Below are 144,179 nucleotides of genomic sequence, written 5' to 3'. Positions count from 1 at the left end.
GAACGGTAAGAAAAAAAAACCCCTCATATCTCTGAACTTCAGTCAAAAACTTTGATGGATTAAACATTATAGTTCTTGTTTCCTGGGGCTCTATCACTGTGGAATTTTTGCTTAAAAGACACGTGAAAAGCAGAAAATTATCCAAAAAAATATATTTATTTGACTAGAAAACATTCTGAAGTAAGAACCAAGATCAGTTTTGAATCTCTCTGGGTGTATGTATGTAAGTGTGTGTGTGTACATGCATACATACATGTCTGTGTCTGACTCAGGGGGAAAATCTGCACAAGGGGAAAATCTAAGACATATAAAATTATATGTCCCACCCCAGCTCCAAGAATGGGAAAAACATCGTGAAACATCATATGACGGCAAGGTGACACTGCAAGTTTGACACCCGTGGTATAACCTGACAATCAGGTTTTCTTTGAATTCAGTTGTATGTTCAGTTATTCTAATACACATTAACCATTTTAATTTTTCTTCTTCCTTTTGTTTTTGTTCTGTGCAGGTTATTTCTAGTTCATCTTGTGCTTTTTTTGGGGGGGGGGTATTATTTCTTAATGTTACTTGGCTGTTTCTTTATTATTTTTTTAATGATCAAATAGGAATCAATTTTTTTTTTTAAAAAAAAAGACTAAATAGATAAAGGAAGATACATAGCTGAAAATTTTATATCCTGCAAATATTCCAATTTAATGCTACCAGTTATTGACACTTCTGACCAAGGTCTAGGCCAGGGCTAGTCAACCTTTTTATACCTACCGCCCACTTTTGTATCTCTGTTAGTACTAAAATTTTCTAACTGCCCACTGGTTCCACAGTAATACGCCGTGTATCGTCGTCTGCACATGCCTTTCGCGCATCGTGGATTGGGTTTGGGGGAGGCTCCGGTTACCAGCTCTGCTTGTCTCTTACAGCTGGGTGGTGTGGGGGGAGATGCGTGAGCTATTCTGGGACGAGGCTCTTTTTTTTGCAGTCGCACTATAACGCCATTTAGTTTTACGTAACGTGAACTAAACTTATGCGCTGGCAATACAAATAAGTGTATTTTCAGAAATTTAAATTGTCATGGGGAATTTTATGAAAACCTAATGAAAATGTTTTTAAATAATGCTATGAAATTTTTTAAAAAGTCAATTAAATTAAAAAAAAGGAAAGTGCTTCAGTATTGGACAAAACCCCTACCGCCCACCATGAAAGCTGGAACGCCTACTAGTGGGCGGTAGGGACCAGGTTGACTACCACTGGTCTAGGCAAAGACTTCTCAAATGTCATCAGACGGAACTTTCTTAAGCTAAAGCTGAATGCATCTGAAGCTTCCCAAAGCATAAGAAAGCAGCACAGTACTTGCAAACAGAGATTTTTTTTCTCCCCTAAAGAAAAATAAGATACACTATTTTTTGATAAAGCAATACTGTTTTGAAAAGAAAGCTCCCTTCTGAATGCATGTGAAGCTGTATTGTTAGAGAGCAGTTTAGCTTGAGAGAAAGTAGCATCCGTTTCCAGAACAATTTGCTCAAAAGGACTGACTCCACTTAAGTAGGTGCGCCAAAGAGCAAACCAGGTGGATGATCCTGGACTAATGGCAGCTGACTTTGTACTCATAAGAATCCTGGGAATTGGGGATTTCTGAAATTTAATGGAACAATCCATATAAGACTTTACTGCATGTTCTAATACAGGTAATCTGTTGTGGTCTGTCAGCCGCTGACCCCTCCAGCTGCCGAATCAGATGAGGAGGCGGAGTGGGAGTCGGGGCCAGCATCAAGGCAATCTGAGAGCTCTGAGGGGGAAGAGAGAATGGAGCTGTCAGAGCTAGAGACAAAGGCGGAGCCTGGGCAGGACATCAGCCCCCAGATGGAGCGGTAACAGCCCCCAGGTCCGGAGGTGGCTGATGAGGAAGAGGAGGAACAGTTGGGTCCAGTGCCTGATGTGCGGATGCACAGAAGGCAGAGGAGAGGAGAGCAATGGGATGCTAGGGGCCGGTCCTGGGGATGGAAGAGCCACTGCTGCTAGCTAAGTCCCACCCTAGCTCTGGGAATAAAAGGCAGGGGCAGCCACTGATATTCTGAACTTCTGAATCCTGTCAGGAACATTATCGGAATTCTTTCTTGGAATCTGTGGCACTGAGAGTCGGGCGCACCTTCTGAGCGTGTGTGTGTCTTCTGCTGGATAAGAGCTAGCACACTTTCCAGGACTTCATTTACGAGTGCAGGTAGAGGGAGAGTCTCTTGGTGTGTTGGGGCCATTTCAGGGGAAAAGGGAGCGAGCTTTGCTTCCTACAGGCACTTAGAAACTTCATTATGAACATGAACTTCATTCATGTGTGTGTGTGAGAGAGAGACTCTTGGCTGGGGCTGCTGATGCTCCTAACAAAGGAAATGTTTAGTTACAAACCAGCATGCTTATCACGTTTGGGAGCCGGATTAAAACATAATCCTTGATTTATGACCACAATTGAGCCCAAAATTTCTGTTGCAAAGTGAGACGTTTGTTAATTGCGGCTTGCCCCATTTTAGACCTTTCTTGACACAAGTGTTAAGTGAATCTCCGCAGTTGTCAAGTTGTTAATAACATGGTTTTTAAGTGAATCTGGCTTCCTCATTGACTTCGCTTGTCAGAAGGTCACAAAAGGTGATCACGGCAGTTATCATAAATATAAGTCAGCTGCCAAGCATTCGAATTCTGAACACATAACCATGAGGGTGATGCAACAGCCGGGATAGCTCAGGCTGTTAAGAAGCCTGTTATTAGAACACAGCAGCCTGCAATTACTGCAGGTTCAAGCCCGGCCCAAGGTTGACTCAGCCTTCCATCCTTTATAAGGTAGGTAAAATGAGGACCCAGATTGTTGGGGGGGGGGGCAATAAGTTGACTTTGTAAAAGTATACAAATAGAATGAGACTATTGCCTTATACACTGTAAGCCGCCCTGAGTCTTCGGAGAAGGGCGGGATATAAATGTAAACAAACAAACAAACAAAAAAAACAGCTGCACGTGTGAAAAATGGTCATCATTTTTTTCATTGCCGTTGTAACTTCAAAAGGTCACTAAAGGAACTGTTGTAAGTTGAGGACTATCTGTATTTACATATAGCTTTTTAAATCTTATGTCCTTTTGTATACCACCCAGGGAGATGAGTGGTATCTAAATATTATGTATATGTATATGTACACTGTGTGTATATGTGTATGTGTATGTACAGTATATTTACTTAAATTTACGTATATTATCCAGACCTAATCACCATATAATGGATGTCACTGTTATTGGAGGGTGCAGTCATATTTTATCCATGTATTAGTTTGGATTAACTCTACTATCAAGAAGGTGTTTTAAAAACTCATGAAGAATTTTTAAAAAAAATAATTTAATTTACCTCATAGTACTTTTTTTTTTCAAAATGCTGGAGGTAAGTATTTGTAATTTGATTTATTTGGCCTGAAGGATCTCAATGATGAGAGATTCTAAAAGAAATATATGGAGTTCTTTTTGGCATCTAAATTCCCTTTATGGGGATCTGTAAAACCGAGAGTTTACTGTAAAGGACATTTGTTGCAGAACTGCTGGGTATGTAGAAATCTGTAACAATTCATGATGAATTGCCATGACACACCTGTCATGACATCTCCAGACAAATGATGCCACTATCTACCTAAATTATGACATCTGACACTCACAGATGGTTGGCTGTGGTATTAATGCATCCCCCAAACAGACAAAAGCAGCTGAGTTTATTATATCTATTTGGTGGTGTGAATTTCTTCAGAAGTGGCTCACACAGTATGTGAGGCTCACACAGTATGGGGGGGTGGCTCACACAGTATGGGGGGTGAAAATATTCCCTGCTTGTGCTGTTCGCTGGTGCAAATGAAGAAAAAGTAGAGCAGCCACCTCTTTGCAAGTTTGGAAACCTGGGAAGAGGGGTTGTTTGGCTTTGCATCCTGTTAAGGCTTGTGATGGGCCATTTCCTGTAGAGCCATTTGCTGTAAAAATACAAGGTTATGGCAGGGGTGAAATGCTCCCAGTTCGGACCGGATCACCCGATCCAGTAGCAATGGCGGCGGGTGGTTCAGAGAACCGGTAGCAAAAATCCCTGCCTCCCCCCCATGCCCAGCTGAGCTGCGTGATTATCAGAGGTTTTTTTTTTACTTTTAAAAGCATTTTTTCTTCGGTTGAAAAAATGCTTTTAAAAGTTAAAAAAAAAAGCTTCTGATGATTGCGCGGCTCAGCTGGGATGGCCAGAACCATTTAAAAGCATTTTTTTACAACCCCTTCAGCCGAAGAGGCTGTAAAAAAATGCTTTTAAAGGGTTCTGATGATCCCAGCTGAGTTGCCCGATCGCCAGAACCTTTTGTTACTGGTAGTAACAAATTTTACATTTCACCCCTGGGTTATGGCATGAACTCAGAAGGAAGGGAGGTATATTTGCAAGGTCTGCATAGCGAAGATAAAGGCAAAGGGAATGTGGACAGGTAGAAATGTAGAAAAGTAGAGCTGACTGTCAAGCACATCATACAAGACATATTGCTAAGATAAGGAATAGGACTAAGACAGAGCCAATAGAAGGCCAGCTAAAAGCCAGGAAGATTATAAATATAAATGTAGAATTACAAAATGATAGATTGGGTTAAAATGGAAAAGAAACTGAAAAGATAGTATACAATATTAGAAAATTGGAGTTGCTCAGTTACCAAACAAGGGAAATATTACACAACAAAGAAGAAAGAAAGAAGAGAGGAACAGAGGGTAAGATAGAGGCAGCGAGGGAGAGAGAGGGATGGAAGGAAGGGGAAGGCTAGGAGGATAGGATAGGGGATAAGAGTAGGGGAGAAGGTAAGAAAGGAAGGAAAGAAGAAAGGAGTGTGGGAGAGGGAGTAGGAAAGAGGAAGAAGAGGAGGAGGCAGAAGGTAGGAAAGGTAAGGAGGGAGGGAGGGAAAAGAGGAGAAGAAGGTTTGTTGTGAAACGAAGGGGAAGAGAGAGTAAAAGAGCAACCCCCAAACAGAACTAAATTGTTTTATTTTTGTACTTTCTTTAGAAAAAGTATGTATGATTATGTATGGACAAGAGATTGTACATTTACAATATGTATATAAGAAAATAAAAAATAAAAAACTTCACACAAAAAAGAAGGCCTGCTAAAAGATTTCTAGGATGCCTATTGGTTAACTTTTAGAAATAGGATTGAAATACAGCCAACAGAAAAGTTGTTAGATAACTTTTGAAGTGCTTATTAGTTAAGACTTAGAAATAGAAATGGCACAGAGTCAATAAAGGATCCTTTCGATAATTTTCAGAATGCCTATTAGACAATGCTTATCCCGCCTTGAAAAAAAGCTGTATAAACTGTATAAAAGCTTATTGAATCCTTGGTTCTGGGTCCTGGCATTTTGCTGGCTGGGGCCCCTTTTGCTGAAGTGCTTCAATAAAAGGAAACAAACCTGCACCTTGTGTGTCTGGTATTCTTCATTGGCTTAGGCACTAGGCTCAGAGCAGAATTGGGGACAACACTTGAAGGGGTCCTTTTCCCCAGTCTGAGATCTCCACTATTATGCAGGTGGTGAAGGAGAAAGTTTAGAGAACAAAGGCTTATTTGCATATGTCATTGCATGGACAAAAAAAATGTGGGTAGAAGCAAGACAAATTAAACTAAGATGAGATTCTTAAGGCTTCGGGTCTTGTGGTAGAAGAAGGAAATCAAAACCCAAACAAAACCCAAACCAGTATGGCTTTTATCTCTGTTGCAGAAACAGTGTAATACTCTGAACTCTTTTCAAGCATGACAGTCACATTTTAAAGGGCAGCAATTCGTTGGGGATCACGTCCATTTTAACAGGCACTCCACTGCATAGCGTAAGCATCGAGGGAATGGGCCTCTCTTCTCTGCGCATCTCAGAAACAGATTTACAAAATTAAAAGTGCCATTTTCTTCACTGGAAAAATATAAACTGCGCATCCAAAAATGAGATTTAGAGAACTTTAGCCAAATTGAGTTTGACTGCTGTAATGGAACACAGTCTTCTCACAAGCTAACTCTTTGTAAGGGAAGTTATTATAAGAAAAAAGAGTCAAGTGAATTTAAATCTACTTAGGAGTAACACTGACTAGGACAACATGCTTTCCTATACATATTTACTCAGAGGTTACATTGAGTTCAATGGGGCATACTCCCAGAGAAAACCACAGGCCCGAAGTAGACACCCCTGTCTCTTTTTTTGAAGCCTCTGCAGCGGCCTCTAATTACAAGGCTTAATTTCAGTGATTGTTGAAAATTGGCAATCCAATTTTCCTAGGAATGTGCCTTGTAGCTGTGCACTTAGTAAGTGTCACTAAATCCAGCAAGTCTTGGAAGAGATATAAAGGATTATACTGCAGTGTACATCCTCTTTGTGGCTTAAAGTGGAATACAATATGGTACACTGTTTGAGCAGGGCAAGATAGCTTTAACAGTCCTGAATTTCAAAGGCCAGCTCAGAATATAATAGAGTTACTGCTGTGCATTCCTATACATATTTACTCAGAGGTTACATTGAGTTCAATGGGGCATACTCCCAGAGAAAATGGGAACACAATTGCTGCCATCTCAGATGTCAAACTGTGCATAAAACCCAGTGAGCAGAAAATGTTTTCCTTTCTGAATTGGCTTTTTCAATCTGCTGATTTACATTTCAAATCTTCTTAAGCAGATTTATTCTGAAATTAAAAAAAACCTTATATATTATAGATAGTCCTCATTTAGAGATCACAATCGGGACCAGCAACCGTGACTGATCTCACTTCAAGTTTATTTTGCTTTAAAGTCATGTGAAGGTCAGAAATGCAAGAAATGGTCGTCAGGTTACGTTTTTCATCACTGTTGTAACTGTGTAACTGTAAATATTTATTTATTTATTTATTTATTTATTTAATCATATTTATATACCGCCCTATCTCCCAAGGGACTCAGGGCGGTTTACAGGCACTAAAAACAGATAAATACAATATAAATACAATATAAAACATTTAAAAAACTTATTCTAAAGCCCGTCCAATTAAAAATAGAAATAAAACCCAATTTAAAACCCAAAATTTAAAATCTAGCTCAGTCCTGCACAATTAAATAAGTATGTTTTAAGCCCGCGGAAGGTCCAAGGTCCGAAAGCTGACGAAGTCCGGGGTAGATCGTTCCAGAGGGTGGGAGCCCCACAGAGAAGGCCCTTCCTGGGCGCCGCCAGACGACATTGCCTCGCTGACGGCACCCTGAGGAGACCCTCTGTGAGAGCGCACGGGACGGTGGGAGGTATTCGGTCGCAGTAGGCGGTCCCAGAATAACCCGCCCAATGCCATGGAGCGCTTTAAAGGTGGTCACCAAAACCTTGAAGCGCACCCGAAGGCCACAGGAAGCCAGTGCAGTCTGCGCAGGATAGGTGTCATATGGGAGCCACGAGGGCTCCATCTATCACCCGCAGCTGCATTCTGACTAACTGTAGCCTCCGGATGCCCCTCAAGGGAGCCCCATGTAGAGAGCATTGCAGTAATCCAGGCGAGACGTCACGAGTGCGTGAGTAACCGTGGATAGGGCATCCCGTCCAGAAAGGCGCAACTGGCGTACCAGGCGAACCTGGTAGAACGCTCTCCTGGAGACGGCCGTCAAATGCTCTTCTAGAGACAGCCGCTCATCCAGGAGGACGCCTGTTGCGGACCCTCTCCATCGGGGCCAATGACTCGCCACCGATGTTCAGCCGCGGATTTAGCTGACTGTACCGGGATGCCGCATCCACAGCCACTCTGTCTTGGCGGGATTGAGCTTGAGCCTGTTTCTCCCCATCCAGACCCGCACGGCCTCCAGACACCGGGACAGCACTCGATAGCTTCGCTGGGGTGGTTCGGTGTAGAAAGTACAGCTGAGTATCATCCGCATACAGCTGATACTTCACACCGAAACCACTGATGATCTCACCCAGCGGTTTCATGTAGATAAGAACAGGAGGCGAGAGAATCGACCCTGCGGCACCCCACAAGTGAGGCGCCTGGGGCGACCTCTGCCCCTGTCAACACCGACTGCGACTGGTCGGAGAGATAGGAGGAGAACCACCGATAAACGGTGCCTCCCACTCCCAATCCCCCAACCGCGCAGCAGGATACCATGGTCGATGGTATCGAAAGCCGCTGAGAGGTCTAATAGGACCAGGGCAGAGGAACAACCCCTATCCCTGGCCCTCCAGAGATCATCCACCAACGCGACCAAAGCCGTCTCCGTGCTGTAACCGGTCGGAAACCGGACTGGAACGGGTCTAGATAGACAGTTTCATCCAGGTGCAAGGGAAGCTGATATGCCACCATATTTCTACAACCTTCGCCGAGCGGGTTGGAGACCGGACGATAATTACCTAAAACAGCCGGGTCCAGGAAGGCTTCTTAAGGAGGGCCTCACCACCGCCTCTTTCAAGGCGGCCGGAAGACACCTCCACCAAAGAAGCGATCGTAATCGCCTGGAGCCAGCCTCGTGTCACCTCCCGAGTGGCCAGCACCAGCCAGGAGGGCACGGGTCCAGTAAACACGTGGTGGCATTCAACCTACCCAGCAACCTGTCCATGTCCTCGGAGCCACAGGGTCAAACTCATCCCAAATAATGTCGCCAAGACCACCCTCAGCGTCTCACCGCATCACCGCAATCTTGGTCCAGACCATCCCGAAGCTGAACGATTTTATCGTATAGATAACCGTTAAACTCCTCAGCCCGTCCCTGCAGCGGGTCATCCGCTCCCCTGATGAAGGAGGGAGCGAGTCACCAAACAGGGCGGCCGGGCGGTTATCTGCCGATGCAATGAGGGAGGAGGCGAGCTACGCCGCTTCCTCAATGCCACTAGGTAAGTCCTAGTATAGGACTTCACTAGTGTCCGATCAGCTTCGAACGGCTAGACCTCCAGGAACTCTCTAGGCGCCTTCTCCGCGCTTCATCCCCTCAGCTCCTCGGAGAACCAAGGAGCCGGTTGGGCCCTGCGCCGGGTCAGAGGCCGCAAAGGCACGACTCGGTCTAAGGCCCCGCCGCGCCCGCTCCCAGGCCGCAACAAGTTCCTCGGCCGAGCCGTGAGCCAGACCTCAGGAAATGGCCCAAGCTCCGTCCGAACCCATCCGGGTCCATCAGGCGCCTGGGACGGAACCAACGATCGGCTCCGCCTCCCTGCGGTGGTGAATGGCGGTCAGAAAGTCCAGGCGAAGAAGAGAGTGATCTGACCATGACAAAGGTTCAGTGACTATTTCCTTTAAGTCCAGATCTCTCAACCACTGACCAGAGAGAAAAATCAGGTCCAGAGTGCCACCCCCAATGTGAGTAGGGCCATCAATTACCTGGGTCAGGTCCAAGGCCGTCATGGAAGCCGTGAACTCCCGAGCCGCTGTCGATGACGGGCCGGGAGGTGGCAAGGTAAAGTCCCCCATGACTAAAAGTCTGGGGGTCTCAACTGCCACCCCGGCCAGCACCTCCAGGAGCTCGGGCAGGGCAGCTGTCACGTAGCAAGGAGCCAGGTACGCGATCAGCAAACCCATCTGACACCTATGACCCCATCTCACAAAGAGGGATTCGCACCCGGCAATCTGAGGCACAGTGGTCTCCCTCGGCTCTAGACTCTCTGTAATCACAACCGCCACCCCACCACCCTACCCTGGGCCTCGGTTGATGGAATGCACGGAAACCCGGCGGGCACATCTCACGAGGGCACACCCCTTCCGTGCCCAACCAGGTCTCCGTAATGCCTATAAGGTCCGCGGAACCCCCTGAATAAGATCACAAACAAGGGGCTTTGTTCACCACGGACCGAGCATTGCACAACATCAACCAAGGCCCGGCTCTGAGGATCCTGACCATCCGGGAACGGGAGAAGTCCAAGGGTCGGAGCGTGATCGCTTTCAGACATCGAGCACGCGCTCCCGAAACTTGGTATGACCCTCGCTTCCGCCATATCTGCCTCTCCCACTTACCGTGTCAATAGAACCACCTCATCAATAGGAACACCTCCACCCCATAACCTCCGAACCTGATAAAGAAAGACCGCCATGAGCATGTGCAGAGACTGGCCTCACCCGACGGGTTACCCCATTGCCCGCCCTTACCCTCCCACCCTTAAAAGTTCCTCTCTAAAACCCCACAAGCTCTTCTTTTCGCATGCCACCTCTGTGGGTCCCAAGACCCGTCATGGAGGCCGGCCCTCGGTAGTGAGGAGGCCATTCCTCAGGCGGGGCACTGCAGGCGCAAGAGTTCCTCATGAGTATAGTGCGAGCAGCTGAGACTAAGAATCGGCAAAACAAAAGCTCCATCTCCGAATGGCAGGTGGTAGCAGATGGTACTAGTCCAGAATGAGGACGGACGCAGAATGGAACAGCGATAGGCACCAAATGACAGTCTAGGTGGTATTCTGTCGAGTGTATAGTCCAAACATCCTGGAACCGGGGGTGAGGGGAGATGGCACTCAGTCCTTGGACACATCCTCCTCCGTCTTCCTCTGTCCCCAAATAAGTCCCATTGTCTCCCCCAAAAAGTCCTAATAGGACCAAAAACGGCCATAGAAGTCCCAAAAGGCCGAGGGGGCATGGATGATGTTATCACAGTCACAACCACAGACTGGTTACAGGGGAACCGCCCGAATGCCTCCATCATCTCCCGCAAACCTCCAACAACCCTCCAGACATGGCCAGGAATAAATCCTAACCACCCCAGAGGCCAGGTCTCTCCAGCCTTATCCCCCCAAGAGGCCAGGCCCATATAAAAGGCTGAACTTCTCCGAGAGGCTGGAGGATATGAAGGCTGCCAAGTCCACAATCCGGCAGCAGGGAGAAAGCCAACAAACTGTGGCACAAGAGGCAGATGGCAGTAGTAAGGGTAGATGTAATACCTCCGCTCTCATCCAAGTTGCAGAGGCTGAAACCCCCAAAGTCCGAAGTCGATGGTCAGAAGAGGGCCGGAAGACGAGTCCAAGGCTAGAGGCCCGCCAGCGAAATGAATCGGCTGAAAAACGGCCGGCTAGAAAACGCCGACTCATCGCCCCACCTCCGAGCCTCAGAACATGGCCTCCGAATCCACCGCCAGCCTACACCGGCCTCGTTCTCGGCAGCCATGTATCAGAGAAGGTCCAGAGACCTCTCCCATGGCTGCTCGAAAAGAGATCTCCCGGGCCGGGGACAGCAAGCGGCTAGACGGGCCGCCAGGACATTGCCAGCATCGGAGGGGCCTTTTTCCTCGCCGGAGCCGAGTCTTCAGAACAGCGCCATCTTGCGCATGCGCAGAGCTATTTCAGTATCATCAGTATCAGTACAGTATCAGTATCATAAATATCAGTAAATGAGGATTACCTGGCACTTCAACAGGATATCTGTTGAAAATGTATTGGAGACCTGACCTTTGGAGGGCAATACTATGGTCCTTGGGAGATTCCTACTTGCCGGAACTCCTACTGTTCTGCTCTTGTTGTTGCAACAAAAGTGTCAGGCCTGGAACCATTTTTTGTATTAGGCCTTCAGACCTGCCACGTTTACTACTGTGGGAAACTGGGAGGGGGGATTGTAGTCATAATAACATTCCTTTCTCAAGAAGTCAAAGCCAACTTGCCCTGCACCTGGAAGGCTGGACTTGGGAAGTATCTCCAGTGGGTTCGATGCTTGATTGGACCATGTGATGGACTTGTGGGTGTTGGGCAGGAACTTGAACTTTACTTTGAGTGGGAAAAAGCTGGAAGCTTTCAGATTTGGGTTCTCCCAGATGCGCCAATATGACATCGCTAATAAAATGCAACTTTGAGGAAACTCAAGCCTCGGCGTTTTCTTTCGTTGGAGGCAGTGGTGGGATTCAGCCAGTTCGCACCACTTCGGGAGAACTGGTTGTTAACTTTCTGAGCAGTTTGGTGAACTGGTTGTTGGAAGACATCATTAAGGCAGAGAACCGGTTGTTAAATTATTTGAATCCCACCACTGGTTGGAGGTATTACTTGGAACCTGACAAAAAGCATGTAGGAGGGTCCTGGGCAGAATCTGGATTCACGTGTCCCATTTCAGAAAGAAGAAATCATAAGTAGACCAGAGGTGATGGCATTTCCCCCTCACCACCTTCCTTCTTTTTTCCAGATTCTCCTTGTCTTGAATTCTTTTGGTTATTCAAGCACTGAATCCCATGAATGGGCTCTTGCATTGTGCAATGTTGTTGCCTTTTTCTACTTTGTGGTGTTGGTGCTTTGTGTAGTGCATCAAAGGCCATCTGTCCCCATTTGTTATTAATGATTGTTACCTCCCTTCTGGATCTTTGTATGTCTTTCATTTGTATGTCTCTAAACTCATTCATTTTTTGCAATTCCCAAATGTATGTTTTTAACACCTGTTAGAGTGATCTCTGCAGGCTATTACTAAAAATACAGCTCATGACCTGTCTGTGTAATATTGTAAAATGAAAACATAAGTGTTTCATCGCTTAAAGGGCCTTTTGGTATTACAATCTGGACCTTCAGCAGGATCCATTTATACATTCATCTGCTTATGATAAAATTTGCATTATTTGGAAGCCTGTTCTTTAAAAATGAACCTTATACAAAATTTACCTTTTTAAAAAATTCCTTAATCAATGTATCATTAGTAAGGCATTATTGCTATTACTATAACACAGGCATCCATTACTATCAAAATTGGTAAAAAAAGAAAAAAAACAACAAACCCCCCCCCCCAAAAAAAATGAAACTTTTGTCATGTACAAATTCCTTGTGTGTCTAATCATGCTTGGCCAAATAAAGTATTATTTTATTCTACTCTACTCTACTCTACTCTTTAGTAGTGGTAAAATCAATTTTATTTTTTACTACTGGTTCTGTGGCCATGGCTTGGTGGCTCTGGCAGGGGAAGGATACTGCAAAATCCCCATTCCCTCCCCACTCCTGGGGGAAGGATATTGCAAAATCTCCATTCCCACCCCACTCTGGGGCCAGTCAGAGGTGGTATTTGCCTGTTCTCAGAACTACTCAAAATTTCCACTACTGGTTCTCCAAACTGCTCAAAATTTCCACTACCGGTTCTCCAGAACCTGTCAGAACCTGCTGGATTTCACCCCTGCTCTCTAGTCTACTCCTCTTTTTTCTTTTGATATTTCCCATTGTTGGATCCGATGATGGAAGAGACAGACACAGCTCTTTCAGTAACAACAGCTCTTTATTAGCAGACCAGTACACCCCAACAGAGTGCTAGTCTGGCAGTGTCCTCTTTATATAGAGGGCTGCCAGACATCTTAGCCAATGAGATTCAAGTATTTTCCAGCCTTTTTGGAGGACCTGAGTGAAAACTATAGCACACTCCTTATATAGTATATAACACCCATTTAGCTGAAAGTGTAATGCATGAAAGCTATGCTCCTAAGATACTTATGAGACAATTTGGAGTTGGATGGACCAAAACTATTTGCAAGGAAATGAAAAAAGATTGGAGCAATAACAAACAAGTCCAAAACTTGTTTATTATTACCATAGATGAAATTGCTTACTATAATGTATTTTCTTCCTTCCTCCCCTTGCAATTATTTGATGTGATTATGATCATCTTATTTTTACTTTCAATCCTTAACAGCAACATTTGTAATTAGGAGTGGATTTCCTTTTTCTCATTATTTTGGGTGGATTCAATGTTGATATAATGACATTTCAACAGCAAAAGCTTCCTGTTTTCCTGTTTGGAAAGAATTTTGGGCTTCTTCTTCCTCCTGACATTGGTCTAGTCACCATCTCTGTGCCTAATTTAGTTTAGAGAGTTTTTGTGAAAATAATTTGGGCATTGACTTGAAGAACGGTGAGATATAAAGGAATAATAAATGTATAGCACAGCCTGTCTCATTTCAGTGCCTGATTTGTCTTTGATGTTAAAATTCTAGATATATCAGTCTTTGGGAGTGACATTTGATGCAACGTCCTTCCCCCTCCCCAATAGTTTTAAGATTGCAATATTAAATGGCATTCCTGATAGAAATAATGGATATACATGGTTTGCTGATCACTTTGATATGAAATCTTTCATATAAGCCTTGATTTCTCTTCTCATTCATCAAATTTTGAAGGCCAAATCATTTTCATAAGCATATCTCTTGTAAAGAAAATATTTTTAAAAATCCAAAATACTGTGATTGTTTTCTTACTGGTGTTACTCTTTAGTATCCATGGAAACATGATGTGACATGATCAACATAAAAATTGCTATTGTTGTTTAACCTTTAACTTTTCTCCCGTTCTTTAGTGAATCCGAAAATCTGATTCTAAGTCCCAGTTATGAAAGACTGAGCATTCCTTTTCTGCTTGTTTATACACTGAGTGGATTTGTACACCACTTTTTGTACAGATACACCAAATAGATATCTGAAATAAGTACACCACTATGGTATTGTGTCAGGCTGATTGAAACAGGCTCCCCAAGGTGATATCTTGCAATCTCTATCCACCACTTCCTTGATATACAGTAGTGTGACTGAGTTATACAGAATCTTTATTCTGTATCAATGTAGCATTTCCCAAATTGTCTTGATTTCTTACAAAAAGTACAATTAATTCTCATATTTTCCATATTGAATTGCTGTAGATAAGAGTAATAAGTTGATATAAATCTTCACGTTCTATAGAAGAGTATATAGGTACCTTTACACGGTATATACAGAGGTTCTGGTGATTCTTTTTAATTCATGTTTATCGTTGTATATTTCAAATGACCGGCTCATTTAAAGTGTTTTTCAAACTTGGCAGCTTTAACCCTCACATCCGGGACATAAACTGTTTCAACTCCTACCCTCAAAACGACGCTATAGAGCACTGCACAACAGAACAACTAGAGACAAGACCAGTTTTTTCCTGAAGGCCATCACTCTGCTAAACAAATAATTCCCTCAACACTGTCAAACTATTTACTAAATCTGCACTACTATTAATCTTCTCATAGTTACCATCACCAATCTCTTTCCACTTATGACTGTATCACTGTAACTTTGTTGCTGGCAATCCTTATGATTTATATTGATATATTGACCATCAATTGTGTTGTAAATGTTGTACCTTGATGAACGTATCTTTTATTTTATGTACACTGAGAGCATATGCACCAAGACAAATTCCTTGTGTTTCCAATCACACTTGGCCAATAAAAAATTCTATTCTATTCTATTCTAAGATATGTGGAGTTCAACTCTAGGGCTGGCTGAGGAATTCTGGGAATTGAAGTCCACAAGTCTTAATGTTGCTAAGGTCAGACACCTGTGATATAAAGGGAAATTCCCCAACTGGAGACCCTGCAGTTGCTCTGCGACTTCCACCAACCTCAGTTATGTCAACAAGAACCCTCCTTAGGGAAAGCTTCTTTAAAGGTATACAGTGCAGGAAAGCCACCAAAGGTAGGTAATAAAGTGAGGAGCCCTGGTGGCTCAGTAGTTAAATGCAATACTTATTTATTTATTTTATTTATTTATTTATTTGATTTTTATACCGCCCTTCTCCCGAAGGACTCAGGGCAGTGTACAGGCAACAATAAAATACAAAACACCACAATATACAATTTAAAATACGAATTAAAAAACTTATTATAATTAGCCTAGAACCTTAAAATTTATAAAACCAAACCCCATTTAAAATTAGTAGAAAATTTAAAATCGATAAAATTTATGTAATTTAAAATTTAAAATTTAAAATATAAAATTTAAAATTTAGCCAGCCCAGCGAATAAAAGGTATGTCTTCAGTTCGCGGCGGAAAGTCCGAAGGTCAGGTATTTGACGTAAGCCTGGGGAAGCTCGTTCCAAAGTGTGGAGCCCCACAGAAGGCCCTTCCTCTGGGGCCGCCAGCCGACATTGTTTGGCGGCGGCACCCTGAGAAGTCCCTCTCTGTGAGGCGTGCACGGGTCGGTGGGAGGCATATGGTAACAGCAGGCGGTCCCGTAGTACCCAGGCCTAAGCCATGGGCGCTTTAAAGGTCGTAACCAACACCTTAAAGTGCACTCGGAAGGCCACAGGTAGCCAGTGCAGTCTGCGCAGGAGGCGGTGTTACGTGGGAGCTCTGAAGCTCCTCTATCACCCCAGCTGCATTCTGGACTAACTGAAGCCTCCGAGTGCACTTCAAGGAGCCCCATGTGAGAGCATTACAATAATCCAAGCGAGAGGTAATGAGCGCGTGAGTGACTGTGCACAAGGCATCCCGATCAAGGAAGGGGCGCAACTGCCGAACCAGGCGGACCTGGTGGAAGGCCCTCCTGGAGACGGCCGTCAAATGATCTTCAAACGACAGCCGGTCATCCAGGAGGACACCTAAGTTGCGCACCCTATCCTTTGGGGCCAATAACTTGCCTCTGACAGCCAGCCGCGGCTGCAGTTGACTGAATCGGGATGCCGGCATCCACAGCCACTCCGTCTTGGAGGGATTAAGCTTGAGCCTGTTTCTCCCCATCCAGACCTGTACGGCTTCCAAACACCGGGACAGCACTTCAACAACTTCATTGGGGTGGCCCGGGGTGGAAAAGTACAGCTGGGTGTCATCAGCGTACTGTTGGTATCTCACCCCGAAGCCACTGATGATCTCACCCAGCGGCTTCATATAGATGTTGAACAGCAGGGGCGAGAGAATCGACCCCTGCGGGACCCCACAAGTGAAGCACCTCGCGGCCGACCTCTGCCCCCCTGTCAGGTAAACTCTGCCCACAGTCTGGAGTTTGATCCTGATGCGCTCAAGGTTGACTCAGCCTTCCATCCTCCTGAGATCATTAAAATGAGGACCCAGATTGTTGGAGGCAATATGTTGACATTGTAAACCAGGGGTGTCAAACTTGCAGCCCACGAGCCAGATGAGTCATGCGCTGGCCACGCCCACCCCCCTGGTTTAGCGAAGGGGAAAAAAGTTGCAATACATCACGTGACGACAATGTGCCGTCCCGAGTTTGACACCCCTGTTGTAAACCATCCAGACAGTGCTGAAAAAGCACTATGGGGCAATATATGTCTAAGTGCTACCTGTATTGTTATTGTCATTTTTTAAAAAAAAAACATGGATGGGAGATTACCTGAAATAACCACACTATATATGTAAGCCCTTGAATTTCATCAGGTAAGAAAGACAGGATATAAATTAAGTGGTACTAGATGGGAAATGATAGGAATGCAGAAAACTAACACTTTATCATCCTTGTGAGGCAACTGCCCTCACAGCTGGGCATAAGACATTGAAGTGAGCATTTTTAGAAAGCAAGCAAACATTTACACCCACTTCCCCCAATCAAGTACCTGCCAGCTGTGTTGAAATATTGCCTCCATAATTCCCAGCAAGCATAGTTTTTAGGGTTTTATGAGAACAGGAACAGGAGTACAATCAATAGTTTAGTGCGGAGGAAACAATAGAAGATGGGGAAAGCAGAAGAAATATATAAATCTGTCAGCTGCATCCAGATGGCTGTATCATGTACCATTTGCTTTGACCACCAGGTTTCATGCGGTTTCTCATGGACATTATTAGGGGTTTGAAAGTCACGTGGTGTTAGATTTACAGCTATAATTCGACAGGTGTATAAATCTCATTGTTTTTTGTACTGGAAATCATTTGTGCTTGGTGATAACAGAGCATTTCTTTTGCAGGTGAGCTGAAGTACGTTTTGATCTTATTAAGTTTCCTTAGAGCTAAAGGTCCTGCCTTTAAATGCACAGGAAAATCTACTTACAAAACGTAATTACAAAAACTGGAACCCGGCCAGGACACCAGGGTTGCCAGCTCCCCAGCAATATTAATAACACATGACACGCTGTTCATTAATTTACTTTGTGCTGTGCATAGTAATAGACAAAAACGTATCTGGTACTAGTCTAGGTGGGTCAGACAGAAAATGGGGGAAAGCCCAACCTCATCCTATTTCTTAGTCAAAAGCAAATATTATTTAATTATTTTGAAAGATGGGTGATCAGCAGCATTTGGTGTGTGCATTTAAATAATTACCAACAGGACTGAAGTGTTTTAAGTCAGGGTGGATATACTTGCCATTTTTACCTTATGCAACTAAATTACGTTTTCAAAATTTGGTGCATATTATGAAAGCAGCTAAGTCTGTCAGGTAAATAACATTCTGATTTAATAACTTTAATGGTAGCAATTATTCAATCTTGGCAAAAAAAATGGTGAAAAGAATGAAAAGCATCAATTGGTGCTTAAGTTTCTTTTAATAAATTAGAGGAAAATGTCTACCCACAGGGGTCCATGGGGATAGCTATCTTTTTTCCTCTTCAATAATCCAGGAAAAGAAGAGAAATTATTGCTGTTTTTGTAGCCCGATGACTGCTCCATAAAATTTACCTGAGAGAACAGATTCTTAGATTGCATTTACATTTGTTGCTCCAAGATTATGGAAGATATGCAGTATTTCTAATATGTATGTTCATCCACGAGTTAAAAATCAGGTGAATTCTATTCTATTCTATTCTATTCTATTCTATTCTATTCTATTCTATTCTATTCTATTCTATTCTATTTATTTAGTTGAATACATATTAAATAATATATATAAGTATAAGCATGAATTGAATACATAAAATGAATACAATTAAAGAGAACATTAGGACAGGGACGGTAGGCACACTGGTGCTCTTATGCACACCCCTTACAGACCTCTTAGGAATGGGGTGAGGTCAACAGTAGACAGTCTTAGGTTAAAGCTTTGGGGATTTTGGGATGAGACCACAGAGTCTGGTAGTGCATTTCAGGCACTAACAACTCTGTTACTGAAGTCATATTTTCTGCAATCGAGATTTGAGCGGTTCACTTTAAGTTTGAATCTATTGTGTGCTCCTGTATTGTTGTGATTGAAGCTGAAGTAGTCTTCCACAGGAAGGACATTGCAGCAGATGATTTTATGAACTACGTAGGCGACGTAGTTCTAAATTTTCTAAACCCAGGATTTCAAGTCTGGTGGCATAAGGTATTTTGTTGTGAGCATTTTGTTTCTCTTTAATGTTTGGATCAAACTAGTTTTTCATGTATCCTAGATACATGAAATCCAGAATCCCAGTTACATAATCTTCATCATTTAAAGCTTTGTATTAGGAAGTCAGTTTGGTGTTTGGTTTGGTTTGGTTCAGTTTGGTTAAGGCTCCAGGCTAGAGTTCTAGTTTCTCTCCCCCGCCCCACACTGTCAGACCACAGATCAACATTTGATTCATCCTATTAAAAAATAGCAGATCTTGCACTTGCAAGGAAAATGCTGGGAAGAAAAACAAATTATGTCTGTTAGAAATTATATGAAAACTTTAAAAAAATTGCTTTCCCCTGTGATTACTGACCCTTAAAGGTTTGGGATGTATATAGATTTTTTAAAAATGGGCCACTTTTCTGCATACTACTCATGATTTTTAAAATCTTCTGAGACTATTGTTTCTGCTGAATCACCAGGAGTTTTTCAAGACTTCATCCTAGCAGTTGCATAGCAAAAAGCTCTCAATCTCCTTAAATAAATAACAAAAATTCATTTTGATTGATCCCAAGTAACATTGCATATTTTTCATTCATTTCAAGAAATGAACTGTTGCCTTGGGGAAGAAAATCTAGAGTTTGTAACATAAGCAGAATCAGGGATGAAATAACTTATTGCGATGGGCAGTATGGACTGATATTCATGCACTCTGATACATGAAGGACATATATGTAAGAGGAATAATTCAATCTGGGTCATTTTTGAAGTCTAATGAAGTTTCTTGTTTGCTTGGAAGATTCCAGAGTTCTAATAGAATGGAAACATGGTTGTTTTCTTAACGTGCTTGATAGTTTGAAGCAGACTATTATAATTATTTTTGGCATACAGGGATCCTTTCCATGTGACCCGCAGACGGTGAATTATAAAATCCATTCTGACTACTGCAGCATACATTCAAGTTTTGATAGATCTGAATTGATTTTACCTACTTGCCATTAAAATGTTTATAGAGTACATGTAATAGTTATATACTCATCTAAAAGGAACAGGTCTGTATTCTTTCTGTTGATCAATCTTGCAACCCTTTTACATTAATTCTTGGAACTAAACAATTCACAAGCAAAATGAATCAACGCCATTTATACTTTTCCAGGGACATTTTCTATCGCAACAGGATACTAACATTTTAAATCAAAGGTACAATATCTACAGTCAGTCATTTCCTTTTCCTGTGCCAGATTCCTTTCTTGGAATCGCACTTGTGCAACCTCATTTAAAAAATATTAAGGGATAGATTTTTGCTGCTAAGACTTGCCTCAGTCCCCATGAGGGAAGCATGACTTTAAAAATGTATGACTTTTAAGGCATTTTTTTCTGCTGTTGTCAGCTATGCCATTTGTATGAACTGCTGAGATGCTGGTAATTCACCAAAATTGTCTGCTAGGGGTGGTTTTAGAGACTGTTTCACTAGAGACAGCTGGAGACAGCATTCCTCTTCCCCTATTGTTAATTGTTGGCAGGCTTGTGACATCTTTTTCCTATCCATTGTGAATGAGATTAGAAGAATATGGGAGTTAAGCATTTAATCAGTCACAACTGTCAGGAACAGTTAGATCTGCCTCTGATATTCTCTTGCATTCTCAGGACTATACCTTTCTCTACTGCCAAATCTCATTCATGCACAATTTCCTTCTCTGACTAGTCCTTTTCTTACTGATGAAGAGATTCTTTTGTTGTGAAACTGCAGTTATACCAATGCTGAAAGAAAATCCATGCCAATCTGTAGGTTACCACCACATTCCCATGGAATTTCAAGAAAGAAAATCAAGGATAAAATAGGAGAGGAAGGAATTCCTCTCCTATTTTATCAAATCCCGCTCCTGTCAATAGCTGTGTCCCCCAAGGCAGCGTTCTAGGACCAACACTCTTCATATTTTACATTAACGACTTCTGTGACCATATTATAAGTAATTGTGTTCTCTTCGCCGATGATGTTAAACTATTTAACACTACCAACAATGCGGCTACCCTTCAAAGAGACCTTGACTTTGTGTCGGAATGGTCAAAAATTTGGCAACTCCACAGCTCAACCAGCAAATGCTCTGTCTTACACATTGGAAAAAAGAACCAGAACACTAAATACAAGCTTGATGGACATTATCTTGTAGATGAACCTCACCCCGTCAAAGACCTTGGAGTTTTCATATCAAACGATCTAAGTGCCAAAGCCCACTGCAACTACATCGCCAAAAAGGCTTTAAGAGTTGTAAACTTAATCTTGTGTAGCTTCTTCTCCAGAAAGATTACACTACTAACCAGAGCATATAAAACATTTGCTAGGCCAATTCTCGAATACAGCTCACCTGTCTGGAACCCACACCTCATTTTGGACATTAATACAATTGAGCGTGTCCAGAAATATTTTACAAGAAGAATTCTCCACTCCTCTGATCACAACAAAATACCTTGAAATTCTGGTTTAGAAAATTTAGAATTATGCCGCCTTCAGTGTATAGCTCATAAAATCATCTGCTACAATGTCCTTCCTGTCAATGGCTACTTCAGCTTCAATCGCAACAATACACGAGCACACAATAGATTTAAACTTAATGTGAACCGCTCCAATCTTGATTGTAGAAAATATGACTTCAGTAACAGAGTTGTTAATGCCTGGAATGCACTACCTGACTCTGTGGTCTCTTCCCAAAATCCCCAAAGCTTTAAGCAAAGACTATCTACTATTGACCTCACCCCATTCCTAAGAGGCCTGTAAGGGGCGTGCATAAGAGCACCAGAGTTCCTGTCCTAATGTTCCCTTTAATTGTATCCAACTTGTATGGTTATTTCAAGCTTATACTTATATATACTGTTGTGTTTGACAAATAAATAAACAAATAAAAATAAATAAAATAAATTGTTTTCTTTGCATAAGGAGGCTACTCAGTTCTCAGTGGCTCCGATTAAATTCATGAGCCTAAATGAAAGAACTGAAGCCTACAACTTAGCTAGATATGAACCCCCAGCATAGAGCTAGGGGTGCATACAGAAATCTCTGCCTTTAGAAGAACCAACGTCATGAGGGTGCAGGTTCGTTCTCCGAGCTTGTGGGTTAGTTTCTGAATGTTTCGTTAACAGGCTAGGTAACATCTTCAGCAGAGTTTAGGAGAGTTTATCAACTAACCCACAAGCTCAGAGAACAAACCTTCACCCTCATCCTACACCTGAGCTACAGATATTTGCCACCATTGCAAAACCAACATCATCTCAAAACTTTAGAGTGGCACCCAGAATTCCTCAACCATTTGCAATTTTCACTGTACTTTAAGGTGATATTAGATGGGGAATAACTGTAATTTTGATAAAGTTCAGTAAAATATGAAAAAAAGGTTGGAAGGGACACAAAGATCATCCTAAGTTACATCTCTGTCCAGGGCAAGAATATGCTTTTGCTGCTGACAGATGGAAATTTTGTCAGTGCAGATATTCTAAGTGGCTGTCTAAGGTTTTTGGACATGGCACAGAGTGGCGATAATCACTGGGGCTACCACCATAAATATGGTTTATGTCATATTATTATTTGTGTTGTTGTTGATGTTATTATTAAGATTTTTATTTGTGAACATTATTTAGTTTTTCTTATACACACAGAGCTACCTTTGCAATAGTGGTGAATATCTGCAGCTTGGGTATAGGACAGTGGTGGGTTTCAAAAATTTTTTACTACCGGTTCTGTGGGTGTGGCTTGGTGGGCATGGCATGACTTGGTAGGTATGGCTTGGTTTCTGAATGTTTCGTTAACAGGCTAGGTAACATCTTCAGCAGAGTTTAGGAGAGTTTATCAACTAACCCACAAGCTCAGAGAACAAACCTTCACCCTCATCCTACACCTGAGCTACAGATATTTGCCACCATTGCAAAACCAACATCATCTCAAAACTTTAGAGTGGCACCCAGAATTCCTCAACCATTTGCAATTTTCACTGTACTTTAAGGTGATATTAGATGGGGAATAACTGTAATTTTGATAAAGTTCAGTAAAATATGAAAAAAAGGTTGGAAGGGACACAAAGATCATCCTAAGTTACATCTCTGTCCAGGGCAAGAATATGCTTTTGCTGCTGACAGATGGATTTCTAGCCTCTGCCCAAACATCTCCATTGAGGGAAAGTCTACCATCTCCTAAAACAGTTTGTCCCATTGCTAAACAAAGCATTCAGGACTGATGCACAATCCAGATTTTCTTCGATTCACAACTTCTACACAAAGTGCAACTGTGGTCAAGAAGGCCTTTCACATTCATCTTGTGTACCATTGTGTCAATTCCTAGACAAGGAGACCCTTCCTTCCTTCCTTCCTTCCTTCCATGTTCTAGATGGGGTTATTTTGAAGAACAGCGAGAAGACGTAAGCTACTGAATGGGCCACCTGTATCCCATAGTTTCTGCTCATCCTGCACAATCACAGAAAGTAAATGCACTCTAGTTTCCATCACTTAAACAGTGTTTTCTCTGCCACTGTGCTTGTCCTCTGGAACACCATTCACCCTGAGATTCATATGGCTTCTACCTTGAAATTGTTGTTATTATTGTTATATATACAATAATGTTAAATCATACCTGCCAATTTTTAACTGGTGTTGGTTTCATTCACGTTGAATTCTTCTCAAGAACCTAGGATGTCATAAAGTATTACTATAGTACATGGGCTGATCTGAACATTGTGGCCTTTCATGTGTAATTGACAGATGGATTTCTAGCCTCTGCCCAAACATCTCCATTGAGGGAAAGTCTACCATCTCCTAAAACAGTTTGTCCCATTGCTAAACAAAGCATTCAGGACTGATGCACAATCCAGATTTTCTTCGATTCACAACTTCTACACAAAGTGCAACTGTGGTCAAGAAGGCCTTTCACATTCATCTTGTGTACCATTGTGTCAATTCCTAGACAAGGAGACCCTTCCTTCCTTCTTTCTTTCTTTCTTCCTTCCTTCCTTTTCTGTGATCACTAGGGTTGTAACCCAATGAAATGGGGTCAGTTGTAGGAGGCTTGGCTGTTGTTGGTGTGTCTGAGATGGGGTTGTGGAGATAGGTGGCTGTAGTTTCCTTTCAAACCTGCAGTAAAACTCATTCAGGTCATCTGCCAGTTGTTGATTACCTTCAGCCTGGGAAGGAGGTTTGCCATAGCGGTGATATTTTTAAGAGTTTTCCACATGTTTGCTGGTTCATTTGCTGAAAATTGATTCTTTAGCTTTTCAGAGTAGCTTCTTTTGCTGCTCTTATCTCCCTTGTTAGTGCATTTCTGGCCTGATTGTACAGCATTTTATCACCTTTTCTGTAGGCTTCCTCTTTGGAATGTCGTAGCTATGCTTAAGTTTAGGTGTAAACCAAGGTTTGTTATTACTGTGTATTTGCAAGTTCCTTGTAGGTACATATAGGTCTTCACAGAAGCTGACATATGATGTTACAGTATCTGTGAGTTCATCCAGGTCTGCAGAGGTATCTTTAAAAATATTCCAATCAGTGCAGTCAAAACATGCCTGTAGCTTTAATTCTGATTCCTCCGTCCAGGTTTTCACTGATTTAATTATTGGTTTTATGGCTTTAAGTCTTTGCCTGTAAGCAGGTACAAGGTGAATCATGCAATGATCAGAGTGTCCTACAGCTGCACGTGGTAAAGACCGATAGGCATCTTTTAGTGTTGTGTAGCAGTGGTCTAGAGTATTCTTGCCTCTGGTGGGACAATTGACATGCTGAAAGTATTTTGGTAGTTCTTTCCTTAAGTTTGCCTTGTTTAGATCTCCCAAAACAATGGCCAGTGAATCAGGGTGTTTGGCTTCAGCCTCCATGATTTGGTCAGCTAGAGTTCGTAATGCCTCGTTTACACAGGCTTGTGGTGGGACATAAACAGCAATTAGAAGAAATGAGGAAAATTCACGAGGCGAATAGTAAGGTTTGCAGTTGATAATTAGAGTCTCTAAATTGTTGTCACAGAATTTGTAAATTATGTTAAAATCTTGACACCAGGTTGAATTAATATATAGGCATAAGCCTCCTCCTTTCTTTTACCAGATGTTTCTGGAACCCTGTCTGATCGTTCAATTTGAAATCCTGGAATGTTCAGGCTGCTATTTTCAATTGATTCATTTAACCAGGTTTCAGAGAAGCATAGGACTGCTGAATTGCGAAAATCAGAATAGTATTTGTTTAAGAGGAGTATTTCATCCATCTTATTTGCAAGTGAGCGTATATTTGTTAGGAAAATTGAAGGCAGAGGAGTTTTAGTGCGAGTTCTTAGCTTGATTAAGATCCCAGATCTTTTACCTCGTTTCCTTCGTTTCCGTCGTTTGGTTTTTTTTAGTAATCCATGGCTCCGTGGGAATTGCCTCCTCCTGTGTTAGAATCTCCTCCGTGTTTGTAAAGACAGGCGGGGGTGAGATTAAAGAAAGCTGCTCCTTAAAGAAATGTTCCTTAATTTTTAGCAGATGGTCTCGTGAGTAGGAAATCCGTAGTGAGTCACAGAGAACAATTAGAAATAAAGAAACAATTAGAGAGCATTTCACCGAGGCAGCCTTCGTCGGCGCCATCTTAGGTGGGAAAAAAAAAAAAAAAAAAAGGTACGTGACCCCCAAGATATTCAGGTCCTTTTTGCATGTACTAAACTTTTGCCTGTTTTTTTTTCCCCTACCCAAATGCAGGATTTTGCGTTTGTTCCTGTTCAAAGCTTGCTGGGCTTTGTTCAGTGCCTCCTGAATTTTAATAGTAAGCTCTTTGCTACCCCACTGGTCTTTATATCATCTGCATTTCATATTTTCTAATCTTTCTTCCAAATTATGTCTAAATATATCGAACATCAGAAAACCTAGAACAGGGCCCTGAAGTATTCCATTTTTTCTACCTTGACATGGAATTGTAGATATACACTTGTTAGGTGTGATTGCTCCCTTAGTTGTATAGTTACCTAATGGTGGCATCGTCCAGTTTGCCAGTATAATCTCTGTTAGGATCCTATGGGAGATTTTGTCAAATGCTTTGCTGAATCAAGATATGCTCACCACATTCCTGTGGGTAGCTTCATTAGTCACTTCATCAAAAAAATTCAGGCTGGTTTGCCATGATCCATTCTTGATAATCCTGCAATACTGGCTCCTACCAAGGCAAACATCATTCTCTAAAGGCTCCTCAACTGACTACTGAGCAATCTCTTCCAGAATTTTGCTTTGAATGAAAGTCAGGCTGACTAATTTGTAGTTAACCAGTTCTTCTTCTTCTTTTTTTACATCCTCCTGAAAATAGGGAAGATATTTTGGTTTTGGTTTAGCATGTTTATATCAAATGCAGTAATTTTATAAGACACAGTTTTGGGCTTAGTGAGAAAAGACAGTTTGCCCCGTAGGCAATGTTCTTCCCTTCTAGATTTTATGGAGGAGGACGTGGCCTTTCTTCTTAATAGTCAAAGCCCTAGACCCATGGTGGCAAACCTATGGCACACGTGCCCAAAGTGGCACGTGAAGCCATTTCTACAGGCATGTGAGCCGTCGCCCTAGATCAGCTCCACTGCGCATGCACGCATGCCTCCCGCCAGCCAGCTGATTTTTGGATCGCTGCCGTGCATGCGGGAGATGCATGCACATGCCCATGCCACCCCTCCCTTCCCAGGAGTCTCCATGTGGCCTGTTTTGGATGCCAGGTAAGTACAGGGCTCACGCAGAGGCTCTGGGAGGGTGAAAAAATGGGCCTACCGGAAGTCTGAAAATGGGTGGGGCATCCATAGGGGGCATTGCATTATGGGTGTGGGCACACACTTTTGGCACCCAAGGAAAAAAAAGATTAGCCATCACTGCCCTAGACTATTCCATCAAACCCATAAGATCATCTTGAAACCCTCATGTAAAGTACTACATAATTCAGTCTACTCTCCTGCAGAGGTAATATTAGTAAAAGGGTAGATGAATACATAGAATAAATAATGGAGTGATCAAATAAAGACAGAAAATGGGAAGTTAACTGAATCTTCATTGGCCTGCTCACTTTATTTATTCACTTATATCTCATTCCAGTGACCAAATAAATGATATTGTACTTCTCAACTTTAATGACTTTTGGGGATTTGCTCGAAGAAAGAGCAAATATGAGGTAGTCTTAATCTTCTAGCCTGCATAAATCATTCTCTTTTTTGAAAAGAGGGATGCTTGCTTTCCATCTGTGGTTTCTATAAGAGGAGTAGAAAAAGTCATGATGCCAGTCATGGCCATATGATCAAAACTCCTCCTCTTTCTTATTTGTGATACATACAACACATAGATATAACTGATGATGTTACCTAGTTTGAGTAATAAAACATCTGCAAGAAAACAACCAAGCTCAGAGAGCATCAAGGCACTCTCGTTTTAACCCTGAGCTACAAATATTTTCCTTTATTGATACAACACATCACATCACATCACATCACATCACAACAGAGTTGGAAGGGACCTTGGATGTCTTCTAGTCCAACCCACTGCCGAGGCAGGAAACCCTACACCATTTCAGACAAATGGCTATCCAAATTTTCTTTAAAATTTCCAGTGTTGGTGCATTCACAACTTCTGCAGGCAAATTGTTCCACATAAAAAGGGCTGGGGCTTTGATCACCTGGTCATTTTGACTTTTTTAACCCCTCCCCACCCACAGACCTTGCTGTTCTCCTATCATGCAGCATTCACTGAATTTGGCATGAGGATTGCTAATCAAATTACCACTGAATAAAGACATTGCATTAGGTTAATCTGACAGCTTGATAAGAAAACAGAAAAAAATAAAGACTTTCTACTGAGGCTTTAAAAGCAAGCATGCAAATGATTAGACATGAGTCTGTAGTCATGTCTCGCAAGAAAGGCAGATTCAGTGAAGAAAATTAGAATAAAGGAATCTGAATGATGGATCACTATGTAACATCAAGAATAGATCTGGAGTAAAAATAGATGGAGAAAGAAAGAAAAGAAAAAAAACAGGTGTGAAAGTAGAACTACAGGAAGATGTGAGAAAATTGCTGAAGAGGGAAAACAGGAGCAAGCTATTTAGGGAAGATTGTTAAAAAGACTGCACAATCCTGAGATAGGAGGAGGAAGGAGAAAAAGACTTAAAATAACTCCTCCTTAATTTAATTTAGTATAAGATGAAACAAGGAGAAACTTGGACAGGTTTTCAAAGTTCTATTATTCTATCTTATTGCAATAAAGAATATTCACAGCAGTTGTGGGTTTCAAATTTTTTTACTACTGGTTCTGTGGATGTGGCTTGGTGGACATGGCTTGGTGGGTATAGCAGGGAAAGGATACTATAAAATCTCCATTCCCACCCCACTCCAGGGGAATGATACTGTAAAATCTCCATTAACTCCCCAATCCAGGGCAAGGTTACTGCAAAATCTCCATTTCTTCCTGATCAGCTGGGACTCAGGAGGCAGAGAATAGAGTGGGCAAGGCCAGTCAGAATTTTTACTACTGGTTCTCTGAACTACTCAAAATTTCTGTTTCCGGTTCTCCAGAACTGGTCAGAACCTGCTGAAACCCACCTTTGATTCACAAAATCTCTATTGTACTAGTTTTGTGACATGGTTTACCTCAGAGGGCTGGAGGTATGCTTGGTGAAATTATGGATGGTTAGGGGGAAGTACAAATAAAAATGAAAGAATGTTGCAGCAGTGAGAAGAGAATGCTATTGCGCAAATATGCAGGGAGAGAAAAAGTTGCAAGAATGTGGGAAAGGAGAATAATGAATACTGCCATCTAAACAGACTTGTAAGTGGATCACAAGCTTCCTAACAAACAGGAAGCAGCAGGTAAAGCTAAGCAGGATCACTTCAGATACCTGTACAATTAGCACAGGGGACCCCCAAGGCTGTGTGCTCTCCCCACTTCTCTTCTCTCTGTATACCAATGACTGCATCTCCAACGATCCATTTGTTAAACTACTGAAGTTCGCAGATGACACAACAGTGATTGGTCTCATTTGAGACAATGACAAATCCGCATATAGATGTGAGGTCAAACGACTAGCCTTGTGGTGCGACCATAACAATCTGGAACTGAACACACTCAAAACCGTAGAAATGGTGATAGACTTTAGGAGAAAGCCTTCCATACTTCCACCTCTCACAATACTTGACAACACAGTATCAGCAGTAGAAACCTTCAAATTTCTAGGTTCTATCATATCACGAGATCTAAAATGGACAGTTAACATCAAAAACATCATCAAAAAAGGACAACAAAGACTGTTCTTTCTGCGCCAACTCAGAAAGCTCAAACTGCCCAAGGAGCTACTGATCCAGTTCTACAGAGGAATTATTGAGTCTGTCATTTGCACCTCTATAATTGTCTGATTTGGTTCTGCAACCCAACAAGAGAGACACAGACTTCAGAGGATAATTAGAACTGCAGAAAAAATAATTGCTACCAACCTGCCTTCCATTGAGGACTTGTATACTGCACGAATCAAGAAGAGGGCTGTGAAAATATTTACAGATCCCTCACATCCTGGACATAAACCGTTTCAACTCCTACCCTCAAAACGATGCTATAGAGCATTGTACACCAGAACCAGCTGCGCGGGTTATAGAGGGAGCTACGCGTAGCTCCCATGTAACACCGCTCCTGCGCAGACTGCACTGGCTGCCTGTGGCCTTCCGAGTGCACTTTAAGGTGTTGGTTATGACCTTTAAATCGCTCCATGGCTTAGGACCTGGGTACTTACGGGACCGCCTGCTGTTACCACACGCCTCCCACCGACCCGTACGCTCCCATAGAGAGGGACTTCTCAGGGTGCCGTCCGCCAAACAATGTCGGCTGGCGGCCCCCAGGGGAAGGGCCTTCTCTGTGGGGGCTCCCACACTCTGAAACGAGCTTCCCCCGGGTTTACGCCAAATACCTGACCTTCGGACATTTTGTCGCGAACTCAAGACTCATCTTTTTATCCGCGTGGGGCTGGCTTAAATTGGGATTTTAATGTTAAATTTATTAATTTTAAACGGGGTTTTTTAGTATGGTAAATTTTAATCATTGGGCTCATTTAAATAAGTTTTTTAAATCGTATTTTAAACTTGTATATTGTATTGTCGGTTTTATTATGCCTGTACACCGCCCTGAGTCCTTCGGGAGAAGGGCGGTATAAAAATCAAATAAAATAAAATAAATAAATAAATAAAATAAACAACTAGACACAAGAACAGTTTTTTCCCGAAGACCATCACTCTGCTAAACAAATAATTCCCTCAACAATGACAAACTATTTACTAAATCTACACTACTATTAAACTTCTCATCATTTCCATCACCAATCTCTTTCCACTTATGACTGTATGACTGTAACTTTTGTTGCTTATCATTAAGTGTTAAATTATATCCCATGACCATCATTTGTGTTGTAAATGTTAAATGTTGTACCTTGATGAAGGTGTCTTTTCTTTTATGTACACTGAGAGCATATGCATAAATTCCTTGTGTGTCCAATCACACTTGGCCAATAAAATTCTATTCTCAATTTTCTATTCTAAAAAAGCAGAACATTTTTAGACTAAAATTAAAAAAACAACAGGTATTTTGAAAGTGGGTAAAAAGAGCTAAAGAAGGACCACCAATAAAGAAAATAAAAACACTCAAATTAATTACATGGGCAAGAGTAGAACTGAAATAAATATGAAAAAAAACAACAACACCTAGTGATCTTATTACTTTCCGAGGTGTGGTAGTTAAAAAAAGGAAATTTAAGGACTTCTCTCCCCTCATTTGCTTTTTTTCCCCCCAGTATGTCAAAGTTGCACTCCCTGATCATCTTCTTAAGGCCCAGAGAAGACTCTGATCTTTTCAGTGTGAAGTTTAGCAATGAGCAATATATGTTCTGAGAGAGCTTCATAATAATAAGCCACTTGTGGGGTGCCGCAGGGGTCGATTCTCTCGCCCCTCCTGTTCAACATCTATATGAAGCCATTGGGCGAGATCATCAGTGGCTTCGGGGTGAGATATCAACTGTACGCTGATGATACTCAGCTGTACTTTTCCACCCCGGGCCACCCCAACGAAGCTGTCGAAGTGCTGTCCCAGTGTTTGGAAGCCGTACGAGTCTGGATGGAGAGGAACAGGCTCAAGCTCAATCCCTCCAAGACAGAGTGGCTGTGGATGCCGGCACCCCGATACAGTCAGCTGCAACTGCAGCTGACTGTTGGGGGCGAGTTATTGGCCCCAAAGGAGGGAGTGCGCAACTTGGGTGTCCTCCTGGATGCACGGCTGTCGTTTGAAGATCATTTGGCGGCGGTCTCCAGGAGAGCCTTTCACCAGGTCCGCCTGGTTCGCCAGTTGCGCCCCTTCCTTGATCGGGATGCCCTATGCACAGTCACTCATGCTCTTGTTACCTCCCGCCTGGATTATTGCAATGCTCTCTACATGGGGCTCCCCTTGAGATGCACTCGGAGGCTTCAGTTGGTCCAGAATGCAGCTGCGCGGGTGATAGAGGGAGTCTCACGTAGCTCCCATGTGACACCTCTCCTGCGCAGACTGCACTGGCTTCCTGTTGCCTTTCGGGTGCATTTCAAGGTTTTGGTTACCACCTTCAAAGCGCTCCATGGCTTGGGACCTGGGTACTTACGGGACCGCCTGCTGTTACCTCATGCCTCCCACCGACCCGTACGCTAGCACAGACGGGGCCTTCTCAGGGTGCCATCCGCCAGACAATGTCAGCTGGCGGCCCCCAGGGGAAGATCCTTCTCTGTGGGGGCCCCTACTCTTTGGAATGAACTTCCCCCTGGTTTACGTCAAATACCTGACCTTCGGACTTTTCGCCGCGAACTGAAAACATATCTGTTTGTTCGTGCGGGGCTTTCTTAAATTGTCAAATTTTAAATTTTAAATTTCTTTTTAGTTTAACTTGGGGTCTTTTAGATTTTTAACTATTTTAATTTCGGCCACACTGTATAATAAGTTTTTTAATTTATTTTAACTGTACATTGTTTCTTTTTTACTTTGGCTGTACACCGCCCTGAGTCCTTCGGGAGAAGGGCGGTTTATAAATCTAATAAAATAAATAAATAAATAAATAATAAATAAATAATTCAGCCTTGCAAGACAGAGGCCAACTTCTTGTAAAGTTCCACTTCCTGCAGTGCTTACTGACAGTAAAGCTGGGCCTGCAACAGGGTCAGAAATAAAATTCAAGAAACCACAGTAGCTATAATATTCATGAGCCAGGAGGGGCTAGCTGAGCCATAGATTCTTATGGAAAACCTAGAGAGCTGCATAACATTTTATTTTGCGTGACAGTCCAAAGTTATTTGGTTCCTAATATCAGGCCCCCCTTCATGGATTACTGCCTTGTGGTGGCAAAGGGCCTTGCGTAGCTCAATGAAGCTATGAGCTATGCCGTGCAGGGCCACCCAAAACGTACAGGTCATAGCAGAGAGTTCTGACAGAATGTGATCCACTGGAGAAGGAAATGGCAACCCATTCCAGTAATCTTTGCCATGAAAACCCCATGGACAGTACAAAAAGGAAAAAAGATATGACGCCAGAAGATGAGCCCCTCAGGTCGGAAGGTGTCCAATATGCTACTGGGGAAGAGCGGTGGGCTAGTACTAGTAGCACCAGAAAGAATGAAGCGATTGGGCCAAAGCCGAAACGACACTCAGCGGTGGATGTATCTGGTGGTGAAAGGAAAGTCCGATGCTGCAAAGATTTTTTCTCCATCCAGGAGAACCTGGAATGTAAGACGACAGAGAACGAGGTGGCCTGATGGAATCACTGAAGCAGAAGACGTGAGCTTAAATGGACTCCAGAGGATGGTAGAGTACAGGAAGGCCTGGGGGAACATTGTCCATGGGGGCACGATAGGTCAGACACGACTTCGCAACTAACAACAACAAAATATCAGGCTAACACATAATACAGAAGCATTCAAACCATATACAGAGGATCACGTTAACAGCTATATTTTATCGAATGCAAATCTTATGTGTCTTCGCAAGCAATACATTAGACCTGAGACCTTTTGGAAGTTCAGATAACAGCATGACTTCTTACACGGTATCTACCTTTTTTTTTTTTAAAAAAAATGATTCTTCCATGTTTACTATTGAGAGAGCATTAAATCATGTGATTCCTATTCCTTCTTATCAGCATTCTGAGGCACTACCTAGTTTTGGAAACTGAGATAACAATCTCTGTTTTTGCCCTCTGCGTTTTGAATATTAGAATTTTATAAATTCTAGCTTCTTCCTTTGACTTAAAAGATCGCATATACTTTCCGATACCTGATGTCTTGAGGATCTGCTATACATTAAAGCAGCTTATATGTATTCAGTAAATACCAGAATGAGCCTTATCTTTGGCATTCCCTCTCACCGATTGCGCCTTTGTGATGTACTGATCCTTTGACATGGATGCGATCCCATTGCGTGTTTCATTTGTCAACAGTTTCATGCATTGTCTGTCTACGTCAGGTAATTCTTTCCTCCTAGTGCCTCTCTTTAGCTGTGATGTGCAAAATAGCATTACAACAGTGTTAACTCATTCATCACAGCTTCACAGAAACAGACACCACTGGCGTGGAATAAAAATGAGCATTTAAAACCCGGGATAAGAAGAGAGGGAAATACATAACTCTTCATGGCATTACAGCATCCTAATGGGAAAGCAGGAAACGCATTGCATTTTTCTTAAGTTTTTGTAAACTACTCTTCTTCACTTTGGCCTGCAGTGAACATTGATCAGATGGATTTTAAAAAGTGTTGAAGTGCCAGAATTATACAGTTTTGCTGGCAGTGTCCCGGGTTATTCATTCTCTCAATGGCCCATTACCTAGATATTGTTCTTCAGAGGGAAAGTAATATATTAAAGGCTTTCTTCCTTGCCTAAAGCTTTTCAACAATTGGTCTTTAAAGACTAGAGCAATTACTGTTTGCATAGGAAACAAAACCTGATTTAAGGTTGGCAGAAAGTTTGTTTGCCAGAGGCCTGCCTGGCTTTTCTTGAGCAATTGGAAAGATGTTTATTTCTGGCTTATTGCCTGCTGCTGCCTAGTTATCAGAGTTATATAGGAATTTCCATAAGTAATGGTGAGAAAAGAAACACGGAGCTCATTTTGCTTTATGTTAATTTGATGGTAACAAACTAAACATCACCTTGATTTAAGGCTCCTTCTTAAGCTGGTGTGTACAGGGCAACAATTGCCCAACCTGATGTCTGAGAAGCATCAAGTCAGGCAAGGTTAGCATAGAGAATCAAGTTCAAGGAGCGCTTAGAAAAAGTGACACATGAACAGAATTGGAAGGGACCTTGGAGGTCTTCTAGTCCAACCTCCTGCTTAAGCAGGAAAACTCCAATCTCTTTTTAAAAACCTCTACTGATGGAGCACCCACAAATTCTGCAGGCAAGTTGTTCCACTGATTAATTGTTCTAGCTGTCAGGAAATTTCTCCTTAGTTCTAGGTTTGATTTCTCTTTCATTAGTTTCCATCCATTGCTTCTTGTCCCACCTTCAGGTATTTTGGAGAATAGGTTGACCCTCTTTTCTTGGAAGCAGCCCCTTAGATATTGGAACACTGCTATCATGTCACCCTTAGTCCGTCTTTTTATTAAACTAGATATACCCAATTCCTACGACCATTCTTTGGATATTTTAGCCTCCATCCCCTAATGATATTTGTCGCTCTTCTCTGCACTCTTTCTAGAGTTTCAGCATCTTTTTAATGCGGTAGTGATCAAAACTTGATGCAGTATTCCAAGTGCGGCCTTACCAAGGCATTATAAAGTGGTATTAACACTTCATGTCATCTTGAGTCTATCCTGTTAATGCAACCTAGGACTGTGTTAGGGTTTTTTGGCAGCTGCAGCACACTGCTGGCTCATATTTAAGTGATTATCCACTGGGCCTCCAAGATCTCTCCCACAGTTACTACTATTGAGCCAGGAACCACCTATTCTATACCCGTCATTTGATTTTTCTTACCTAAATGTAGGAGTTTACTTTTCTCACCATTGAATTTCATTTTCTTAGATAGAGCCAAGTGTTCAAGCCTGTCAAAATCCTTTTGTTTCTTGACAGTATCTTCTTGAGTGTTGGCTCTTTCTGCCACCATGGTGTCATGTGCAAATTTGACGAGTTCCCTGTCTATCCCATTGTCTAAATACTGGGCCTAAAACAGAGCCTTTGGATACCCCACTACATACTTCCTTCCACATAGATGTACTTCCATTAAGGACTATTTGTTCAGTGTGATTGGTCAGCAAGTTATGAATCCATCTGGGGGTGATGCTGTCTAACCCACATTTTTCTATCCTATCGAATAGTAGATTGTGGTCTACTTTCTTGTGTCAAATTTCTTGCTGAAGTCCAAATAAATTATATCCACGGCATTTCACTGGTCCATAATTTTGTCACTTTGTCAAAGAATGCAATACGATTTGTCTGGCATGATCTGTTTTTGACAAACCCATACTGGTTTCTGGCTATGAATTTATTGTTTATCCTTTTCAGATTTTTTTCTAGGTACTGATGTCATACTGATAGGAGTGTAGTTTCCTGGATCCATTTTTTTTTCATTTTTCAATCTCATCTAGTGTTATCTTACCATTTTCTTGCTTATTTTGACTTGCATTCCTAATCTGCATTTTATACTTTTTTTTTGATAGGCTGTTTTTGATAGGTGTGTTTTTTTCTTTTTGTGTTAAGACAGATGCAAAAAATGAGTTAGCAGTTGTGCTTTCTCCCTGTTGCTCATCACCTTCTTGCCATTTTCTCTCATTAATTTTGTTTCCTTGACTTTTTTCCTTCTTTTTTTATATGTTGAAAGAAGAGTGGGGTTTTTTGGGATTATTTTTGATGCAAGCCTTAGTTCATTTTGAGCCTTAGCTTTCCTGACTTCATATTTGCATATTTGGGATATTTGCTGATATTCTGCCTTAGTTATGTGTCCCTTTTTCCACTCTTTATACTTACCTTTTTATCTTTCAATTTATTAGAGAATTCTTTTTGCTGCCATGCTGGTTTATTTTGTGATGTCTAATTTTTGTTCTTCTTTGGAATTATGCTAGACTGGGTTTTTTTAATCTCACTCTTCAAAGTTTCCGAAGTTTCTTGGATGGTTTTCCCTTTGAGAAGTCTCATCCATGGAATCCTTCTTAAGCTCTCTCTAAATTTATTGAAATCAGCTCCCTTGAACTCCAAGACTCTAGCTTGGCTTTGTTCTATTGCTTATGCTTGCATAATGTTGAATTCCAGTATTGCATGGTCCCACCCCCTTTATGTCCCTGTAATTTCAATGCCTTTTATCATTTCATCTTTGTTAGTGAATTAAGCCCAGCATGGGTGACCCTCTAGTTTCATTCTCTAACTTTTGGGAGACAAAATTGTCTGCTAGGTTTGTCAGGAATCTGTTTGATCTTCCACTAGCTGCTGAATTTGTTTCCCAGTCAGGATAATTAAAAACCCCATTATTACTGTGGTGTATTTTCTACATACATTTGTTAACTGATTAGCAAAAAGTTCATCTATTTCCTCTGTTTGATTTGGTGGCTTGTAGTATACACCTATGGCATTATCATCCTTTTTTCCCCTTTCTTACTGACCCAAATGCATTCAAGATGGATTTTATCATTGTTCTGCTGTATTTCTTTAGAAATATATTTATTTCATATATAAAAAACACAACTCCACAATCTTTTTTATTAGGTCTGTTTCTTTTAAACAATTTAAATCCCGCTAGCTGTATATTCCATTCATGGTTTTCATCAGTGGTGGGATTCAAGTAATTTAACAACCGGTTCTCTGCCCTAATGATTTCTTCCAACCACCAGTTTGCCAAACTGCTCAGAAAGTTAACAACCAGTTCTCCCGAAGTGGTGCGAACTGGCTGAATCCCACCACTGGTTTTCATCCCACCAAGTTTCTATAATGGCAACAATATCATATCTGCCCCCATGTGCTTTCTAGTTTACCCTGTTTATTCCTCATACGTTGTGCATTGGTGTATAGCATTTGAGTCCTTTTTGACTGACCCAGTGTTTGTTTTCTACATAACCTTCATTAATCACAACAACTGCTTGGCAACTGGCACAGATCTGACCAGGGTAAGTTGGAAAAAATTGCAATACTTATTTTGACAAGGGATTTTTACCAAATCAAAACCCAGACATTAGATAGGGGAAAAAAATACTTAAATAGATCGTTTGCTGTTACTATTATGCAACTGATTAATCCCTAGACTCTGGGGTCGGATTTCATTAAATCATGATGTCAGAAGAAGTCAGTTATGCCTCTGTGTCTAACCTTTTTCTCAGTGCAGGATTTTAAATTAAATAATTTCTAGTGCATTCAGGCTGTGTTTGAAGATATCCAGAAAGATAGAATAACCACTTCCCTGAGTAATTGGTTCTATGGCCAAACTGCTCTCCATATTAGAAAAATGTTCATAACATTTAGCTGAAGGTACCACCCAGTAACTATTGTGAAACTATTTCACATCAATGACCTGGGTTGAAGAATAATATTCCTGTCATGGTACTGAACTGGACCATGAATTTGAAGCAGGGTCTCAGCAATGCAGAATAAAGCAGAACTATTTACATCACATGAGTTATATAAAAACCATTCAGGTATCTATTTTTAAAAATAGAAACAGCTACCATCTGGTCAGGATGAGAGTTCAAAATCAGGATTGTGACATCTGGGAAGGAAGGGCTGAATCTTTCCCTCCCTCAGTAGTCTCCACAGAAAAATGTCTTTCCTGGCAAAACCTACACTTAACTCTAGAAGAATAGATTTCATGGCTCCAATATAATCCCCTTTCTCTCCACTAATAATATTTTGAGGGAAGAGAGCATGAGGGAGGGAGGGTGGGAGAGAGAAAGGAAGGAAGGAAAAGAAGGAAGGAAGGAAGGAAGGAAGGAAGGAAGGAAGCCTTTTAATAGTTCCTCAGACATGGTGTAGGCCAGGGGTCCCCAACCTTTTGGACCTCAAGGACCACTAAATTCATAATTTTAAATCTCATGGACCACTAATATGATCTGCTTAATAACCGGCTGGGTGGGTGTGGCTAGGCAGTCATGTGACTGGATGGGCGTGGCCAACTTGATGTCACTCACATTGTGGAATGCCTCGCTGGCCTATACTTGCCCCTCCCCTCCCTTCCATTCCTCACCTGCCCACCTGGACTCCTTAGGGTCCCAACAGGAAGCAGTTGTTGAAGATAAGCAGCCACCATGAGAAAGAGTTGGCAAAACAGCTGGCTCAGTTCAAATTGGATCTGGCCGAGAAGGAGGCTCAGCAGAAGCACCTCACTGAGGACTATGAGCAAAGGCTTTCCAAACAGAGGGAAGACCTGCAGGAGTGCAAGGCCAGATACCAGCGCCTGCAGGCTCAGTGGGCTGAGATGATCAGCCAGTTCCAGACCATGATGCAGTTCCACTAGAACAAGGCCCTCCAGCTGTTCACCACCAGTGGCATTTCCCTCAAGCCTTCGTCCAAAGCCCTGTACCAGGAGGCTGAAGCAGACCCCAAGTCGGAATTTCTGCCCCCCTCAAAAAGACTCCAAAGGGGGAGACTCTCTGCAGCAACACAGACATTCATTGCACGTATCCCACCCAGGGGCCATAGTTTGAGGACCCCTAATTTAGTGCAATATAAAAAATGCAAATAATTTTTCTGTGGACCACCAACATTTTCTCATGGACCACCAGTGGTCCACGGACCACCAGTTGGCAACCACTGGTGTAGACAATGTGAAGACCTTTGTGAGGATTATCCACTTGCTAAATTGCCAAATTGAAAATTGAAAAAGAGTCAATTTCTATTCAAAAATTTACTTTTTCTAAAAGGTTCCTTCTGCCACACTGACCAGCCTATAAATCTCACCATGCGTTAAATTTTACACTGGGGTTTTTAAAAATAATGACCACAATTCTGAGTCTAATTGGCCAGATTTCTTGACTCATAATTGTACATGTGATGAGACCACTTTCTTGCAGACTGAAGTCAACCAGCTATCCAATCTGAAGTACTGCTTACATATTATGACTCAACATAGTTCTCAGAACACCGTCTTGTATTTCTCTGGGGTGTTATTTGAAAATGCTAAAAATATTTCCAAGAAAAATTAAAAATAACATCCTCATAACTCAGAGGACCTCTCCATTTCTGTTTCACCTCATTCCCTTTAATAAGCCTGTTAATTTACATCCCATGATTTGGGAATCACAGAGCCTAAACCTGGGAGATATTACATGCTACAATAGTAAATATGCTCATTTCTCACATGTTTTCCACAGTCTGTGGCTCTAACCATGCTTAGGGCATTATTGGCTCAGTAGAAATTGCTTTTCTTCAAGATGTTTCAGCTGTTTCATCTCAGAAGCTGTTTCTCTCCCCTGCCTTGTTTCAGATAGGGTTTCAATTCCACACATCTTAGGTGGCCTAATAGCTGTTTTGTAGGTGACAGTTTTTTGATTTAAGAGGCAGTAGAGTTCACGTGGGCACCTTGCTCTCCTGTTCAATTTTGCACGTTGGGCAAGTTATCGTCCCCCCTTTCCATTATTTCGGTACAGATCGCAATAATCTTACAATTGTATTACAATTTCAATTATGCTTTAGCTTGTTGGAGGAAAAAAAAAGATATGGCAAGTTCTGAACCATGCTAAATTCAGCCATATAAGCTACAATGCCTTAGTCTCGGTCTCAGTCTTACTGGACGGTAGCCAAGGGAATTGCTGATCCTAAGGATACATTGCTAGTAGATTGATTTATATTAGTGATTTCCAAAGGTTTTGAACCTCCTATTTTATCAGTTCCAGCCAATATGGCCAGTAAAAGAGATTGGGAACATTATACTTTAAAATATATGGAAAGATGTCCCATTCCCAGTTATTTCAATGAGGCAGTTAGACGAACTCTGTCAATGTGCTTTGTTTCTGTGAGTGGAATTTTTGTTTCTTCTTGGGGTGCCTGGGTTATGCGTGGTTGGTTTTTTTGTGTTTTTAACCCTTGTTAGCTGCCACCTGTATGAGATGGGTAACCACAAACACACATGCACACACACAAACACAGAGGGTATTCTCAATACATGGATCTGTTTGTTTGTGGATGGGGAATTACTCAGGGGTGAGTTCTACTTACCTTTACTACCGGTTCGCATCGTGCCCCCAGGTGCTCTTCTGCACATGCACAGATCACTTATGATGACATCCAGGTCAGTGGGCGGAGCCTCCCACCGGTTTTACTACCGGTTCTTGCGAACCGGTCTGAACCGGGGGCAACCCACCACTGGAATTACTTCTTTTAATTGAAGTTGAGTGGCTCAGACTGCTAAGACAGTCTGTTATTAACAGCAGCTGCTTGCAATTACTGCAGGTTCGAGTCCCACCAGGCCCAAGGTTGACTCAGCCTTCCATCCTTTATAAGGTAGGTAAAATGAGGACCCAGATTGTTGGGGGCAATAAGTTGACTTTGTATATAATATACAAATGGATGAAGACTATTGCCTTACACAATGTAAGCCGCCCTGAGTCTTCGGAGAAGGGTGGGATATAAATTCAAATTAAAAAAAAAGTTTTTGAAATGAAACATAAAAAATACCACCTACCAGTAGAAATTTTAGGGACTTCAATAGTCTCTCTCTCTCCCTCCCTCTCTCTCTCTCTCTCCCTCCCTCTCTCTCTCTCTCTCTCTCTCTGTCTCTCTCTCTCTCTCTCTCTCTCTCTCACACACACACACACACACACACACATCACACAGCAAGGACATCCCTGAGTTTTAATCCATTGAATCCAAAGCACACTCCATTACTGCTTAAATGTTTGTCCTCCAACTTGCCACATGGCTGAATATATTTTATCCCAGAGTGAAATAAATACTAAGTGCCCTGCATTAAATATCTTCACTGTCTCTCAAGGGGGGAGGAGGTGGGCTTGAAAAATGTTGCTTCTCAGTAGAGGCAGTACATTAGTGGGGTCCTTAGTCTCTTTTTCTAGTGCCAGGAATGGTTTTGGAAAGGGATCAAAGGACTGCTTAGCTTGATTCCCTGCCCTTCCATTGACCTAACGGAGCAGTCCTGATCACAGCCAGAGCAAAATGGAACAGACAGAACTAAACCAAAATCTGAACACTGCATCCATGAAAGATGGATATGGTAGGTCTTCCAAAGGCCTTCGGTTCAAAGATTCAACTCAATGATTCAAAGGTAAACAAGCAAGCCCTTTTTCCAATGATCTGCTGTGGAGTATCGTTCTTATTCTATTCTTCATCGTAGGGCCATGTTTTGAATTGATTTTGTTTTCTTTTTTTTTTAATGTAATCATACACTTTGAACTTGGTCTTTAATTTAAGCCTTAATGAACATTTCTTTAATAGGCAACAAAAGAACATGCTTTTATTTTGAAGACTCAAAACCACGTCAGTAATATGTTCTATTCACTTTTCAAGGCTAACTGTCACAAATCAAGAGGAGGCAAGGAGATCTTTTCTACAAAAAACAATCTGTTTCTAGCCAATTTTGTAGGCTTATGGGTTCTCAAGTAATCTTGTAGGTACAAGTAGTCCTCGAGTTACGACCACATTTGAGCCCAAACTTTATGTTGTTAAGGGAAACATTTGTTAAATGAGTTTGCCCCTTTTTACGACTTTTCTTGCCAGAGTTGTTAAGTGAATCATTTCATTTGTTAAGTTAGCCCCACAGTTGTTAAGGGAATCCGGATTCCCGCTTGACTTTGCTTTTCAGAAAGTTGCAAAAAAGGATCACATGATTCGGGGACATTGCAACCGCCATAAATATGAATCAGTTGCCAAGCATCTGAATTTTGATCATGTGACCATGGGGATGCTGCAACACTCATAATGTGGCTCCCACGTGACACCTATCCTGCGCAGACTGCACTGGCTACCTGTGGCCTTCCGGGTGCGCTTCAAGGTGTTGGTGATAGTCTTTAAAGCGCTCCATGGCATAGGGCCGGGCTATTTACGGGACCGCCTACTGCTACCGAATACCTCTCACCGGCCCGTGCGTTCTCACAGAGAGGGACTCCTCAGGGTGCCGTCAGCTAGGTAGTGTCGTCTGGCGACGCCCAGGGGAAGGGCCTTCTCTGTGGGGGCTCCCACCCTCTGGAACGAACTCCCTCCAGGACTGCGTCAACTTCCGGACCTCCGAACCTTTCGTCGCGAGCTCAAAACATATTTATTCATCTGCGCGGGACTGGATTAGATTTTAAATTTATTGATTTTAAACGGGTTTTTATTTTTTATATTATTTTTAATAATGGGCTATAGAATAAGTTTTTTAACTGTTATTTTAACTTGTATTTATATGTATTTTTTAATTGCCTGTGAACCGCCCTGAGTCCCTAGGGAGATAGGGCGGTATACAAATACGAAAAATAAAATAAATAATAAATAAAATAAATAATAAGTGTCATAAGTCATATTTTTCAGTGCCGTTGTAACTTTGAATGGTCACTAAAAGAACTGTTTTAAGTCGAGGATTGTTCCATAGGATTCCTTCTTCCTCAATCTTGTCAAAGCCTAGAACTAACCCTATCCTGAGCAGTGTACTTTATCTGAGACTACATTTCTGAAGTTGCAAATTACATGGGGTTTAATTGACAGATATATCTTATATTCCAGATAAGAAAAGCAACAGGGTAAAAAAAGAGAGTACATTTGGACTCCTGAAAGGTGAAGACAACCAGTGCTAACCTTTGAAGTCTTCTCTCTCTCTCTGTCTCCCGCTTTAAAAACAAAGATAACAACTAATACAAACTAATGTAAAATGAGGAAGCAAATAGCTAAACATGTAAGAAATGGAAAAATAGGAAGTAAAAAAGATACGAAAAAGTGGTCTCTTAGCTTTTATACAGCAGTTATAAGTAGTCAAAAATTTACATATTTGTCTAAAGTTACAGTATGACTCTTTTTTCTATAATCTATCCTATCTAATCCTCAAAACCATTAATCTTAAATTCACCCTTTTTCTGTCTCAACAAAAAATGCATAAGATTTTTCCAGTCAGAAACAAATGTAGAAGTTGTCTTTTACCTAATCAGAACAGTCAGTTTAGCCATTTCAGTAAGTTCTGTCATTGTGACCAACTATTTCTCCATGGTAGGAATTGACAAATCTATCTTTGTGCAAACAATAATCTCACTGAAGTTATATACACAAGTAAAATTCCATGACATTTTCCCAACAATTTGTCCATCAGTCTCAAAAGGGAGACTTCTGATCTTAATTGTATATTCATTTTTAAAATCCTCTGAATCACTAAGTTTCAAAGTACCAGTGAAAGAATTTGGAAAAGATTTTATAGCATAACTGGGAATTGAATCTTGTTATTTATTTATTTTTATAAATAAAGTTCTTTTTAAAAAGATTTTACATTCCATTCCTCATAGGTTGTTACCTAATGAATTGCTTATTTATTCACAAATGAACTGCTTCTATTAATTTCAAACTTTCAGCAATTTTGATGTCGGCCGGCATGATATGAATCCCAATCTTCTTTCTTTCTTTATTTATTAGATTTTTATACCGCCCTTCTCCCGAAGGACTCAGGGCAGTTTACAGCCAAAGATAAAAACATAAACATAAACAAACATTAAAAGCTTATTAAAAAAACCGATTCTAAAAATTTGGCCAAATCAAATTAAAAACTAACATAAAACCATTCTAAAACTCCAATTTAAAAGTTTCAATTAGGCTAGCCCCGCCCGATGAAATAACAAAGTCTTGAGCTCGCATTTGAATGTTCGGAGGTCAGGGAGTTGGCGCAACCCCGGAGGCAACTCATTCCAAAGGGCAGGGGCCCCCATAGAGACCCTGGGGGTCACCAGTCGACATTGTTTAACTGACGGCACCCTGAGGAGGCCACAGGCCGATGGGAGGCTGTTGGTGGCAGTAATTCCAAATGTGAACAATTGCACACTTCACTTGATATGGTGGAATATTGTGGGGAGGATTCTCAGGAGGGCAGTGGTGGGATTCAAAATTTTTTAGTACTGGTTCTGTGGGTGTGGCTTGGTGGGCGTGGCATGGCTTGGTAGGCGTGGCAGGGGAAGGATACTATAAAATCTCCATTCCCTCCCCACTCCAGGGGAAAGATACTGCAAAATCCCCATTTCCTCCCAATCAGCTAGGACTCGGGAGGCAGAGAATAGATGGGGGCGGAGCCAGTCAGAAATGTATTTATTGATTCTCCGAACTACTCAAAACTTCCACTACCGGTTCTCCAAGCTGGTCAGAACCTGCTGAATACCACCTCTGCAGGAGGGAGGGTGTGCATTTCTCAATCATCTGTACTTTCTGGAAAATACATGCATGTTGAAGCAACATCAAAACCCATAAACTGGGCTGTGATGATTTCCATCTTGCCCCTTCATATACTACTGTTATTGTAAAATGTAAGTCCACCTATTTTCTGGGGACTTAAGGACAGGAAAAGACTACATGAGAGTGGCTTCAGGAAATAGCACAGAGTAACCCCTGGAGCTAACCCTCAGTCCTTCAGAGTAACCCTTCATATTCACAGCAACCTACATGTCCAGACATCTTTTGAAAACATTTTATTTTATTTTAATCATCTTATCTTATATTTTGTCTTATTTTATCTTTATTATTTTATTTTACTCATTAAATTATTATTTAGATGGTAGAGATGGATAAGAAATTTGTCTATGAGATGTTTTAGACAGACATATCAGTTCTGGATCCAACATGCCTACATGTGCCAAAATGCACAGTTTCAAGAGACTAAAACAAAGTTTGGAACTTGAACAATGTCTATAAAATGCAAACACCAGGGCAAAAGAAGCACAACAGGGCAACTTCCCCATTTGTAAGACTTCTGTATGAATTTATTTCTTTGTTGTTGTTGTTTTCTCACATCTACACACTTTACCTACATTTTCATGATTCTTCATCCTTTTGTTTCATTTAGTTTTTCTGCTTCTTTTGTTCTTTGCTTCTTAAATAACGTATGTCAGGTTCGTGAGACCTCTTGAAAGCTCAGTCACATAGCTCCTAATGTTAATGCACCGTATATAGTCATCTAAAGGATGAATGACTTTGAGTTCAATTCCTAGTAGAGGGCTTGAACCGCCTAGAGCACAGGTGTCAAACTTGCGGTGTCATGTTGCCAACATGTGATGTATTGTGACTTTTTTCCCCTTCGCAGGGCTGGGGTGGGCATGGTCTGTGCGTGACACATCTGGTCTGTGGACCACCAGTTTGACACCTCTGCCCTAGAGTAAGAAACCCAATAAGAATGAAATTGATCACATGGTACCCTCTGGTGGTCAATATCATTGAAGCTTACTCCAAAGTATTTTTTTTATTTTTTTATTTTGTCAAGTACATATTAGATAATATATCTGTATAAGCATGAACTGACTATACAATTAAAGGGAACATTAGGACAGGGACGGTAGGCATGCTGGTGCGCTTACGCATGACCCTTACAGACCTCTTTGGAATGGGGTGAAATCAACAGTAGACAGTTTTAGATTAAAGTTTTGGGGTTTTGGGGATGAGACCACAGAGTCTGGTAGTGCATTCCAGGCATTAACAACTCTGTTACGGAAGTCATATTTTCTGCAATCGAGTTTGGAGCAGTTCACTTTAAGTTTGTATCTATTGTGTGCTTGTGTATTTTTATGGTTGAAGCTGAAGTAGTCTTCCACAGGAAGGACATTGCAGCAGATGATTTTATGAGCTATGTTCAGGTCATGCTGAAGGCGGCGTAGTTCTAAATTTTCTAAACCCAGAATTTTAAGTCTGATGGCATAAGGTATTTTGCTGTGAGCGGAGGAGTTTCACTTCTTGTGAAATATTTCTGGACACACTCAATTGTATTAATGTCCAATATGCAGTGCAGGTTCCAGACAGATGAGCTGTATTCGAGAACTGGTCTAGCAAATGTATTGTATGCTCTGATTAGTAGTGTAATATTACTGGAGAAGAAGCTACGCAAGATTAGATTTACAACTCTTAATGCCTTTTTGGCGATGTTGTTACAGTGGGCTTTGGCACTTAGATCATTTGATATGAGTACTCCAAGGTCCTGATAAGATTGCAATTTTGATGCTCCAGATCACAATCTCTGTCATCTCTAATACTATTAGCTCAATTTCCTTTTAAACAGTGCACAGACTTATAAGAATGTGTTCTGCAATCCAACTACCTGCTTGGAACTGTTCTGTATCTGAAAGTTTATTCCTGACCTGGTAGATCTGAGGACTGCATGAAACTAATGTAGAGGTGAGATTTGGCAGATTTGGTGTCACTCATAGGCTGATCATACGAAACTATCTCTCCTTCCACTCTCATTCCAAGAAGCAACATAACACCTGAATTTCTACCTGTCATCAGTAATGGAGTAGTTGAAAGTAAAAAATTGGAGCATGTCACAGATGAAATATTCAAAGTATCCTGGATGGGTTGTACTCCAAGACTGAGACCAGAAATTTGAGAGATTCTTGGATTCAGATCATCACGTTTTGAGCAACAGTTAGAATAAGTATTTTGAGCTTCTGCACCAGTTTTTCCTGGAAATTTCAATTTCGGCTATATGATGTCCTTTGCCCTACATATGTCACATCTTGTTTGGCTGCTCTGACATATTGTAAAGGAACTGTTGGGGGGGAAGCATTTTAAAATTTCAATGACTTCTGAATACTGTAGTTTGATTGTGAATTATATCTCCTGTGCTAGAAACATCACTGGAGGTTTCTAGAAGAAGAGATTGGAGTCATTTGTCCAGAATGGTATGGGGTCTCCTGCTTAAGCAGTGAGTTGGACTAGAAGACCTCCAAGGTCCCTTCCAACTCTGTTATTGTGTAAAGCTTTGGCCATTCACTCATTTCCTGGGCATTCTGGTTTTGTCTTTTCACCTCTCCGAAGACATAGAATCAGTTTATTTGAGATGGACAGTTCCCTATTACATATATATATATATATATATATATATATATATATATATATATATATATATATATATATATATATATATATATATATATATATGTAGGTCTTTGCTTGTTCGGGTTTTCTCCCGTGTAAAATTGGAAATGTCTTGGCAACGTTTCGACGAAGTCTCATTCGTCATCTTCAGGCTTCAGCTTCGTGCTTCCCAGAACACACCATCTACCAGAAGAAAACACACACAAACCGCTATCTGCACGCACTCTCACACCACCACCCAGCACAGATCAACTCCGTAGCCAAGACACTCATCTCCAGAACAAAATGCTTAGCTGATGAACAACACCTAAAACCCGAACTAGACACTCTCACTAACGTACTAACATCCAATGGATTCCAAAGAAATAAGATTACCAAGCTAATCCAAAAAGAACCCCCCACTAAAATCCAAGACAGAGAACAAGAAAATGGCACAGCCCTCCTCCCATATATAAAAGGCACCACAGACAGAATCAGCAAGATCCTCCACAAACACAACATCAAGACAGCATTCTGCACAAACAGAAAAATATCCACCATCCTAAGAAACCCCAAAGACAAAATTGAGTTAGAAAATCAAGGAGTATATGAAATCCCATGCACCGCCTGCCCCACCACATACATTGGACAAACCAACAGAAGAATAAGTGCACGCATTGAAGAACACAAGAACTCATTCAAAAAAGAGGAACCAACTTCTTCCCTGGTCCAACACTTTAAAGTCACAGGACATGATATTGACTTAAAAAGACCAGAACTATCGCCAAAACTGAACACTTTAACAACAGAATAATCAGAGAAGCCATTGAGATAGAAAAACGCCCACACAGCATGAACAAACGAGATGACACCTCCCGCCTACCAGCCATTTGGAAACCCGCCCTTATTGACAAACGAGTCCCTAACACGAGGAATGACACCAGACCCACACTCACGAGGTCCACACAGGATGTCACCACCGCACATCCACCCAGAAAGCAGACCCAAACCCACACTGATCATGAAGCACGACCAAGGACCAGAAGCCAGACCGCAGCTGCAACATTAGCCATTTCAAACCCCTCCAATCCATTCATGCAGCAGACTGACACCCACTATGAAGATGTAGCACGACCACAAAGCCAAACAACAGCTATGCAGCTCACCAGCTCAAATCCCCCTGCAGCACAGACTAGACTGAGCACAACCAAGCCCCCACCAACACAGGACACACCCCCAGCCAATCAGAGCACAGAAAAACCCCCATCCAATCAGAGCACAGCCAAGCTCCCACCCAATCAGTTCAAACCCCCACTAGCAGTTAAAAGGAAGAAACAGCTGCGATCACACATTGCTCCCAGAAGCACGAAGCTGAAGCCTGAAGATGACGAATGAGACTTCGTCGAAACGTCGCCAAGACACTTCCAATTTTACACGGGAGAAAACCCGAACAACCAAAGACCTATATACAAACACCCGTGAAAACCTCAGAAAACATATATATATATATATCCCTGTATAAGCTATACATATAAGCTATATAAGCTGCTTGGGCTTTAAAATTTTTGGAGGTCCTCTTTTTTTTTGGTCTCACCAATGACTGAAAAATATTTGGTCAGAACCTAAGAGAGAATAGGGAGCAGAGTTAGTCCATCATTTGTCCCTGTCCCCCCCAACAAGCAATAAGAAGCTTTCTTAGGAGGTGTGACTTCAATGGCAGTGACTATTCAGCACCTCATGACGTATTGATCATAAGGGACAATCTGGTGAAGATTGAGAATTAATGCTATTACTCTGCTCACTCTTTGTCTAAATGAGCATTGATGTCACATCACTTCCTTCTGCCTTGCTTCCAGGCAGTAGCATCTACAGGGGGACTTAAGGGAGTAAAGAATGCTGTCTTGATGTTGTGTTTGTGGAGGATCTTGCTGATTCTGTCTGTGGTGCCTTTTATATATGGGAGGAGGGCTGTGCTGCTTTTCTTGTTCTCTGTCTTGGATTTTAGTGGGGGTTCTTTTGGATTAGTTTGGTAATCTTATTTCTCTGGAATCCATTGGATGTTAGTACGTTAGTGAGAGTGTCTAGTTCGGTTTTAGGTGTTGTTCATCAGCTAAGCATTTTGTTCTAGAGATGAGTGTCTTGGCTACGGAGTTGATCTGTGCTGGGTGGTGGTGTGAGAGTGCAGATAGCGGTTTGTGTGTGTTTTCTTCTGGTAGATGGTGTGTCCTAGGGAGCCATTGGGTTTCTGTAGACTAAGACATCTAGGAAGGAAGTTGGTTGTTAACTTCTGTTTCCATGGTGAACTGTATTTTGGGGTGTAGGCTATTGAGGTGTGGAGGAAGTTTCAAGTTTTTCTTTCCTGTGGCCAGATTATGAAGGTGTCGTCACATCTGAGCCAGAGTTTGGGTTTGTGATCAGATTTTTCTAGTGCTTGGGTTTCAAAGTGTTCCATGTAGAGGTTGGCAATGACAGGTGAGAGGGGTGATCCCATGGTGCTCCTTCTACTTGTTTGTATTTTTGTCCATTATAGATGAAGTATGTGTTGGATAGGCAGTGGTTGGTCAGATCTAGGATGTGCTTGGGGGGGTTATATTTGTTTTGGATAGCTGTCAAGGCTTCTTTGATTGGCACTTTGGTGAAGAGGGATATGACATCAAAGCTCACGAGTAGGTCGCTGGGCTGTAAGTTTTGTTTTTTATGATCTCTATGAACTGGAATGAGTTTTTTACGTGTGAGGTGATGGATTCTGCATAGGGCTGTAGTTGTTTGGCGAGAAATTTGGCTAGGTTTTGTAGAGGTGAGCCTATGGAGCTGACTATGGGTCTGAGTGGGGGTTCCTTCTTTGTGTATCTTGGGAGGCCATAGAGCTTAGGGCATCTGGATGATTTCTCTGGGAATGATTCTTTGTTGGATTTCTTCGATGGGGAGGCTTTTATTTTGGATCTAGTGGTTTTTCTAGGTAGGTGGTGGGGTCTGTTTTAGGGGCTTGTATGCAGGGTCTTGGAGTAGGTTGGTTAATTTGGTTTGGTAGTCAGATGTGTTCATAACCACCGTGGCGTTGCCCTTGTCTGCTGGTAGGATTATTATGCTGGTATCTTTTTCAGGTTAAGTAGTGCTGTCTGTTCCTCTTGGGTAAGTTGCTTTTGGGTGGCTTGCTGCTGCAGAGGATGTTGGAGATCTCGAGTCTGATTTTGTTAGCGTCATCGGGTTGATTTTGGTCAGGCTGGTTTCAACTCCGCATATAATGGTCTCAGTGGGATGTATTTGGGAGTGACTGCAAAGTTGAACTTTGGAAAGGACATCGGTTTCAGCTTTGGTGAGGATCCTATCTGAGATGTTATGCACTGTTTGTTTCATGTGTTGCTGTGAGGGTGGAGGGGTTTGTTTCTGGCATTCTTGTAGTCTTCGGAGTTTGTTGGTGTGCGTGGCTGTCTTGAGGGTGGTCTGTGTTTCGCCTCCAGACGGCAAGTTGTTTGATTTGTCCCAAAGTGCAGGGTGCATCTTGTTGCTGAGTTTGAGGTGAAGTGTGAGGAGATCTTTGTTGATTTGATCTAGGAGGAATCTTTTGTGTGAAGTTCATTTCTGATTAAGGCCAATTCTGTTCTTTTAGGATGCGCTTTGGTGGCTGCAGAGTTGGAGTGAATTTCAATTGGAAGCATTTGGGGATTAAATTTTGATCGCGGCAGTTTCAGAGGAATGCGAGGTCACATAAAATGGAAGCTCTTGGACTTCTAGTTTTCATAGGTCCTGGTCAGATGGTGGATTTCCTCCCGTAGAGGTGCAATATTTGTTTTCTGAGGTTTTCACGGTGTTTGTATATAGGTCTTTGGTTGTTCGGGTTTTCTCCGTGTAAAATTGGAAGTGTCTTGGCGACGTTTAAGTCTCATTCGTCATCTTCAGGCTTCAGCTTCGTGCTTCTGGGAGCAATGTGATCGCAGCTGTTTCTTCCTTTTAACTGCTAGTGGGGTTTGAACTGATTGGGTGGGAGCTTGTGCTCTGATTGGATGGGGTTTTTCTGTGCTCTGATTGGCTGGGGTGTCCTGTGTTGGTGGGGGCTTGGTTGTGCTCAGTCTAGTCTGTGCTGCAGGGGATTTGAGCTGGTGAGCTGCATAGCTGTTGTTTGGCTTTGTGGTCATACATCTTCATAGTGGGTGTCAGTCTGCTGCATGAATGGATTGGAGGGGTTTGAAATGGCTAATGTTGCAGCTGCGGTCTGGCTTCTGGTCCTTGGTCGTGCTTCATGATCAGTGTGGGTTTGGGTCTGCTTTCTGGGTGGATGTGTGGTGGTGGCATCCTGTGGACCTTGTGAGTGTGGGTCTGGTGTCATTCCTCGTGTTAGGGACTCGTTTGTCAATAAGGGCGGGTTTCAAATGGCTGGTAGGCGGAGGTATCATCTCGTTTGTTCATGCTGTGTGGGCGTTTTCTATCTCAATGGCTTCTCTGATTATTCTGTTGTTAAAGTGTTCAGTTTTGGCGATAGTTCTGGTCTTTTAAAGTCAATATCATGTCCTGTGACTTTAAAGTGTTGGACCAGGGAAGAAGTTGGTTCCTCTTTTGAATGAGTTCTTGTGTTCTTCAATGCGTACTTATTCTTCTGTTGGTTTGTCCAATGTATGTGGTGGGGCAGGCGGTGCATGGATTTCATATACTCCTTGATTTTCTAACTCAATTTTGTCTTTGGGGTTTCTTAGGATGGTGGATATTTTTCTGTTTGTGCAGAATGCTGTCTTGATGTTGTGTTTGTGGAGGATCTTGCTGATTCTGTCTGTGGTGCCTTTTATATATGGGAGGAGGGCTGTGCTTTTCTTGTTCTCTGTCTTGGATTTTAGTGGGGGTTCTTTTGGATTAGCTTGGTAATCTTATTTGTTTGGAATCCATTGGATGTTAGTACGTTAGTGAGAGTGTCTAGTTCGGTTTTAGGTGTTGTTCATCAGCTAAGCATTTTGTTCTGGAGATGAGTGTCTTGGCTACGGAGTTGATCTGTGCTGGGTGGTGGTGTGAGAGTGCATGCAGATAGCGGTTTGTGTGTGTTTTCTTCTGGTAGATGGTGTGTCCTAGGGAGCCATTGGGTTTTCTCCGTGTAAAATTGGAAGTGTCTTGGCGACGTTTTGTGAAGTCTCATTCGTCATCTTCAGGCTTCAACCGTGCTTCTGGGAGCAATGTGTGATCGCAGCTGTTTCTTCCTTTTAACTGCTAGTGGGGTTTGAACTGATTGGGTGGGAGCTTGGCTGTGCTCTGATTGGATGGGGTTTTTCTGTGCTCTGATTGGCTGGGGTGTGTCCTGTGTTGGTGGGGGCTTGGTTGTGCTCAGTCTAGTCTGTGCTGCAGGGGATTTGAGCTGGTGAGCTGCACTGCTGTTGTTTGGCTTTGTGGTCGTGCTACATCTTCATAGTGGGTGTCAGTCTGCTGCATGTATGGATTGGAGGGGTTTGAAATGGCTAATGTTGCAGCTGCGGTCTGGCTTCTGGTCCTTGGTCGTGCTTCCTGATCAGTGTGGGTTTGGGTCTGCTTTCTGGGTGGATGTGTGGTGGTGACATCCTGTGTGGACCTTGTGAGTGTAGGTATGGTGTCATTCCTCGTGTTAGGGACTCGTTTGTCAATAAGGGCGGGTTTCAAATGGCTGGTAGGCGGAGGTATCATCTTGTTTGTTCATGCTGTGTGGCCGTTTTTCTATCTCAATGGCTTCTCTGATTATTCTGTTGTTAAAGTGTTCAGTTTTGGCGATAGTTCTGGTCTTTTTAAAGTCAATATCATGTCCTGTGACTTTAAAGTGTTGGACCAGGGAAGAAGTTGGTTCCTCTTTTTGAATGAGTTCTTGTGTTCTTCAATGCGTGCACTTATTCTTCTGTTGGTTTGTCCATGTATGTGGTGGGGCAGGCGGTGCATGGATTTCATATACTCCTTGATTTTCTAACTCAATTTTGTCTTTGGGGTTTCTTAGGATGGTGGATATTTTCTGTTTGTGCAGAATGCTGTCTTGAGGTTGTGTTTGTGGAGGATCTTGCTGATTCTGTCTGTGGTGCCTTTTATATATGGGAGGAGGGCTGTGCCGTTTTCTTGTTCTCTGTCTTGGATTTTCGTGGGGGTTTCTTTTTGGATTAGTTTGGTAATCTTATTTGTTTGGAATCCATTGGATGTTAGTACGTTAGTGAGAGTGTCTAGTTCGGTTTTAGGTGTTGTTCATCAGCTAAGCATTTTGTTCTGGAGATGAGTGTCTTGGCTACGGAGTTGATCTGTGCTGGGTGGTGGTGTGAGAGTGCATGCAGATAGCGGTTTGTGTGTGTTTTCTTCTGGTAGATGGTGTGTCCTAGGGAGCCATTGGGTTTTCTGTAGACTAAGACATCCAGGAAGGGAAGTTGGTTATTAACTTCTGTTTCCATGGTGAACTGTATTTTGGGGTGTAGGCTATTGAGGTGTGTGAGGAAGTTGTCAAGTTTTTCTTTCCCGTGTGGCCAGATTATGAAGGTGTCGTCTACATATCTGAGCCAGAGTTTGGGTTTGTGATCAGATTTTTCTAGTGCTTGGGTTTCAAAGTGTTCCATGTAGAGATTGGCAATGACAGGTGAGAGGGTGATCCCATGGGTGCTCCTTCTACTTGTTTGTATTTTTGTCCATTATAGATGAAGTATGTGTTGATAGGCAGTGGTTGGTCAGATCTAGGATGTGCTTGGGGGTTATATTTGTTTTGGATAGCTGTCAAGGCTTCTTTGATTGGCACTTGGGTGAAGAGGATATGACATCAAAGCTCACGAGTAGGTCGCTGGGCTGTAAGTTTTGTTCTTTATGATCTCTATGAACTGGAATGAGTTTTTACGTGTGAGGTGATGGATTCTGCATAGGGCTGTAGTTGTTTGGCGAGAAATTTGGCTAGGTTTTGTAGAGGTGAGCCTATGGAGCTGACTATGGGTCTGAGTGGGGGTTCCTTCTTTGTGTATCTTGGGAGGCCATAGAGCTTAGGGCATCTGGATGATTTCTCTGGGAATGATTCTTTGTTGGATTTCTTCGCTGATGGGGGAGGCTTTTATTTTGGATCTAGTGGTTTTTTCTAGGTAGGTGGTGGGGTCTGTGTTTAGGGGCTTGTATGCAGGGTTTTGGAGTAGGTTGGTTAATTTGGTTTGGTAGTCAGATGTGTTCATAACCACCGTGGCGTTGCCCTTGTCTGCTGGTAGGATTATTATGCTGGTATCTTTTTTCAGGTTAAGTAGTGCTGTCTGTTCCTCTTTAACAACAGAATAATCAGAGAAGCCATTGAGATAGAAAAACGCCCACACAGCATGAACAAACGAGATGACACCTCTCGCCTACCAGCCATTTGGAAACCCGCCCTTATTGACAAACGAGTCCCTAACACGAGGAATGACACCAGACCCACACTCACAAGGTCCACACAGGATGTCACCACCGCACATCCACCCAGAAAGCAGACCCAAACCCACACTGATCATGAAGCACGACCAAGGACCAGAAGCCAGACCGCAGCTGCAACATTAGCCATTTCAAACCCCTCCAATCCATTCATGCAGCAGACTGACACCCACTATGAAGATGTAGCACGACCACAAAGCCAAACAACAGCTATGCAGCTCACCAGCTCAAATCCCCCTGCAGCACAGACTAGACTGAGCACAACCAAGCCCCCACCAACACAGGACACACCCCCATCCAATCAGAGCACAGAAAAACCCCCATCCAATCAGAGCACAGCCAAGCTCCCACCCAATCAGTTCAAACCCCCACTAGCAGTTAAAAGGAAGAAACAGCTGCGATCACACATTGCTCCCAGAAGCACGAAGCTGAAGCCTGAAGATGACGAATGAGACTTCGTCGAAACGTCGCCAAGACACTTCCAATCTTACACGGGAGAAAACCCGAACAACCAAAGACCTATATACATATATATATATATATATATATATCTTTGGTTATTCAGGTTTTCTCCCGCCAAGACACTTCCAATTTTATGTGGGAGAAAACCCGAATAACCAAAGACCTACATACAAACCTCAGAAAACAAATATATATATATATATATATATATATATTTCCCTGTATAAGCTATACATATAAGCTATATAAGCTGCTTGGGCTTTAAAATTTTTGGAGGTCCTCTTTTTTTTTGGTCTCACCAATGACTGAAAAATATTTGGTCAGAACCTAAGAGAGAATAGGGAGCAGAGTTAGTCCATCATTTGTCCCTGTCCCCCCCAACAAGCAATAAGAAGCTTTCTTAGGAGGTGTGACTTCAATGGCAGTGACTATTCAGCACCTCATGACGTATTGATCATAAGGGACAATCTGGTGAAGATTGAGAATTAATGCTATTACTCTGCTCACTCTTTGTCTAAATGAGCATTGATGTCACATCACTTCCTTCTGCCTTGCTTCCAGGCAGTAGCATCTACAGGGGGACTTAAGGGAGTAAAGAAGATGACCATGACCATGCATTCAAAGGCATGCTCCTCTCTATACACATACTATGGAAAGATGCCACAATCTGCTTGTGTCTGACTCTAGGGGATGGTGCCCATCTCTGTTTCTTAGCGGTTGGTGATCGTAAAGATCACCGCCATCACCTACGGTGCCAAACCGGAAGTCTGGATTATGTGGAATCACTAGGACAGCTTAAATCTGCTGTCCAGCGGTTCGGAAAACCCCCTCTTCGGGAGAAGGAGAAGGTGGTGAGCTGAGGGCAGAGGTTGAATTTCCCTAAAGCCCCTGAGAAAAAAGGGGTTTGAAGGGTTAAGTTCCCTCCAGTAACCCGAAGTGCTCCAGATCTGAGGATTCTTCTGCTTTGGCGGAACCAATCACCACGACCAAACGCCGAGATTTATTTTGGACAATAAAGGATTATACCGGACAGAACGAAAGTGGGAGAACTTTATGCAAGTAGCCAAGCCGATTCCCCGTTACTTTGTAACAAGCTTGAAAACAGTAAAAAAATGGAGGCGAATTGTTAACAAGTTAACGAGTGGAAAGCGAAAGCGATACTTTCAGCGTTTGCCGTCTGCAGTTGGTAATTTGCATGTTACTTGCTGCTTTTACTCTTTAACTCTTTGCTGCCTGCTGATAGAATCTAGGGGAGATTTTTAAATACTGCTTTAAAAGACTGTGTTTCTTAGAGGTTAAGAAGATTTAAAGTGAATATTAAGTTGGAAATAAATAAATAAATAATTTTATAGAAGATGGCAGCCAAACAATTAAAGTCTACTGTAACAAAGAGCTCTGGAACTTTATCAGCTGGTGCCTCTCCAGCTCATACAGCAGAGACTAGAACATTGAATTTAGAGGCGTTACAAGAGAACTTAAAAGGCTTTATAGAAGAAAAATTTAAAGTAATAACTGATGAGATGTCTGAAATGAAAGAGCAGATATCAGAAATTCAAGTGGGAAATAAAGAAGTTAAAGAAGGATTTGTAATGGCAGTACGAAGTTTGGCAACGAATGTGATTTTATTGGAAGAGGAGGTTGAAGAAATTAAGCAACATAATTTAAAATTAGAAAATAAAATGGATGAATTTCAAAGTAAAATGGAAAAAACAGAGGATGAAATAGTTTTGATACAATATAGAAATATGGAATTTGCTCTTAGAATTCGAGGTTTGAAAGAAAATAAGGAAGAGAATTTAAGGGAAATTTTTTCTGAAGTATTTGCTGAGATATTAGCAGCTCGTCCAGCAGATGTGGCTTATCAAATTGATAAAATATATCGTGTGAACTCTTGGATAGCAAGGCAAAAAAAAGTTGCCAAGGGATGTTGTTATTTATTTTACAAACAGAACAGTGAGAAATCAGATTTTGCAAGCTTCATATAAGGGGGAGAAGATTCAGATTGCTGGTCAAGATATTTTGATATTAAAGGAAATTCCACCAAAAATGTTAAGGGCTAGGAAGGAATTTGCCTTCCTGGTGAATGAACTTAAAAAACATCAGATTGAATATAGATGGGATATTCCAACTGGTATAATAGTATATTATGCAGGGAAAGTACATCGTTTCAATACAGTTGGAAAAGCAAGAGAATTTTATGTTGAGGTATTAAAAGTTGGAAGTCTTCCCCCATTGGAAGCTAGAAGAAGGGAGGCTGAAGTGAAGGAAAGAGAAGTGAAGCAGGTACAAGAACAGATTGTGATGGAAGAAGATTTATTACAAGTGTTGGAAATACCTACGACGGGTTTAGATTCAAAAGAACAAAGGCTGACAAGAGCTGCTGCTAAACGCAAGGAACAAGAGATGAAGGCACAACAACAACTGGCAACTACTACAACGGAAACAGTGGAGGAGCAAGGCCTAAAGTAAAATGTGATCTGGCTGGTGTTCCAAAAGTTTCCTTGACGATAATGGCAATTAAACTATTATCTTGGAATGTTAATGGCCTGAATTCACCGCAGAAGAGAAGGAAAGTATTTCATTATTTGAAACAATTTAAAAATGACATTACCTGTTTACAAGAAACACATATTAGATCTTGCTAAATGTTGGAGATGCGATTGTGAAGATGCTACTTATTACCATATATGGTGGACTTGTAAAAAAGTTAAAGCATTTTGGATTAAAGTATGGTGGATCATGCAGAATATTTTGAAAAGAAGATTAAGTTTACTCCGCAGTTCTTTCTACTAGGAATAATTATGGACTATACAGCTATAGAGACTAAATTGATTTTGAACTTAATAACAGTCGCAAGACTTTTGATTGCTCAGTATTGGAAGAAAGAAGAATTACCTACAATCAAGAATGGACACTCAAAGTATCAAATCTGGCAGAGATGACAAAATCTCCGCTTACTTGAAAGACTATACACTAGAAAAATATATTTTAGAATGGAAAATGTGGATTGATTATATTTAAAATAAGTATCAGATAAAAAAATATCGAATAGCATATGAGTAAATTTAGGAAATATTTTGTATTAGATATATTTTTGAAGGAGAGGGGAATTGAGAGTGTGACTAAGTGTGGTGTGACTAGAGATTATAATTTAGGAATTATTTTGGATTATGATTGTTAGTTTTGATACCCTGCATTTTGTTCTGGGAAGTCGGGGTGGGGGGTGGGGGGTAAGGGGGAGGGGAATTGGGGGGGTTTGGTAGAGATGGAGTGATGGTTAATGTACAGGGATTATTGAAGAAATATAATTAATGTAGGGTCGGGTCTGCATAGTTACCATTTTAGAACGGTAAGGAGGGAGAAAAGAGAGAGTAGGAGGTAGGAAAGAGGAGAAGAGGAAGGAAGAGGGATAGTAGAGGGAGAAGGAAGGTGTAGGGTGGAGGGAGGAGCGGATGTAGATAAGAGAAGGAGAGGAAGGTTTGGAAAGTAAAAGAAGGTAGAAGAGGGAAGAGTGTTAAAAAGGGTGGTGGTGACTGGGCAAGCCCGACTAATTGTATATAACTGTACATTGGATGAATTATTTGATATGATTGTAAAAATAAAACCTTTTATAAGCTCTGTTTCTTAGCCAAGAGAGCCAGTGCTGTCTGAAGACATGTCTGTGGCCATGTGGCCAGCATGACTATATGCCGAGACACATGGAACACCATTAACTTCCCGCTGAAGTGGTACCTGTTTACCTACTCACATTTGCATGCTTTTGAATGGCTAGGTTGGCAGGTGTTGGGCCAAGAATAGGAGCTCATCCAGTCTTATGGCACTTGGGTCTTGAAACTGGGCTGTCAGCTTTCCAACTGACAAGCTCAGCGTGTTTAATTGGAGGGAGGCCTTCAACCATGCAGTTATAATTATCATTTTGATGGCCCCCAACCCAAACACCTCTACGTATACAGCATATGATTTTTTTATTATTTTCCTCTTTGGGGTGGGGGAGGGGGTCAGTTGCCTAGGTTCTAGGCTTTGCCTATCCTTAGAATATATTTCTGTAAATTAAATATATTAAATGAAATCTTTATTCTGTCATAAGTATGATAGAACTAATTCTAATTAGCTATAACTAATTACAGTTATAACAGAATTTACTCATTATTGCCCAGGTGAGACCCCCACTGTCAGGGATTCTGAGATGCACATAAAGTATGCTTGAATCAGTGGTGGGTTGCTACCGGTTTGCACTGGTTCGGGCAAACCAGTAGCGGCGGGGGCGGGATGCTTCTGTGCATGCGCAGAAGCTTTTGTGCATGCGCAGAAGTGCCATGTGTGTGCACGAGCGTGCGCATGAGTGAACCAGTAGCGACGAGATTTGGAACCCGCCCCTGGCTTGAATCTCCAACAGCTCAATCTCATATAATCTCTTGGCGCCTGACCTTTCAATTCTTCTCTTTTTGGTAAAACCATAAATTTGTGCTTCAGCTTCAATTCTAGCCAACCAGAACCCTGTCCACAGCCAGGGGAAAAAAAATTGCTGAGTCATATGACAAAAATATGTGACTAAAATATGTTAGTCTCCTTTATGACTTAGTGTGAGCCTAGCCCACATAGTCACTTTCTATGTTTCAGTGTGTTCCTAACCCAGTGTTACTCATTCAGTGTGTTTCGTGTTACTAATTCCTAAACTACAACATAGTTTCATATGTTGTGGGAACAGCATTGCCAATCTCATCCTATTTTAGTTTTGTAGCTACCATAACAGCCACTTCATTTACGGCTAAGGTTTTACTTCATATTATAAAGGTAAAAATATAATTGTACTCCAAAAACTTATTTCATGATGAGGATATTATTTCTAGAAAAAGGGCCAAATTGATAAAGATCAAAGAGCTGCTAATTGTCAGAGCTGAAGAATCCCAGTGCTGTCATATTGCCAAGCTGGTGACCATTGTTCTTTCAACAGCAAATGATCTGATGCAGCAGTAGCTTTATAGCTTAACCATTGTAATGTCATTATTCCACCTTGATGGTACTTGCATATTACCATGTCTTTGATTTGGGCCATATAATCTTGTTCTTAATCAAGCGGTTTTTTTTTTTTTAAATATTTCTTTGAGGTTGGAGAAGAGGATTCCTGAGCGGTTAGAAGTCGCTAATTTGGGCTGGTGTCTGTATGAAATCAGAGATAATAGTTATCCTGAAATTGTTATATAGTAATGAAGCTAGAATCTGAATGTGTTATTGAATTGTTCAGATGAACAAATGCAATTAGCTATAGTTAAGTTGTTAATGGATGGGTCAGACCACACAGTGGTTCCAGTATCATATTCTCTGACAAAACAGTGAATTCAAAGAGAAGAATGAATTATTCCTATGCATGTTCTTCAGTTCATTATTATCATTACATTGTATTTTTTTCTTATTATATCACATCTTGATTTCTCAACCTGTGCTTTTTACTATGCCGTGTTCCCAACACTGAACCTAACCCTGTTTAAGGGTTAAAGGATTAAAACACATGTTTTAAAACTACAATTAAAATACGCATATCTTTTTCAGAATCTCTAAACCAGGGTTAGGTTTAGATTGATGTTCTATAATTGTTGGCTCTTGTCCATATAGCTGGACATTATTGTTTCAAATATATAAAGGGCATCAGTGGTTTTGGAGAATTGGAGAACAGATGCATGTCCTTAAGATGCTATTTCTATATTTCTAATAGCACTGTAATTCTACGGAGGCCTCCTAAATGGCTTATAAGAGAGGAAAATCTAGCTGGGTAACTATTTCTCAGAGCTGTTAGCTAATGGCCCTTTGAGCATAGAGAGAAACTGAAAAGGGAGATTGGAAAACTAAGAATGTCATAAAGTTTGCATAAGTACAGAGAATCTTTTTAAGTGTGACGGAGCACAAGTTTAATAAATATAAACAAACTGTGAATTTTTATTTGCCACTCTGTGCTATCCCATTTCCTCCATCCCCTCATCAGGAAATCTGTTTATAAAATGCTTTGGATTGATTTATTAACTCCTAGAGCTGCTAAATTAACTAATTTAATCTTCAAAATCAAGAGTTTAATTGTAATACTTTATAATGTTATAGTATTTAATTATACTACTTTGTGTGTCTTAAGAGGGAGGACCTCTGACAAGTGTTGTATAGAGTCATAAACATGCATTCCATTAAAACCATAAGATTCCTTTACAAATAAGTAATAGCTATTGTGAAAATAATTCCTGTTTTTAAATATATTTTTTCTTTGCCCTTCAATATAATTTTATAATTAGGAGGATTATCTCGGAAGAGAAGTTAAGCAGCATAAAAGTATTTCATCACTCAGAATTTAATTCTGCAGCACTTCTCTTGACTTTATGAAATATATGTGACCGTAACTTTTTCTTAGAATTAAGTCGTTTCCTTTTCAGCTGACTTTTCAGAGCAAAATAATTTTATGAACAAATTCCATTTCAACTCAGCTTCCATCCAGGTAGAATTGAAAGATTTTTGCATGTGATTACCATAGAGAGGGGGACAAATTCTACTTTTATTTTATTTATTTATTTATTTTGTTGAGTATATATTAGATAACATATTTAAGTATAAGCATGAATTAAATACATAAAAATGAATACAATTAAAGGGAACATTAGGACAGGGATGGTAGGCACGCTGTTGCTCTTATGCACGCCCCTTACAGACCTCTTAGGAATGGGGTGAGGTCAACAGTAGACAGTCTTAGGTTAAAGTTTTGTACTTGTACCAGTATGATTCATCATCCCAATGACTGATGATCTGATTTGTGAGAGGTGGAAACATAGTTATAAGTCACACAGCCTTTACCATAGGGGTGAAATCTAAAAATTTTCCCTACTGGTTCTGTGGGCATGGCTTAGTCGATGGGTATGGTTTGGTAGTCAGATGACTGGGTGGGCATGGCCAATAACAATAAATAATAAAATAATAAACAAAGTATACAAAACAATAAGAGGTACCAATAAACAACTTTGACACTTTACACACACACAACACAACACAACTGACTCACACACAATGTAAAAGCAGCTGCACTTCACCCAAAATGGCCCCTGCAATAAACAGGAACCTCACAGCCACAAAAAGCTCAAAAACCAACTTTCACACTTTACACACACACAACACAACTGACTCACACACACACAAATAAAATGCCACATACAGCTTTGTGAGGTTTTATGTGTTTGTGTAGTTAGAGTGAAACACTACAGAAACACACTAAATCTCAGATGCACAAATATTTTATTTTATTATTTTATTTTATTTATATTTTTTAGATCAGGGGTCTCCAACCTTAGTAACTTTAAGGTTTGTGGACTTCAATTCCCAGAATTCCTCAGCCAGCAAAGCAGGCAGATTCAGTTGCTCATGAGGAGATGGATTTTAGACAGGCAGAATCAGTCAGCTGATTCAACTGATTACAGTAGCTGAAGTAAAGCATGGCTTTGCCAGCCCGAAAGCAACTGAATCTGCCTGCTTTGCTGGCTGAGGAACTCTGAGGAGGGGGTATTGGGTGGGCATGGGTGGGGGCTCTTGTAAGTGGGGGCTGTTAAAAATGATTTTAAAAGCCTGTGATGATCAGGAAACTCATCTGGGATCGCCAGAGGAAAAAAAGATTTTAAAAGCTCCTCTGATGATCTCAGCTGAAGTTCCTTCATAGCAGCCCAGAACCTCTTAAAATAATTGTTTTAACAAGCTCTTTGGCTGAAGAGCTTGTAGAAAACATGTTTTTTAAGGTTCTGGTGATGAGGAACTCAGCTGGGATCACCAGAGGAGCCTTTTAAAACTTTTTGTTTTTACAAAACAAATTTTGGGAGTTGAAGTCCTTCAGGCTTAAAGTTGCCAAGGTTGGAGACCCCTGTTCTAAACTATACATTTATTTTTGTCATTAGTAGCATTTCTCTCCAGTTGTGTATCTTTCCACTTTGTTGTTTAATTTTAAACCTTTATACAGAGATGTGTATATGGCCTGTTGCACTACACACTTTTCTGGATCATGAGGAGAAGGAGATGTATATGTTGAACAAACTCTAGGCCTCTGATTGAGGACCTGTGAGGGGTTAGATATCCCTGCAAGCATCTCTATGAGGATAGTTCTTCAGTGAAATCAGTGGCAAGGTGACAGGTTCTGGTAAATGAAAATCTCTCCAGAAGAAAGAAAGATTGGAGGATAACTATTTTCAATCTGGATAGCTACTACTTGTGAGGAAACCACAAATACTGAGTTTCTTGTGGACAATCCTGAGCTGAATGGCTTGCAAGATGATAATACCAATGGCTTGCTAGATCAGGGGTCTCCAACCTTGGAAACTTTAAGCCTGGCGGATTTCAACTCTTTGCTTCAACTCTTTTCTTTTTTTTAATTCAAAACGTTTTACAAAAAAAAATTCCCCCCCTTTCCCCCCAACCCCCTCCCTTCGCTAATCCCTCCCCCCTCCCCCCTGACTTCCCGGATGAAGCACAAGGTATAGTTAAAAATAAAACAAACATATGCTAAGAAAATTTCCCCCCAAAACTATTATACCAATTTTCCTTCTCTAGCTCTGACTTCCTCCTAACATAACCAAATCCTTCAGAAGGAAAAAAAAATAATTAACAATTAACAGTAACAAAATATATAAATCAATAGAAGAGATTAATCCTAAAGTATTTAAAACCAACTAAAGCATAAAAATCCAATCCAATTCAAAGAATATCTCCCTTATAGCTTCTATAACCATATAATTTCCCCACCCCAGGTCTTTCTTACATAAACTCTTTCAAAAATATTCTATTCAAAATACAATACAACACATTATTTTTATTTTTTTATTTTTTATTTTTTTATTTATCAAATTTTTATACCGCCCTTCTCCCGAAGGACTCAGGGCGGTGTACAGCTTAAATAAGACACAATATATATACAATTAAAATCAAAATTTAAAATAAAGCATATTACAAAAAGGCCAATGTATAAAAATTTAAATTTCAAATTTAAAAAATTTAAAACCCCACAACAATAAAACCCAATTTAAAATGTTAAAAAACCATTATGCCAGTCCAGCTTGAATAAATAAGTATGTTTTTAGCTCACGGAGAAAGGTCCGAAGATCAGGCACTTGGCGTAGGCCAGGGGGAAGTTCATTCCAGAGCGTCGCTGCTCCAACAGAGAAGGCCCAACTCCTGGGGGCTGCCAGCCGACATTGTTTGGTGGACAGCACCCTGAGGAGACCTTCTCTGTGAGAGCGTACCGGTCGGTGGGAGGCATAAGGTAACAGCAGGCGGTCTCGTAAGTACCCGGGTCCTAAGCCATGGAGCGCTTTAAAGGTGGTAACCAAAATCTTGAAGCGCACCCGAAAGACCACAGGAAGCCAGTGCAGACTGTGGAGCAGTGATGTTACATGGGAGCCACGAGCAGCTCCCGTTACTACTCGCGCAGCCGCGTTCTGGACTAACTGTAGCCTCCGGGTGCACCTCAAGGGCAGCCCCATGTAGAGAGCATTGCAATAATCCAACCAAGACGTAACCAGAGCGTGAGTGACTGTGCATAAAGCATCCCGGTCAAGGAACCTGGCGGACCAAGCGAACTTGGTAAAAGGCCCTCCTGGAGACGGCCGCCAGATGTTCATCAAAGGACAGCCGTCCATCCAAGAGGACGCCCAAGTTGCGAACCACCTCCTTTGGGGCCACTAACTGCTTCAACAGTCAGCTGCGGGTGCAGCTGACTGTACAGGGGTGCCGGCATCCACAGCCACTCCGTCTTGGAGGGATTGAGCTTGAGTCTGTTTCTCCCCATCCAGACCCGTACAGCTTCCAGGCACCGGGACAGCACTTTGATAGCTTCATTGGGGTGGTCCGGGGTGGAAAAGTACAGCTGAGTATCGTCAGTGTACAGATGATAACTCACCCCGAAACCACTGATGGTTATAAAATTTCAATACCGAGAATTACAGTAGCTATTCAAATTTAGTCCTTCCTCATCAAAATCCAGTATAAATCCAAATACCTAGTCTTTTATGATAGATATAAAACATATAATCAACCCATTTCTTCCAAATCTTCCTCACATACTGTCTTTCAGGGACAGTAATATTTTTGTCTGTTAATAATTCAAAACAACCTCGTTTCAAGGATAATACTTTTGTCTCTTGCCATTTTTTTGATGCATTAATCTCTGTCTTTCCTTCATTACTCCTTTGAAAAGTCAGTCACAATATTGCCTAATAATTCCTTATGTCCAAAAATCCACAAATTACTACCATATATTCCATCAGTCCAAAGAGAGAATTCTTGAAAAGCATTAAGCCTGTAAGTTTTTTCAGTTCAGGAGACAGCCTCTTGTAACACAAATTCTGACATTTCATCCAAAATATTTAAAGGAAACTTCTTTACATCAACTTGTTTATTCACGATCATATCTTCATATTTATCCACTTTTGTTTGTATCTCCTCCATTGCATTTAAGTCCTGATCACACTGGTTAATTTCCTCCAAGCCTTGATCCAAAAAGTCCCCATTTTTTATCAGTTCGTATTTTTGAATAATTAAATACATTCTTTCTGTGTAATCCTGTATAAAGTCACGAATCCATTCTTCTGAAAAAACCTTCATGACAAAGTTCTTGCTGAAAATCCCCTTATGAAATACTTAGACAACATAATATAATCCAACAATCCACAATCCAACACAATAAGATGAAGTCTCTATTCAGTTTCGATTTCGCAGCAAGGCTATCGGTCTATTTGCAGTTAGTCTCAAACGCCATTTTAAAAGAAGGGGAAAAAAATTTTTTTTCTCTTTTTAAAAAAAGGAGGAAGTCAGAAAATCAACAATACTTGCAAACCAATAATTGTTCACTCATGTTTCTTCCGTCTGCTTATAGAAATCCACAAAAAGAAATCAATTGTTAGCAGAACTTGGACACCTTCCTCTTTTCCTGCTTTTGCAGGAGACGCGCTGGATACTGGAGATAGGAGGAATTCAATGGGACTCGACCTTTCGGGACTTTGCATAACAAAAACAAAGCCCCTAGGGGAATCTACCACTCTCCCCCCTGCTCTTTCCCCTGCTCTCTCAACCAGAGAGGGAAAATTAAGTCGGGAACAGCTGTTCGTAGCTGTTTACACCGGCTTTTACCATATCCAGTGCAGAGTGCCATAAATTAGCACCCAGCGAGAAAGGTGGCGCCAAGCGGAAGTCCTTGCTTCAACTCTTTTCAACTCTTTTCAACGCTTCAAGCTTTGCTGGCTGGGGGATTCTGGGAGCTGAAGTCCGCCAGGCTTTAAGTTGCCAAGGTTGGAGACCACTGTGCTAGATGACAATACCAATTCCCAAAACCGTTGTGCAGCCTTTTTTTGTCTTTAACACTTTAGTCCCATGTAGTTCTCCATAGTTATAGGCAAACAGTCTGATTCACATTACTTTGATCTTCTTATTTTGTAAAGTCTACCAATAATTTATTAATAATAAATAATCACTATAACCCCCAAATCCAGTCTATTTTTCAAAAAATTTTTTGCTGTTTTTAAAGGCAATTTCAGATTAGATTTTTTTCCTAAAATTATTGTTCCACTTATCTATTTAAAACTTTCTTGAATCATAATCTTGTTAGGTATTTTGCTTTTAAAATAGAATATTTTGAGATTTTTAAAAAATCTCTTCTTAATTCCCAAAACAAGATAACTCACTGATGTGGGTTTTTTTTCTGCTATTCTGAGTATCTTTTTTGGGTTGTATATTAATTATATCCAAAGGTGGTTAAGAAAGTGAAGGTTTTTTTAGCCAGTGATTTAATATATTGCATTTGTAAAGGAATTTCCTATCAGAACACTATGTTAGATACAATAATAGTTTTTTCTGACAAAGTTAAACAGGAGAAGATTCCATTTATATAGCTTGGAGAGGGTGTTTTTTATTTTTAAATAAGAATTGTTTTGTATATAAGTCCTCAGGCATATCTAAAACTTATATTGACTGATGATTATGGGGGATATATTGGGGTAGAAGTTAATTCCACCCCAACTCTGGTGGCTCAGACTGCTAAGACAGTCTGTTATTAACACAGCTGCTTGCAATTACTGCAGGTTCAAGTCCCACCAGGCCCAAGGTTGACTCAGCCTTCCATCCTTTATAAGGTAGGTAAAATGAGGACCCAGATTGTTGGGGGCAATAAGTTGACTTTGTATATAAATATACAAATAGGATGAAGACTATTGCTTAACATAGTGTAAGCCGCCCTGAGTCTTTGGAGAAGGGCGGGATATAAATGCAAATTTAAAAAAATTTACAGTGGGCTAATATTTGACATTAGAAATGTTTGCCCCAAATGAAGATAAAACAGTATTTTATAAAGACATTTGGATAAATTATTGGACATTCAGTATAAAAATTAGTATCTCCTGGGAGATTGGAATGGGGTGATTTCCTCACAATTTCATAATTCTTTCTTGTACTTTACACAATACCTTGTCATTTTCTCTAGAACTCTTCTTTTCATGTTTTAGTCTATAAACAAATCTTTAAAACCTCATCCTTAAAATTTAAGAAAAAATCATTAAGAGTTATTAGAAGCAACAAACTGAAAATATTAATTTTTAATCCTTTCAAATGATGTCCCACAAATTAATTTCTTATATGTTCTCGTCGTCTCCCAATAATATTATAACTTAATGCTTTCTTGAAAAATAAAAAAAGGTTCTTCTTGTCAAAACATATCCACAAACAGATCTTTAAAACCTCATTATTCAGTCTTGGTCAAGAAAAATCAATTAAAATCTGCTAGAAAAGAATGGCTCAAATACAATTTAACTATGATCAAATATGTCCACTTTATAAAATCTTAGTTTCAGTTTTTATTATTTCTTTTAGCTAAGGCTGCTAAAGTTGATTTCTTCTCTCTTTTGTTTTTCACAAGAATTCCTTCATAGGTATAACGTATGTCTTTTGTAAATCCAAAGTAAGAAAATTGTCAAAGTCACTTTTCTGAATTAAGATCCACTTATGCAAGTCGATTTTCTGGTTTATTATTTGTGTGTCCCTTTTAACTATCTTTAACTATCTTTGGAATCTGAACTCTCTTTCTGGAACCTTTCAGAAGAGTGGAGTACACAGTAAGAAGTAAGTAAAGAATATATGATAAAGTGGGCTATGAATTCTGGTTATAATACATACATGGATCAGTGGGAAAATAGGTGGCTATGCATTTTTTATAATTTTGAAACTATCTGGAATGTATTCAGGCATTCAAATGTATGTTGAAAATGTGAACAACTTGCATGGATCTTTTATTATGCTTGGAGGACATGATTAAAAAAAGCTGAACAGTTTTGGTTTAAATACATACTTTGATACAGAGGATTTTAAAGACTAATATTCAATTGAAGCCAGAACTTTTCTTCTGAGCTTTCAGACTTGTGCTGGAACCCAACTTCAGGGAATTTCATTGATAAACAGAAAACAAGTCAAAGAACAGGTCAAAAGAAAAAACAGTCAAGGAAAATTACTTCAATATATGATTACTGCAGCAAGATTACTATCTGCACAAAGATGGAATGATTCAACATTATCCGCCATGCTTAGTGAAATTGACAGAACTTGCTCAGATGGACAAATTAACTTCTTTTATTAAAGAAAAGACCATTGCTACATTTATTAGTGACTGGAAATCCCTTAGGGACTTTTTGCATAAAAATGGGGGAGAGGTGGAAATGAACTTGTGATTTATAGCTGTGATGATTAGATAGGATAGATTATAGAATTATGATGTAACTTTAGAGAGAGAGGTTAAAATATAATTGTACTTAAAAGTGCTGTGGAAAAAAAAATCAGAAGTCACTTCTTTATAATTTTATATCTTTCTTTATATCTTTCTTTTTTACTACTTTCTTCTTTTTGCACATTTAGCTTTCTCTTTTTTATTTTCTCTGTTCCATTTTAGTTTGCATTAGTTCTTACTGTTGCTATTAAAACATTCAATAAAAATTATATAAAGAGAACCAGCTCTAAAGAACCACTAATAGTCACACCCAATTAAGCCTGAGGAGGTTAGTTTTAGCCCCAAACAGATCAAGTCTTGTCTGTAACTAAACCAACTCTCCTCAGTCAATTAATTTCCTGTGTGACAAATACGCTACTTAACTGAAGGTTAACTGCCTTTTCTGACATTCATTATTGAGACAAAGTCCTTGGAGAATTCCCCGAAAAAGCTCAAGGCCGTTCTAGGCCTTTCATTTTGATGGCCATTTCAATTTTTACATCTAGATGTGTGAATACAGAAAATGGATTCATTCAATCACCAAATAGTTATTGAGGAACCTTGGGCAATGTTATGAGTGGATGGGGAATGATATAAAGATCTGGTTGGAAAGAAATCACAGGGTTAACTGCAGGAGCAAAATTTGAAACAGAGACTGTCTCAGAAGAATATTGGTGTGCTTGCAAAAGTTTTGTGTGAACTAGATCTTCATAGCTTGTTCAAGAAACCAGGGAACACCAAATTGTGTGAACCAATCACTATAAATTTATGATTAGTACTCCTTAATCAGTGGTGAAATTCAAATAATTTAACAACTGGTTCTCTGCCCCAATGATTTCTTCCAACAACCAGTTCACCAAACAGTTCAGAAAGTTAACAACCAGTTCTCCCGAAGTGGTGTGAACTGGTTGAATTCCACCATTGCTCTTAATTCATGTTGTCTGCACATCTCCTCATTGATTCCCTATACTTTTTTCTGCCAAGTATTTGAAGAGCATTGTTACTAAGAGCTAGTTATATGTAATATTGGCTTAAAGATGTGTTCTTACCATTTTTCTGAAAGTAAGTTTATTAGGTAGTGTTAGATCAGGGGTGAAATCTAACATTTTTCCCTACCGGTTCTGTGGGTGTGGCTTAATTGGTGGGCGTGGCTTGGTGGTCAGATGACTGGGTGGGCGTGGCCAATAACAATAAATAATACAAATAATTAAGAAAGTAAAAAAACAATAAAAGGTACCAAAAACCAACTTTCACACTTTACACACACACACACAACACAACAACACAACTGACTCACACACAATGTAAAAGCAGCTGCACTTCACACTTCACACAGCCACAAAAAGCTCAAAAACCAACTTTCACACTTTACACACACACACAACTGACACGCACACACACAAAATGCCACATACAGCTTTTGTAGATTTTGTGTGTTTGTGTAGTTAGAGTGAAACACTACAGAAACACACCAGATCTCAGAAAGCTGCACAAATATTTTATTTTATTATTTTATTTTATTGTGGACTTCAAATTCCTCAGCCAGCAAAGCCAGCCAGTTGATCACCGAGGAAATAGATTAGCTAAGCGATTGATTCTGACTGGGCTGAAACTGAAACTGCTTTCGGGCTGGAAAAAGAGCCATGCGTTCATCAGTAATCAGGTAAGTGCCTTAGAATCTCTACTCTTACTTGTAGAAAACATGTTTTCTACAAGTAAGAGTACAAGTAAGGTTCTGCTGATGAGGAACTCAGGTGAGATCACCAGAGGAGACTTTAATATTTTTTTTTAAATTTAAAGTCTCTGCCTATCCAGCTGAGGGGCAGGATCCTCGAAGGCTTTTTTAAATTTTTAAAAGCATGTTTCGGCTGAAGCAAAACCGGCTTTTAAAAGTAAAAAAAAATCCCTCTGCAGAGGGGGCGGCTCAGCAGAGGTGGGGGGGGGCAGAATTTTTGCTACCGGTCCTCCGAACCAGCAGCCGCCATCACTACCGGATCGCGTGATCCGGTCTGATCCGGGAGCATTTCACCCCTGTGTTAGATATACATGCCTTCTCCACATACATGTAATAATTAATCTTACTCATCATATTTATATTTCTTTTTTTTTCATATTTCCAAAATGTTATGACATTTTAAATACCTCATATCTTCTGGGACAAAGAAAATGGGGATATTTTAGACTTTTATAATATGAGAACACCAGCACAATTAGTTAAATCCTAAGAAAACAATCAGTTTAGGGTTAAGCCCCAGGAGAGAAAATTCTAGAGGTAGTGACAGCTTTTGTAACTCTTGTCTACTAACCAGGTTTTGAGTAACAAACCTTACTGAGTTAACCAGACTAAATGTACATATAAACAACTGAACAACTACAGGGAGTCCTCAACTTAAAGCCATAATAAAGCCTCTCCATAACCATTGTAAGTCATAATGGTCATAAAATGGATTGGTCACATGACCAATCCCATTTTATGACCCTTTTTTTGCAGTGGATGTTAAGCAAATGCAGTGGTTGTAAAGCAAACATTGGTTTGCTCTGGTGTAGCGGCAACCAGAAGTAAATGCCAGGTTTTGTCAAAGCTATTATAAAATGTGATCACTTGACTGTGTGAAGTCATTAATGGCAGTAATTGCGGCCTGGTTATTATTATTATTATTATTATTTATTAGATTTCTATACCACCCTTCTCCCGAAGGACTCAGGGCGGTTCATAGCCAAAATAAAACACAAACAATATACAATTAAGAACAAAATAAAAAAACTTATTATACAATTGGCCGAAACTTTAAAACATTTAAAATCTAAAAACCCGTTAGAATTCATATAAAATTTAGAAATTTAAAAATTTAAAATTTAAAAAATTTAACAGAAACTTAAGCCAGCCCCGCGCAAGTAAATAAATACGTTTTCAATTTGCGGCGAAAGGTCCGAAGATCAGGTATTTGGCGCAAACCAGGGGGAAGTTCGTTCCAGAGGGTAGGTTGCCTAAAGCTTAATCATGGTCCCTGGGGAAGGGAGATGACCATCCAAACTTCAAATCCATGTTGGAAATATCTTCCTCCCCAACCCCCAGGTAGGTCTATCATGACTTTGGAAAGTTCCTAAGCAACCAGTCATAAATCAATAGCCATAAAGACAAATAGAAATAAACCTCTTTGGTCTCCTTAAATGGTCATCCGATAGCTCTAGAGTTAGGGTTAAGATTAAGAGCAAATGCTCTAGCAAAGTAAAGATTCAGGCTTCACTTCTCAGAATAATTTCTTAACAACAAATTAGTCAGATCCCCACGGTTCACTTATTATAGGAATTTTGAATAAAGCTGCCTTTTCGTGGAGAACTGTTCCATCTCATCAGCTCCTAACCTAAGGAGAAGACAAGACAGATTCCAAAACAGCATTAATGACAACAATTCTGGAATTGGGCATTTGACCTAGTTGTCATTTCCTCACTATCATCAGCTGCAGTTGCTGTTGGGGACAACATCTAAATTGGATTTAATTTGATTCAAATTGCACTGAGGTTACATTAAATCATAAACAGTTAGCATCATGATTCCATTGGATATAATAATTTTCCTCATTGATCACTTAAAATATTCCAATTTTCCTTAAATTGCACCCTTATACTTGAGGGTTACTCTCCTTTGCCTTGGTAAATCCATTCCTAGACCTAGCTTTAACCTATCATATTCTCAAGTTCTTGCCATGCCCTTCATGGCAGGCACATTCACAAAGCAAGAGTTACTTAAATTTCTAGAAAGGTATTAATTGCTAGTTAAATATAATGGAATCTTTAAATATACCAAAGTAGTACTCTCATGCTACTTATAATTAGTGGAATTAACGTTGAATTACACCGAATCCCTTTCTTACGCTTCTCTGGATCTAATAGTCCTTACTCTACTAGTTCTGTTTCCTCCTTTAACTCTCTTGTGCTTCCATGATCTGTTGCCCATTATACTGTAGCTGTTGAGGAAAGATCACTGGCATAACTTGCCTTGATCCACACATGAGCATTAAGTAGCGATCATTACAATGGCTGGTAGCTTCTCAAAGTGGTTCTACTTTGCTCCACAGTTTTGTTGAAAATGTTCCTCCATCTGATGCCCTGGTGCATTTATCCTCTTCTGATAAACCTACCTCCACCCCCCACGCCATTTGCCAAATCTGGAGGAGATAAATGGGAGATGGAGTAGAGGGACAGTCCCATTTGTTATCTCCTTTTGCCCACAAACCTGAGGGGACCCTAGCTGCCTTTTTCTGTCTGAAATCTGAATTAAGATTAAATGTGTGGGTTCTTGTAATTCTCTTAGCTTTCCTCTTTTAAAACTGATGATGTGGCTGTGATACAATCATGTCCTGTTAGCTGGAATGAATGTGTCACATCATCATGGTTTATAGACTCTGATCACATGGCAGTGCAATTTGATGACTAATAAACTAACGCCAGAGCCTCAAAATGATGGTTTGATTTTATTAAAATAGCTTGTTTTTGCCAGTTAAAAACATAACAAAGCAATCTCCTCCTAATCACTATTAATGCCTCTGGCAGTCATGGTAATAGCATTAATCATGAATGGGCTCATTTGGAATATATTTAATACAGTCTAAAATTGTCTAGTAATTTAAGAGTCATCACTGGAATGCTTTTTGCAAGAACGATATATGGCTTGGTACTTTGGAATCTTTTCATGCATAAAGCTTGCACGAAGGCAGACTTTGAAAAGAGAAACAGATCAGTATGTTGTGATGAGGCTCCCCTTGGAGAGGAGCTGTTTCCAGATACTTTTCATTTTAAGCATTTATGACATTAATCACCAACGTTTTATTAGTGTTGTACCAATAAAATCGCAATCACTATATAGAACTGAGCAGTATCATAATACTGGTCGGGATGTTGCACGGTAGTTGGAATGCAGTATCGCAGGCTAACTCTGCTCACAGCCAGTTCGATCCTGACCGGCTCAAGGTTGACTCATCCTTCCATCCTTCCGAGTTCAGCAAAAGGACCCAGATTGTTGGGGGCAATATGTTGATTGTGTAAACTGCTTAGAGAGTGCTATGAAGCGATATATAAATCTAAGTGCTATCACTATTGCTTTCTTTGTTGCGGATCAAACATCTGGAATCCCCTATTTGACATATCACCTAAGTGTACACTTATTAGATTATCGTTTGAAACTTAATGTAGTCTAATGCAATGGTTTCCAATCTGAGTTCAATAGCTCAGTGGCTGCCCATAAAGTTATTGCAGGTAATTTATGTAAGCATCTGTGTGCTTGTGAAAAGAATGAAAACAAACTAATAATGTTGTCTCATGTACTTCCTGTGTCCTCTAAGGGGCTGACCAAATTGATGTGGTAGAAAGGCTCAGTACCTTCAATAAACCTGAGAGCAATACTGGGGGGCAGGTGTACATGAAGTCCTATTAGGGACACCCTTGCAAGCAGGGTTAGAGGGAAACTGGTGAAGCTATCCAGTGAAGATGTAATGCGGGGGAGGTGGGGTGCTGCTGATGTGAGGGAAGCAATGCCACTTTGAAGAATGAACTGTAAAATCAAGCATGGAAGAAGACAGTGACAATCCTCTTTCTGCAGGAAAACACCTTTAATATTAAGAAAACGGCATGTATCTATATATCAATTTGGTGGTATATAATAGGATCACCAGTTTGGAAGACAGTTCCTAGTGCCTTGGAAGAACACTGATTTTTTCTAAATGGATCCAGAAATTACTATGGTCACATAAAAGCCACAAGGAAGTCTGGTCTCTGATGGAAAGGAAGGAAGGAAGGAAGGAAGGAAGGAAGGAAGGAAGGAAGGAAGGAAAAAAGGAAAGCATAGTCATGTGGACAGCATAGCAATAAGTACATAAGTAAATTTAAATGGGTCAGAATCAGTGGTGGGTTTCAAAACTTTTTACTACCGGTTTTGTGGGTGTGGTAGGCATGGCTTGGTGGGCGTGGCAGGGGAAGGATACTGTAAAATCTCCATTCCCACCCCACTTCAGGGGAAAATTACTGCAAAATCCCCATTTCCTCCCAATCAGCTGGGACTTGGGAGGCAGAGAATAGATGGGGGCAGGTCCAGTCAGAATTTTTACTACCAGTTCTCCGAACTACTCAAAATTTCCGCTACCGGTTCTCCAGAACTGGTCAGAACCTGCTGAAACTCACCTCTGGTCAAAATGATTAATGATTACATGATGTCATGTGCAAGCAACCAGACCTACTCATAAATATCTTAATCAAACAACTTTATTATTCTCTACCTAAGTTATAAGAATCCTTCCAGACTGCTTGCATTACCCTGAAAATGACCAGATTGGACTACATGAATCCTGGAGAGAGCAAGCTTATGTCTTTTACAGCTGCATAAGAACTCTAAGCTAAGCCCTTGCTTGACCCTTCCTTCCCATCTAGCTGGCAGTTTCCCAACATAGGATAAACTATTTGGGACATGAATTCATCAAAAGGACTAGAACACAATTGATATTCAAAATGGATATTATCTGGGACAGGTCCATGGTTGCCACAGAGGCCATGAACATCTGAGATGATAGTTTTTAAAATAAGCAAATAATTGTCAGTTTAATCACAGCTGGGTCTTGAGCTTCATCAGAGAGTGGTCCTGACATTTTTCATGCCGTCATATTTAATTAAAACTATGTTTAAACAAATCAAAAATGGGGACTGACATTTTCCATGCACATCTAGCTGAGCTCAATAATTCAACACTGAAAAAGGCGAGGTGGTGGGGGGTAGACTTTATGAAGCCATAGTCTTAGAATTGGATGGAGTGTTTTACTGTTTTATGGCGGAAGGAACACCTATGGGAATAAGTCACAAGCAAGGTTGACTAAATAAATCAATATTTGAAGCAACAGGTGGTGGGGGAGGGAGGACTTGGACAGCATAATGTAAATTTCAAAAAAGTGACACACATTGCTAAAACATTTTGAAAGGAATTTCATTTTCAGCTCTCTATCTCTGACAACCTGACAGTCTGTCCAACTGACATACTGTTAAATTAATATGCAAAAAAAAAAAAATCTGCCAGGAGCGGAGAGAAATAATTGCTATGCATCTTGTTGATCATGTTTAAAAGGAACAAGGAAGGAGAACTTCCTTAAAATCTCTGGGGGCTACTTTATTTTTCAGGCAGTGGTTGGGAATGGCCTTACATTTAACAGTAAGAACTATTTATTTGTCTCATTTATCAGATTTTTATCCCTGCCTTTATTACTTTATAAGAAACTCAAGGTGGCAAACATACCCTATGTTCCTCCCTCCTATTTTCCCCACATGGACAATCCTGTGAGATGGGTTAGGGTGAGAGAGAGTGACTGGCCCAAAAGTCACCCAGCCAGCTTTCATGCTTAAGGGTGAACTAGAATTCACAGTCTCTTGGTTTCTAGGCCAGCACCTTAACCACATGGATTATACTGTACGTATAGAATAATAAAAGATGTAACAGGATGTACAGGATGATAAAGGATGTGACATGGATATAAAACTTCTGCTTCTTACCAGTTGAAAGTTTTTCTGAGAGGAATGTCAGCAATAGAGATTGAGGACATATCTTCATTTAATTGGCCACTCTTACTCTTTAGAAAACACGAACAGTCCTTCTGAGGAGAGAAATTCTAGGTCTGGGAAAATAAATCAGTATTCTCCCCCCCCCCACACACAATTACTATGACAAATAGGATCTCATAGATCCATTTAGTCCATATAGACTTGGCCTGAGAACATCTTTAACTTCTTTAGAACTGCAGAAAAAACAATTGCTACCAACCTGCCTTCCATTGAGGACCTGTATACTACACGAGTCAAAAAGAGGGCTGTGAAAATATTTACAGTCCCCTCACATCCTGGATGTAAACTGTTTTAACTCCTACCCTCAAAACGACGCTATAGAGCACAGCAGAACAACTAGACACAAGAACAGGTTTTGTTACGAACGCCATCACTCTGCTAAACAAATAATTCCCTCAACACTGTCAAACTAGTTACTAAGTCTACGTTACTATTAATCTTCTCATCGTTTCCATCACCCATCTCCTCCCATTTATGACTGTATGTCTGTAACCTTGTTGCTGGTATCCTTAAGATTTATATTGACTGTTTCCCTATGACTATCATTAAGTGTTGTACCTTATGATTCTTGACGAATGTATCTTTTCTTTTATGTACTCCGAGAGTGTATGCACCAAGACAAATTCCTTGTATGTCCAATCACACTTAGCCAATAAAGAATTCTATTCTATTCTATTCTATTCTATTCTATTCTATTCTATTCTATTCTATTCTATTCTATTCTATTCTATTCTATTCTATTCTATTCTATTTAAGACTGGTGTCTTCCACATGACCAAGGACCATGATGCCTAAAATTCCCAGCTATTATGATGTTGATTGTGCTAACCATAATTTTGAGTTGCAGACCCAACTCTTCTGCAGAACAACTGTCAAGGCACAGGATTTGCAAAGAGCAAGTGATGAAGTGTGCATTACAACATCATGAGATCAGACCCACAACTTTCACACTCAGGTCAGATGTCAGGATTTAAATTAGTGTTTTTCAAACTTGGCAACATTACACTGTGTGGACCTCAACTTCTAGAATTCCCCAACTAGCATGCTGGCTGAGGAATTCTGGGAGTTGAAGTCCACACAGCTCAAAGTTGCCAAGATTGAAAAACACTGATTTTAATCAAGACATCGTTCATACCTGATACCATTTTAATATCTTCCCAGTTTTCTTTGAATGTCCGTATATTAGAGGAAGGGTGAATTTGAGATTCTGTCTGTGTAGACAAAATGTTATCAGTGGCTCCACTTATATTATACACCAGTAGGGTGGCCAGATATTTAATTCCCTGCAGCAGCTTGTCATTCAGGCTGGTTCAGGTTCACATTTTTATAGTTTTGCTGGAAAGAAGTTTCAAGAGGATGATTGGCTGCAGTTCTCTTTTGAACAAATCACTGAAATGCGGTTCATCTGATTTATAACATTGTACGATAATAGGGCAAATTAAAGTTGGAAGAGAAATGATAAATAATAAGATTGTCAGACCTAGGTTTTTTTATAGTTTGCGAAAGGAGGGAGGAGAAGCCAAAGAAGGAAAAAGGATGTTGGTAATTGTGATGCTGGGAACACACAAGGGCAGGGGAGGAAAGAAATAAGGGGAAATGAAGGTTATCACACTTTGAACTTTTGAACATGTAAAATACGTGGTTCAGCAAGTCTAAATGAGATCTTCTGATCACACTTCAATAGGTCTGAAGTGGGGATTTGTGATCCTCCAGTTGTAACTGAATTATGACTTCCAACATCTCTTACCATTGGTTATGTTCACTGACATTTCTGGACACTGTTGTTCAGCAATGTTTGTAAGAGTCCTACTTAGAAAATATTCCATTCTTATTCAGTGTCTACCAGATAATGAGGGAAAAAAAATGAGGTACAGCCAGGGAGTACTTAGCTCAATATGCTAATGAGCCTGTCAAGAGTTCATCTGTTCTTATATCAGTCAAGACTCTTAGTCCTTCTTACCAATAAGCATGAGGGGTAAAGATCACACACATCCTGTCAAGGCAAGAAAATTTGAGCAACTGTGGCTGCGATTTCTCTCTGCTGACAGACAATTTCTGCTGCTAAGCGAGGCAGCTGTGGAGCTTTGCCCCATTTTACGACCTCTCTTGCCACAGTTCCATGAATCACTGGAGTCATTAAGTTAGTAGCATGGTTGTTCAGTGAATCGGGCTTCCCCATTGACTTTGTGTGTTAGAAGGTCGCTAAAAAGGGATCACATGACCCCAAGATGTCGCAACCATCATAAATGTGAGTCTGAATTTTGGTCAGATGACCACGAGGATGCTGTGATGGTTTTTTTCAGTGCCAATGTAACTTAAAACGGTCAAACGTTGTAAGTTGAGGACTACCTGTAGCCATGCCACCCCCATCAAATATGTATAATATTCAACAAACCATGGATTCTTAGAAAGGCACTTTAAAATTATTTAGAGCCGGACAGAGTTTTCTTTCCCAGCAATTGATCTGTTTCATAGAAAACAGTTTCGGCCGGCAATGTATTTTGTTTAATGAATTTAAGCCTCATTATAAAAAAAAAAAAGTGGTAGCAGCCTTACTCTTACAGTGCAAGCTTGCTCAAGCCAAACTAAACTATTCCAAACATTATCAAAAGAAAGATGGCATGTTTCAATAGGAAATATATTACCGCAGCTTGAAAATGTATTCCCCTATCTCACAAATGAAACCTTTGGCTAGATCTTAAAAAAATGCATACAATCTTAGATTAACAATTGAATGGGTAGCTAAGGACCTCGTGTCTGTTGCTGATAGTGTCAGTTTGTGACAGTAACTGACAGGAACATTTAGAAACCAATTATAGAAGAACATGTAGTGGATTCAACATCATGGTCACCTGCTATTTGGCTAACCGTGATTTTCTAAATAAGTCACAATTAGTCCCAAAGGTACTTTTTCAAGAGGCAAGTAGAGTTTCTGGTTTTTCTTTGAAGATTTGAATCCTACGGCATCTCCGGACCACTCCATAATTGGATAACTGTGTTCCTGTCAAAAAGACAACAAGTGGTCAAAATAGGCAGCGCCCTATCAAATCCTGCACCTGTTAATAGCGGTTTCCTCCAAGGCAGCATTCTAGGACCAACACTCTTCATTTTATACATAAATGACCTTTGTAATCATATTATAAGTAACTGCGTTCTCTTCGCTGATGGTGTTAAACTATTTAACAGTACCAACAATGCTGCTACCCTTCAAAAAGACCTTGACTTTGTGTCGGAATGGTCAAAAATTTGGCAACTCCAAATCTCAACCAACAAATGCTGTCTTACACATTGGCAAAAAGAATCAGAACACAAAATACAAGCTAGGTGGACATGACCTTGTAGATGACCTTCACTCTGTCAAGGACCTTGGAGTACTCATATCAAATGATCTAAGTGCCAAAGCCGACTGTAACAACATCGCCAAAAAGGCATTAAGAGTTGTACACCTAATCTTGCATAGCTTCTTCTCCGGTAAGATTACACTACTAACCAGAGCATACAAAATATTTGCTAGACCAATTCTCGAATATGGCTCATCTGTCTGGAACCCACAGTGCATATCAGACATTAATACACTTGAGCATGTCCAGAAATATTTCACAAGAAGAGTCCTCCACTCCTCTGCTTGCAACAAAATACCTTATGCTACCAGACTTGAAATTCTGGTTTAGAAAATTTAGAATTATGCCGCCTTCAATGTATAGCTCATAAAATCATCTGCTACAATGTCCTTCCTGTCAATGGCTACTTCAGCTTCAATCACAACAATACACAAGCAAAAACAGATTCAAACTTAAAGTGAACTGCTCCAATCTCGATTGCAGAAAATATGACTTCAGTAACAGAGTTGTTAGTTCCTGGAATGCACTACCAGACTCTGTGGTCTCATCCCAAAATCCCCAAAACTTTAACCTAAGACTGTCTACTGTTGACCTCACCCCATTCCTAAGAGATCTGTAAGGGGCGTGCATAAGAGCACCAGCGGGCCTACCGTGTCCTAATGTTCCCTTTAATTGTATTCATTTTATGTATTCAATTCATGCTTATACTTATATATATTATTTAATATGTATTCGACAAAATAAATAAATAAATAAATAAATAAATAAATAAATAAATAAATAAAATAAATTTATAAATAAATAAAATAAAATAAAATAAATAAATAAAAGATTGAAGAAGAATTGAAGAAGCTTCTTGGATGAGAAGCGAAACATCTTCAAAGAAAAATCAGAAAGTCTAATTGCCTCTTGAAAAAAGCACCTTTGGGACAACCAGGACTTGAATCTCCACAGCTATTAAGTTACAATTAGCTGTGTTCACACAACAACTCACAAACCTATTTAACATACCGTGGGCCAAAATTATTTAAACCATATGTTTCTTACCACAATTATGTGAATTCTTTCAAATCTCATTTTTTTTAAAATTGCTGGAAGACTAATGTTTTAGGGAAAAATCTCCTCCTTTAGGGTTTATTTGTATCAGGGTTTAATTTATGACAATTGTAAACATAGTACTAAAAAAAAAAACTGGACTGGATAACAGGTACTATACTATAATCAAACTTTTTTAAAAAAGTAATTGTTTAAAAACTAAACTTTAAAAGAAAAAAAACAGAAAGTCTAATTGCCTCTTGAAAAAAGCACCTTTGGGACAACCAGGACTTGAATCTCCACAGCTATTAAGTTACAATTAGCTGTGTTCACACAACAACTCACAAACCTATTTAACATACCGTGGGCCAAAATTATTTAAACCATATGTTTCTTACCACAATTATGTGAATTCTTTCAAATCTCATTTTTTTTAAAATTGCTGGAAGACTAATGTTTTAGGGAAAAATCTCCTCCTTTAGGGTTTATTTGTATCAGGGTTTAATTTATGACAATTGTAAACATAGTACTAAAAAAACCTGGACTGGATAACAGGTACTATACTATAATCAAACTTTTTTTAAAAAGTAATTGTTTAAAAACTAAACTTTAAAAGAAAAAAAAGAAACAATACACCAAATGAAATCCTATGAGTTTCACAATATCTGCTTAAAAAAAGAGGTAAGAATTCCCAACTGGAATCGTTTCCAAAGGGCACAATGAAGGGCGCACAGCTTTAATAGGGATTGTCAAAAAAATCATTTTCACACTACAGGAAATAAGAAAAAAATATTACAATAATGGAAGAAATTGAATCTCCCCATTCAAGCCGCTTAGGGATAAAAACTGCAATTATAGAATCCACTCGATTTCTATTCATAGCAAAAATGGTCACATAGTGCCACATCTTATACTTGAAATAATACAACTCTTTTCAAGAAAAGTCTGGTCCCCAATCATTCAGTGAGTAAATGTGGACTTCAACCTGGTTTCTGCAGTCCTACTCCTTAATGGCTATGCCATACTATTGCTGCTGTTGTTGTTACTACACATTTTTTCCTTTTAATGATCTTGTAATGCCTTGCATCAGAGTGGAGTTAAGGCAACTGAATGGAGCTGAGCTTTTACTGGCCTGATGTCCTTCCTGATGCCTATGTGGAGCTCGTAGCAGATATTTGCCCTTTGCACCCAGAGAGAGAAATATCTGCCGCCATCTAGGATCAAACTCACATCCTCCTGATTGTGAAGCAACAGCTCCACCTCTAGACCATGACGCTGCTCATTGTTATTACTACAGACAAATGGTAAATTCTTTCTTTGAGTAAGCTATTACATATTAATATGAATCAACCAGCTGGAAAATACCCCTGAAATGCCAAAAGACTTCAGAGCAAAACAAATCAAGGAAACCTCTGCAAAGAATGGAGGAGAATCTCAGCAGCCACATAATGCTAATTGGTTGTTGTTAGCTTGCAAGGCAGTCAAGACAAGAAGGAGGTACTAACTCTTATCTTTATTATAGAGTTACCTTAACAGAAGCTTGCAAGGCTAAAAGTATTTCTTCCCTCAGTGTCTATGGAGAGTCTCAGTCATCCAAGTCATGGTTGTCCCAAAGGTGCTTTATTATTATTATTATTATTTCTTTCCTCCTTTCCTTTAACTCTCCTGAAAGACTGGGAGGGTCTCATCTGAAATGATCCATGATTGGTGAGCCGAAAGAGCCTTTAGATGCTGGTTGTCCCTCCTGTTTTCCACGGACATCCCCAGATACTATTACAATAGTTGAGGGAAGAGAGAAGGATCCAGAAGATTTTCATGCAGTAAGAATGTGGGAAACGAATACAAGAGGAATGGAGTGGAATCATCTATTAGACAACTTGGAAGAACAGTTGGAATTCTGGATGGATTGGCACCACCAACCTTTTATTTCTTCTTCTGCTACCATTGTTATTCCTGCTTCTGCCTCTAATCTTCTCATAGTTCCTATCACCCATCTCCTCCCACTTATGACTGTCTAATTGTAACCTTGTTGCTGGTATCCTTACAATTTATATTGACTGTTTCCTGATATGATTCGATTGCTTATTTGTTCCCTATGACTATCATTAAGTGTTGTACCTCGTGATTCTTAATGAACGTATCTTTTCTTTTTATGTACACTGAGAGCATGTGCACCAAAGACAAATTCCTTGTGTGTCCAATCACACTTGGCCAATAAAGAATTCTATTCTATTCTATTCTATTCTATTCTATTCTATTCTGCTTCTACCTCTAATCCTGCTATTTCAGAAAGTCCCATTGAACCGGTAACCTGTGGAAGATGAACTGTCCTGCTATTAGAAACAAATACAGGATTAGCAAGGCTTTCTTGTGGTAAGCTTATCCCTCTTTATCTTTCTCCTTTTTTACTTTCCCCTCCCTTTTTTTCTTGCATTTTAGAGAGCCTGTCACTTTCAGCTGTCTGTCAGCTGCTATAGAGTCTGACTCTGGCAACGGCACTATGTAGATAACAGTGTTATGAACTGCCACCAGCAATCTTTGGTTTCCATCAGGAGTTTATATTCTCATTCAGGCCCTTCTGAAAGAGCAAGCTGGGCTGTCTCACCCCTTAGAGGTTCTTATGCTTCCGATTTATTCCTGCAAGGAACGTCAAGTTTAATCTCTTTCGTACCAATGGAAGAGAATGTTGGAAATTTCATGCTCTTTCTTTTTAATTATTAAAACAAATCTTCAAATGTCCTTCTATCTCATTCACAAGAATTAAAAAATTGCCACTCTGCAGTCAATCTTGTTGAATGGCGATCCAGCATACTGTTGTCATAGTAACCGGTAAGAGGTCCCTATGTGGTTAAGAGTCATCTCTGCTGTTGTCAAACGCAAAGCTTCTTCTGCCTGTGGATTTTTCAGAGCCAGAGAGGAATTGTTCACCCACTGCTTTTAGAATAAGGAAACTTTTGACTGAGTTTCTGCTTTGCTTACAGTGCTGCTCATTTCCATTTGGATAGCACGTTGGTTAAACACTGCAAATAGAGTTGCAAGACTCAGGAAAGAGCAGCCATTTTCAGCCTAAGCTTTCATGATGAAGAAGGTTGAAGTTTAGCAATGCTGTTAGCCTTTTAGGGGTTTCGAAACCCTTCAGTACAGAGGTTCACAGTCTGGTACCATTCCAGCTATTATTATTATTTATTAAATGTATATGCTGTCCATTTCACTGTCACGTGACTCTAGGCAGCCTGCAACATTATAAAAGCCAAAGTACAAAACATTAAAACATGAAATGTATAAAATGATCAGTAATGAGATGTTAGGAACCAGAATGCAACTGGATGGAGGTGGGATCTTCTTCCTAGTCCACTAACCATCTCCAGTGTGGAAAACCCCCATCGGGACCCAGACAAATTGACAGATAATTGTCCCACCTATCAATGACTACTTCAGCTTCGATCACAACAATACACGAGCAAATAATAGATACAAACTCAAGATAAACCGCTCCAAACTCGATTGCAGAAAATATGACTTCAGTAACAGAGTGGTCAATGCCCGGAATGCACTACCTGACTCTGTAGTTTCTTCCCCAAAACTTTAAGCTTAAACTATCTACTGTTGACCTTACCCCATTCCTAAGAGGTCTGTAAGGGGCATGCATAAGCGCACCAGCGTGCCTACCGTTCCTGTCCTTAATATTCCTTTTTACTTACTCTTTTCATGTATCCAAATTATGTTTATACTTTTACCTATTATCTTATATATGATTGACTAAATAGATAAATAAATAAATAAATAAATAAATAATAATAATAATAATAAAAAACCAGGTCTTGAGGCTCTTTCAAAAAGACCTTGAGGGGCACAATGTTCCAGAGGGTGGGAGATATGGCAGGAAAGACCCTTCTCCTGGATGCCCATTCTCCTGCCCAGAATTCCTTGCTATGGGAATTCCAGCTACAGCTGTTGAAACAATTGCTATCACTGTGGTTTCCATGAGCACCATATTGGAGAAGCTGCTTTCATATGCTGGACCTGACAGCTTTCTAGCAGTGATAGCTCTGGAGGCTGTATTGATTTTATCTGTATGGTTTGCCTCACCATCCTTGTCTGGATCTGAGTGGCAGCCTAGTGTCCCTGCCTCAAGCAAAATGTGGTTAGAAGCTCAGCCCAGGCTGAGTTTGCAACAGCTTCCCAAGAGACAGAAGTACGTGGGTTTGCAGAAAGCTCATTTTACATTTTGTTTTGGAGGGGACATGTACAGGCCTGCATCCATTAAATGTTGCTTTCTTCTCTAAAATATTAACAATCTCATTAATAGTACTTTCTTGGGTATTGGATCTCAAGAATGAAATTGATTGAAAAGGCACATTTTAGTGAAATATCATTATAACCACTGCAGAGAGGGATTTTCAGCTCCTGGAGGTGAAACTCAAGTCTGTATTATTTTGAGAAGTTTGGGATCCATAAGAATAGTATGAGGGCTATTCTAACTTGGGAAATGATTGAACGAATGATTGTTCTGATTCTCGCTCTTTATAGGTAGAATGTTAATCTCAATATGTTGGCTTATCCATGTGAAGAAATTAAAACAGCCTGACCCTTATAACACAAAGTAGATAAGAGGTCAACACCTATCGGGTCAACATAAAGCCTAAGAGTAATTGATTCCTGGTGAACTCATAGATATAGCCATGCAACTTGCTTGTTTTGCTACTGCCTTCTTCTAGCATCATCATCATCATCATCATCATTACTATTATTATCAACATCATATCAATCATCGCACAGTCAGCTAGATGTTCAGACTGGGTTTGGCATTTTTGTCTACCTGTCGAGTCCTTACCAGATAGGCAGATCTGGATGTTTGAAGGTGTTACAGATATCATCACAGGATGGAAACTGTTCCAAGTAAAGATGCCTTCTGCAATTGATTGATGGTGAATTTGCCAATGCCAATGGTGTTCATGTTTTTTGGGATTGCACCCCAGGCACCTATTTCTATTGGTACTACCCTTGCTTGCCTTTGCCACAGTCATTCTATTTCTATGTCTTTTTAAAATTATTATTTACTTTAATCATTAAACATGAAACTCAGTCAACTGAACATTCAAAAATGCATCACGAATACCATTGACTGGCGCTAATGGTTGATACGGGCTGCTGCCAGCGTCCTAGGTATCAACCAAGTACCTTCTTAAGATGTACAATGTTCAAAGTAGCGCAGTTTTTTGCAGTTCTGCTGGTGTTATTGCAGAAAGCTGCAATTTGTTGAGGTGTCTTATAAAATTCTTGGACGTGGTACCAAGTGCCCCAATGACAATGGGTATCACTACTACACTGTGTAGTTTCAATGGCCAGGTCGCGATATTTCATGATTTTTTCCAGTTCCTTTTCTTCGACTCTGGTATCTCCTGGTACCACAATGTCAATAAATTGTACATTTCGGTTTTCGACAACTGTGATATCTGGTGTGTTATGTTCCAAATGACGATCTGTCTGTATTTGAAAATCCCACAAGATCTTCATCTTCTCATTTTCTATAACTTTTCCTACTTTATGTTCCCATGACTTTTTGGTTACAGGTAAGTCATATTTTTTACATAATGACCAGTGCAGGGGTGGGTTCCATTTTTTTTTACTACCGGTTCTGTGGGTAGTATTTGGTGGGTGTGGCTTGGTGGTCATGTGACTGAGTGGGCGTGACCAACTTAAACCAACTTAAAGTCACTCAGGGCAAGGTGGGGCGGCACCTTGCTGTGAATGACATTGTTGGCCACGCCCACTCAGTCACATGACCAATGCTGCAGAGACAGGGCAATTTCTCCCGGGGGACAGCCAGAGCTTCGCCATCTCCTCTTTTCCTCAGAGGAGCTGCGTCCAAGTCCTTGCGAAGGGACACACACACACACAACACAACACAACAGACTCACACACAATGTAAAAGTAGCTGCACTTCACCCAAAATGGCCCCTGCAACAAGCAGGAACCTCAGACAGTCACAAAAAGGTCAGAAACCCACTTTCACACTTTACACACACACAACACAACTGACTCACACACACACACATAAAACGCCACATACAGCTTTGTGAGATTTTGTGTTTGTGTAGTTGGACTGAAACACTACAGAAACACACCAAATCTCAGAAAGCTGCACAAATATTTTATTTTATTATTTTATTTTATTTATATTTTTTAGATCGGGGTCTCCAACCTTAGTACTTCAACTCCCAGAGTTCCTCAGCCAGCAAAGCAGGCAGATTTAGTTGCTCAATCTGGATGGATTGGATTACAGGAAGGCAGATTCAGTTGCTAGCTGATGCAACTGATTGCAGAAGCTGAAGGAAAGCAAGCCCGAAAGGAGCAGTAATAAGATAAGTGAGGAGGGGGGATTGGGTGGGCCAGAGGAAAAAAAGATTTGAAAAGGCTCCTCTGATGATCCCAGCTGAAGTTGCCTAATGGCAGCCCAGAAGCTCTTAACTCAGCTGGGATCACCAGAGGACCCTTTAAAAACCTTTTGTTTTAACAACCTCTTTGGCCGAAGAGGTTGTTTAAAAAAAAAAAAACTTTTAAAGGGTTCTGATGATCCCTGCTCAGCCCCGTGATCATCAAAGGCTTTTTTTTTTAACTTTTAAAAGCCTTTTTTCGGCTGAAGAAAAGATGCTTTTAAAGTAAAAAAAAAACCCAAAAACCTCTGATAGTGGCGTGGCTCAGCTGGGGCAGGGGGTGGGGCCAGGGATTTTTGCTGCCGGTTCTCTGAACCACCCACCACCATCCGGGAGCATTTCACCCCTGGCTGCTTACCTTCTATGGTGGCTGGTCCAGAATCGGGAAGGCAAGCTGACCCAAGTTTTTGGAGGCCCCCAGCAACCACCGCTGCTGGAAAGCAGCTGGCCACGAAGCCTCCAAAAAGGCTTTTCTGCCAGCCGCTTTCTCCTTAGGCTGCCAAAAAGTACCGGCGGCGTTGTTGTGCCTACGCCCCCCAAGCCGGGCCCCCTGCCAGAAAGTGACTCGGAAAGTGAGGGGGAAGGGCCATCAGGACTTACCCCTGGAGCACCGGCTCCTCTGGCTCAGCTCCAGGAGCCAGAGGCAGGCCAGGTGGAGGAGATAACGAGGCCTCCGTCCCCTGACTCTCCTCCCCCCCAGGCCACACCTCCAGACCCGGCTGATGGCAACCAGGCCTGGCTAGATCCCAGGTTTCGGAGATACGAGAGGCGGCTACAACAAAGGAAGAGGTGGGGCAGGCCTAGAAAGTGCTGAGTCATGGAGCCACACCCCACAGAGTATAAAAGCAGCCCTGGCTGCTCTTCTGCTCCGTGATGAGCAAAAATTGAGCTGAACTATTTGACTCGTGAAGTAGTGAGCTGAACTGTTTGACTCGTGGAGAATTGAGCTGAACATTTGGCCTGGATTGCTGACTTCCTGGTTGCCCGGCAACTCCAAGATAAGGGAGACTTTGGCAGGCGGCTGTAGATTCCCTGCCAGGACTGATAGCAGCCATGAACTCAATTACTGGCTCATTTAACCAGCTCGTGTGGCTGAGGCCGGGAAGGGACAGAACAGGTGTCCCCATATTCTTTGCACATGCACATTGACTTGCAAAGCAATGGGATGCACATGTGCAAAGAACATGGCAGTGAGGAACATGGCAGCCGGAGAATAGGTTTGGGGGCATGGCCAGCCAGCCATTACAACCAGTTCTCCGAATGCCAGCAGATTTTTACTATCGGCTCTCCTGAACCGGAGCGAACCGGGAGCAACCCACCACTGGACCAGTGGATTAATTTAGCAACTCGGTCGTGTCTAGCTTTGTAATCAGTTTGTGCGATTTTGCTGCATTCACATATTAAAATGTGAAACAGTTTCGACTTTGTTGTTCGAAAGTTGGCAGTTTGGATTGTCGGTGGATGTTTGTATCTTTGCTTTCATAGCATTAGTTTGTAGTGCTTGTTGGTCTTGTTATTTAATAAATTATTTTTTATTTTTTATTATTTTTATTTTTATATTATATTTTTTTATTTTATTAAATTATTATTATTATTATTATTATTATTATTATTATTATTATTATTATTATTATTATTATTTCTTTTATTCATTAAACATGAAACTCAGTCAACTGAATATTTAAAAATGTATCACAAATATCATTGACTGGCACTGATGGTTGATAGAAGTTGCTACCAGCATCCTAGGTATCAACCAAGTATCTTCTTAAAATAATAATTATTATCATTAATATTACTATTACCGCTACTACTACTATTACTATTATTTCAGGTCTAACTAATAGTCCTGGGATTCCTTGGAAGTTTCTCATCCAAGTACTAGCAAATCCTGACCCTGCTTAGCTTCTAAACTCAGACAAATTCAGCTAGGGGCTGTCACTGCTGAAGTTTGTAACACCCACCCCCCTTTCAATAAATGTTAAAGAAAAAGGAAAATCATCCACAGAATGCCTTTCCTGCCAACAGTCTCAGGACAATGGATTGACACAAGTGTTGACAGATTGAGAGAATGGAAAACATGGGCCTCTATAGGCTTCTATTGCTTTTTATCTAAATAGTAGAAGCAGGGCTTGCTCTGCAATGAGAGGATACAGCTTTCATTAGACTGACCCCTTTGACAATCCTCCCCTCACAAACCCGACCAGTGGTAAAGAATAACTTGACAATTAGATTGGAGGAATGATGGAAAGGCATAGGGGGAAAAAAATCTAGAAATCTAGCTAGAAAAAAATAAAAGTGGTTGATGGAATAGAATGAGAACAGATTCAGGGTTGATACAAAGATTAAGATCAGATATTATTCCCCGGTGATGCGAACATAGATTTTCCCAGTGCTGTGGGACAAATTATTTGCAAAGGTTGCCAGAGACTGAATGGAGATCTGCTTCTTCTCAGATCTGGAAGCCATCTTTTACATTTGGGCCTTCAGGCCTGCCACATATTCTACTGTGGGAAAATGGGAGGGGGGGATTGCATATAGTATGTGTGATATGTAGTCAAAATAACATTCTTTTATCAGAGAGTCAAGGCCACCTTGTCCTGAAGCGGTGATGAGGTGAGTAGGAGGCATCTCCAGTTTTGGCCAGTAGGCAGCAGAAGTAGCCTGCAGTATTGCATTCAAACCACTGTGCCACTGTGGCTCTTTATGACACAAATTATATGCACATGGTGACCCAAATTATATATTTGCATCATCAAAGGGGGCGCATATATAGTTTGAAATTTTGATTTATAAAGCCTGATTTTTTTTTCAGATTTACTGGTTCATGTCACACACACACACAATTACTGTAGGCTGTTTTTTTTAAAAACAACAACAACAACAGAATGTCTGTTTTCCTTACCTTTCTATTTTGGACTAATGCTTTTGCAATTCCCTTTTATACTTCTGCTTGTGTGTCTGCCTACATGACCTCTTGGCTGTGGTCAGCATTTGCTTCATTCCATCCACCTTTAAGAAAATGGCTGCTGTGGAGCATGTGCTGGGCTCAGTATTAAAATCATGTCTGCAGAGAACTGTGAGAAAATGTGCTATATGTTATGAAAACGTATAGCATATTTGAGCTATAGCCATCCAATGATGGGTTGTTCCAGTACCCTTTCAGGTGCTAGAACAACCCAACTCAGGAACAAGGACTTCATTGGCTGATTTCCAATTCATACACGCAAACGTTTGAAAGAAGGACTGAATAATGCACACGCTGGAATTTGCTACAACTGTGATGCAATTGTTTCATCAGCATTTACTTATCATGCTGCTGTGCGCCACCGAGTTAAATGTCGGCTGAAGAGAAATGAACCATTTCTGCATGCTCTTTAGCAGATATAGAAACTATCTGTTCATCCAACATTCAGAATGCAATGCATTTGATTGTGTGAGTTGAGCTGTTTGAGAGTCTAGCCTAGCTAGAACAGCATTTAAGGAGATGGGCATGAAGGCTAATTTCATTGATTATCTGTGTCCTGTAGTACAAGTTGAACAACAACAACAAATCTTTGGATGAGTTTGTATGGAAAAAGAATACAGATGCCTAATTATAACTGCAATTAAGCTGCCATTAGCTGCTATTTGGTCAGCCCTCTGGCAAACTTCATTTAAAAGCTTGAATTACTAGGACAGCTCAAACTTGACATCCAATGTAATTTTTATCATAAAAATGAAATGAGACAAGAAGCCAAAGGCGTACCAGATGTTGTCCATGCATGGGAGGGGGTTATAATGGTTAAACAAAGCCTTATTATTTGCCATTTATCTTCAAAAGTCTCCTCATTTCAGGAGCAAAGTATTTCCTTTGCTCATATCTCCTCTGCTGTTACATTTTCTGCCATTTTAGCTGCTTCGTGAAAAGCCGACCCAGATATTCAAAGTCTCGAAGAACAAACTCATATTGAAAACAACATAGCGGTATTTAACAAACTGGGATGTTTAATAATTCATACATTATTAATTCCGGTGATCTTTGTTTCTGGAGCTCCATTGCCCTTTGACCTCCATAACTTGTTTTATTTTCCCCATCTGCCTGCAACCCTCTTATCACCATTTACAGGATGTTATCCTTCTCTTCCTGTGCTTCATTTTTCAGATCACCATTAATCTAGGGAATTTTTGAGAAAACTTCCTTGTAGTCTTATGCAAAAATCAAGTCTTGGCATATTGTGTGATTTCCAAAACCTTGCATTTTTTCAGTCGCTCTCTTATCACATTTACTGGAGAAAGCAATTATGTTTGGATAAGTTAGTGGTAAAGGGAACATCAAACAAGCCATCAAAGAACATTTTATTTTTTATTTTTTATTTATTTTATTTTGTCGTAACAATATATACAAGCATTGCATAAAGGGTTATATAATATATGAACGTATATATGAGGAGAAACGAGGTACTATAAACATATATATACATAGGGGAAGAAACAATAGGACAGGAACGGTAGGCACGTTTGTGCTCTTATGCACGCCCCTTAGAGTCCTCTTAGGAAAGTGGTGAGGTCAACCATGGACAGTTTTTGAGTAAAGCCTTTGGGGTTATGAGAAGAAACCACAGAGTCAGGTAATGCATTCCAAGCATATACAATTCTGTTACAGAAATCGTGTTTTCTGCAATCTAAACTGGAGCGGTTGACATTGAGTTTAAATCTGTTGGTAGCTCTTGTGATATTGTTATTGAAACTAAAAAAGTCATTGACAGGAAGGACATTACAACGGATGATTTTATATGCTAAACCCAGATCCTGTCGAAGGCGACGAAGTTCCAAGTTTTCAAGACCCAGGATATCAAGTCTGGTGGAATAAGGTATTTTATTGGTTTCGGAGGAGTGGAGAATTCTTCTCGTAAAATACCTTTGGACACGCTCAACTGTGTTGATGTCAGATATATGGTATGGGTTCCAGACAGGAGAGCAGTAATCAAGAATTGGCCTAACAAATGTTTTATATGCTCTGGTCAGTAGCGTGGTGTTTTTTGAAAAGAAGCTACGTAAAATTAAGTTAACAACTCTTAGAGCCTTCTTAGCTATATAGTTGCAGTGGGCTTTGGCACTTAAATCGTTAGATGTAAAAACATGTGGCTGGACATCATCAAAATAGCAATATGCAAGATCAGAAGATGTGGAGAGACCTTGCCCAGAGAATCCACCGAATGGTTAACATCATCATCATCTATTATCACTGTTTCTTTTGCAGTTTAGACATGAAGCTTCTTTGCACCATGAAACACTACAGGTAATCCTTGGCTTACAAGAGTTCATTTTGTGACCATTACAAGAGCACTGAAAATAATGATTCATGACTGTTTTTCAGAGTTACGACTGTTGCAGCTTCCCCGTGGTCACATGATCAAAATTTGGACACTTGGCCACTGACTCATCTTTATGACGGTTGCAGTGTCCAGGGGTCACGAAATTCCCTTTTCCAACCTTCTGACAAGCAAAGTCAATGCAAGACGTCAGATTCACTTAACTGTGTTACTAATTTAACAACTGCAATGATTTACTTAGCAATTGTGGAAAGAAAGATTATAAAATGGGGGGAAACTCACTTACCAAATGTCTTCCTTAGCAACAGAACAAAAAGATTATATAGTATATAAACATATATATGAGGGAATATTAGGAGGTATAAGCATATATATATATATAAGAAGATAAAAAGAAAAAAAACCCTTATGGTCCTCTTAGGAATGGGGTGAGGTCAATAGTAGAAAGTTTTTGGTTAAAGCTTTTAGGATTATGGGAAGAGACCACAGAGTCAGGTAAAGTATTCCAAGCACTGATGATTCTGTTACAGAAGTCATATTTTCTGCAATCTAGATTAAAGCGGTTAACATTAAGTTTAAATCTATTGATTGCTCTTGTATTATTGCAATTAAAGCACCAGATACCTTCACAAGTTCACACATAATCTAAATGCCTCCTCCTCAATTTTTTTTTAAAAAAGTTGCCTGAAATAATTAGATTTTGCAAGTTTTAAACCACGTTGCTGAAATTGTACAAGATTTGGCGATTTCCTGAGATTTCATGAGGCCATGTTTAAAGCACTAAGAAACAAACAAACAAAAAATAACCATTAATTTCTACGGTGCCCATCTTTGCCTAACACCTTGCCTAGATACCAATAATCATTACTTTTACCCTATACCCGTGTTGGCGAACATTTCGGCACTGAGTGCCAAAACAGGATCGCATGCATGAGCGTGCCTGAAACCAGAAGAACAGCCACCCAGTGTGCATGTGTGTGCTGGGTGGCTGGTCCTCTGGTTTATGGTGCATGCATGCACACCGGGCACCTGGTCTTCCGGTTTCAGGTGCGCATGCGCGTGCGAAGACCACCTGGCTGGTGTACGTGCATGTGCTGGAAGCTGAAAGAGCAGCCACCCAGTGCGCACGCACATGCCAGGAACATGATCCCAGCTGGTTTTCATGCGCACCAGAAATCAGAAGACCAGGTGACTGGTGCTCATGCGCGTGCTGGAAACCGGAAGAGAAGCCGCCTGGCATGCGCATTTGCACTGGGCAGCTGCTCTTCTGGTTTCTGGCACTCCCGTGCATGTGAAGACCAGCTGGCCGGTGCACCGGAATCTGGAAGACCAAGTGATGAATGCTCGTGTGCCCAGAGAGATGGCTCCGTGTGCCACTTCCGGCATGCGTGCCATAGGCTCACCATCAGGGCCCTATACAGTGTCAATTGTCCTTTGACTTTCTGAAATGTGATGCTCTCTAGAAAGATTGGACTACAGTTCCTACCCACCTGGAGGTATCTACCGTGAGAAGATTTTCCCAAAGCAAGAGATCTTGTTTGTTTGTCTTCTATGGCCTGAGAGAAAGCAAAGAACAAGCACCTTCAGTTCTTACCTTATTTTGATTGAGGGCTGAAGACAAGGAAGGGGACCAAGACTCAAATACAAAAAGGGGAGACACTAGCTATTAAATTTCATATGCAGAGTAGAAGCGTACACAATGTCACTGACAAGGAAACTCATTTTCACCCCTTTTATCCTTTGACCAACCTGTTCTCCCGAAATGGCCCACAATTCAGATGGAGGGGGCTAAATGGGAATGGCAGCCAAAACCCATATTCATTCATAATATAAGCCCATAATTTTAAATGGATTTCTCCTAAAGCTGTCATGAAGAAGAAAGAGGCAGGGGAGAAAGGCAACGCTGAGATAACTATGGACTTTATGACTGACATAATTTATCATTTGCCATAGCTTGCAATTTTTATTTCCAGGAGGCCTCTTGCATACCTGCACACCTCTGTTTCATCTTTTGCACACCGGGGTTTCTTTTGAAAGATAACTTGCATATTTATGAGCCACTTGGATTTAGAATATTGCTTTGCTTTCGGTGTATATGTTAGTGTAATATACCACTAACTGCACAGTGGTACTATATATTTCCTCAAGCAATGAAAAAATGAAAAACTACATTGCAGGCTCTGGGTGTGGCTGTGTTTGTATAAATAAAAAGGATTCTGCAAGCAACACCAGCAAATTAAAAAAAAAACTAATCTAAAATCTAAAATTTCTTTCTCTTGCTTCCATTGAAATATTTGATCACTGTTCAAGAGACATTTTGAAGAGTTTCATATTTATCACGTGAAGTGTTAATACCACTTTATAATGCCTTGATAAGGCCACACTTGGAATATTCCATTCAGTTTTGATTGCCACAATGTAAAAAAGATGTGGAGACTCTAAAAAGAGTGCAGAGAAGAGCAACAAAGATGATTAGGGGACTGGAGGCTAAAACATATGAAGAACGGTTGCAAGAACTGGGTATGTCTAGTTTAATGAAAAGAAGGACTAGGGGAGACATGTTCCAATATCTCAGGGGCTGCCACAAAGTAGAGGGAGTCATGCTGTTCTCCAAAGCACCTGAGGGTAGAACAAGAAGCAATGGGTAGAAACTAATCAAGGAAAGAAGCAACTTAGAACTAAGGAGAAATTTCCTGACAGTGAGAACAATTAATCAGTGAAACAACTTGCCTCCAGAAGTTGTGAATGTTCCAACACTGGAAATTTTTAAGAAGATGTTGGCTAACCATTTGTCTGAAGTGGTGTAGAGTTTCCTGCCTAAGCAGGGGGTTGGACTAGAAGATCTCCAAGGTCCCTTCCAACTCTGTTATTCTATTCTATTCTATTCTATTCTATTCTATTCTATTCTATTCTATTCTATTCTATTCTCATGCCCATAAAGAGATGTATAAGTAAATTGTAAAAGAACATATGATGCTTTTATTAAAAAAAACCTTTATACTGTCATTTTAGTTCAAGGGAATCCTGAGATCTAACATGCACACAGATATACTGGCCAAGCAGAGCTATCTGTAATATGTGTGTGGGAGGGGGAATCATAAAGGGTGGAAAGATGATGAAACTAGCACTTTGTTTAAGCTTTGCAACCTTTAGACATGCTTTATGTTGTCACATACTCATACAAAAGGGATGGTCTTTGCATTCTGATAGCACATTGCAGTTTTCATTGTTTTGATCCTTACAGGTGTTTCTGTGGCCAAGTGCATACACATCAGGCTGAATTCTGTGTTATCTTATGCTAGGACAGGAAGGGAGCATCACCAGGGAAGACCTTCAAAGAATTCTACCTCCTCTTAACAGGATGGCAACAAATAAATTGCTGTGAAAGTGTGCCTAAAATTGTGACAACTTCCTCCACATCCATCAACTCCCAGATCCAATGATCCTCCAAAGCTGTCTGTAGCTTCAAGACAGATCATCCTGCTTTACTTTAAATGAATTTGGGAAAGATCTGTTATGCTTCAGAGGAAGCTTCCATACTTCTGAAGTAGCCCATTTCACAGGGGTATTTGGGCTTTCTGTGAAGTACATGCAGATTTCTTCTGTTTTGCTTTCTTTGTAGTAGACACTGAAGCTGTTCTTTAATTAGCTTGATTCCTTACAAATCTAACACTCTTGATCCAAAAAGAGTTTTAATGGGAAGTAAATTTAACCCTCTGATTTGCTTATAAGTAGGAAGGTATCTGACTCAGAATGAAAACTCAGTGCAATTTTCTCATTAAATTGCAGCAGGGTATATTTTCCAGAAACAGTATTTAAAGGCAGAAATGTGAAATGTAAGCCACTGGAGTCATCTATGTGTGAGTTGGTGACTATATAAATTTGTTTAATAAGTAAACAAACAAACAAACTTTTTTGTAAACTCACTTCATGAAATTCATGAAATACACGACGTGGTTAGATTGATATAGGATTGATGTAAGATTGAAATCGGGGGTAGTTGGGGAGCGGAGAAATAAGTTAATTGTTGATATAGTATAGCATGGTGTTTAGGTGCTACTGTGTCATTTCTACACAATCAAGGAAATGCATTTGTTCTGTAGGTAGCATGTTCCATCATGCTGAAATTATGCTGGAACATGATGAGATCAATTTCCAGATGATAAAAATGTCAATTTCCAGATGATAAAAATGTCATCAATGAATCTCAAATAAAGCCTTCAAGGGGTGAGAATTAAGAAAATACTGTTCTAAGTCAGCCATGAAGCTATAGATTGCCATATTGAGGAGACATGGTTGTGCTCATAGTTGTGTCATTGATTTGTAGGTACACATTATTACCAAAGGTGAAGAAAAGTTACACATTCTGATAGCAAGGTGTGCTGTTTTCGCTTCAGTGATTAGATTCTTTATGGGCTGAAGTCTATGTATGTCGGGAATGTTGTTAAATAGTACCTCAATATTCATGGTGGTTAAATTGTGTTGCTAGAGAGATTGCCTATGGACTTCGCTTGGGAGGTGTGTGGTATTTCTTACTTAGTTGGGAGCTTATGGCCATAAGTGCTGAGCATAGAGTCCACCAAATTGACATGCCAATTGTGATAGTTCCTATGCTTAAGACAATGGGATAGCCCATGTTGCCCGAATTGTGTATTTTCTGAAGTAAGTTGTAGATGCCTGATTAGGGCTTCAGGGATATTTTTATGTAGATAGAGTCTTGAGTATTTTTAGGGAATTCTTTCATCAGATTACGTAGTTCTCTCTATATTTTTTGGTGGAAACTGAGGACAGAAGTTAATAGAATGTGATATTAGGGAATTGCTTCTTGGCTTCGGTGAGGTACCGTATATACTCGAGTATAAGCCGAGTTTTTCAGCACGTTTTTTGTGCTGAAAAACGTCCCCTCGGCTTATACTCGGGTCTATACGGCTTATACTCGAGTTTTTTTTTTCTTCTTTTTTTCACATTTTACCGGACGGCGCGGGGAAGCCCTGCCGGTGCAGTGAGAGGGCGGGGCGGGGGAGCCGCCAGCCTTCTCAGCTGAGGAGGAGGTTTCCCAACCGGTAGGTGCCTCATTTCCCACCCTCGGCTTATACTTGAGTCCCCAGTTTACCCCAGTTTTGGGGGTAAAATTGGGGACCTCGGCTTATACTCGGATCGGCTTATATTCGAGTATATACGGTAATCCATTTTCTCCCACTCTCAAATTGAGGAAATTTAATTCCTAAATTTCATGAGCTACTGCTCATGAAAGTTTATGCCTTTTAATGAAACTTGTAAGTCAGGAAGAGTGCTTCCAGAGTCCTGTTTTTTTTTTTTTTTTTTGCCACTAACAGTTCTCCACCTGCAATACAGTAGAGGATATAAATGAGTAGCTGTTCCTTTGGGTAGAATAGCTCTTTCTTCCTGATGTTAGCTTTACTGCTGACCTGATGTTGTATCCTTGCCTTATCAGCTGTTGCTACAAAAAGGAATGCTCTCACAGCAGGTTTTCCTGCCATGCTGATAAGTATGTCCTCTACTTATCCTGTTCTGTACAGTATTCATTGTAATAGAATGGAGAAGAGAGAGAAGAGAAGAGAAGAGAAGAGTAGAAAATTATACTCATATAATTATGAGCCGTGGGGGCGCAGTGGTTAGGGTGCAGTATTGCAGGCTACTTCTGCTGATCACTGGCTGCCAGCAGTTTGGCAGATCGAATCTCACCAGGATCAAGGTTGACTCAGACTTCCATCCTTCCAAGGTCAGTAAAATGAGGACCCAGATTGTTGGGGGCAATAGGCTGACTCTGTAAAACTGCTTAGAGAGGGCTGTAAAGCACTATGAAGCTGTTTATAAGTCTAAGTGCTATTGTTTTTTTCCCCAAATTTTTTTTATTTTTTATAAACATGAAAAAAAAGTCATTGTGAACAAATTATTGGTCAGGTACATGTTAAAACATATTAAATTTCACCCAAATTATAATCTAATACAATGTATTTTCTTCTTCTTAAATTTAATTATTTTGCATAGATCTAATTTTTAAAAAAAATCAAATCCAACCTATTCTGAAAGGTATTTAAAAGAAGTCTAGTCTCTAAGCTTAATTCCCTGAAACATCGTTAATAAATCTTCTATTAATTTTTTAAATTTCACCAATCAAAGCTTTCTGTCTTCATTACTAATCAGAGGTCAGACCATCCAAAAACTCTTTCTTAAAACTGCCCAGCGATCACATAGACAATTTCTTTCTTATATAGGAGTAGTCCTAAATTCACAAAGACCACTCCCCCCTATCATCTTCCTCTGCCTCTAAATCAATAACATATATTTAAAAATTTTCTCTCATCAGTTTTTAATACCTAACAAAAAAAAAATTAACATTTAAAAGGGTAATTACTAATCATTTCCATCAGTTATTCCTCCAGTATATTAAATTGTTTCCTTAGAAGTTTTTATCAAATCATTTTATTACCTTATTCGTAAAAACAAGAAAAGAAAGAAAAAAAAGACTTTTTCCTCAACATAATAACACTCATTTCCCTCTTATCCCAATTTTTTTCTGCTGTCTTTCCCTCCATTCCCCAAAACATCAATTATTTTTGTTATAGTTGTCACTTATACTTTAACATAAATATTAACATTTTCTAATTAAATTCTTGACATAATTCTGAGAGCAGCCATTAAGTCCTTTCAAAAAAAAATGTTGTGTGACCACATCAACAGAGCCTTCTCTGTGGGAATAGTCCGCTATTCCATTCTTGCATTCTTCCTCTGCCTCTGGATTCGCTTAAATAACAAATTCACCACTTAATTTCTATAATCCAAAGACAAGCCATCTATAGTTCTCTTCCAAAACTGTTGTGTAGACCCTACAACACCAATCCTCATCGGAATAGTTATTAGAAAACTATTCGACTCTTGCTATCTTCCTCTGCCTCTAGATGTCTCAATTTGAAACAGTTGCGAATCACAAATAATAAGTAGCCATTTTGATAACAAAGTTTCTTTATTCTCAAATGCTTTAGTATGTGGAGGTCAATTTTCCAATATTTTTCCTTAACTACATTATGGAATTAAGTTGTGAATATTTTAAATCCGGAGAAACATTTTTTCCTTCATTTTTCTTCACTCTTTAATTATCCTCTTTTAAGTTACAATCTCAATTTAACACTGTATCCTTTTTATATTTCTCAGCTTATTTGTCTTTGTAACATTTTTTTTCTTAAATAGTCCATTAAAAACTTCATTTCTTTTATTCTGAATAGTCCATTAAAACTTCTAGGAATCTGAAAACCATTACTTAATAAGAGAATTTATTCCTTTTCTTATTTAATTAGGGCTCTTGACTTCCATTCCAAGCCCCATTCAAATTCATTCACTTTCCAGAATGTATATTCTTTAAATTGGTTTCCATTTTCACTTCCCATAGAATTTAGCCACCAGTCTCAAGTTCTTTTCCCCGAGGCTTGTGCTGTATTTGAGACAAAGTATCTTCGTGAGATCTTAACTCACCTGACTTCAACAATCTGTTGCCTTGATGTTTACTCCTCCTGCCCGAAATTTGGCCGCCGCGGCTTTGTTGCAGCTGCCACGATGAACAATGGCTGCTGCATTTCTCCCCGCTGGGTCGGGGGAAAGAAATCCGGAACTGCAGGGAGTTTGCAACCTCCCCATTCACTCCGGTGGCTCCCCCATTCTTTGCTGCCCCTTCAAGGCAGCTAGGGTCCGATCCTAGGAATGGACGGACCCCCATATTGGGGGGGGGGGTTGGTGCATACCCCGGAGACACCGGGGTTTGCAACCGTCTCACTCGCGCCGCTGGCCACACCTCTCTTCTAAGTGCTATTGTTATTGCTATACTGCCAGACAAAAATATAAATCCCATTAATCCTCCAAATGTTCAAAACTGATGTCTGAAGAAGGCTTATCAATGTCTATGGAGATTTTCAGTCATCCAGTCATCCAATCTTGAAAAAACATTTTTGGGACAAGGCTTATCAATGCTTACATTCTAGACTGTGAATGCAACTTCAAGTAAGACTTACAGTTTCCTAATCTTGGATTTTACCTAAGTTCTCTTGTTGGTAATAGCAATGAATTTTGCACATGCACAGTGACTAGGGCACATTTTCCCTAATTATTATTTTGTTAGTTGGGACACGGGTATAACAAACCCACAAAAAGGTGTGCCTTGTCCTTCTGCTCTTAAGAGACCTTGAGCGTGGGAGCATTAGCAGTTGTTATTTCTCCCAAGATATGACATCCCAATAACATCGAATATCTACCTGCTGTTGAAGAGGACAGCTGTGAGGCCAGGTGAAAAATTGTCAGATTATGCATGAGTCTTTGTGTCCAACCCCAGGGAGATGAAATCAGATGATAAATGGCAGCGTCCTTCCAGCAATGATCCACTGAGTGGGCAATAGTCTTTTTCAGCTTGTCCCCATCTTTTTTTTTTTTGGTAGGGATGCATGTCTAGTAATAAAGAGAGGATCTTTCCCATAGACCAGCATTCAAAGAGGTTTGAAACAAATTCCAAAGTCATGCCTATCTCATCTTGACATTTCTTTAGGCAACAGCATAAGTTTTACTCTTTTTACTCATTAATGCTGTTTGACTTTTCTTCTATTCTTCTGATGGGCTTACTTTTTGGCTTTGATGTAGGGGCAGAGCTGTGTTTATTTTATTTATTTATTTTATTTATTTATTTGTCACAACAGTATATATAAGCATAGCATGAAAAACTATACTATATAAAGCATATATATAATCATAAGTATGTAATAACTATATGAAATTGGATACTATCAAAGGGAACGTTAGGACAGGAACAGTAGGCACATTGGTGCTCTTATGCATGCCCCTTACAGACTTCTTAGGAATGGGGTGAGGTCAATAGTAGATAGTTTTTGGTTAAAGCTTTGGGGATTTTGGGAAGAGACCACAGAGTCTGGTAGTGTTCCTTTGAGGATGGCAAGTGATGGCCTGCAGGCTACTAGTGGGCAAGACCAAAGATAGAGATGGATACACACCTAGAGCCAAAATGATGAGGACCATCACTCTTCACTCTTTTCTTTCTTTCTTTCTTTCTTTCTTTCCTTCTTTCTTTCTTTCTTTCTTTCTTTCTTTCTTTCTCTTTCTTTCTTTCTTTCTTTCTTTCTTTCTTTCTTTCTTTCTTTCTTTCCTTCCTTCCTTCCTTCCTTCCTTCCTTCCTTCCGTCACCCCCTTTTTAAGTTTTTGATCCTTTTCTCACTGGTACTCCTACTCTATAGTTTTGATTTCCATATTTGAGATAGGAACTAACTACTTGTGAGGAGCTTTTGAAGCCAGAAGACCACAGGTTGGCTTCCTTTACTTTAAAACCTTCCACTCATTCTTGTTATTGAGTGTGTGTTCTTTTTATCTGCTGTTTTGTTGTTTATATGGTTTCATTGTTTAATCGTACTGCTTTGGTTTGCTGCCTGGAGGCACTTTGTGAGAAGGTGAAATACAGAAATCCAAATCTTAGCGGGAGAAAAAGGGAAGCAGCCAAATAAATCAAGGCACGTAAGTCTCAATTGACAAAATTAAGAATGATGCCATCAGTTCATCATTGGCCTACAGATATTGCAAGGGCAAATGTCTTTAGAAGATTTTTCTGTGGGTTTTGTTTTCTTCTTTTGGCAGTTAATGCACTGAAGTACTTTGCATAAGGATGTTAGGACAACAATGAAGTAACTGTTGCAGAGCAGGAAATGGACCAAAAATGGAAATTCCCTGGAAATTAACTTCCATACTTACTTGGAAATCTATGACCTCCCTAAATATATGAATTTATAGATGGTCCTCAGTTAACTGCCACTCATTCAGTGACCGATTGAAATTACAACAGTGCTTAACAAGTGGTACTTATGACTGGACCTTAAAGTTCCCCTGGTTGCAGCACCTCCACAGTCACTTGATACAATATGGGCACTGAGTAGGTGGCTTCCATATCTGACTCGGTGCCCTGTGGTCACATAATTGTGATTTGTGACCTTCCATGATGGTTTCCCACAAACACTCAATGGGGAAGCCAGCAGGAAGTCAGAAATCACAGTCCTGTGTGGTCCTCACATAATGACCCATGACCACCAGAACTGCTATTGCTAAGCGGTGTGGTTATGTGACATGTAGACATTTCTGACCACATTGCTTACCAACAGACATTCTAGATCCAATTATTGTAGTTAAGCAAGGACTATTTAAAAATTCAGCTTCTTCTTGCACATTATTATTTGTCACTCTTTCTTTTGCCCTTTTATAATCCCTTTTTCTTTTTCTTATAGGTTTCTGTAGTTTTTAAAATTCTTTTAACTATTCATAAAATAATCCGTCTATGGAAGTACATGTATAAATAATATGCTGTGAGAAGGGAACCCAACAAGTTCACTTGTCATCTTGACTTGACTGCAAATACAACGTTCTGTGCATTGGGTCTTCTTTCAAGCCTGCAAGGAAGCGAGGCAGAGAAAGAGCAACAGAGGCAGCGGGTCTCTTCGGCAAGATTGGGGGAGGACATGCCCTGCCTCCGCCTCCTCTGGATAGGCTGACCCACCTCCCAGGATTCACCCGATTAGGCAAGCAAGGCCGTCAATCTCGGCCAGGGGGCTGCTCGGCCGATTCGGAAAGTCGTGTTTGACATGTTCGGAAAGCTCTGTTTCCCCTGCCCACTGGCCTTGCAATCTCCTTTTGCCGAGTCCGGATTGGTAGCCGTCGGCATCGCTCAGGGCGATGTGTGTTCAGGTTGGACGATTGGTCTGGGAGTTGATTGGTCCACAAGTCTTAAAGGAGGCAAGTTTGAAGATGCCTGGAGGCAGCGGCGGTGGCAACAGAGGTGGCGGTGGCAGGGGTGGTGGTGGGAGGGTGGCAGCAGCAGCAGCACTGGTGGGGGTGGCGGCGGCAGAGGGGGCAGTGGCAGGGGTGGTGGGGGCAGCGGCGGCGGCGGCAGCAGAGGTGGTGGTGGGGTGGCGGCAGCCGCAGCAGTAGCAGGGGGGGGGAGTCCCAGGAACTTTTCCTGTGTGGCTTTTTGCCATGGCAGGCATCGGCAGCAGGCAAGCATGGCAGGGCTGCAGGGAAGGGAATAGGCGGCCGGGGCGAGCGACCGGCGATAGGTTCGGGGGCGTGGCCAGCCATCTTTTTCTACCAGTTCTGCGAACTACTAAATATCTTTACTACCAGTTCTCCTGAACCGGTGCGAACCGGTAGCAACCCACCACTGGTTGGACACCCCTGCTTCACAGTCCATCTATATTGCTGGCCATGACTATATCTTACTTAAGGTATCAAATTCCCTATTTGTTTGTTCGTTTGTTTGTTTGTTTATTGAAAGAGAAAAAACCCAGTAAAAGGTAAAAACAAAGGAAAATTAACAAACACAAGATAGAATAATTAATAGAACAGTCCACCGATAAAATGCTTGGGCAGTCAGCAATATGAGGCCTTCTAGATATTTTAGACTTTGATTAGTATCAACCAGAAATAGTGTTCAGCAGGTTCTGACCAGTTCTGGAGAACCGGTAGCGGAAATTTTGAGTATTCGGAGAACTGGTAAATACCACCTCTGACTGGCCCCACCCCCATCTATTCTCTGGCTCCCGAGTCCCAGCTGATCGGGAGGAAATGGGGATTTTGCAGTAACCTTCCCCTCCCACGCCCACCAAGCCATGCCACGCCCATCAAGCCACACCCACAGAACCAGTAGTAAAAAATTTTGAATCCCACCACTGGTATCAACCCCAGCTAACACAGTTGATGGCAATGGAGTATGGAGCCCCAACAACTGAGAGGTACTAGCTTCCCTCCCACACACATTTTTAATTGTGTGATTTTATTTATCTTGCTTTGACTTCCTTGTTAATGCATTTTCCACAAAGGTAAACACTCTAAATTTAGTACTATGAATCAGATGAAAATAATTTCTATTCAGTCCTCTTCCCTGTCTGAATTGGAATATTTCCTTTCTCCTTTGTCTCAGTGGACATCCCATGTGAAGATGGTATAAGATTAAGAATCTATACTTCTAGGAGGGAGACGTTAATAAGATGATATATGTTTTTTTTCTCTGATGAACTGAGACTTTTAGCAATAGCAATGCAGTAGCAACAGCAACAGCACTTAGACTTATATACCGCTACATAGTGCTTTACAGCCCCCTCTAAGCGGTTTACAGAGTCAGCCTATTGCCCCCAACAATCTGGGTCCTCATTTTACCGACCTCGGAAGGCTGGAAGGCTGGGTCAACCTTGAGCCCCATCAGGATCGAACTCCTGACAGTGGGCAGAATTAGCCTGCAATACTGCATTCTAACCACTGCACCACTAACTTTTTCTAGTCATGCCTTCAAGGCAGGATGCTTAGAAAATGGGGCCAAGAAAGCCTCATTGGCAATGTATGACAAGGGATATTTCTCAAAAAGTAGGTTAGGGGAAATACAGATAATCCTCGACTTACGACCTCAATGAGCCCAATGTTTCCGTTGCTAAGCGAGATGTTTGTTTAGATGAATTTTGTCCATTTTACAACCTTTCCTGTCACAGTTGTTAAGTGAATCACTGCAGGTTGTTAAAGGAATCTGGCTTCCCCATTGACCTGGCTTGTTAGAAGATTGCAAAAGGTGACTCCATGATCCCAGGACACTGCAATCGTCATAAATATGAATCGGTTGCCAAGTGCCCAAATTTTGATCACACGACCATGGGGATGCTGATCAAAATTTGGGCACTTGGCAACCGATTCATATTTATGACAGTTGCAGTGTCCTGGGATCATGGAGTCACCTGTTGCAATCGTGTTAGAAATGGCCGTAAGTCATTTTTTTTTCACTGCTATTTGTAACTCTGAACGGTCATTGAGGACTACCTGTATGTGATTTCGGTAGTCACATCTTCGGGAAGAGGTCAACTCGGGTGGGGTTGGGGGTTAAGTAAGGAAACCAGTGGTGGGATTCAGCCAGTTCGCACCACTTTGGGAGAACCGGTTGTTTAGTTTAGTTTTAGTTTAGTTTTATTAGATTTTTATACCGCCCTTCTCCCGAAGGACTTAGGGTGGTTCACAGCCACAATAAAATAATAACAATATACAAGTAAAAAAGAAATTTAAAAAACTTATTATATAGTTGGCCAATTCTAAAACAATTTACAGTTAAAACCCTTAAAATTTATATCAAAAATTAAAATTTAAACCCTTAAAATATCAAAATATAAAATTCCTAAGCCAGTCCCGCACGAGTAAACAAATACATTTTCAGCTCGCGGCGAAAAGTCCGAAGGTCAGGTAGTTGTCGCAAGCTAGGGGGAAGTTCGTTCCAGAGGGTAGGGGCCCCCAAAGAGAAGGACCTTCCCCTGGGGGCCGCCAGCCGACATTGCTTGGTGGACGGCACCCTGAGAAGTCCCTCTCTGTGTGAGCATACTGGTCGGTGGGAGGCGTGTGGTGGCAGGAGGCGGTCCCGTAAGTAACCCGGCCCTAAGCCTTAACTTTCTGAGCAGGTTGGCAAACTGGTTCTTGGAAGAAATCATTAGGGCAGAGAACCGGTTGTTAAATGACTTGAATCCCACCACTGAAATTAACCAATGAGTGACTTTTTTTTTTTAAAATGCAGCTTTCTTTTAAGTGGGACATTCAGCTTCTCTTATTTATTTGCTGATTTGTTTGTTTGTTTATGCCCCACTTTTCTACTCTGCCGTGGATTATTTGTTATTTCTTTATATATTCAAAAGCACATTTTGAGATGTAGGGTCAGTGCTGCTTCCCTGGAGGATTGATACCTACAGGATCATCATCTTATTATAAATGCTTTTGCCTCCCAATATTGCGGTGAAGTTTGGCTATCTTTGTTTTTCCTCTCAAGGAGCGAGCAATTACTGCAGCGTTGTTGCTATTTCCAGCAGCTCTGGTGCTTTGAAATCTTTCTTACCCTTTATTGCTATTATCTATCAATATAGCCGAGCACAGTTCTGCTGATTTTAATATAATTGAAGTAGATTAATTTTAATAAGTGAAATGTGAACATAACCATTAGAGGGAATGGGAATAAAATTGTTGCCATCGCAAGACAGATTAAGGCTTTCTTTTAAAATTAATTTTTAAAACGGCTAATTTTGATTTCTACCTTTGTTTAAAAAGAGAGCAAGAGGAATCTGACTCGCTGTTTCAATTACTCAGCTAAGTGGAGTTTATGCAGAATTTAATGAAGTAGTTAGTAGGAATGTAAAAATGCAATGCAAAGCTAGAGAGGTATATTAAAGTTATGACAGGACAAAGGTTTTCCTTGATATTTTCCTCTGAGTCTTTCCAGAAAGAAAATAACTGCGGGGATTGAATTCTCATAGTAGAATTTTGAATCCCAACAAACCTCAAGTTGTAGGAGAAATTGTATTAGAGTTTATTCTTACATCCCTGTAACCATGGCATGAAGATGGAAAAGCATTAGTTCAGCCTTATTTTGAACATTGCAATAGCAATAAGACTTATATACCGCTTTATAGCCCTCTCTAAGAGGTTTCAGAGCCAGCGTATTGTCCACAACAATCTGGGTCCTCATTTTACTGACCTCAGAAGAATAGAAGGCTGAGTCAACCTTGGGCTGGTGAGGATCGAACTGCTGGCAGTCAGTAGAATTAGCCTGCAATACTGCATTCTAACCACTGCACCACCACGGCTCTTGAACGTAGATTTAGTGTGTTTCTAAAAGTGCCTCAGATTTGTGTTTATAAAGCAGAAGAAATGTCTTCCTATATAAATATAGGAAATATAAATTAAAGGACCCCACATCATATAAATGGGCCCACAAAAAAAGGTGCCAAGGTTTGAACTACCACGTCAGCAATGGACAATCCTGAATAGGATTAGCACCTCACATGGCATCTGCTGGAACTTTCTGTATATATGGGGCATAGTATCCTCCCTCAGTGTGACCATGTCAAATCGCAGGTCACATTGTGACCGCCTGTAAACTGAGGGCATAAAAATAAATAATGCTGTATTTCAAAGGTTAGATGGCCTAGAGTCCTAGACATTGATAGTTGAACATAGACCTTTTTAACATTTATATTTTACTGAATTCTACTAACCTAGTTGAAATGTTAGTCTATATTGCTAGCCCATATATGATATGCCATGCCCTAAATAATAAATAAATAACTTCCTGAGACCAGCAGCCTTGTCAAGGGCATCCCATACAGGTGATAATGATGTCAAAACAGTGAACGTGAGACACACAATCATAGCATTGCCCATTTTGACCTATGTGGAAAATATGGGGCACCCAATCATGCCTGCCATTTTGACTTTTTCGATGCTGCATAGAAGGTCAATTTGAACCAGGAAAGAGATCTGGGTTCTGCTAGCTGTTTTATCACTGGCTTTGTCATCCATGAATGCATTACAGGTAATCCTCGATTTATGAACATTTGTTTAGACCAGGGGTGTCATTGAGGGCTGCATCAGAGTTGTGTTTGAACTCAGGGGGCTGGGGTAGGCATGGCCAGGGTGGGTTTTGCTAACTCAACATCACCATGTCGGGGCCGCCTATGGTGGGCTGAGCACTCTGCCAGCGAAAACAGGCTCCCAAGCTCCATTTTCGGCTGCGACAGCCTCCTGCAACCTTCTGTTAGTGAAGTCTTCCCGAGCTCCATTTTTACTGGCAGAGGCACCTCAGGCCAGTCCTTCGCTGTTTCCAGGGTGGCCCCATGGGCCAGATCTAAGCACCCAATGGGCCAGATCCAGCCCTTGGTCTTGAGTTTGACACCCCTGGTTTAGAACATCAATCAAAGTTAAGATAGCATCGAAAAAAGTGACTTAACAACCAGTCCTTACAGTTACAACCATTGCAACATCCATGCAGGTTACGTGATCAAAATTCAGGCGTTTGGCAACCAGCATGTATTTATGATGGTTGCAGCACCCCGGGGTCACATGATTGCCATTTGAGACCTTCCCAGCTGGCTTCCAACAAGCAAAATCAAAAAACTGGATTTCCTTAACGACTATGTGATTCATTTAATAAATGTGATTTACATAACAACCACAGCAAAAAGGTTGTAAAACTGGACATGACACACTTATTTATTATTTATTTATTTATTAGATTTGTATACCGCCCTTCTCCCGAAGGACTCAGGGCGGTTCACAGCCAATAAAAATACAAAAAATACATATAACACAAGTTAAAAACAGTATAAAAAACTAATTCAATATATGGCCTAAAAATTAGAATAAAGTTAAAAACCCCATTTAAAAACCCCATTTAAAATTACTTTTAAGCTAACCCTGCGCGCTGAAACAGAAGCGTCTTCAGCTCACGGCGAAAGGTCCGGAGGTCGGGGAGTTGACGAAGCCCCGGAGGCAGCTCATTCCAGAGGGCAGGAGCCCCCACAGAGAAGGCCTTCCCCCTGGGGGTCGCCAGCCGACATTGTTTGGCCGACAGTACCCGGAGGAGGCCCTCTCTGTGGGAGCGCACAGGTCGATGGGAGGCTACTGGTGACAGTAGGCGGTCCTGTAGATAACCCGGTCCTATGCCATGGAGCGCTTTAAAGGTGGTGACCAACACCTTGAATTGGACCCAGAAGACCACTGGGAGCCAGTGCAGGCCGCGCAGGAGAGGTGTCACATGGGAGCCGCGAGGTGCTCCCACTATCACCCGCGCAGCTGCATTCTGGACCAGTTGGAGCTTCCGGGTGCCCTTCAGGGGGAGCCCCATGCAGAGAGCATTGCAGTAGTCCAGGCGGGATGTAACAAGGGCATGAGTGACCATGCAAAGGGAAACCCAGTCCAGAAAGGGACACAACTGGCATATCAGGCGAACCTGATAAAAAGCTCCCCTGGCGACGGCCGTCATATGTTCTTCTAAAGACAGCCGTGCATCCAGGAGGATGCCCAGATTGTGAACCCTCTCCATGGGGGCCAACGACTCGCCCCCAACAGTCAGCGATGGACTCAGCTGACTGTGCCGGGCTGCCGGCATCCACAGCCACTCGGTCTTGGAGGGATAGAGTCGGAGCCTGTTTGTCCCCATCCAGACCCGTACGGCTTCCAGACACTGGGACATCACTTTGAGGGCCTCGTTGGGGTGGTTAGGGGTGGAAATTTACAGCTGAGTGTCATCAGCGTACAGGTGACAACTCATCCCAAACCATAGATGATCTCACCCAGTGGCTTCATATAGATGCTGAACAGAAGAGGTGAGAGAACCGACCCTTGCGGCACCCCACACAAGAGGCGCCTCGGGGCCAATCGCTGCCCTCCTGCCAACACCGTCTGCGACCGGTCGGAGAGGTAGGAGGAGAACCACCGATAAACGGTGCCCCCCACTCCAAGCCCCCTGAGCCGCCGCAGCAGGATACCATGGTCGATGGTATCAAAAGCCGCTGAGAGATCTAATAGGACTAGGACAGAGGAGCAACCTCTGTCCCGAGCCCTCCAGAGATCATCGACCAATGCGACCAAGGCCATCTCCGTGCTGTAACCAGGCCGGAAACCGGACTGGAACGGGTCCAGATAGACCTTGCTTAACGACAGAACTTCCAGCCCCAGTTGTGGTTATAAATTGAGAACAGTGGTGGGATTCAGCCAGTTCGCACCACTTCGGGAGAACCGGTTGTTAACTTTCTGAGCAGTTTGGTGAACTGGTTGTTGGAAGAAATCATTAAAGCAGAGAACCGGTTGTTAAATTATTTGAATCCCACCACTGGTTGAGAACCACCTGTACAAGTTTTTCAAGAAAGAGTTTCACAGTAGAAACAAAATAAATTAGAAAGGTGCAGACTATCATTTTGAAAACCCATCTTCTCCTTCTTAACATATTCCAAATCACATGTTGTGATCTGGCACACCTGAAGGATGTCAATCTAGGGAAATCTGACACTAATTAGCCATTTAAAAAAAGAAAGAAGCCAGAATCCTTTTGGCAAAATCTTGCAAAGAGCTTGCAAAAATGGAAAGATGTAGCTAGATGTGAGATAACATTTCGCCAAGCCAAGATCTTCTGCCAACTTCTAGGTAAAGATTGTCTCCCTAGGCCTAGAGACAAGCTCGGCTCTTGGATCCATCCAAACATCTTTCTTGGCAACAGTATGAAAGTGGTTTGCTTTTTTTTTTGCCTTCTTCTAAAATGCTTTATTTGCCAGATTACCTTTGAGATTAAGCTTTGAGATTCTCAATTGCCTCCCATCCAAATTCTAAGCAGGTCTGATCCTGTCAACAAGTGAGATGTTGGCAAATATTCTGGGCTTGGACTAGTAAATTACTTTGAGTGTCTGCTAAGAAAAGCCCCAAAGAACTGGCTGGCTCAGGAATTCTGGAAGTTGAAATCCTCAGGTCATAAAAGGCCCATCGTTTCCCACTCCTGCTTCAGAGTTTTCTTCAACTTAATTTAAAACTCAGACTGGGAAAAATTACAATTTTTCTCTTGAATATCCTCAAGGGTTCCTTGCTGGGTCTGTCATCCCCAGCAACAATCTTGACTGCTTCCAAGCTATGCTGAGAGCAGCAGCAAAGACCTGCAGCAAAGGGACGAGGTGCAGAATAATTCTCTTTCTAGTGGCTCTAGTCTGTTGCCAGCAGTTTCTACACAGGTGATTGGGAAGGGGTGTCAGACTAACAATAGCCCTGCTCCTTGTGTACCTGCAGTGTCACTGCACTGCATGCAGATACCAAAGGGCTGATGCCTGTGGAGCAATGCCAGTGTCACTTTCATCCTTCCAATGGGAACGGCAAGATCTTGCAGATGTTACAGTCTATTGTTGGAAGAAATATCCATCTTGTGCAGTTCTAAGACGGGAGAAAGACATTGGAAACATGGAGGCTGATTGGAAAGATGGTTTAATGGTGAAGCAGAACCATCAAGCACATGTGATTCTGGGTAGCTGACCACATGGATATGAGAGTGAGGGGCTTTTATACCTTCTCTTCCTGTTCCTATGCAAGAACATGTATTCTATTGGCTGTTGTAGGGGTCATGGCTAGCTTTGTAGGTTGTCCCAGGTTTGGTTGAAGTTTGCTGAGTGATGCAATATCCTTAGGAGATTATGCAATGTGGTGAACTCTGCTGCTAGTCGGTTAATCCTATTATGTCCTGGAGAGTCATGTCTTAATCCCATCATCCTGGAGCTGAAGGCTTTTGTTTTCTAGATAGGATAGCCCAGTCTTTAAAGGGCACAAAATACCTGCTGGGGGCTATTAAGAAATGTGGGGGCTGCTTTCTGCTTCTAAAAAAAAACATGTTTCTCTATTTCTTATCCAGGGAAATATAATATTCTGCCTTTTTTTAATATTCCTCAAAATATTTCATTCTTGTAGGAGAGGGTGGCTTCCCTCACTATCATCCTGAAGTTTGGGACAAAAGCATGTCACCAACTACAGGTTTGTGATGGGGTGTGGCCCAGTAGTGGGTTTCACTTACCTTCGCTACCGGTTCGGAACTGTGAGCGTGCAGGTGTACGAGGTTGCTTTGCTTGCTCGTGGCGCTTCTGCACATGCGCAGAACATCTGTGATGATATCTGAGTGGGTGGGCAGAGCCTCCCACCACCACCGCTACAGGTTTGCCGGAAGTGGACGAACCGGTAGAAACCCACCACTGATGTGGCCACAGTCCTCCTGTTTATCTTGCTGCGCTTCCTGCTTTAAAGTTTAGCAGTTGAAGAAGGAAAGAGTGCTCCATGGCGGTGAGGCGTTTGGAGATCAGAAAGCTTTGTAGGGGTATTTCTGGGATGTAATGTAGGCTTCCGGTAGGATTGAGCATGTTTTCATTTGTCTTATTTCTGGAGGTGTGAGTTAATTTTTGACTTAATTTGTGAAAAATCTGCTCAGACTTTAGCTAAAGTGGCACTATCCTTTCTTTGAACAGAGGGATCCTCATGAGTAGAATGTAACTTTGGACTCATCACCTGTAGCTTCTGCTAGAATCTCAGGAGTCAGCAACCTGCGGCTCTGGAGCTGCATGTGGTTCTTTCACCCTTTGCTGTGGCTCCCTGTCACTCAAAATATGTGTCAGTTTCAAAAGAAAACAGAATGTTATTCAACACATATGCCAGTTTTGTGGCTGCTTGAGAAATAGTCAGGCACTAGTTTTGTGGCTCCCTGTGTTTTGTGACTCCCTGTGTTTTCTTTTCTGTGGGAAACTGGTCCAAATGGCTCTTTGAGTGTTTAAGGTTGCAGACCCTTGTGCTAGATCAACCAAGTAAATGACTGAACAGAATTTCAAACAGTCCATCAAGACTGAGTTATAATATCCAGGTATTTAGATGCCCCAAAGTCATTCTTCTAGAAGTAAACTATATGTTACTATTACTAGTATTTCACAGAGTAAAATCTCAGGGTGGACGATGCCATTCAATAAGAGTCTGCTTTAAAAAACAACAACCTGTAAAATACATGTAGGAAATTCCAAATTCTCAGCAAGTCTTGAAAAAGTAGATGTGGAATAGAATTCTTTTGAGTCTTATTCGCTGAAGTATTTTTTTATAATGTATATTATCTTCACTCTGTAGCCTGCATTGGTTTAGTTGGTCAATCAGAAGCCAACCCCACCAACCCCTTTTCAAAATTCATTGTTTACATCAGGGGTCTCCAACCTTGGTCCCTTTAAGACTTGTGGACTTCAACTCCCAGAGTCCCTCAGCCAGCAAAGCTATTTCAATCCTATTTCCACCGGTCTTTTCAGCATGAGGAAGAACTTGTTTCTGTAGAAAGCAGAATTCCAAAGGGGATTGAATCAGGGCTACAGCATGGCAACTTTAGCTGCATCTAGCTGCCTTAGATTCCAGGGCCAATGTTCTCTGATACTATGTATGCCAGTGAGACTTGGACTGTATACAGGAGGGACGCTCGGCAATTGAACCACTTCCACATGACCTGCCTCCGCAGACTTCTGAGGATCTGGTGGCAGGACAAGGAGCCAGACACAGAAGTCCTATCCCGAGCAGGCCTGCCATCTGTTTACACCCTGCTGATTAAAGCCTGGACATGCTGGGCAGGCCATGTTACAAGGATGCTAGACCACCGCATCTCCAAACAGTGAGCTGTCTCAAGGAAAGCGATCGCACGGGGAACAAAGGAAGCGATACACAGATATGCTGAAAGCCTCTCTCAAGTCCCTGGATATTGCTAGCACCTCCTGGGAAACCCTGGCACAAGATCGATCGACATGGCACACGTTGATCCACCAAAGCTGCCAGACATTTGAAGACAAAAGAGCAACCACAGCACAAGAGAAGCGAGCTCTTTGCAAAGCCAGAGTTGCAAATGCTGCAACAATGGTGCCCACACATGTCTGCCCAGCATGTGGCAGAACATTCCGTGCCCATATAGGCCTTACCAGCCACCTACGGACACACCGTGGACAGCCCTCAACCCATTAGATGTCAAGGTCCTCTTTGAAAACGATGGACGAACAACAACATACTGCAAGCCTCTAGAATAAGATGGATTTAGCTGTAATTGCATCATGGTTAAATCCAAAGTCAACTCTAGATTTGAGGAAAGTACTGAAGAATTTCTCCCCTAATATCATTGTGAACATACCTCTGGAAGAGAAACAGCATTTGATATTCTAACAGTCCCACCATGACTCCAAAGAACCTTATATTGAGGACTTTTCTGAAATTTAAGAGAGCAACACAATTGCCGAATGTGGGAAGCTTACACTGTAGACAAAACCATTATGTGGTTCATATGCTAATATCCCAGTGTGCTAATATCCCTTATTTCCCTGCATCTTAGTTGTGATAACTATGTATGCTGACAAAGACTATGTCAGCTATGACAGCTAACTATTAAGGCTTTTCATTCCTCAATGTATCTCATCTGTATCATTTTTATGAAGCCCCTATTCTGACTTGGAAGAAGACTTGGTCTCTTGTAGTCCCACTTGCCTGATTCCTGCATGGAAATTCATGTCAAGGGTGGGAGGAAGGAGCTGTGGGACAACAGTCTGGCTTGACAATTTCTCCAGAGTCTAATCTCACAATAAGCATAAAATCTTTGGGTGCAATAGACCAAGAAATTTCTAAATATGGGTAAATGCTGAAACCTGTAATCTTGTCTGCAGAGAGCTGGATAGCTTCTGCAAATAGTCGTGGCGCTTTCAGATTTTGCTGCTAAATTAGACTCGTCCTTTAGACCTCAAGATTATTATTATTATTTTTTTCATAAAAAAGTTTTATTTTTACAATCGTATCAAACAGCTCATCCAATGTACAGTTATATACAATTAGTCGGGCTTGCCCAGTCACCACCCCCCTTTTTAACACTCTTCCCTCTTCTACCTTCTTCTACTTTCCAGACCTTCCTCTCCTTCTCTTATCTACATCCTCTCCTCCCTCCACCCTACACCTTCCTTCTCCCTCTTCTACCCCCTTCCTTCCTCTTCTCCTCTTTCCTACCTCCTACTCTCTCCTCTTTTCTCCCTCCCCACCGTTCTAAAATGGTAGCTGGGCAGACCCGACCCTACATTAATTATATTTATACATCTTCAATAATCCCTGTACATTAACCATCACTCCATCCTCTACCCTCAACCCCCAATTCCCTCCCCTTACCCCCACCCCCACCCCGACTTCCCAGAACAAAATGCAGGGTATCAAAACTAACAATCATAATCCAAAATAATTCCTAAATTATAATCTCTAGTCACTCCACACATAATCACACTCTCAATTCCCCTCTCCTTCAGAAATATATCTAATACAAAATATTTCCTAAATTTACTCATATGCTATTCGATATTTTTTTATCTGATACTTATTTTGAATATAATCAATCCACATTTTCCATTCTAAAATATATTTTTCTTGTGTATAGTCTTTCAAGTAAGCAGAAAATATTGCTATTTCTGCCAGATTTGATACTTTGAGTGTCCATTCTTCAATTGTAGGTAATTCTTCTTTCTTCCAATATTGAGCAATCAAAAGTCTCGCGGCTGTTATTAAGTTCAAAATCAATTTAGTCTCTATAGCTGTACAATCCATAATTATTCCTAGTAGAAAGAACTGTGGAGTAAACTTAATCTTCTTTTTCAAAATATTCTGCATGATCCACCATACTTTAATCCAAAATGCTTTAACTTTTTTACAAGTCCACCATATATGGTAATAAGTGGCATCTTCACAATCGCATCTCCAACATTTAGCCTGTACATTAGGATACATACATGACAAAATTTTGGGGTCTAAATGCCATCTATAAAACATCTTATAAAAATTTTCTCTCATATTTTGCGCTTGTGTAAATTTAACATTCCTCACCCAAATTCTTTCCCAAGTTTCCAACATTATTGGTTGCTGAAAATTTTGTGCCCACTTAATCATACAATCCTTAACCAATTCAGTCTCTGAGTCTATTTCTACTAATACATTATACAACCTCTTAATATGCTGTTGGCCTTGATCTCTCATTTGTTTTAACAAATTATCCTCAGTTTGCTTAACACCTATTTTTTGATCTAATTTCCATCTAGCTTGTAATTGTCCATATTGGAACCATGTATAATTTTTCCCTTCTTCCCCCATCTTTTCTCTGGATTTTAATTGTAATTCCCCCTTTTCCATACAAAGAAGTTCTTTATAGGTAACTACCTCCATCTTTTGATATATATTTATATTTTCTATCATGTGTCTCGGGATTGCCCATTTTGGAATCTTTCCATCTAATTTATATTGATATTTCCTCCAGACCCTCAATAATGCATTTCTAATTATATTATTTTTAAATATTTTATCTACTTTCTTATCATATAATAAATAGGCATGCCACCCATATAACAAACCATAACCTTCTATATTCAAAACTCTTTCCTCAGTTAAATTAATCCAATCAGTAGACCTCAAGATTATTTTTGACAAAGCTACCTCGGTGACCACAAGAAATTTTTCGCTCTCTTGAGATGTTGACCCTCCTGTTTTACGACATATTCAGGTCTCAGCTATTCACATACTGTATCTATTGCTTTCATAAATAGAGGACTAAGTACTTTGGTTATTCCTGTTACTGTGGGTTGAAGTTTTGTTTAGACCTTTTGGGTAATTGATTTCTTTTCCCATTTACTGGGCTGTACATTTGCCAAGCCTAGAGATATTTCTTTCTGAGTTCAAGTCACATCTTTCTTTTTAAGCATGCTAGGCCTACCTAAGAAACAAAATAGTAATCAGAGCAGAAAAATATACATTGCTGCATTGAAAGAGCAACTCGCAGGATGTACCATAAATGAAGAAACTTACTATCATATGTAATACAATTACCCACAGATTTTCCTACCGTAAATTTACACATTTAGTTCCAGAATAGGAAAATGAAGAATTGGTGGATATAACTATTCTTGATATTGTCCTCCTTCTTGCAGTGCCTGGAGGCTGTTAGGGGTTGGATGGGGAGCAATAGGTTGAAACTAAACCCTTGCAAGACCAAGTGGCTCTGGGTTTGGGGTTTGTTGGCTCAAGGAGAATTGCCATCTCTGGTCTTGGATGGGGTGCGTAACAGACCCTGTGCGTAATCTGTGGGGGTTTAATCTGGACTCACGGCTCAAAGACCAGGTGACGGTCACAGCCAGGAGGGCCTCCACACAACTGCGAGTTGTGCACCAGTTACACCCTTTCCTAGACTAGCAATCCCTACTCATAGTCACTCATGCCTTAGTCACTTCCCATCTTGACTATTGCAACACGCTGTACATGGGGCTGCCCTTGAAGATCATATGGAAGCTCCAGTTGGTGAAAAATGCAGCGGCCCACATGGTTTGTGTAGACCCCTTTCACTTCTCCTGCAGGAGCTACATTGGCTGCCAATTTGCCTCTGGGTGCAATTCAAGGTGCTGGTTGTTACTTTTAAAGCCCTTCATGGCTTGGGACCAGGTTATCTGAGGGACCGTCTCCTGCCGGTCACATCTACCCGACCCATTAGAGCTGGGAGGCAGGGAATACTGTGGGTCCCATCCCCGAGGAACCTAGAAGAAGGGCCTTCTCCATGGTGGCTCCCTCTCTCTGGAACATCATTCCCCCAGAGATTAGAATGGCCCCCCACCCTAATTCTCTTCTGGAAGGCACTGAAGACCTGGTTCTGCCAGTGGGCCTGAGGAACCCAGAGCGGGATGGAGCCTATTAAATGGCTCGTATGTTCGGCTATTGCTGGGGTGGGAGGTGGGGTCAGGGGTGATATTATTACATTAATTTATTTGATTTTTATGAGTTTTACTGTTTTTTAAATGTGTTTTTTTATATTCTGTAAGCCGCCTTGAGTCGCCATGGGAAAATAGGCAGCAATATAAATCTAATAAATAAAATAAAATAAAATAAGTAAATAAATAAATAAATAAATATTCTATTCGCCATATTTCAATAACTTTTTTTGAAGCTCTGGGCAAACTTAAATTTCAGTTCATGTCTTCTATAATCCTGTTACCACCAAACCAAAAGGAAGTACCAAAAAAATCAAGGGATTTTACTTCTGAAGTGGAATGCTCATGTTTGTTCTGTATCATTAATATCCTACAAAGCTACAGGGAAGTAAAATCCATAGAATATAATTGATTTTCTCCTAAGTAAAAAAGTTTGGTTTTTACAGAGAAAGTATAGTCCTATAATGATGAGAATAGATAGGAGGGAAGATCCTGTTTTCACCAGGACAAAGCTTGGGAAAAATGGTTTCCCCATCCCATCCCATCCCATCCCATCCCATCCCACTACATCCCATTTCTAACTCTCCCTCCCCCCCTCTCTTTGTTGAATATTTGTTTCCTATTTTCTTCAATAAAACTGACTTTCAAAACTTCCCTTCTCTCATTCTCAGACATGATATGGGGATGAGAAGACAGAATCAATATTTCTCCTGACCTACTGTAATATGTAAAATGCCTTCCTTGCTCTGACTACTTTTAGAGCTATAACAGTATAGTAGATATGGCAGTGGAAATTTCCATAATAATGTAGGGAAAATCTCAAAAGGCTGGCAACCTTGTCTGCTCAGAAATGGGAAGATTTGCATTTTCCAGTAGGTTTATTAGATACTCTTCAGAACATCATCAAATTTATTATTTTTTCTTCTTCAGCATCCCTTTAATTTTAGTTCATCCACTAAAAGGAGCCTTGCGGTAAATCAGTTAAACTGGTATTCCTCAACTGGTGTCCTCTAGGCATGCTCTTTGAGTCTTCTGGCAGTTTTAAGTCCTAGCATTTTGTATCTGGCAGGCACCCAGATTGGAGAAGGCTAGAATAAAGGTGAGCAGATTAATCTGTATCATTGCAATATAATCCTCAGCAGGTCTGCTAAAAATAAGCTCTCCTGGATTTAATAAGATAAGGGATCCAAGATAATTGTACCAAGAGTTTTGCCTTTGCTTGTAGCCACAAAATAAAATTCAGAGGTCCGCCAGTAGAAGCAGTGATTGCTTACTGTTGGTTTGTGAAGGGGGCAGGCTTTTGAGCTTAGAACAGATTTTGAGTGAGGAAAAATAAAGAACTATTTTGCTAATAGTTTGCAATAGTATTAAACTGGATTTCAATCCTAATATTTTTCTGTCACATTGAATTAGAGTCAGTAATCAATTAGTTCTCATAGATTTCTTAGCAACTTTCCATACCATCAATCATGAGACCTTTTTGGAATGGTGGAGGGTTACTATTTGTCCCCTAAACTGTTGATCTAGTATTCCCTAGACTTCCTTTTTTAATTAACACCATACAGCAGTGATGGTGAACCTTTTAGACACCGAGTGCCCAAACTGTGTACGCTCACATGCCCAAACTGAAAGGAGTGTATACGCACAAACGTGCACATGCACAGACATGCATGAACGTGTGCATGTGCGGACATGCACACATGTGCAGCAGAGATCCGAAGACCAGCTGGCTGGCGGGAGGCAGGGCATCCCAACACCGGCCGCGCGACAAGAGGTAAGATCTTTTTCTTTCGTGAGCTTCTGCTTCGTCGTTTGCAGGGAAACAGCAGCTCATGAAAGAAATGCCACGGAGATCTGATCTGGGGCGACGGCATGCGTGTCAACAGAGAGGGATCTGCGTGCCACCTCTGGCCCGCGTGCCGTAGGTTCGTCATCCCGGCTGTACATTATAACGTCTATATGAAAGTATCAGGAAGGCCATTTGGAGTTTTTGAATGGGGAAGTCTCATACAGTGAAGACACCCAAGTCCCTTGCTTTTCACTGCCTAGTTCTAAGGAAGCAATTGGTAGCCTTGGGCATAAATTACATAAATTAATAAACAACATAGATGTAATTTCATAAGTAGTGGATGAGGGAAGCACAATTTAAAGTTAAGCCCTGGGAAATAGAAGTGTTATGGTTAAATAGGGTTTGACATTTTGGATAAGGTTTCATACTCCCTGAAAGAGCAGGTATGCTGTTTGAAAATAGTCCTTGATCTTGTAAGTTAATTAGATTTGTAAATGATAGGTGCAGTGAATAGTATTTTTCCACTGTTACTCTGTCCTGATGCATCAGGTCAGATTTGGTCCTGGCTGATCACAACTTGCTTAGATTCCATCTTACTGTGCATTCTATATGAGACTACAGGTAGTCCTCATTTAATGCCCGCTTTTTCAATGACCATTCAAAGTTGCAACAACTCTAAACAAGGAAACAAGCAAAGGCAGTGGAGAAGCCAACAATCACGTGACATTGTGCTTAACAATCATACAGGATTTGCTTAACACAGGCAATCCAGACTGATAACGTAAGTCAGCGTGGTCATGTGAAATTGCATTTTAAGAACACTTCGCTTAGCAACCCAGTTGCTGGGCCCAATTACCATCGTTAAGTCAGGACTACCACCTGTATCTTTGAAAACTATTCAGAAACTGGAACTCATGAACATGCAACAGGTTGCTACTTGACAGAAGATAATGATCACGTTAATTGTTCTTCGGTTTTCTTAACAGCTTAGAGCCTGTCTCAGAATTCAAGTCCCAGAATTTCCCAGCCAGCATGCTTAGTTTTTCTGGCTTCTCTTGGCTCAAACACTCTTGTCTATTTTGCTGACCACACTAGAATCTCAGCAATTCCCAGCTGTTCATTTGCCACCATGGAACAGCCTTCATTCATGTATTCGGCCACTGCCTTGTAGCACCATTTTGGATCTAGATAGTCATACCCTCCTCTTGGTTGACCACAGAGATTTTTGTTTTGTTCTTATTTCTTTAATTGTTCTGAATTGTGGACCCTCACTTACAAGTTGGATCATTGCAGGAGTGATTCATTGCTTCATTGGTACAGTGGATATTTGTGGTGGGTTCCTGAAAGACTTTAAACTATCAATCAATGAAGCAATCTCACCCACCCACCCCCCAATCGTTGTTTTAAAAGCCGTGGTGGCACAATGGTTAGAATGCAGAATTGCAGGCTAACTCACTGCTCACTGCCAGGAGTTCGATCCTGACTGGTTCAAGGTTGACTCAGCCTTCCATCCTTCCAAGATACTGTAGGTAAAATGAGGGAGCAGATTATTGGGGGGCAATATGCTGACTCTGTTGGGGAGTGGTGCATTGGGGAGTGGTGCTGTCCCCTAGAGGTAGAGCTCTCCCCTCACATTCGGGAGGCTGTGAGTTCGATCCTAGGTAGAGGCAGATATTTCTATCTCTGGGCACAATGAGTCTATATCTGCTGAACAAAACTCTGCATTGATGACAGGAAGGGCATCCGGCAATCCCTGCAAGGAATTATGGGGTTGTTAAAAGATGATGATGATGAATATGCTGACTCTGTAAATTGCTTTGAGAGGGCTTTAAAGCACTGTCTAAGTGCTATTGCTTTTTAATGATGTAGCAAGCAAAAAAGCAAAAAGCAGCGTTTTGTAATGAGATTAAAAAGTAGCACCATTTTTTTTAAATTTGCATTTATATCCCGCCCTTCTCCGAAGACTCAGGGTGGCTTACACTATGTTAAGCAATAGTCTTCATCCATTTGTATATTATATACAAAGTCAACTTTTATTGCCCCCAACAATCTGGGTCCTCATTTTACCTACCTTATAAAGGATGGAAGGCTGAGTCAATCTTGGGCCTGGTGGGACTTGAACTTGCAGTAATTGCAGGCAGCTGTGTTAATAACAGACTGTCTTACCCGTCTGAGCCACAGAGGCCCCTATATTAAGAGAAATATATATATATTAAGGCTATATTAAGAGAAAAACAGTAAAATAATTAAATGCATCAGGGATTCTTTTAGACACAGCTTCTTGGTCATAGGGAGTCCAAAAGTTGATGAGACAGAGATGGAGGGAGAGCAGCAGGGGAATTTGCCAGTGGAGGACCTTGTTATCCTGCAGTCCAGACTGAATTTTTTGCAGGTTGCTGCTATACCTGCTTGCTCCAGGCAAGTTTTCTTCAAAGAGAGAGCAAATAAAAAAATATTACATCTGCCCCTGTATATATCAAGTAATCTCTTGGTTGCCATGGATTCTTTCGTCCTCTTCCCAGAAGTATGAATTGCTTTTGTGGTCTTGCAAACATCGGCTGATTGGTGGACTGGACAGTCGTTGAACCTTTCCTAGGATGGAGCTGTGATGAACAGCAAAGCTTTTGGCAACTGAAGCACAAAGGGAAGATCAGAGAGGTGACATTAAAGTATAGGCCATTTACTGTACCAGTAATCCTCAGCCTACAATCACAACTGAATCCAAAATCTCCATTGCTAAGTGAGACAGTTGTTCAGTGAGTTTTGCCCCATTTTACGGCCGTTCTTGCCACAATTGCTAAGTGATTTTGCCCCATTTTACGGCCGTTCTTGCCACAATTGCTAAATGAATCAACGCAGTTGTTAAGTTAGTAACATGGTTGTTAAGTGAACCCGGCTCTTCCATTGACTTTGCTTATCAGAAGGTTGCACAAACTGATCACATGACATCCCTCCCCCCCACCCAGGACACTGCAACTGTCATAAATATGAACCAGTTGCCAAGCATCTGAATTTTGATCACGTGACCATGGGGATGCCGTAAGCGTAAAAAACATAAGTTATATTTTTGGGTGCCGTTGTAACTTTTAACAGTCACTAAATGAACTGTTGTAAGTCAAGGACCACCTGTGTTCTCTTCCAGAATAGGTAATTTAGGCAAAGTGCTGAAAGAGAATAAGGAGTCATAAACCAATGACATTAAAGACAGGAGATAAAAGAAAAGGGAATACAACTAAATCGATTGTGCACGTAAGCCATTTACTGTATCTCTCCATACTTTTTATTGTGTCCCACCGTGTCCAGACCCTGCTTTATACTTTGCCTTTTGTTGTTCTTTAAACTTCTCAAATTTTTCAGCATCTTATCCACTCTACCTAACCACAACTTTCTTTGTTTCCCCCCCCCTTTTTTTTTTTGCATTTATATCCCGCCCTTCTCCAAAGACTCAGGGCGGCTTACACTATGTTAGCAATAGTCTTCATCCTATTTGTATATTATATACAAAGTCAACTTTTATTGCCCCCAACAATCTGGGTCCTCATTTTACCTACCTTATAAAGGATGGAAGGCTGAGTCAACTTTGGGCCTGGTGGGACTAGAACCTGCAGTAATTGCAGGCAGCTGCTGTTAATAACAGACTGTCTTACCCGTCTGAGCCACAGAGGCCCCTATATTAAGAGAAATATATATATATTAAGGCTATATTAAGAGAAAAACAGTAAAATAATTAAATGCATCAGGGATTCTTTTAGACACAGCTTCTTGGTCATAGGGAGTCCAAAAGTTGATGAGACAGAGATGGAGGGAGAGCAGCAGGGGAATTTGCCAGTGGAGGACCTTGTTATCCTGCAGTCCAGACTGAATTTTTTTGCTATACCTGCTCGCTCCAGGCAAGTTTTCTTCAAAGAGAGAGCAAATAAAAAAATATTACATCTGCCCCTGTATATATCGAGTAATCTCTTGGTTGCCATGGATTCTTTCGTCCTCTTCCCAGAAGTATGAATTGCTTTTGTGGTCTTGCAAACATCGGCTGATTGGTTGACTGGACAGTCGTTGAACCTTTCCTAGGATGGAGCTGTGATGAACAGCAAAGCTTTTGGCAACTGAAGCACAAAGGGAAGATCAGAGAGGTGACATTAAAGTATAGGCCATTTACTGTACCAGTAATCCTCAGCCTACAATCACAACTGAATCCAAAATCTCCATTGCTAAGTGAGACAGTTGTTCAGTGAGTTTTGCCCCATTTTACGGCCGTTCTTGCCACAATTGCTAAATGAATCAACGCAGTTGTTAAGTTAGTAACATGGTTGTTAAGTGAACCCGGCTCTTCCATTGACTTTGCTTATCAGAAGGTTGCACAAACTGATCACATGACATCCCTCCCCCCCACCCAGGACACTGCAACTGTCATAAATATGAACCAGTTGCCAAGCATCTGAATTTTGATCACGTGACCATGGGGATGCCGTAAGCGTAAAAAACATAAGTTATATTTTTGGGTGCCGTTGTAACTTTTAACAGTCACTAAATGAACTGTTGTAAGTCAAGGACCACCTGTGTTCTCTTCCAGAATAGGTAATTTAGGCAAAGTGCCGAAAGAGAATAAGGAGTCATAAACCAATGACATTAAAGACAGGAGATAAAAGAAAAGGGAATACAACTAAATCGATTGTGCACGTAAGCCATTTACTGTATCTCTCCATACTTTTTATTGTGTCCCACCGCGTCCAGACCCTGCTTTATACTTTGCCTTTTGTTGTTCTTTAAACTTCTCACCTCAAATTTTTTAGTATCTTATCCACTCTACCTAACCACAACTTTCTTTGTTTCCCCCCCCCTTTTTTTTTTTGCATTTATATCCCGCCCTTCTCCAAAGACTCAGGGCGGCTTACACTATGTTAGCAATAGTCTTCATCCTATTTGTATATTTATATACAAAGTCAACTTATTGCCCCCAACAATCTGGGTCCTCATTTTACCTACCTTATAAAGGATGGAAGGCTGAGTCAACCTTGGGCCTGGTGGGACTAGAACCTGCAGTAATTGCAGGCAGCTGCTGTTAATAACAGACTGCATTAGCAGTCTGAGCCACAGAGGCTCAGAGGCTTCTCTTGATCCCTTCATTTTCTTCATATATTTGCTGAACAATCTGATTCTCATTCATCCACTCTGTATAGCTGAAACACTTCCATAAATTACTTTTGTTCCGCTCACTGTCTTTTACGTTTTGTCCATAGTCATCAATCACCTATTCATTCTCATTTTGTTTTACCAGGCACACTTAGTTGAGGTATTATTTTCTTTGTATGCAACTTACTTTTGTACTTTCCCTGATAGACTCAATTGTCGTTCTCATAATGTCTCATCTATCAACATTATTCAGTCATTGATTTCATAGTAGCCAAGTACTGTTCTTGCTGTACCCTTCTTAGCTAGAAAAGCAACACTGTTTCTTCTTGTTATTTTTTTAATCTCCTGAATAGTAAATGTATTACTATTGACATACAACCACAATTGAGCTCAAAATTTTTAGTATCTTATCCACTCTACCTAACCACAACTTTCTTTGTTTCCCCCCCCCTTTTTTTTTTTGCATTTATATCCCGCCCTTCTCCAAAGACTCAGGGCGGCTTACACTATGTTAGCAATAGTCTTCATCCTATTTGTATATTTATATACAAAGTCAACTTATTGCCCCCAACAATCTGGGTCCTCATTTTACCTACCTTATAAAGGATGGAAGGCTGAGTCAACCTTGGGCCTGGTGGGACTAGAACCTGCAGTAATTGCAGGCAGCTGCTGTTAATAACAGACTGCATTAGCAGTCTGAGCCACAGAGGCTCAGAGGCTTCTCTTGATCCCTTCATTTTCTTCATATATTTGCTGAACAGTCTGATTCTCATTCATCCACTCTGTATAGCTGAAACACTTCCATAAATTACTTTTGTTCCGCTCACTGTCTTTTACGTTTTGTCCATAGTCATCAATCACCTATTCATTCTCATTTTGTTTTACCAGGCACACTTAGTTGAGGTATTATTTTCTTTGTATGCAACTTACTTTTGTACTTTCCCTGATAGACTCAATTGTCGTTCTCATAATGTCTCATCTATCAACATTATTCAGTCATTGATTTCATAGTAGCCAAGTACTGTTCTTGCTGTACCCTTCTTAGCTAGAAAAGCGACACTGTTTCTTCTTGTTATTTTTTTAATCTCCTGAATAGTAAATGTATTACTATTGACATACAACCACAATTGAGCTCAAAATTTTTGTTGCTGAGACAGTTGTTAAGTGATTTTTGCCCCATTTTAAGACCTTCCTTGCCACAGCTGTTTTAAGTGAATCACCATAGGGGTGAAGTGTTGTGGTCCGTCAGTAGCCTACGGAGCTGGCAACACAGTCAGACAGCGATGAGGCTGAGGTGAGGCCAGGGCCATCGGGAAGTGAGGTGCGGACTCCAGAACCTCCAGAGACTGATAGTAGTGAGGCAGAGGAACAGGAGGAGCCTGTTCCTAATGCACGCATGAGAAGAGCTGCCAGAAGGCAAGAGCAGCTCAAGCAGATAGGACAACTCAGGAGTAGGGCCAAGAGATGATTGGCTTCTCCCATAAGGCTTAAAACAGACCAGCACTGTCCACCATCAGACCAAAAAAAAAATTTAAAAAATAAAAAATAAAAATGGTAATTAAAACTAATAAATTACATAAATTAAAAAGAAAAAGAAAACAACAACAAACCTCAAAGGGCCACTTGGACTTGTTGGACCACTAGGACTTTTTCTGCTGCTAGTTTTCTATGTTTCTGTTGACATCCCGATGGCTTTCATCTAGTTGCATCAGAAATGCCATTAGTATTCCGTAAGAACCTCAGCTCTTCCTTGGGATCATGTTGAATGCCATTCAACCTGTGGGGCTCATTATCCAGCACTGTATCATCAATCATTTTATGTTTTCTATCCAAGTGGTAAGGATACAGGAGTGGTGTATGATTGCCTCCTCCATGCAGTATAAATTGAAGTCTTTGCCGTTGTCACTTAAGGGATTGTCTGTCTCCAGCATCTTCTTGTACCACTGCTATTCGGTATAGGGACCTGCTTTAGCTGGGCAACTGGGATGATCTTTATACATTGGGTGACCCTGCTGGGAATATAATCTGGGCATACTGTATATTCTGGTGTTTTTTGCTCATCCCTTCCAGGAACAACCCATCCCTCCCCATCACAATGAGGCAGGATAGCAAGATGTGAGTGGGTCTGGGTCTGGGGTGGGGATATCAATAGATTTATGCTTAAAATGAGTAAGCATTTTTCTAAGCAGATAGTCACCAAGCCTTTGTGCTTATTCTTGGATTTTCATGAGTCAATAACTATTTTTGTACCCTTCATTATGTCGTCTAACAAATTATTTTTTTCCCCTAGGCTGCATTTGCTTAGAATATTGTCCAATTTTTGCTAAAATTCATCTCACCTTCACTCAGTTTTTCGTAAATTTACAAACATTGAACAGGTATTCCTCTCATCTCCCCTCTCCCCCTTTTCCCTTCCCTTCCCTTCCCCTCCCCTTCCATTCTATTCCCTTCCCTGCTCTGCTCCCTTTCTTCCTTTCCCTCCCCTCCCCTCCCCTCCCTGCTCCCTCCCCTCCTCCTCCCTCCCCTTCCCTCTTCTTCCCCATCTCCTTCCCCTTCCATTCCATTCCTTTTCTCCACTCCACTCCCCTTCTTCCTTTCTTCCTTTCTTCCTTTCCTCCCTCCCTCCCCTCCTCCCTCTTCCCTCCCCCACCCCTCCCTGACCCCCTTTCCTGCCTTCTTTTTATTGTTATGTTAATCTCTATCACTGATCATGGCTTCTTTTTTTAAAAAAAATTCGCCTGCTTCCCACATCTTTTTCTTTGTGTATATGTGTGCATAAGGGTATTCACATTCTTTCTACGTTTAGTCATGCCAGCCACATGACCACGGAGATGTCTTCGGACAGCGCTGGCTCTTCGGCTTTGAAATGGAGATGAGCACTGCTCTCTAGAGTCAGGAACGACTAGCACATAGGTTCGAGGAGAACCTTTACCTTTATAGTAGTTGTTGATTCTAAATTGCGCTGCAGGAAAGAGTCATGGAGTTCATTGTGCTTTGAAAGAGAATTAAATAACAGAAGAATGGGAGAAATGAAAAATTATGTAGCTTGTTGGTACAGAAGAAAGTTTGAGTGCCTCTGCCTTATATATTTATGTGCACAGTTCTTAGATTAAGGAAATTTCAACAGCCCTACGATTACACCTCATTTGTAGCTAAGAACTTCATTGGCCTGACATTCATGGGGCAGTGGGAGAAATGAAACATGGCAAAGAGATGAAAAGTTGCAAGATTGTGATGGAAATTCTGAACCTTACATATTGTAGTGTCAGGTTCACATGACACACATATAAAAAGGCAGAGCGTGTATTGTAATGTCATGGTGCTCATGTATTCATTTTGGCATCACTGTGGCTAACAGTTGACATTTCTGTTCAGCTACCTGACCTAGGCTTATAATTAAGCATTTAAGCAGATTTAACTTGCATTGTCATCAGTCAGATGCACATAGTTTTGGCCAGCAGATGCCAATGCAATATTAAAACCTCACTGGAATACGAAATAATATCCAAAAGCAATTCTTATAAACTGACTGTATATAGATTTGTTCAGAATGTAAATCATAGTTTTAAAAAAAGCCAATCAGGGTGTCAAAAATGACATCTTTATTAACACAGATCACAAAAAAGAAACCACATGAGTAGGCTACCATACAAATTCCGTTGCAAGGTTATATAAGCTTCTTTTTAGTAGGATAACAGGTACAGATGGCTATTTAGAAAATTAATATTTTGTCGAGCTGACAAACATTTGTATTGGCAGGGGGTTGTTCTCGATATCCACTTCTGTTTATTCTGTAAACCAGGTGTGTCGAGCTCAAGTCCCGCAGGCCGGATTTGACACATGGGGTGCTTAGATCTGGCTCACGGCGCTGCCCTGGAAACAGTGAAGGACTGGCCCGTGGTGCCTCTGCCGGCTCTCCTGGGCTCAGTTTTTGCTGGCAGATGGCTGCAGGACATTGAGTTGGCCACACCCACCCTGGCCACGCCCACTTGCCACCTCCAAGGTCAAACACAACCCTGATGCTGCCCTCAATGAAATTGAGTTTGACACCCCAGCTGTAAACAGAACTTCATTGTTCAATCAACTGGTGTAGATGAAGCAAAGAAGAAAGTTTACCTGGGTAGAAAAGATAATACAGGTAGTCCTTGAATTACAACCGCAATTGAGCCCAACATTTCTGTTGTTAGGTGAGACATTTGTTCAGTGAATTTTGCCCCAATTTACGACCTTTCTTGCCACAATTGTTAAGTGAATAACTTCAGTTGATAGGTTAGTAACCCAGATGTTAAGTGAAGCTGGCTTCCACATTGACTTTGCTTGTCCGAAGGCCACAAGAGGGGATCACATGGCCCAGGGATGGAGCAATGGTCATAATTACCATTTTGGTAATGGTAATGACCAAATTACCAATTCAGGTGCTTGGCAACTGAATTGGTAATTTGCCAAGCACCTGAATATTGTTGCCAAGCACCTGAATTTTGATCATAGGGATGTTACAAAGGTCGTAACTGTCAAAAACAGTCATAAATCACATTTTTCAATGCCGTAACTTTGAACGGTCACTCAGTGAACTGTTGTAAGTTGAGGAGTACCTGTAATTGCCCTATCTATTGTCTTGTAGGAATGGGAATTAGGTAGAACAACGACCAGGCCCTCACAGCCATGGATGTTTAAGGAAGCAAGGTTCACCTGGTCTTTCAGTCTGGTTTAATCCCAGGAAAAGGACTTTGATTACAGAATCTTGAAAACTAAATAAGAAAACTAGCCTGCCCTATTCAGTGTGGCAGAAAAGATCTACTTCAGAGCCTGTCTGCTAAAGAATTTCTGCCGGCTGGGTCCAGGAGAAGAGCCTTTTTGGGTCTAGGAAAACTCACCGCAGCTAACTTGCCACAGCCAACTCTCTTGCCAGACAACTCTCATAGATCAAGAGTTACACTAATATCAAATAAATGGTGGAATAGAATCTTTAAGAGCTGTGGTGGTGCAGTGGTTAGAGTGCAGTATTGCAGGCTACTTGTGTTGACTGCTGTCTGCCTGCAATTGGGCAGCTCGAATCTCACCAGGTTCAAAGTTGACTCAGCCTTCCGTCCTTCCAAGGTGGATAAAATGAGGACCCAGATTGTTGGGGGCAACAGGCTGACTCTGTAAACCGCTTAGAGAGGACTTTAAAAGCACTCTGAAGCAGTATATAAGTCTAAGTGTTTTTGCTATTAAAGAAACAATTTCAAAGGAGGGACAAAACGCTTTAAAAAAAACCCTTTGGATTATATTGTAGGCCACCTAGAGTTGCTGTATCAGTGAGATGAGTGTCATAAACATTTAATAAATAAACAAATAAATGCCACACTCTTAATTTACTGGAGAGTCGATATTCCGTAAGGGTTAGGATCTCTCTGTCTTGTTGGAATTTCTTTCTCATGGATTCCCTACCTGCCAGATTGATGCCTTGCTTAAGAAGGCTGAAATGCTCATCTACTCCCCATTCGCCAAGTTTTGAAGAGCTTTCTTTTCTTGCCCAGACCCTAAGATTTCGTTTACAACTATCCTTCATGAACAAAAGCCGAGAGTGGGAATGCTGAGCTAAGTTCTTAGTTTCTTTTTTAAAAAAAAATCTCTGTTCTTTTTTTGTGATTTATTTGGCTTTCACAAACTGCATACTGATCTAGTATACAGTAGATGTCAGGATAACAATGGGATGGGCATTGTGAATGGAACACGTAGGAATGAATAGAGGTGAAAGTAAGTGATTATTGTAGACATCTTCCCCCCCCCCCAAAGCTGAATTCTTTGCACAGCAAATGATGTCAAGGTTTATGCCAGGAAGGTGGGATTTTCCCTTTTTTAAATCTCACACTCATCAACATCCAGCCTGCTGGGAAGTAGAGAGAAATGACCCAAATATCGGCCAGTTTACGCAATAATGGTCTGCTTGTTATTTTGGTCTGGGCTTCAGTAATATGAGAAAACTGGTAAGAAAATCAGGATAGTAATTAAACAAGTTCCTGTTATGTGATCTTTCTCTCTTATTTATTAAGGGATAAGTACAACCACAATGAATTACCATTTTTTTACTCAGCTTGGCTGTTCATGAGGAGGAGGAGAATGTCTTAGATAATATTTGTGCGCTTCTCTTTTCCTCTTCACCCCTCTGTGTGCAATTCATGTTATTAATTGTGCTGCAATGTGTCATTTTGAGATCTATGGCAGTCTCCTCATTTTCCTGGAATTACAACAAAACTGACCTCAAGAAAGACTGAGATATTTTCTCAACAAGGTTGATAATTCATCTCAATGAGGGACCAAATGTTTGAGGGCAAAAGGCGAATCTGTCAGGACATCAGTAACATAATGAAGGCAATCACGATGATAGATTACAGACCAAAAGTTTTGCCCTCTAGCCATTAGTGATCCAAACAGTTGTAAAAATGTAACCATCAAGGATAGAAGAGGCAAAATGCTGCCCTTTAATAGCATCCTACCTCTATTAGATGAGGGATCTCTTCTCACCTTGTCTACTCAACAGCCCCTCTACCTGGAAAAACAAGACATGTTTTCCACACAGAAAGTCACTGGCAATTGAGAAACATTCCACCAAAAATAGGCCACCTCTTGGAGGGACAATCTAACCACAGTTTCTCTTTTCCCCCCCTGATTCTTTTCTCTTAAATTTATGTCCGAGAAGAAGTGCTAGTGGAGATGTAATTTGAATCATGCCTACAAATTTAGCCACTCCTAAATTACTAAAGAAGATTTTATTACATTGGGTGACTGACACCAAAGATGGTAGTACATTTTATATTTAAAGTAATTCTTATAGTAAATATGAAGGGATGAACCTTTCTTTTTTAATTTGGCATTCCCTACTAGAATAAAATAGGTACTGTGTTAAGGGTAATCTGGGTTCACAACCAAGGTTGTGGACTGTTGAGCAGAGTACCCTACTCATGAAAACGACTGAGACTGGTTGTAGACAATAACAGTTACTACACAGACAAACTGGGGTTTGATATTCCTTTACTTTTAGGGAAAAGGCAAAGTCATAGTCCAAAAACAATCCAGGTCATACACATATGTATATGGCTGCACATATACAGGCTGCACTGGCTGCCTGTGGCTTTCCGAGTGCACTTTAAGGTGTTGGTTATGACCTTTAAAGCGCTCCATGGCTTAGGACCTGGGTACTTACGGGACCGCCTGTTGCTACCACACGCCTCCCACCGACCCGTACGCTCCCATAGAGAGGGACTTCTCAGGGTGCCGTCCGCCAAACAATGCCGGCTGGCGGCCCCCAGGGGAAGGGCCTTCTCTGTGGGGGCGCCCACACTCTGGAATGAGCTTCCCCCGGGTTTACGTCAAATACCTGACCTTCGGACATTTCGTCATGAACTAAAAACACATCTTTTATCCAGCGGGGCTGGCTTAAATTAGTTTTAAGGGGAAATTTTATTAATTTTAAATGGGGTTTTTAGTATGGAAATTTTTAATCTCAGGCTAATTTAAATAAGTTTTTTAAATGGTATTTTAATCTGTATACTGTATTGTTTTATTTTTGCCTGTACACCGCCCTGAGTCCTTCGGGAGAAGGGCGGTATAAAAATTAAATAAAATAAATAAATAAAATAAATATAAAGCCAGTCAGGGATGTTATGAATATCAAGTCTTCTTACCAAACGTAGACTTGCACAACAAACAAGGTCTTCTTTCAGTTCGGCAAAACACAGTTCAATACACACAACAGCCAGTAAATATTGAGGAATCAGTAACTAGCCATGATCAAGCAACAATCATAAAGCTCAAATATACAGTTGCAGCATATCATCAGGTAACAATGCTGTAGCGTCCCTGTAGATTCCCCACAAGCCATAATTTAGTTTTCCTTTTATACATTGGCTACGGAGCTCAGCCAATCAGGATGCTTGCATGATGCAGCACAGCCTTAAAGCAATATAAATATATACATGGTTAGTTTATATATTGCCTGGCCAACTGGTTAGGCAAATAACAATTTCCTAACATACTGTATTACATATATTATTTGTAAAGTTATAAGGAAAGCTTGCTCAGATTTTTGGATGAAAATACAAAAAAACAAAACAAAAAACAAACATTTAGAAACTTCTTCAAATCCCTCTGCATCTTTCAATTTATGACAAACCTTCAGGCTCATTTGATTACAATCCAATAATAATTAGATGTACAGCACACCTGTCAGAGCCGGGGTAAAATTGGCCAGGTGCTACTTAAAATTTGGGATGGGGCTCCCATTGTGTTCCCCATTGGCAATTCTATGATTGGGAATGTGTAATATATACATAAATCTAACTAAGTCATGCTAGCAATCAATCTTCTAGCAGTTTCTCTGTGAGCCAAGTGGACTGCCTGAGTCTTTTCTGTCAGTTTCACAGGTGGAGGGAATAGGAAGGCAGCTTTGTGAAATCTTAAATGTGAAAGATTTGAAGCATTAGGGAAGAAAGAGACTGAATCCTGCCTCCTGTGTATTGTCAGTTCTGCAGAATTCTTAGCTATTTATTTGCCAGAAGCTTTTGAGTTTGATCAGTGAGCAACACACAAGACACAATATTATCTGTTCGAAAAGACTGCTCAGCCTCAAATCAAAGCTGTGTTCCTTTTATTGAATGAGGAAGGAGCTGAATCATCCTTCTGGTTGCTGGAACTTTGCTTCTAGGTATATATTTTTACTTCTTAGATCACAGGAAAATTTATTAAGTCCACAAGGTTGAAATTCTGGAAGTTACCTGCTGCCCAGTTTTTTAACGGATTTTTCTGCTTTCTGGTGCATGAAGGCCTTCCTCATAATCTATTTCTATCCTTCGAAATCAACTCTCCTTGACGCACAAACTTTTGCTCTTTAATTATTTCAGTAATCTTAAGCAGACTTAATGCTTGATTGGACTGCAGCCACTGTCAATAATTTCATTTGTTTGCTTCTTTTCTTAACAAAAATCACTTTAAAACGGTGGTATTTTAGATGAAAAGAAAAGTTCCTATGCAACCGGATTATTGCAGACTGGGGTACTCAAAAGAATTGCTTTCTTCTTATAAATCTAACCACTATTACAACCATCAAAGAAGATGGACATTTATTTGGCATCAACAGGAACAGAATTTTGTTATGGAGATGCCCAGGCATATGACCATCCTGCCTTAGAAATATAAGATATCACAGACAATACTTCTATCATTCAAAACGACCTTGATCATCTAACCGCTTGGTCTAAAAATTGGCAGCTCCAAATTTCAACCAGCAAATGCTCAGTCTTACATATAGGAAAAAAGAACCCAAAAACTAAGTACATACTAGATGGACATTACCTTACAGATGACCCCCATCCCGTTAAAGACCTTGGAGTTTTCATGTCAAATGATCTAAGTGCCAAAGCCCACTGCAACTACATAGCAAAAAAAGCTCTAAGAGTTGTAAACCTAATTTTGCGTAGCTTCTTTTCCAAAAACACCACACTACTAACCAGAGCATATAAAACATTTGCTAGACCAATTCTAGAATACAGCTCGCCTGTTTGGAACCCTCACCACATCTCTGACATCAATACAATTGAACGTGTCCAGAAATATTTTACAAGAAGAGTTCTCCATTCCTCTGAAAACAATAGAATACCCTATCCCACCAGACTTGAAATCCTAGGCTTAGAAAACTTGGAACTCCGTCGCCTTTGACAAGACCTAAGCTTAACTCACAGAATCATCTATTGTAATGTCCTTCCTGTTAAAGACTACTTCAGCTTTAATTGCAATAATACTAGAGCAACTAATAGATTTAAACTTAATGTCAACTGCTTTAATCTAGATTGCAGAAAATATGACTTCTGTAACAGAATCATCAGTGCTTGGAATACTTTACCTGACTCTGTTGTCTCTTCCCACAATCCTAAAAGTTTTATCCAAAAACTTTCTACTATTGACCTCACCCCATTCCTAAGAGGACCATAAGGGGCGTGCATAAGCGCACAAACGTGCCTATCGTTCCTGTCCTATTGTTTTTCTTTTCTTCTTTCTATATATATGCTTATACCTCCTTATATTTACTCATATATGTTTATATACTATATAATCTTTTGTATGATTCCTACATATATTGTTGTGACAAAATAAATAAATAAAATAAATAAATAAAGTTTAAGCACAGGTTGAAAACATTGCATGTATTAGATTTCATTTAAAAAGTATAATTTATTTTTATTCAGTTTACTACCTTACTTCAGAAGTTTTATTTTTATTGTTTTAACATTTTTTCAATAATTGTATTAAGAGTTATATTAACTGAATAAAACTAAGAACCCCAATACTAGATATATAAATGCCCCTGAAAAAAGGAAGGAAATGGAACTTTCTATTTCGTCCCCAACAAGTATATTCAACATTAAATTTTTAGTGCTGTCTCTTAACTTACAGCCAGATACATTTTCACTTCATAACTCACCCCATTTTCTATAAACTCATCTACAGGTATAATTTTTTAGTTCTAATTGATCAACAAAGGTCTAATAAAAGTTAATAAAAATACTTAACAACGTAAGTATATAATCCTCCTTTCCATTTAGTTTAATTTCCCATCATCTCTCTGTTTTAACAATTAAATATTATGAAAAAAATAATTGTAATAAAATTGAAAGCTATTAAACATTACCAGGCATAACCCCTTACTTAGCTATCCAAAAATGGTAACATACATAGGATAATGCAAAACTAATTCATTACAACCATTGAACATTTTCAAAAGAGAAACTATCAAATCCAGGTAATCATGAAACATCACCAAAGATAGCAACTTGTTATTTAACCACAGTCAAATAAACCAATGTTACAGCTTCTTTCCTTCTTCCTCCCAGCCATCCTTAAATTCCATAGATAAAATTCTAACTCCTCTTTTCTTCTAGCGTCTTTGTTTCTTCTTTTGCTGTTCTTATCATCTTTATCCAAGTCCATTTATACTTTCCATGAGGTAACTCCAGGAAATCTCTTATGTTTCAATTTAATAAGATAGACCATATTGTTCTTTGGGTGCAATATTTCTATTTATTTTTTATTTTTTGCTTATCCAATTCCAGTTGTAGATACAAGTTGTAATTTTTGAGTCCACCTTAATGTCCATTTCGGTTGTCTTCAAAAGAGTTTGTTTATCTTTGGTAACAACTTTTTCCAGCAAAGAATTAAAAAGTTACAGCACTTCACATTCTCAGAGATCGAAGATTTCCTTTGGAGTAGCCATCATGTGCTTTAGCAATCAACCGTCAAAGTCTTGCTTTGCACTGAAATGTAAACAAAACAGATTTTTCCCACATGTGAAGATCATTTTTAATTAGTTTCAAAAGGTTTCCCTAAATCAGTTTCACAAAGATTTAACATTTCAAATGTTAGTGCTGCAACATCATCTTTGGTAGCCACATCAACAACTCTTTGTTTGAAAGCTTCTTTGTCCTTTGACTTTCAAAAGATGACATTGGAAAGTTGGGTGGCCCAAGCATGAAGTTTCTTGTGTAATTGCTCTTTGAAACCCAAAGGGTAGACTAACTGGATCCATGGACGGGAGCCGGTAATTGCCTACTTTAATTACTCAATGGCTTTGGTATGCCCAGCTCTGTCCTTATTGCTGGCGCTGGTGTAGACTTATCAACTCCCAAGATATATTTCTTTCTTTCTTTCTTTATTTATTTTGTCACACAGTATATATAAGCATAAGCATGAAATAACTAAACAATATATTAGCATATATATAAGCATGATATATAATAACTATATTAATTGGATATAATGAAAGGAAACAATAGTACAGGAACGGTAGGCATGCTTGTGCTCTTATGCACATCCCTTACAGACCTCTTAGAAATGGGGTGAGGTCAATAGTAGACAGTTTTTGGTTGAAGCTTTGGGGATTTTGGGAAGAGACCACAGAGTCAGGTAGTGTATTCCAAGTATTAACAACTCTGTTACTGAAGTCAAGAAAAGTAGATTGTATCTGTTCCAGTAAGGTGACATTTATATATCCCCACAATCATATATTGCATCATATATGAAAATTGGGACTATTTGCTGTTATATACCTTTATGATTGGAATTAGCCAACTCATAATAGGAGAATCAGAGACATATGGCTAAGGAGAATTTATTCATATGTATGGGATAAGTTTAACATTTCCAATTTTATGCAGTTCATAGAAAGACCTTTCAAAACATACTCTAGGATATCCAGTAAATGTAAAAAAAGCCAAAAGAATCTTTTTGAATAGGTCTCGTATTAAGATTTTAAGAAACACCACTTAATATTATTTAAGACCTTTAGCCATTGATTTATTCATCAGGAATATTTCAATTTTTTATTCCAGAGTTCTTGCAAATAATTAATATCCATCTTGAGTGATTCTCTTAATAGTTTTTTTTCCAAAATGCTATAGACTTTAAATGATCTAAATCACATTCCAACCCAGACAGTAATTTAGGAGTTTTAAGGTCTGTGAAACTGTCAAATCAAGAGATTTGATTTAATTTAATATACTTCCACATAACACTTTTAGGCAATCTGAAACCCTCATCCTTTATTTCAAAACCTTTAAAAACTTAGTAGGCAATAAGCTAATCTGGAGTATTAATATCCTTGATTACTATGATTTGGGAAACTTTTGAATTATTTTCATAGTCCAAGAATATAAGTTTATCATGTAAATAAGGATCATATTTGCACTTGCATCTCAGTTTCTTCCAACTATGCCTTGCCAACCTTAATTAATTTTAAATTTTAATTCGGGGTTTTATTAATATTCTAAAATTTTAAAACTAAATTTTTAATTATCAGCTTTTTTGTAATTTGCTATGTTTTAAATGTTTTAATTGTATATATTTCATGTTTTATCTTTGGCTGTACACCGCCCTGAGTCCTTCGGGAGAAGGGCGGTATAAAAATTTAATAAATAATAAATAATAATAATAATAATAAATAATAATAATAATAATTCAAGAAATATAATCAATCTACAGCTAAAAGAACTAAACCTTTGTCTTTCTGTCACAAATGGGCCATATAATAACTTTCTAAATGTGCTTATGTTTTTCTTTTTTCATGATTTATAATATATGGATTATGGTTATGGATTATCCATGGAATTGATATTAATGTACTGTATAACCCAACAATAAAGGTGAAGGACAAGATAGTCCCCCATTTCCCAATCATCATTATGGATTTGTCCTTCCCATAAAAAATATAGCATCTTATCAAACTGCTTAAATTATTTAAGATATTAACATAGTAATATCGTTTGAAGATCATTTGACGGCCGTCTCCAGAACGGCCTTCCACCAGGTTCGCCTGGTTCGGCAGTTGCGCCCCTTCCTTGATCGGGATGCCTTGTGCACAGTCACTCATGCGCTCGTTACCTCTCGCTTGGATTATTGTAATGCTCTCTACATGGGGCTCCCCTTGAGGTGCACCCGGAGACTGCAGTTGGTCCAGAATGCAGCTGCGCGGGTGATAGAGGGAGCTCCGCGTAGCTCCCGTGTAACACCGCTCCTGCGCAGACTGCACTGGCTGCCTGTGGCCTTTCGGGTGCACTTTAAGGTTTTGGTTACAACCTTTAAAGCGCTCCATGGCTTAGGGCCTGGGTACTTACGGGACCGCCTGCTGTTACCTTATGCCTCCCACCGACCCGTGCGCTCTCATAGAGAGGGACTTCTCAGGGTGCTGTCTGCCAAGCAATGTCGGCTGGCGGCCCCCAGGGGAAGATCTTCGGACTTTCCGCCGCGAATTGAAAACTCATCTATTTATTCGCGTGGGGCTGGCCTAAATTTTATCTAAATTTTATTTTTATTGGTTTAAAATTTATTATTAATTTTAATGGGGTTTTTAGTTATATATGGCCATTTTTATAATAAGTTTTTTAATTAGTATTTTAAATCGTATATTTTGTACTGTTTGTTTTTATCTTGGCTGTACACCGCCCTGAGTCCTTCGGGAGAAGGGCGGTATAAAAATTGAATAAATAATAATAATAATAACAATAATAATAATAATAATAATAATAATAATAATAATAATAATAATAATAATAATAATAATAATATCCATAAATAAATATACATTAATCTTGAAGTAATATTTATTCTTACATTTGCATTTCTATGCAAAAATCAGCAGAACTCTAACCATCTACTTACGTCAACTTTGATTTGAAATTTTTAATGTAATGATATATGTGCAGTCACAAATCAAGAATGAAGTTAAGCAATTTTATTCCCAATCATTTAAACGAATTTAAGAAATGGATAAATATCCAATTTTTACAAATCTCCGCAGAAGCATTTTGTTCTATAGGGTTATAGGGATCTTAGTCGGATTGACTGAATGTGTTCATAAATTACTAAATTACACAATATCAATATTACAATATTCTTTTGTAATAAATACATAATTAGCAAGAAGCCATAATATATCCTTGATGCATAATAACAACCATGGTTTTGCTGAAATGATTTCCATTCTAAAACAGAATTGATGATTCCAATACTGCATTTTTATAAAAAAAGAAATAAATGAAGGACATCCTTAACAAGTTCCACATGACATCATGATAGATGAGGAGATAAATCCACTTGCGATAAACCAAGTGAAGGGGATAAAGTACTATTTATAAATCCGATTGGTATAATCCATATTTAAGCAGAACTTGCCTCAGAAATGTTTCTCCATATTAAAGGCCTAAAGGTCTTCAGTGAAATGACTACTGCTTTTGTTTTTAAATGTCTGTCCAGGATATCAGTTAATAATCCAATATCATCAAATGCTTGATATTCTTTAAGAAAACCTGATTGTGTAGAAAGGATGACTGAAAATAATTTGCATGATCACTTGACATTTTATCAGCCTTCCTCATTAATTATATAGACAGAGAATATTTAAAAATGCATCATTATAAAGCTCCAATAGCCACTGGGGCAAAACCCCCTCCCCCTCCCTCCCTCCCTCCCTCTCTCTTTCATATTACTCAACCAAATAACCGTTTGGACTAAGAGCTTGTCCTGTTTACATAGATTTCATGGTTTCTATTAATCTTTGGAGAGAAAAAGCTGCAACTAAACAGGAAGCTTGATCATGAGTAATCTCAGGAAAAAAAATTGTATTATATATAAAACTGATTAATTTCCTCCTCCGTTTATACAGCTGAAAATAAAAATAACAAAATAAAGAAAAATATGTTGTTGAGTCAGAATCATTTTATGTTTTACCTCAGGCATCCTCAACAGCAGAAAGAATATTATATTGCTATAATTGTTTCAACTGACAGGCTAGTAATCTACCAGGTTTTTCACTTTGCTTTCTCTATCTTTCCTTTATATGACTTAATGAATATTCTGTTTCAAATGCTTAAAGGGAATTAAGCTCCCGTTTAGCACTTTTTGCATTTCCAAACCTCATTAACTTTGCCCCAGATGTTCTTGTTTAATTTTATTTATCTCTTTCCATGATGCATAATCGATAATACGAGCATGTAAATACCTAGAAGTCTGAGACAACCAATAGAACTGCAGAATGTTTATTTATAAGGGAAAAAAAGCCCTTTAAATTTTAATTGCATCTGTTTTATAAAAAATGGGCCCTTTAATAAAGATATATTTAAATATCATCTAAGAAAAAAATAGATGGCTATTTCTTGAATTAACTACTAATGTTACCAGAGTATGTTGTAATATGACTATAGTGTTAACAATAAATTCATTAATTTTCAACTGCAGATCAAGATACCAATAAGCACTGCTGTATCTAGAAAAAAGACATATATTCTTGTTATGAAGGTTTTAAAAGTAATTATTACTCCACTGAATTAAATTCAACATATAAATTTACAATAATTTTGTGTATGACAATTTAGGTGGGATATTCTAATTTAATAAAGGATCTGATTTTTTTATTAAACTCTTCAGCCATTATATCTGATCCAAAACCAAATGAAAACTGACTTTGTAGGTGTTCACTTATTTCCTATTCCACCACATATTCTAAACATTTGTCGACTTTGAATTTCTACAGGGTATATTTGATCAATGTAATCCTTAGATCTGAAATAGTACTCCTACAGAAGGTTATACTTTCTTGAAAAATCAAATCAAACCAAAGACAAAACAATCCAGTTTTGAGTCGCCCAAGTTAGTAAACATAACCTAGAGGTATCTGTGGACTTTTCCATTCCATGAAACTAATAGAAATATCATATTGGTCAAAAACTATAATAATAATAAATTAGCTGGACCTTTTCCAGTCAGGATTCAGGCCTGGTTATAGCACTGATATGTCATTGATCATCTCTGTTGATGACCTCTGATGGTTTCGGGGTTGGGTGATGCTCTATCCTGACCCTTTTGATACCATCAATCATGGTATTCTTCTCTCCCAGTTTAAGGGGTTAGGGATTACAGGGGTTCTTCTCCTTTCTTTCTGGCTGGTACAGGTTGATAGGGCTAACAGATCAAACCTGAGGCCCCCTGTTTTATACCGCTCCCCTTTAACATGTAGGTAATGTGTCAGAGTGAGATCATCTGTAGCAATGAGTTATGGTATTATCATTATACTGATCATACCAGTTGTACATCTCTGCCCTGAACTGACCAGGTGATGCTACTGGGTTGACTGGAGCTATGAGAGTTTGGGTAAGGGGAAAATACTCTGGTTTAAGCTTGGCGAGACTGTTGATTTTTAAGGTCACAGCTTTGGAGGTTTTTCATCTTTATCTCTGTCTGAGAGTGCACTTCCTCAGTCAGTGCACAATTTGAAGGCCCTTCTGGATTTGCAACTCCTGCTTAAGGAGCAGGTGGCAGCTATAGCTAAGGGGGAACCTTGAACAAGTTGCACCTGGACTGGAAAGCCTTCTTAATCCCTTCTTGTTTGGATTACTGTAATGCATTTTACATGGGGCTGTCCTTGAAGAGCATTTGGAAGTAACAACTAATACAGAATACAGAAGCGGGATCAGTTTTGAGGTGTTTCTCATTATGCTAATATTACACTGCTGATCCATGATCTGTAGTAGCTTCCAGTAGGCTTCTGGATGCAATTTAAGGAACTACATATCACCTATATGGTGCAGGGCCAGATTATTATTGTTTCTGCTGGGCTCCCAGATGTTTTTCAATCTAGTAAAAACATACAAAATAAACAAAGGGAAAATTAGAAAATAAGAACTAGAGAAAAAGGAAGTGAGAAATAGGAAAAAAAGTATAATTATTCCATCCTTCTATTGAGTAATTATCATCTTAATTTTTTTCCTAATCTTTTTCTCCCTTTTTAATCCCCAACTAGCAATAGCACTTAGACTTATATATCACTTCACAGTGCTTTACAGCCCTCTCTAAGTGGTTTACAGAGTCAGCATATTGCCCGCAACTATCTGGGTCCTGATTTTACTGATCTCGGAAGGATGGAAGACTGAGTCAACCTTGAGCTGGTCAGGATTGAACTGCTGGCAGTGGGCAGAATTAGCCTGCAATACTGCATTCTACGCCACCATGCAATGAAATCAATTCATTTTTTGTTCTTTCAAGAAAAACTCCATATAAGGTTTCCAGTCTTTCAAAAAAAAAAAAAAAAGCCTCATTTTTTATGTCTGATCAGAATGGTCAATTTTGCCTTTTTGCTAGTTCAGGTAATTTTATTTCATTGCTTTTTAAACTTTTTACATATAATAATAAAATAAGTTATGATATGCAATATTAATTTTCCATATATTTTTTTCCAAATGTTTCTTAACCTTGGCAACTTAAAAATGTGTGGACTTCAACTCCCAGAATTCCCCAGTCCCTGTGCAGGCCAAGGAATTCTGGAAGTTGAAGTCCACACAAGATGTCAAGACCGAGATGCCTTGTCCACAAACCCCATATGGAATAATTCTGATTTCACCATAATGTTAAACTGCAGTATCTTTTTCACCATGGTATAGAGATCCATGTAGTGTTCATACAGTATCTGGGCCTCTGGTGGCTCAGACTGCTAAGACAGTCTGTTATTAACAGCAGCTGCTTGCAATTACTGCAGGTTCAAGTCCCACCAGGCCCAAGGTTCCTTCCATTCTTTATAAGGTAGGTAAAATGAGGACCCAGATTGTTGGAGGCAATAAGTTGACTTTGTATATAATATACAAATGGATGAAGACTATTGCTTGACATAGTTGTAAGCCGCCCTGAGTCTTCGGAGAAGGGCGGGATATAAATGCAATTTTTTTAAAAAAAGGATATATAGCTCTGTCTTTTGACATAGTCTTCTATCTAGGTCATATAAAAACATATTGCCTAAACCTATTTTTAAAATATAAAGTCATGATGATTTGAGCTTGGCTACTCTGAGTTTCTGCAGCTCCAGCATATCAAAGAAAGATGGGTTTCCTAGTTCATTAGAGCCATTCCCCCCCCCCCCCCAGTCTCATCAGTCTCAGAATGGCTACACAAGTAGTCATGTTTTTATTTTTAATGGTAGATTAATATATCACAGGGATTGTTTATTATTCCCTGATCTTAGGTTGGGGAAAAAGAGTTTGCTTCACACCATTAGATGAAAGATCTCTTTATTATGTCATAATGAATTGTCAAAGAAGGGTATCGGATGAGTTGACAGAACTGTACAAATAGCACTTGCAACTACTAATGTGGTAATTAATGATGATCAATGGGGCCATTAATTGTATTCTCCTAGTTGAGGGTCTGAGTCTATATTTATCATTGGGGTGATAAATCACATGCTTATTAAAGGGTTGTATATGAATGGAGATTCTTATAAGAGACTGACAAGCAAATAAATTGAAACGTCAAAATAAAAAAAGAGAGAGGAGGGTGCAAAATGAGACTCAGGAATATCTGGATATGACTGGCATGAAGAATAAATGCAGCACGTTTAATATTAAATGATATTAATCCTGCAAGTAGCCTACTACTGGTAGTAGGTAACCACATTACTACTCCCAGCTATTAATCTAGAATCCAAACAAGTGTATGGCTTGCCTGACTATGTTTATATAAGGTTGCCAGTTCGTAGTCAGACATTAATATAATGAATTGACTTTAAAAAATACTACTGTCTGAAGTCTTACCAAAAAGAGATCAGATTAGTTTTTACTTCAGCTTTGGCTCCAGAGATGATGTTTCCCCTATTTTATAAACCCACAGAAGCAACCTGGAAGGGCTATTTAAGAAACTCTCCTTTGATTGCAATTGATCTAGCTGCAAAAGTGGATTTGGGGATTCCAAATCTCTTATTTCATGATGCAGAAAAATCAGATGTCTTGTAAAACCAATGTTGTCCTCCAGGGAGCCTCCCATTATGTCCTCCACAAGAAGCCTTCATTTCATGGAAAGTAAAGAAACTTGTATGTTAGTGGGTATTGCAAGAATAGCTATGACCTGCATGTGTGTCAACAACCGACCGGTCGCAGACGGTGTTGACGGGGGGGCAGAGGTCGACCGCGAGGGGCCTCACTTGTGGGGTCCCGCAGGGGTCGATCCTCTCGCCCCTGCTGTTCAACATCTATATGAAGCCGCTGGGTGAGATCATCAGTGGCTTTGGGGTGAGATACCAGCAGTACGCTGACGACACCCAGCTGTATTTTTCCAACCTGGGCCACCCCAATGAAGCTGTTGAAGTGCTGTCCCGGTGTTTGGAGGCCGTACGGGTCTGGATGGGGAGAAACAGGCTCAAGCTTAATCCCTCCAAGACGGAGTGGCTGTGGATGCCGGCATCCCGATTCAGCCAGCTGCAACCGCGGCTGCTGTTGGGGGCGAGTTATTGGCCCCAAAGGATAGGGTACGCAACTTGGGTGTCCTCCTGGATGATCGGCTGTCGTTTGAAGATCATTTGACGGCCGTCTCCAGGAGGGCCTTCCACCAGGTTCGCCTGGTTCGGCAGTTGCGCCCCTTCCTTGATCGGGATGCCTTATGCACGGTCACTCACGCGCTCATTACCTCTCGCTT

The sequence above is a fragment of the Ahaetulla prasina genome, chromosome 2 (assembly GCF_028640845.1).
Source record: "Ahaetulla prasina isolate Xishuangbanna chromosome 2, ASM2864084v1, whole genome shotgun sequence".
Classification (NCBI taxonomy): domain Eukaryota; kingdom Metazoa; phylum Chordata; class Lepidosauria; order Squamata; family Colubridae; genus Ahaetulla; species Ahaetulla prasina.
The sequence above is the reverse complement of the archived record's forward strand: the minus strand, read 5'-3'. Positions refer to the sequence as shown.